General features: G+C 39.9%; 3 protein-coding genes across 3 annotated transcripts; 2 read left to right on the forward strand and 1 right to left on the reverse strand.

Annotated features, from left to right (window-relative positions):
- Nucleotides 1–2,665: 2,665 nt before the first annotated feature.
- Nucleotides 2,666–22,605, reverse strand: PECR (peroxisomal trans-2-enoyl-CoA reductase; the record flags this gene model as incomplete). The annotated part of the gene is made up of 8 exons (XM_084259680.1): nt 2,666–2,751; nt 4,022–4,133; nt 8,059–8,169; nt 10,599–10,695; nt 12,583–12,664; nt 13,981–14,152; nt 14,971–15,101; nt 22,482–22,605. The coding sequence occupies 8 exons, from the start codon at nt 22,603–22,605 to the stop codon at nt 2,666–2,668; spliced, it is 915 nt and encodes a 304-aa protein (XP_084115806.1).
- Nucleotides 22,606–29,879: 7,274 nt separating this feature from the next.
- Nucleotides 29,880–33,471, forward strand: TMEM169 (transmembrane protein 169; the record flags this gene model as incomplete). The annotated part of the gene is made up of 2 exons (XM_084255990.1): nt 29,880–30,150; nt 32,849–33,471. The coding sequence occupies 2 exons, from the start codon at nt 29,880–29,882 to the stop codon at nt 33,469–33,471; spliced, it is 894 nt and encodes a 297-aa protein (XP_084112116.1).
- Nucleotides 33,472–40,099: 6,628 nt separating this feature from the next.
- XRCC5 (X-ray repair cross complementing 5) lies at nt 40,100–118,200 on the forward strand (the record flags this gene model as incomplete). The annotated part of the gene is made up of 20 exons (XM_084259681.1): nt 40,100–40,120; nt 43,334–43,447; nt 45,527–45,710; nt 46,630–46,678; nt 47,876–47,998; nt 50,811–51,002; nt 56,005–56,119; nt 57,522–57,660; nt 61,422–61,534; nt 62,561–62,623; nt 66,467–66,604; nt 67,718–67,808; nt 70,394–70,527; nt 79,919–80,115; nt 87,806–87,899; nt 89,338–89,407; nt 106,464–106,573; nt 108,257–108,353; nt 110,297–110,364; nt 118,090–118,200. 20 exons carry the CDS (start codon nt 40,100–40,102, stop codon nt 118,198–118,200), a joined length of 2,223 nt encoding a protein of 740 aa, XP_084115807.1.
- Nucleotides 118,201–128,162: the final 9,962 nt, after the last annotated feature.

A 128,162-nucleotide genomic window follows, 5' to 3' on the forward strand; every position in this document is an offset into this window, starting at 1 on the left:
ATTCCAGCTAAGAGTTAACCTTTCCTGTTGACAAGGATTCAAACTCCCCTGCATATGCTGACTTCTCCAAATCCTGATCCACAGACCCGGATCCCAAGCAACAGCATCCAGTCAGGCATCCCAGTTTCCAGTGAGAGGCCAGAATGGGTCCTGATCATGGGGCCACTGATCGTATCATGCACAGCACTTCCCAAAGCAGCCAGCCTTCACAAGGATTAGATAATCAAGGCACTGCTGAGGTGTTGGGGTGAGTTCATTCTTTGGCATGTTTGTCCCGAGGGGCCTTGGGAACACATCCGGGAATTGACCAATGAAAGAGGGAGTGGCCTTACCATCACCCCAAAGATCCACTGTGGGACTTTATGCTTCCTACCCCCCCCCCCAGTTCTGGGCTCCACAGTATTGAATGTTCTGGTTCCCAAGAGGGCAATTCAGGTCAATGGACATAGCAAGGTCCCCTTAAGCTACAAACTAAGGCAGATTCTAGAGCACTTTGGACTCCCCATGTCCAGATACCAGCTTATGAGAAAGGGAGTCACCATCGCCAGCAGAAGTGACAGCTAATTTTCCACACACAGGCAGGAGGAACACATATGGGGGCACCTGAGTGCCTCCTGGGCCCCTTGTCCCACTGTGACTATGAAAGCATAAGCCAGCAGCCCAGGCCTAAGAAGGTGTGGCTTCGCTGCAATCCGAGATGTGTCCTGCCCACTCCTCTCGTTCTTTCTGTACAAGTGTCAGATTTGAATCACAGTCTGAAGGCTGTCACTGCCTCCCTGGGCTCCCTGCCCTCTATTCTCACAGACAGGCTCCCCAAATAAGTAAGACCCATGCATATCTTACTCTACTTGGCATTTGCTTCTCAGAGGGCCTGAACTAGCACAAGCCACCAAGCTAAAGAGCAGTGTGTGTGTGTGTGTGTGTGTGTGCACTTAGGGAGGGGGGTAATGTCCACTAGGGCCATCTTTGTCACCACATTCTTCTAACATGAAAACTTGGAGAATTATTTTTCTTTACTTCTAGATGCTTTTTTCTTCCTGTTACATCTCTTTAACATCAATACCTTATCCTCAGCACCACTCTGAACACTTGAGATTTTAAATTTGTTTTTGACAAATGGTCTTTCTTCTCTCTCTCTCTCTCTCTCTCTCTCTCTCTCTCTCTCTCTCTCTCTCTCACACACACACACACACACACACACACAAGCTCCATGAAGGAAGACTGATGTGTAGTTTTTCACTACATTCTGCCCACCTCCTACCATCATACTGTGAACATAACAGGGGCTCAAAATTATTAGCTGAGTAAGTGATTAAGCCTATTCAGGAATATTTAGTCTTGAGGAAAATAGTAATGACTAAGTGCAACAGCAAGATCAGAACACTACTGTGAAAAATCTAAAAGTCCTGGAGAGTGGACTCTTGATTCCAGAGCACGCAGTGGGCCAGCGATATCTAAGAAGGGATCTAATAAGATGGAGCTAGGTTCAGTACTATGGAGGGAGGGTGGGCTCAATGCCTTGAGCAGGAATGAGCTAATGTCAGCATGGCAGAGAGTGAAGGAGTTGACAGCAGTCAATGCATGTGGCCATCTTGCCAGGACCACCTTCCCAACCAAGCTGTTTAGGCCACCCTGCCCTCCAACATGGCTGGCAATTCTCAGTAGCTGTGATAGTATCATCTCTAGAAGATCATTGTCAATATGCTGACTAGGAGGAAAGGAAAGATTTCTGATCTTCCTACATTAATAGCATGGGCATGAAATTGAAGGCCCTGCTCACTAACAGGGGCAATTGTACCTGTATAAACCTGAGGGGAGCACCCCCTTTAGTGCTCCCTACAAGCTTCATCAGCCTTGCCAAATCTGGCCCTTCTGAGACACTGTTGGCAGGTTCTGAAGCCCTCATCCTGGAGCCTGGTAAATCATATTCTTTGAACTGAAAGTTAACACTAAAGAAAGGAAAACTCTACATCACTTCAAGAGGGAACAAGTCAATTGAAAAAGGTTGGCTTGATTATGACAAAAACGTGAACATTTATAATCTGCAAATGACATTTCAGAAATTAGGATAACTGACAGAGGAGCCAATGATGGCAGAATACTGAACTCTAAGACATTTTCATAAAATTTAATTAAAAAAATTATTTTGCATTACAAATAGAAACATGGAGAAAAAGGAATACTCTGGAAAGGAAATCAAGGCACAAGTCAAGTCAAATAAAATACTACATGTGACTTTATTTTCCTTTGAATTAAGTGGGTTTATACAAATTTGTCTTCATTAATAAAACAAACTATACATTGATAATTATCACAAAGCATTACTGATCCAAGAGTTTTTGCCATCATTGAATAAATCATTGTAAAAATTCAGTTGTAACTCTACTATTAACCTAAAATGATTTCATTTTTCAAATAACTTTTTTGGAAATAAAAAGTATCATGATAAAGTATGTTAATTTCCATTGCTAATTTTTTTTAATCCCAAGCAAAAAGGCACTGGTTGGGGCTTTATTTCAGGAATAGTTTTTGCATAGATATCATTGACAACATTTAACAAGAAGAAAGTGATTTTTCCATACAACCTACAAGCTCTTATAAAGAATAGAAATGCTTTCTCAAGATGTGAAAGCATTTGGGGATGAAACCTCTTTGTCTCCTTGGCTTAGAGTTTGGATCTCTGCTTATAGGACTCTTTCATTCTTTTGACAACAGAAAGGTCCCCCATCGCATCAGGCCAGTTGTCATGATCTGTTAAAAAAGTAGAAAACCAAACATCACTTGCAAATTACTAAACTCAGTAGTTTATCCTTTGAGTTTCCACAAAAACTTCTTGTTATTTTACCTGGTTCATTCCTTTTCTCAGCAAGAAAAGAGAAATGCTTGGAACCAAAGACTGCTTTCAATACTATCAGAAATTAATATTGCAAGACCATGTAGGCATTTCTGTGTTCCCAACCAAAACACTTAAAACCACAGTATCTTAAACACATCCTCTCACAGTTAGCTCAGTGCATGGTCCTGTGGGCAGAAAGTCAGCAACCCTGAGCACTTTCAACAGGGTTAATAATAAATAATATGAAAGTTCCATACAAATTACTGATGAATGCAAATGTCTTTGGCCTTGATCAGACTACTAGCACATGAAAAAGCTGGTTAAACCTGGGTCCCTGATATGAAATTTAAATACATATGTATTGCAGCAACCACATTTTAAGTTGCCAGTACCCACTTAGTCAACTATATTTGGCAACAGGTCAAATGCATTTGAATATTATATCCTTTTCTACAGTTTGGGAGCGATTTGGTATTTTCAGCGTGGACATGTCTTTTAACTGTGGTTTGTTTTGTCATGTGTAAAAACAGGATACTGTAAAAATAGGATATTGGTTATTTCTAAGGACCTTTTCAACTCTAAAGCTTCATGGTCTAGCCATGAGACACACACACACGTGCGCACACATGCACGCACACACACACTCACAAACACACTTCTGTCTAATAAGTATATCTGATTAAGACTTATAAAACTACTGTTTTGCACCTCAAATATAATTGAATCCAGCAGTTTCATATGATATCATTCAATATATATCTCCAATATAGAATAAAATAGCACCTTAGCATCCTTCCCCACCTTAATAGATCTGATTCTTCTGCTCAGACATATAAGCCACTTATTGGAGAAACAAGGAAGAATTAAATATTAAACATATGGCAACTTCTTGTCCCTTTTCAGCCTTCTCCTTACATATACGTAAACTAGTTTTCAAGGTTCAAATTTCACAAACTGATGCACACACAAAAAACTTTTTTAATTTATAAAGCTAAGCTCTATAACAGAGATGTTTTCTGTGACTAGGTTTTCCTTTAAAAACCGTATCACCAATATAACCATCCTGCACATTTTGATGTTCTCTAAGAGAAAGCCCTTATCTCTTAAACAATCACTCAGGAAATTTTGAACACTTGAACAGGAAAAGGCATAAAATGAGTGACTACTCATCTCTTGATGGCTCACCTGGTATATTACATGCATGAGTATATAGAGACTGGCCTCCATCCACATCCACCAGCTGCCCGGTGATAAAGGACGCTGCAGGAGACAGCAGGAAGCAAACCAAGGGGGAGATCTGGAAACAGAAACACACACGTGTCTCAGGAAAGCAGGACACTCTCCACCTGACTGCTTCCCAGCCTGGACCATAACAGGAGTCCCCAGTGGGAGTCACCATGACCTGAGGGGACCTAGGCCATGGCCTTTTTCTATTGGAGCATCATCGAAATCAGGTAAATGACTAGAGTGCAAGAGATGAGGCACCCCAGACAGTGGTAAGTAAGGCACATGCATGAGGCGGCCAACGAGAACACAGTGCTCAAGCTTTGCTTGTTCCCATTTCAAACACGCCTCCCATTGCCTACCACAACTGGATTTTCCACCACCACCACCTGCCTTGATGTTCTTGCCCCTACAATAGTCATTATGTTTGTATAACATGAACTGGCGTTCCAGTTTGCTCAGTGCATGGTCCTGTGGGCAGAAAGTCAGCAACTCAGAGCACTTTCAACAGGAGGGACTTCAGAATCCCACTGATAAGTAACTGATGAATTCCCAACATCTATTCCCAGCACCAGAAAGACACACAGAGAGAGAAATGACCTCAGTGGACATAAGGGGACTCCCAGATGGAACTGTTGGCTTCTTAAAGGGTGACTGTAAACATCTGCATTACAATCCCTACAAAGGCCTCCTGAACTCCGGATTCCTAGAGCTCACTTGAGATCCTTTGATTTGTAAGCTCTGGGGTTACATGGCCAGATTCTGCATTTATCAAGCTCCCAAGCAGAGCTGGGACTAGAACAAGATTAATGATGTGCTGAGGTAATGAGACTCTCTGAGCAGACCCTGCACTTGCACGACTTTCACAGTGACAGATCCTTACACTTTGTGTCCATGCCTGGTGTGTTTCCACCCCATCCTGGTCCTGAACTGCAGCCAGGCCTGCTTATGTGGTTATGACTATGCCTCTTTGAGACACGGCACCCAGGAAGGCAGGCACAGCCTTCTCTCCATCCTGTGCTCCCAGCAGCTGGTGTAGGTTTGCTCTGTCTTAAGTAGAAGCCACTAGTCATGACACCACTAAGACATTTTCCACATGGCTAGTCCGAACAGAGATGTGCTGCAGGTGTAAGACACACACCAGGTTCTGAAGACTTGGTTCAGGAAGAAGAATGTAAAATGTCTCACTAAACATTTTTATACATTGATCACATGTTGAAATCATAATGTTTTGGATAGGTTGGTTTCAATAAGATACATTATTAAGACTAATTTCATATCTTGTTACTTTTCTCAATGTGACTACTGGGAAAGTGAAATGACATTTATTTCTATTGAATTAATATAAGTTCTCATATCCCTGGGGAAGAACTGAGTCACCTGTTACTACAGAAGATACTGACTCTGTTTATCAATGACAACTTGCCCTTTGAATATGTTTTGTTAGCAAACCCATCAAGGAGCACTCCTTGATCCTGAAAACCAGCCAGCTAGAAAGACTCACTCCACTAAGCCCCTTTCTGGGTACAAATCAAATAACAACCCTCTTACCAAAGTAACCATGACATTTACAATAGGCAGATTCTTAAACCACCCACCCTCCAACCCCACCCCCAGAAAAAGATCAGGTGTCTGCTTTGCTCAAAGACACTATTGCCTGAACAGCAATAAATGTGGCTTTGAAAATTTTGTTTCAGATTCAGGGCAAGGAAGAGCACAAGGAACTATGGTGCTGGTGATGGTGCTGGTGATGGTAAATTGGTGGTGGGAATTTTATGGGGACTACACCTAAGAGGAGAAAGCATACATTGCACAAAAAGGAAGAATGATGTTTTATATATATATATATGTGTGTGTGTGTGTGTGTGTATGTATGTATGTATGTATATATGTATGAATGAATGTATGTATGTATATGTGTGTATATATATGGTCCTATTATATATATATAAAATAAAAAAAGAAAGAAAGCAGAGAAATAGAAAAAAATTGTTTCATACTTTCTGGACTTTCTGCCTACAGGACCATGGACTGAATGACAATTGATTTGGAAACTAGAATGACAATTGATTTGACACAGGAGCAGTCAGTATTCCAGTGTCACTGTGACAGTCTTTAATATAAAATAAGCACTTAAAGGTTTCCAGAAAAGAAGGACTCTATGCCTCTCCTCCCCCAAAATGAGGGGATTTTTGTATCACGCAGCTCCTGTGACAGTGTTGTGCCCATAGACTAGGCACCAGTAAATAATACTGAATTACACTGAAACTACCTGCTGAGCATACAATATTCATGATGTCTTGTTTTCTTCTGGGGTTCAACATAGAGGTAAAGTGAACTAAAAATTTAAGTGTAATTATCAAACTAACTAGGCACTATTGTAACATCTTCAGATAGATCCTTCTTGACTTTCATTTTGATTTATTGATGCATTTTATTCAGGTAATATTGGTTTACAACACTGTACTGATTCAGCATTGACTTTCATTTTAATGGACTCCATTTGTCAGATGGACTCGAGGTACTAAGTCATGACTTTTAACAATGATTAAACACTACTAGAGACTAGAAACTTGTATCCACTTTATCTCTCTAGTAACAGCTCTTTTAGTTCAATTATTTGCTACTATGAGTTCTGTTTATTAAAGATCAGAGAGATCTTAAATAAGTAGACTTGGGTTCAAATCCCAGTACCTCTAATTTCTTGATTTGTGAAACAAGGGTAGACTATCTCACAAGCCAGTTGGAGATTCTGCCAAGTTCTGCTTCCTTGTCACAGGACTATTGAAACACCCTGGGAGCTTGAAACAGTCCTTGTAATACTATTAATACAACTATGTTCTGGTGCCCTTGTCATTTTCCCAGAGACTATCATGGCAACTCACTGAGAAGCAGTTCAGGTGCAAAAGTTCTGCCCCAAAAGGGACACTGGTGTATTTACCCAGGGAAACTGGAGTATCCTGGAAATCTGATATTCTTTTCTCTTAGGTACTCTATCAGATAGTGGCAAAAACTGTTCTTTTTCTGCTTCTCACCACAGTTGCCATCATTTCTCTTTCCCTTCACAATCAAACTTTTTGAAGGCATCACTTTTATTAGTTAAAGTGTAATACCCCTGATCCTACCTATTCAGGGGATTGTCAAGGTCAAAACTATTTCATAATTATATGAGGTACATGTTATCTTTTTCACTGTGCTGACATTTGCACTAGTGGTACCAAAGCAGTGGTGGGGAAACTGCTGAAACTTCAGCACGAGGAAGACCATCAACCTGAACTAGGGGTCCATCATACAAGTGGTCTTTGTATTCTTCACCTATAAGTACTCATTGGGGAGTGGGGGGAAAGGACCTGTTTCACTTTAGAATGTCCATGGTGAAGTACTGAAAATCATTAATCATATTAATCATAACCACTGAACACATGTCTTTTAGATCATGTATGATTATAGCATCACACTGATGATCTGTATGTCTGCAGCACAAAGCAGAATGACTGTCTCAAGGGCCTACCTGGTGGCCTAGGGTTAATATCAGCATTATGACCGCTACCACCTGAGTTCGATCCCCATCAGGGAGCTAAGCCACATAGGCTAGTATGCTATTGCTAGTATTTAAGAAAGTGACTGATACTTAAGTCTGACACTGCATAGAGACTTCATATGGTAGTTCACACAGTTATGATTATTTGCCTTGCTTAGGGTCCTATGTACTGACATTTGCTATGTGACGAAATAACATAGGTGAAAAATACAATGAAGTAATAAAGCATGCCATTCTTAATTCACATTACATTCTCTCCTGAATAAATACCACTACAGGTAGTAAAAGCACAACTGGACATCCTCAAGAGCTAGAAAGAGAAGGTGAAATGGGTTAGTAGGCTTAGGAGCAATCACTTCCATCTGTTAACAAGCCTACCTAAAATGGACACCTAGGGCTACAAATTTAAAAATTATGAAACAAAGGAATTCTAATCCCACTTAGAAATATACATTACCTCCTCAGGAATGCCAAGCCGTTTAGCTGGGATTCTCTGAAAATGTGCTTCAAATAAATCCTTTGCCAAATGACCATAGTTGTCAAAAGCAGTGTGGGAATAAATGACTCCCTGTGTTTAAAGACAAAACAGGAACAAAATTAAGTGTATGAAATTAAATTTTAATTGTAAAGACATCAAGGCAGTCTATCAACCAATACCAAGAAATTATGAAGTGAGACTTAGAAAGTGCAGTGGTTTTGTGCCTTTTCACTAAAGCACAAACATAAATAAAACAGTTGAATCCAATGGAAACTTTTTAAAAATTAATTAAGAATTCACTTATTTATCTCACTTTAGCTTTTAGCCAGGAAAATGACTCAGAAGACCATGAACATGGGACAAAGCTATTTGCTATTGGCTCCTAACTACAAGTGAGCTGATGGGGAACAGTAGAGAGACAAGAGGAGACTTAATAGCACTAATTCCCCCATGTTCTACAGGAAGCATGCACTGTTTCCCAATAAAATGATTTGTGAGCTTTTAATTAGAAGATGTGTTAAAGTTTAGACACTGAACCAGAAAGGTTTTTGGAGAACAAACATAACTTTAGCATTGTGCTTATAACATTAACATGTCATTAAAGGTTTTCAAGGACTGCACTTGGAGATCAGTATTCCATGGTGTCAAATTAAGAATGAAACTATATTTAGTGTATTCTATAAATGTCTGAATGTAACACGGGTTAGCTGAGGTCAGCTGGAAAGGACTGAAGGGATATGAAGTTCCCGGCAAGAAAATTGCTAATTTGTTGGACAAGAGATCTCACTACTCATTTCAACAAGTTAGTTGATTTAGCTCCCACTGAATAGCAGGCATAACAATAGCGAAGGACATTATGTAGATGGAGCTACAGATAATACCCACTGACACAGAGTTTAGATAATGATTACTATCTTAGCAATGACCAGGAAACACCACAGAAACACCAGATTTGAGCTGGGTTTTGCAGGATGAGATATTTCACGTAATCGCTTGTGAGTATATGGCCAGGAAGCGTACACATTTCAGTTCTCAGAAATAGCAGTGTGTGATGTTGAACATGGTGGGATTTTCTTTTCACTATCATTTACGTATGTCTCAGAGAAATTTTCTCTCGACTTCTTGTTGATCTGTAACTGGGAGTTCCTCCCTAGAAGTTTGACTTTAGGTTCCTCACTCTCCTAATAAAGGATTCAAGATAGAACAAGAAATGACAAAAAAATCTGGAAAAATTCATTCTTTAAAGTGGCAGCTTGTGGCGGCTCCTGCCTCCATGGCTGGCAATACCACTGTTGCCACCATTGATCGCCAGTAATTGGATGAAATAAAGAGTGGCTGTACTGTGGATGCTCACAAACAGAGTACGTAAGACCCCCTTCCCCTGTGCGCTGGACTGGAAAGTCAATGACGGGTAAGATCGGGGGCAGACTAAAGAAGGCACTGGCCAGCCTCATGTCTGCGACTCCTGACGACCTAAGACAGGCACAGTCCCCGAGGGGATTCAGCATAATAAACTTTGGTGTTCATGTTAAGCAGAAAAGACCCCCTCTGATGTTACAGGAAAGGATTGCTGTGCATCGGCGCCATAAGTAACCAACAAACACTGCCTGAAAACACTGAGACATACACCGTTAATCTTTAACTTACAATTCAATAGCCCTGTGCTGCACTGCCCAGCTGTATGCTTTAAAGTGGTTTAGCTGCTTTTAGAACATGCTTAAATATATAACTAAGAAAAAGTAATCATTGTGATTTTATAGTAAATGCTAATAACAAATAACAATATGTGGTAATTAAAAACTAATGTTATGATAAATATATGAAACATGATCATAATAAAAATCATGTAGGTAATATTTAAGTTAAGGTTAGGATAACAAAGACCTCCTCTGAGTAAATTACAGTAAGTGCTTGATTCATCGATAATTGTACTTAAATGGAATTTAGGTGAAAAACAATATGTAATAATTCTTGCTATGTTTCACTGCATATCTGATGTATGATTTACCACAAACTGTGAAAAATAATCTTAGGTAATTGTCACAGAAATGTATAAAAAGAGAAGGTTGATTTTAATAAATGGCACTCAGATTTTCACTCTCCCTTGAGTGTGTCTGTGTGTCATTCTTGTCCCTCGCCCTAATTCCTTCGACCACCTTTCGCTCGTTCTCAATCCCTGAGACTGTCTCGATCTCCCGCCGCCGCTGGGCTGGTCCGCAGCAGCTGTCAACCTTCATCATGCATTTGAATTTTCTTGGTGGCTTTTAAAATTACTGATGCCAAGATTCCATAGTTTAGAGAAAGGTCATCCTTAATTCTAACAAACACCCAAGACTGAGAATCATTGGCTTGATGTAACAATCTGGTTGTAAATCAATGAGTTCTGTAATGGAAATTAGACTCTTTGGCTTTATCTGTTATCTTCTCCAGTGCAGGGCATAGGAACAAGCACCTCATTGACCACACAGACAGGATCAGAAGAGCAGTTTGTAACAGCTTTCATACAGGTGAGCACTTACAGGGGCGACACAGTTGATCCTCACTCCGCTGCTGGCCCATTCCAAAGCTAAGGTTTTGGTGAGGTTGTACACACCTTCTCTGGCAGCTCCGCTATGCCTTTCAAAGACAAAATATAAATGTTACAACCTGCTTCTGTTGACTAATTTTCTCATTAACAAAGCTGACAAGGAGGCCATTGGTCTGTCCCACAGGAACATTCTTGTTCTGAGTAAGTCTTTTCTGAGTCTCTCTCCGAACAAGGGCAAAGAACTGGGTCTTTTGATACTAGAGCCAAACCACAGCTATCTATTGTCAAACAAACCTCACATTGTGTCAACCCACATACAGATCCCCCACACACCATCAGCGTCAGAGGACTATTTTGAGGAATTTGTTATTATGCAGGAAAACAAATTGGTAATTTTGAGGGTTAAATCTTTTTTTTTAAAGACTTATTTTTTTTTATTTATACAAGAGCTGGGGTATAGGCCAGAGTCGCAGGAGGGTGCAAGGATTCACCAGAGACAGAGCAGAGAGCAGAACAGGCAGACAAAACGAAAGCACTGCCAAGGGGAGAAGTGGGCGAGACAGGAGAGGTCTGTCTCGCCATGTGGGATTCTCCCTGGCCGGCTGGGAATTGAACTGGTGCTGCAGAGGCTGTGGTCAGCTTCACAGCACTACACTCAATCCGCTGTGCTACTGGGGAGGCCCTTAAATCAACTTTAGATAACAAGGGATATGAAATTCATATAGCAAGCTGGAAGTAGCGTCAGATTTAAAACATTAAAATAATTGGAACTAAGATCACTGTCTTCATTAATTAACAGGTTATTTCTGGTATGAGAGTGCATTCAGGATGTGAATCTACCTTATACAGTTTGAGTTTGATAGAGAGATAAGAACTAACATATTATTTACATCACACTAAGATAGGCCCATATGTAAAAATAAAATCCTATGTTGGAAAGTGTTTTTCAACTTAATTTAAAAAATGGAAGGAAGTGGAACTTAAAAGATGCTAAGGAAATCAGCAAAATCTTGTTAAACCAGACTTTTTACTTGTTTTTTTTAAAGATTTATTTTTATTTATTTATTTTATTTATTTATACAAGCACTGGGTACAGTCAGAAGTGCAGGAGGGTGAGAGAATTCACCAGAGCCAGAGCGGGGAGCAGAGCAGGCAGAAGGACCGAAGTACACTGCTGAGGGGAGCAGCGGGCGGCAGGAGAGGTCTGTGTGCCATGTGGGACCCTCCTCCGGTGGCCAGGGAGCAGCCGGGGATCGAACCAGCACTGCAGAGGCTGCAGGCAGCTTCACAACCCAGCGCTCAACTGCTGCGCCACCGGGGAAGCCCTTAACTTGTTTTCAAATAGCTTTCTGACATTAGTTTTTCTCCCTGTTCTATTTGGATGACCTTTTAGACTATTATGAAAGAGTCTACTCAGTCTGTGCATGAGATTCATTTATTGATTTCCTTTCTTAAAAACAATCAACTTCCAATGTAAAAACTTACCCAAATTAGAATAAGAGTCAAAGGCATCCAATATCATTATAGAGAAACAATTTAAAGGTTTTGATATTGAATAGATATTTCCATAGTGTTCTCATCTAAATTCACATAGATTAGTCTATTTTTCACATTTAACAAAAAAGATGCTCCAGAGAATCATGACCAGTTTAGCAACATTTGGATTAGGAAGATAGAATGAAATATTAAAACAGCTAAATTTGAATTTCAGATATACAGCAAATAATATTTAACATAATTATGACCTGTGAAATAGTTTGAACATACTTACAAGAAAATTATTTTAACAGGATGTCTTGTTTGTTTTATTTTCTTGGTAAAAATCTGGTAACCCAAGTACGAATGGGAATGTTTTAGAATGCTAAGTATTGAGATCCACAATTCTTTAGAGGAATTAGCATCCTTGTTTAAGGAATGTTCCCTATTTGGAGGGCAAAATATAAAGCAAGGGAAGAAAAAAATGCAAAAATGCTTACGCAGCTCCTGGAAATCCAGATTTAGTAAGAACAATGATGTTGACAATAGCCCCTCCATGCTCTTTCATCCAGGAACTATAAACTGCAGGATACACACAAGAAAAACTTATTAGTGTCCTAGCCCTTCTTTGTCCCCTGTTCTAGCATGCTTAATTTATTTTTTAAATTTTAATTTATCCATTTTTAATTTTTTTCTCATTGTTGAGTTATAATAGCTTTCTCTATGCTCTGCATGGAAGCCTTTTATCAAATTTGTGATTTAGAAACCTTGTAGCTTCTCTTTTCATGTTCCTAGTGGTGTGTTTTGGAATAACAAATGTGTTCCATATTATATATATATACTTACTATATATATCACTCATATATAATAAGTAACAATATAACTATCCCTTATATACAATAAGTAACTCTTATAATAACTCATATAATAAGTAACTCACTCATATATAAGTAACAATGTCACTATCCCTCATATATAATAAGTAACTCATATAATATAGTAACTCATATAATAGTAACTCATATAATAAGTAACTCACTCATATATAAGTAATAATATAACTATCCCTACCAATGACTGAACTACCACACTATTCCTAGACTAAGCTACCTGGAATTCTTACCTGAACCACCCTAAGTGGTACAAAGTTCCAATGTATTAATTTATAAGTTACCACTCAGAATAATGGAAAGAGAAATAAACTATCACATTTAAGCACCTGTTTTTCTGGGTCTCTACCCTGGAGCAGCCAATCCTGCATCATAACTGACATAGAGCTCTATACTGGTAGGTTAAGATGAAATCTGGGAATGTCTACATAAACTTGACTTACAGGTGCTAAGAATAGAAAACCTAATCCACGTTGGAATGAAGATTCCTAGGGCCAGAATTATACTAATTCTATGTTTTCCATCATAAAAATGTCTTGGATATTTTGTAAGAAAACCCATGAGTAATCTGACTTCAGGAGTTTCATATTGCCACTTATAAAACATAACTGTTACTCTAAAGACTATGCGTGCTAACTAGTTTTTAGTCAGAAAAAAATTCAGACTTTGATTGAATTAACAGGTCCTTAGAGTCATTTCTGAAAAACAAAGCAAGTGTGGGTATTTTCTTTAATTTGATGAGTTACCTTGTAGCTATAAATTTGCACAGATCCTTAATAATCTTCCTTAATGATTTCCTCATGAAATAAAAGTTATAAGATAAAATGATATCCATGTTTTAGATTGGATATTACTACCCAGAAGTGTAGCCATTTACATTCCTATGTTGCACATGAGTAAATCTGGACAGCAAAAGTTGATGACATGGAAGTCTGAGTCCCTAACAATTTCTTAGTATACTGTATGATCTTTAAATAAAGACCCTTTGAGTTTTTGGTTATTAATCACACTTGCCTGCTTTGCACATGTAGAAGGTGCCCGTCAGGTTGGTTTCAATCACAGCGTGCCACCCTTTTGCAGTGATGTCTTCTGCAGGACTAATGAACTGGCCTCCTCCATTGTTTACCAAGAAATTGATCTTACCATAAATATCTAAAGTGGATTTGACCAAACTATTCACCTAAAGAAAAGCATTAAAAGTAAACTAGTTAATAACCTTCCTTGCCTTTTGGAATGATGGTTTGTTTGCTTTAAGAGATAACAGCTTGCACAGTCAATGGTAACTCTAAGTTCCACAATATGTACAGATCTTAAAGCTAAATCTGTAATTTTTTAAAGATTTATTTATTTATGTATACAAGAGCTGGGGTATAGGCCAGAGATGCGGGGGTGAAAGGATTCACCAGAGACAGAGTGGGGAACAGAACAGGCAGATTGATTGAAATACACTGCTGAGGGGAGCAGCGGGAGAGACAGGAGAGGTCTGCTGCACCATGTGGGTAGCTCCCTGGCTGGCCAGGGATGGAACTTGTGCTGCAGAGGCTATGGATAGCTTCATAGTGTGGTGCTTAACCCCTTGCGCCACCAGAGAGGCCCCTAAATCTCTAATTTTGATGGCAAGGTTTATCCAAGGGCCTGGACCACCCTAAGCAGTACAAAGCTCCACTGCATTAATTTATAAGCTACCACTCAGAATAATGGAAAGAGATGAAATCAGACCAAAATTAACATTAAGAAATAACTTAAGGGCCAAAAGGCACAAAAGGTAGTCTCTAGCTAAGACCATATACTTGCTTATTTCCCCCATCCTGCTTCCCTCTCTCTTTTCCTGAGGGCACTCACTCAATAAACCATTAGCAAAAGAATCTCCTCCATAGGCTCTACTTTTAATGAGATTCATCTAAGTGAGCTACTAAAGGAAAACCAAAGCATAGTCATGTTTAGGAGCCACTAATGTAAATTAAAATGAATAAGTGATATAATTACATGCATATTTACCTCTTCTTCCTTACGGATGTTGCATTGTATGGGAGTGATTTGGGCCTTGTTAGGAGAGAGCTTGGCTTTCAGTTCATTTACAGTAGATTTTAATCTATCAATTTTACGGGATGCAATGACCACATTACATCCTGGAAAGAACAAAGACAACAAATAAATATGTTTGCATTGGTTATCTAAATTCCAAAAATAGCATAAAATATTGCATGTGTTTCTATAAGATAAGTGAAGACTTCTGCTTCAACATGGAGTAACAGGAACTGAATCTGCCCCTCAAGGCCCAGCCCAAACAACAAAAAAACTGGACAAGATAAATGCAACCATGGTTTTCCAGGCATTGGGCCACCAGGGAGCACAGCATAGGGATCTCAGAAGGTAAAACAGAAAACACGAGCGCCATGTAAGTTCAGGTTGCTGCATGGTGAGTTTCCCACCTGCAGCACAGGGAGGAGAAACCATTCAAGCCCAAGAGGCAAGTAGGCAGAACAGGCTAACCTGGGCCTCTGGGGAGGCAAGACAGTGAGACTACACAGGGTACAGAGAGAAGAGAGGAAGGCAAAGCAAGAACTCCACACATCTGCAGAGAGTTCCATCCAGTCTTAGGCTCATCACTGATCAGCGCTTATGAATAAAGAAATATTTTTGACTGGGGAACAAAGCACCCAGAATGAGCAGAGGGAACAGAGCCTGGCACTCCCACAGCACTGCGGATAGTTTGTGTTCCCACCAGGAAAATTTTTCCTGCGGCACTGAATAAAGTACTCAGAAGAGTATGATCTCTGTAGTAATTTTCTGTTAGTTCACAGTTCAGGTACATAGTTAACATAAAGAGAGTCCTTTTTGAAGTATTAAACTGCATCCTAGAACAAAATTCCAAATATTTACAAGAATATAAAACATATAAACAACGAGCACCCCAATAAGGTAGAATTCAAATGCCTGGCATCTTATCAAGCATGCAAAGAAGCAGAAAAACACAACACATATTGAGAAGAAAATTCAGTGAATTAAAACAGATCCAAAGATGACACTGGTGATATAATAAACCAGTGATAAGAGAAAAATCTTTTTATAATTATTATTTTTTAATTTTCATACATTGTTCTTCATTTTTGTACATATTTGAGTTCTCCCCTCAGGTGTAATCCCCGTAAAAATCCTGCCACCACATCACCTGGGAACTATCACCTTGGTCCTGTGTGCTCTTCCTACCCTTGTTTTGATCTCTCTCCTTCCCCTTGCCCTGTTGTAAGCCTCAGATCTATAGTTACCTACAAGTTCTGTGGGGGATTTTTTTTGATCCTTTGCTTGGTTTCCCTATATTCTAAGGAGAAAAATCTTAAACATTAGAGAAAAGGAACACATTAAGTATAAAACAAAAGGGCCTCCCCGGTGGAGCAGCGGTTGAGTGCTGGGTTGCGAAGCTGCCCGCAGCCTCTGCAGTGCCGGTTCGATCCCCAGCTGCTCCCCAGCCACCGGAGGAGGGTCCCACATGGCGCGCAGACCTCTCCTGCCACCCGCTACTCCCCTCAGCAGTGTACTTCGGTCCTTCTGCCTGCTCTGCTCCCCGCTCTGGCTCTGGTGAATTTTCTCACCCTCCTGCGCTTCTGACTGTACCCAGTGCTTGTATAAATAAATAAATAAATCTTTATTTAAAAAAAAGTATAAAACAAAAGAGGAAAGAGGCAAAGAAGACAGAAAACTGCTTTTCAGAAACAATGTAAGCCAGAAAACAGTGGATTGTCTTGAAAGTCTTGAGAGTTGGGGAGGGGAGTTGGTGTGGGAGATTTATGAATCTAGAAATCTTGACCCAGTAAAAACAGCTTTCCAAAGTGACAGCAAAATAAATACTTGTTTATACACACAAGCACACATGCATGTTTGTGCACACACATGCACACACACGCACACACACACAATAGCTGGAAGACTTCACTAAAGCAGACCTGTAGTACAAACTAGATTAAGGAAAGTCCTTCATTAACAACCAGATGGAAATCTAAATCTACAGAAAATGAAGAAAGAAAACTAGAAATGGTAATTAGGTGAGCAACTACAAACACTTCTCTGTTTTCTAGTCAAATCACTTTAAAAAGTTGTGATTGCTTACAATAAAAATGATTAGCACTGTATTATGGGATCGGTAGTATCTGAGTATAAATGTATGAATGAATAAAATGTATGAGAACAACAGCATGATGGTCAATAAGGGTAAATTAGAAGTCCTGGCAGTCCTGGTTTTGCACAGTTTTAATACACACTAATATCTATTAGCTTAATTTAATTAAATAACACTCATCCCCAATAGCATGGCTAAAATTCCAGGCATCATTGCCTATTACCTGTACTCGCATAAATTACAAACTCCACTGCTAGCTCTTCAGTCTATAAATCATGTGAATAATAAAGCACATCAGGATTAGTGAGAGATCAGGTCACTTCTTTCAATGGATGTTAGATTGGGCACTAAACTCTGCCCTTCAGTTCACATACAAACAACAAAGAATGTAGTTATGTTGCCTCCTGTCTCCCGATGAAAATTTACAAAATGTATGAGTGAAAGAGGGACTGACTGATCAACAAAAATGACCAACTAAGAGAGAAAATTGGCAACTCTGAAAGTAAAATCAGAATTGAATGTGAATCACTTTTTTTCACATTTTTATTTTAACTATCCTTGGGAAAATCTAAAATTTTTGTGTGTTTTTTTCTTTTTTTTTTATATTCCCCATACAATTGCACTCCTCTTATTTCGACCCCAATCTCTCCTTTCCCCGCCCTGCCCCACAGTGTGTCTCTGGTTTACAGTTGTTTGTTGATTTTGATTTTTTCTTTCTTATAGTTATTCTTTTTCCTGGTCCCTTATTTAGGTTTTCTAGATTCCTGCTATGAGTGAGACCTGAATGTGAATGATTTAAAAGAGGAGCAGCTTGGCCAGGAAATGCTGACATTGCCACCTCTGTTTACCTTCAACAAAAATATGATACAACAAGAGAGTAATCCTTAACCTTGGTTACTCATTGCTGTCTTACTTCGTAGCCCAGTCTAAAGAGAATGCTTCCTTTTTCTAAAGTACAAGTATAGAAAACAGACATTCTTGCAGGGTGTGGTCATGTGACTCAAAACAGATACAGGGTAGAGCCTCACCAGGCTTCCCAGAGGTACATGGAGATTTAAATACTATTGATAATCATAAATGTATTGATAACACTTCTCCATCTCTCTGACCAAACCAAGATTGGCAGCTCTTTCTACATGGTCCCAATGTCCCTGTCTTCACATACACAATACTTAAGCATGCATTGTATCAGTATTACTGGTTTACTTCCGTCTTCCTGGGTCACTGCCATCTGCTGGAAGATAGGAAAACTGTCATGGCTGTAACTGGCACACTATCACAAATTCCACATTTAATACACACAAGGTAGAATTAATGTTTACAAAGGCAAAGATTAAAATGACTCTCCATTTGGTCAGAACTACCTTAGTTACATAGGATGAGTTAGCTTCTGCCTATTAAAATAAGGCACTTTAAAAACCAATTTTTCAAAGTTAGGTTATAATTCTGTCAGTTACAACTAGAAATGTTTGGAAGTTCTGAAGGGCAGTCTGAGAGCTTTACAAAGTAAATATTGAAAAGATCCATCATGAGTTCCTTATAAGACAAGACTAACTTGTCTTAAAAGAGTAAGAATAGAATAAGAATGAGAATAGAATTCGATTTATCAAAATTGATGAATAATTTTCAACAAAGCATAAATTATTCTGCTGGGAGGTACCTTATTCCTTTCTTTAGTTTCCAGAAGGGTCATCTACATTCAGGAGAGTAGAGAATTGAAATACAGCCAAAATCCAAGCCTAGTCGGGCTTCACTGAGTTAGGACTAGCTAATTTGATCAGTGAGGTGAGAAGAAATAAGCACCCTTGGGCAAGCTGCCACCACTGACTGACCCACCTTATTTCTTACATCTTTCTGCCTGCACGTTGGGCATAATTTTCTCTGTCCTTCCAGAGAAAGATGAGTAGGACAGAGACTCTATAACTCTTCTTAAATCCATATGAAAAAATTAAGTCTCATAAAAAATAAATTAATTAATTAAACCATCCCCAGGAATACTAAGGTGATTAATACATATCTTTGTCTAAGGCCTCTAATATGACATAAGGTAAAAAGACAAAAACAGAATTACCTGGATGAATTATCTATTTAGAAGTCTACTAAGTTATCACTGATTACTATCTGAACCCTGAAGGCTTCAGGACAGTGAATTATCTAACACAAGTTGAGTTTGATGGGAATACAACATGAAAAGACTCTTTAACTGCTTTTAATTTAATTTATCTTTAACTGCTAAGGCTGGAACATATATACAAATTTAAACTAGGTTTCAAAGGTAAATCAAAGGATGTTGCAAAGTTGCTGAAACACTAGAAGCCTAAATTTCCAATAGATGAATAGTTAAATAAATCAATACATATTCATAGAATGAAATATTATGTAACTCTGAAAAGAATAAGATACTGCTATGTGTTCTAGCATTGAAAAACATCTAAAGTGGAGTAGTTGTAGAGCAGTAAGAACACAGTTGGTCCGGTTTTGTAAATAAGAAAATAAAACAAGTGTGGATATGTGTGCATGTTGGTAGATTCATAGAAAATTTCCAGGGAGGGGATCTAGGAGAGGGCAGAATGGGAAAGATTTTCTTTCTTTTATATATTTCTAGACTATATGAATATATCACAATGCTCTTTTATTACCTTATAATAATCTTTATTACCTTTCTCCTAATCTTTATGCTAAATGACTTGGATAGACAAATTTTTGTTGTAATTTATATGAATTGCTAGAGAAATTCAGAAAGCTCGATACATTGGTGAGTATAAGATCTAGAAGTTACTTGTGGATAAAGAATTATTTCAGCATCAGAGGTATACAGAGCCAAGTATGTTGCTTTCCTGCTTGGATGGGCACTGATTCCTTTAAACAATCAACTCATTTATTAAGAACTGCATGTTATTAAGCACTCCATGTTTAAAGAACCTTCTGGGTGCTTTAAAGGGCCTGGTGCTGGTAAGAGCCTAGTGACAAGGGCAAGAAAAATGCTGTTTTGCCTCACAATTTCCACTTGCCTTTCCCACTTTCATTTGATCCACTTTTTCTAACTTCTGCTATAGTCACAGAATGAATGACTAACTTGAAGACAAAGAAAGGAGAGTAAGATGAATTCAATTTGAATGGTCTTGGGTGTTCTTTGATGGAATCAGGACTTCCTCTGTCTAACAGACTCTGTCAAAACACAAGGACAAGGTTCCAGTACTGCTCATTGCATTCTGCTCTTGAGAACTACCATTTTCAGAGTTCTCTCAGAAAAAGGAACAGTCAAAAATCATTTTGATGTGAAGACAACACAATAATTATCATTTTTAAAAGCATGCTTCAAAATTCAACTTGTAATTGACACCAAAAAAATAGTAGCCTTCTCACTAGAAACAAAATTGGCCAACATTTTATTTTAGTTGCTCAACTTGGATTTCTATAACAACCTTAAGGAAAATTTGGCATTAATTTTGGCATTAAAAAAAAGAAAGCTGAGAAAGTCCTAGTAGAAATTAGTTGTATATTCTCTCACCAAAGGAAATGCATTTTAAACACAATGTTATGTACTATATTACAATATTATGAAAACAATATTGCATACTTTTTAAAAATATATATGGAGTATTTTTCTAGGGTCATGTTTCATTGTTTTTACTGATATAATCCATGGTTTCCCAAAGATTACAAGATCACTGTCCTCACATTTCCAGTCTCCCCAGATGAAAATAAATTTGGCCACCTGCCCAAGGTTGGCAGTAAGCATTTGGCTGGTGCATATTATTAAAATGGAAGAAAGTTCAAGTATGTAAAAATTCATAAAGCCAAACCTGCTGTTAAAATAATAATGCCCTACACATAAAAACTCTGGTTTTCTTGGGGATTTTTCTAGCAGAGGATAGAGTAGTGTGGTGGAAGAGGGCTGTAATGGTGATGAGGCTGGGATCGGATTGGGAAATGGTATTTACCCACTGTTTTCTTATTGAAGAGATATATTTTCATTTTTCAACACTCTTTCAAAACTTTTCAGTTTTTTTACTTATACTATCTTCCAGGCATTAGAAACACAAAGTAAGGGCAATTTACATGTTCATGAAAAATGAAAACAATTTTCATTTTTATCTTAATTTATTATTATCTTAAATAATAGCCCTCATTCAAATTACTTTCAGTAAAATAGACGCTGTTAAAAATTTTATAAACTTCCTTCCAGTCTTTTTTCTGCATATGTATTTTAATTAATGATCTAATTGGAATGCTATATTTTGTTTAGAACCCTTCTTTTTCAATCATATAGTATGCATTTTTTTGCAACAAGTCTTCAGTAGCAAGGTGTTTAAATTGATCATAATATTTCATTGTTTATTAATTTAACTATTTCTGTTATAAAGGATATTTAGGCAATTTCCAGTTTTTCACTACTCAATATTACATCCATAAATACAAATCTGTATTTGTCTCTGTGTCTTTTTTGCAGTAAATTCCTGAGAAATAAATTATGAGATCGTAGATCATGATTACGGTTAAAAGTATGGGATCTTTTATTCCAAACTGCTCCCCAGAAAACTTGAAATAATTTACATTCTTGCCTGCCTTCTCATCTCCTCAACATTTTCATTTTCCCCAGTGTTTGAAATTTTGTTAGAAAAACAATGGCATCGTATTATTTCACCTTGCATTTAGTGCCAATAAAATTATTATTTTCTTACATACAATTGCCTACTTGGAACACTTGTTCAGCTCATTAGCCTCATTTTCTAACAGTGTCCATCTTTTCTTTATTTATTTGTGAGAGCTTCTAACATAATAAATTTGTTTCTTATTGTATATATTGCCCCTCCCCACCCCCACTGGGCCTTCAAACTATAGGTGAACTTCTGTTTCCTCCTTTCGTGGTCTCTTTGCTCTTTAATGTGTTTACAAGCTCCTCCCCTCATCCAAGATAAAGAGAGGAGATTTTATGGAATTAATCTTTATACGTGACAACCTTTTCCAGTCTTCCCGTATTTGCAATTCTCAGATTAGACTATATGGAATATATAGACTATATATATTGACTATATGGAAATAGACTAATGGAAAATGGATTCTTTCTAAATACACAATAAACTCCATAGCATATTTCTACGGGCATCTTTACTCCACTCCTGGGACACAGTTCAGCCAGAAGTGTCTTCCCATTAGTTTGCAACTAGGGGCTCATCCATCAAGGCTTCTCTATCTTATTTTGGGAAAAACCTCTTCTCTCCCCTTCGCGGTTTTAATTCCGCCCTCCTCCACCTCTCCTTGATTTTGCAACTCCCACGCTCTTCCAGGCCCTGCTGGTGACCCCCATCCCAGACCCCGAGTTCTGGCAGCCTGTGTCTCCACCAACCCCTGGCTCTGAGGACTCTGCCCCGGAGGCTTGCGCACGCACCCAGGTGCAGGAGCTCGGTCGCGATGGCCTTGCCGATGCCCGTGCCCCCGCCGGTGACGATGGCCACTTTGTCCTGCAGCAGGCCGGCCGCCAAGCAGCTCTTGATGCTGGTTAAAGGTTTCATCGCCTTGGATGCTGTGACTGCCCAGAGCTCAGGCCAGATCGGTTCACTGGGTCTGGCTGCAGGTTTAAGGGCCGACGCGCACTGGGCGGTAGGGTCCGCCCAGCACCCCCGCGGCCCCCGCCGCCCCGCCGCGCCACCCCACCGCCCCGCCCCACCGCCCCGCCCCACCCACCGGCCCTCCGCTCTGCCCACTCGCCCCTCCCCCAGCCCCGCCCACGACCTGCAGCCCCGCCCACGACCTGCAGCCCCGCCCACCACCATCGCCCCGCCCACCGTCCCTCCGCTCTGCCCACTCGCCCGCCCTCAGCCCCGCCCACGACCTGCCGCCCCGCCCACCGCCCCCGCCCCTCCCACCGTCTCTCCGCTCTGCCCATTCTCCCCGCCCTCAGCCCCGCCCACCGACCCACCGCCCCGCCCACTGCCCCGACGCCCCGCCCCCCGTCCCTCCGCCCTGCCCACTCTCCCCGCCCGCCGCCCGCCGTCTGCAGCCGCTGCTCGGAGCCTTCCCGGGAAGGACCGCTCCCTGGTGGTGGCTTCGGACCGCTCTCAGCTCTCTGCCCGCCTCCATCCTCCGGCTGTAGGTGAGGCACCGCGTTGGTTGTGTGTGTGTGTGGCTCCCCCCTCACCTTGCCATGGAGAGGGGTGGTTGGAGGAAGGGAAGCAAACAAAAAGCGGGAGTCTGCGCTGCTTTGAAAAATTCAATTCTCAGTGCTGTAGCTCCCACGATTAATTAAAATTAAATCTCCAGTGCATCTGGGAAAAGAGAGGCTGCCTCTTGGGAGCCTTGCGGCGCCTGCCCGCCACCGACGTCGGGAGATGCTCTGGCTCCAGCTGCTGTGGGAGGCTGTCTGGGAAGGGAGGGGTGGAGGAGGCAGCTTTAGCTGTGGGGGCAGAAATCCGGCTTCCCAACCCTTTCATCCTCCCGGAAAGAGACCCTGGGGATGGGAGGTAGGAGGGAGAGGGGAAGCAGTTATCCACAGAACCAAGATAATAAATGATTTTAAAAAATAAACTCGAGCCCACCTCCACCTCATCTCCCTCTTCCCAGCCAGCAACGAAGCGCAGAAGCAACCTTTACCACATTTGAGATCTGATGCATTTCAGCCGGGCTGTGTAAATTGAGAGTCCAAGAGGATCTTTCGTTGAAGAGTGCATGCTTCCTACAAGAAAGCATCTGTAGGTGTGTGGATCCTGTCCTCTAGTTCATTGCTTACACAGGGGAGGGAGCCTTCTGATGATAGGGGAAATTTCTCATCAGTGTTTGGGATCTATTATTCAGATTTTCCTTATTGTTAATCATACTTACCACTTGTCAACCACTAGAGTGAAATTACACCAACTGAGATTTGCCTAAGAATTTGGAGGGTCTAGGGGATGTGTCTGGTGCTCTGCCCTTAGCAATCCAGGCAGGCTGCTATTTCTAACTCTGCTGTCAGGGTACTGTATTTACCCTGCCAGACAGTAAAATAATGTAAAAGCAAACAAATGCTATCATTCTTTTGTTGGGCCCACCATTTAGGATTTAGAAAGTGACTTGGAAATGAATGGTTTGGTGGAGAGTGTAACCAAATGTCATTTCCTCCCTGCTCCTCCATCCCCCTGACCTTGTTTGACCTCCTGTTAGAAACAGTTGCCCCTTATCTTTGTTCCTGCTTTAGGGATGGAAGGAAATCTCTTCTGCTTTCCATTTGCTGGATAGAGTATGAAGGAATCACTTCATTCCACCTCTTAAGTCAGTTATGTAGAATTTGGTCAATTATGATGAATTTTTTTTTTAAATTACACCATCTTCAAAACAAAAGATAGGAAATAGGAAAGCTAAAGTATTGTTGCTGAAAAAAAGAATTCTTGATGCTTTGATCCCAATGACAAGATATTTTCTTAACAGGAAAAAGAGACTGTCTCAGTTAGTAAGGCTGCTTATTCCAGAAAATTCCAGACTTTCTTTTTTGGGAAAAAGATTTGCTGTAAATTGCTTTTAAAGATAATTTTTTGGAAGGTATCATCCAACATGGCTTGTGTTCTGTCGAGACCTGTGGATTCAGAGTTCTGCAGAGGCTATGCCTCTGGAGTGTAGGCCTGATCATGGGATGAAGCCGTGGTGTGATGGCCATTGGTGGAGAGGGAGACCATCTTCCAGGGAAAAGATGACTGCCTGACTGAGCCATTTCAACAGCTAAGGATGACAAGGAGCCATTTCTCACCTGCAAACAAGTTGCAATATGAGAAGTCAGGAAACTCTTTTTCATAACAGGGAGACAGCCTGTGGTTCTGAGAGATCTTTTCATGAAATGAGAAGGTGTGATGATCATTTTGCCTTTGCCTTTGACCTCAGTCAGGCTTCAAAAGTCAGTTAACCCCAGAGTCCTGCAGACACAACCACAGTTTTGCCACTGGAGGCTCTTGTTTCCAGGCTTTAACTCTGGCTCCTGATGGAGCCATCACTTCTTAGGGCAACCACGCCAGACTGCACTGATTGCTTCTTTGGCTGAATCAAATGCCACCCTGCACTCTGCATCACTGTGGCCATGATCCTTCCACACTCCCACTCTGTCACACCGCATGAGTACACCCCCTCATTTAAAGTGCTCTTTCTGCTCACCCATGTTCCTACCCCTCCCTCCCCCGCCCCATCTGCCTGGGAACTTCATCCTTCCCTCCCCAGGCAAAGCAGCTGCTAGCTTGTCTCAGATTGATAGGGACCTATGGATTCTCAACATTCAGACTCAGGGAATCTCAGTGCCTAGGGAATGTCAATAGACATGTAGCTCTGCCTCACCTGGAAGTAGGACCAGTCCAGGCCAACTCTCACAAATAATAGTCAAACAAGTTCACAGCTTTCACTCAGTATTTATTGGGTATCTGCTATATGCTGATACTGTTCTGGGCATGGCCAGGACTATGTACTCTATCAGGGGAATTATAGCATAGTAGCCCAGAAAAGTGTGGAAATTATTTTACTTTCTCTTTTTTGCAATTTAAAAAGGAGAAATCTTCAGCACCTGCTCCTCAGATCAAATATTAACCACATAATAAAGATAATTAAACTTTCCTCTCTTAATGGATGTTCATATCATATTTCCTTCCCCTATGTCCTGCCAAGTCCATGCTGAGTATCTGCAGCATGTCCCTGTCCTCCCATAGAAGGTGAAAACAGATAGTTCCTGATTTTTGAAACTATAATCTCCTCCAGGAGATGAATGAAAACTCTTGAAGCCAGCCATAATCAATACAAGACCATATGAAATGCTGCCTAATTAAGCACAAAGAGAGTATGGTACAGATGACAAATGCTACTGAAATGTAGAGTTGGAGAAGGCAAAAAAGAAAGGCGTTAGAAAATGACATTTATGAAGATCAATTCATACTAGACATTTTTCACTTGAACACTCATTTCATTCTCTCCACACTCCTGCACCAACAGGGAAAAGACACCTATGTGTTGGGGTAGTCCCAGCAGGGGACATGAGTGAGTCTGTCTTGAACCAGGCTTGGAAAAAGTGGAATGAAAAAGGTGAAGTAACTAACATAAGTAGACAAGTTGACCAGTCACGTGGTGGGAAGGGGATGAGGAAAATTTGATACTGAACCCTAGGTTAACACATGAATATGAAGAACCTCAAACACCAGTCTCTTTAGATATATTTTGGGAAGAATGGTAAGACAGTGATGGTACTGGGCAACACAAAAAAGATTTTTCTTTGTTAATCACAGTTTAAAACACTAAAGGAAGAATTCTGAAATGGAAGCAGATAAACCAACTTCACTGAAGAAATATAGTCTAGCCTAAAGTAGCAGGAGAAAGTCAAATGAACAAATTAGCAAGGAGACTTTATTTATATTTTACATTTTTAAAAAAGATTTATTTATTTACGCATATAAGAACTGGGGTACAGGCCAGCGATGTGAGGAGTGAGAGGAGTCACCTGAGACAGAGTGGGGAGCAGAACAGGCAGACTGACTGAAATACACTGCTGAGGGGAGCAGTGGGCATGACAGGAGAAGTCTGCTATGCCATGTGGGTCAGCTCCCTGGCCAGGGTTTGAACTTTGTGCTTCAGTGGCTGTGGAATAGCTTCATAGTGCTGTGACTTAACCCTTTGCACCACCAGGGAGACCTTAGCAAGGAGATCTTATAGGAATGATTGGCAAGACTTAGAGACTGATTGTCAGTAACACAGGAATAGCTCACTAATGTAGGACAAGTATTCATCGCATATGATTCTCCAGGTTTGAGTCTAAAATCTTGGGTAAATGTTGGCAGGAAGTGTAGCACAGTGAACAGACATGGGCTTTTAAAATGACCAAACTTGGATGTGACATGGCTTCCTAGACATCAGTTGAATTAGAGAACTAGGAAAATATTTTCTGTTAAACATAGACTCTTAGAAAATAGAATTCAAAATGCATGTACGTTTTTAAAATGAGCCTTGAAAAGTATAATCTTAGGGAGGACCACATGCAGCCACATTCAGGCCCTTCTGGCCGAGTGACCCCTCTCTTCTGCATTGTGGCTACTGTGGTAGAAAAGTCCTGTTCAGTAATAAACAACACAACATCACTATTCTCATGTTTGGGTTTCTTGACTTCTGGAGCTATTTCACTTAGAAAGCCCCTAAACCCTCAATCTTCCTGCTTCTAGAACACATGTTCATAGACACTTCACCAACTGAGTTTCATAGGCCAGCAAGCTCCATGCATAAGATTGTGAACCTGGGGCCTCCCTGGTGGCGCACAGGGTTAAGATGCAGCACTGTCAAGCTATCAGCAGTCACTGCAGCACCAGTTCAATCCCCAGCCAGGGATCTACCCACATGGCCCAGCAGACCTCTCCTATCTTGCCCGCTGCTCCCCTCAGCAGTGCATTTCAGTCAATCCGCCTGTTCTGTTCCCCACTCTGTCTCTGGTGAATCTCCTCACCCCCCCACTCCAAACCTCTGGCCTACACCCCAGTTCTTGTATGCTTAAGGTTACTCATTCTGCTCAGACAATTCTCCTGTGGCAAAGTCAGGCTGTGAGAACTACCTGAAGCTTAATTCCACCTGTTAATATTTGATTTTTTGGGCCTGTGTTCCTGGGCTACGTGCTTAGGAAAATGAACACCAATGAACACCTGCCATAAGGAAATTGCCAATTTGGGGCCTCCCCTGGTGGCGCAGCGGTTGAGTGCTGGGCTGCAAAGCTGCCCGCAGCCTCTGCAGCGCTGCTTTTATCCCCGGCCGGGCGGCGATGGTCCCACATGCACACAGACCTCTCCTGTCTTGCCCGCTGCTCCCCTCAGCAGTGTATTTCGTCAGTCTGCCTGTTCTGTTCCCTGCTCTGGCTCTGATGAATTCTCTCACCTTCCTGCACTTCTGACTGTACCCAGTGCTTGTATAAATAAATAAATAAATAAATAAATAAATACATAAATAAATAATTACCAATTGGAGGACTAAGACGGTGAGAGGGCAACAGGGAAGCTGGGAAGGTAGCTCAGCCTTTGCGGGGAAAATTCATTCCGTTAGACTTAAGAGGCACCCAAATTTTTGAAACATTGAAAGGAGAGGAGATGTGTTCTGGCATTTGAAGAAAAATGATAGCATAGGTCCTAGCACATTATAATACCAAAGATGCATGATTTTCAGAAAAGAGATTCCCTTCTAACTGAATGGCATTCAGCGCCCAGTTAGATTTGTGTTTGTTTATTCTCTCCCCACCCCACCCAACTGAGCCAGTGCACTAGACTTTGGGAACATTCCTGCAAATGAAAGAAGAAACTTTATTAGTGGGGATAAAAAGGAACCAGAGTATGTGTGTGTGTGTGTGTGTGTGTGTGAGAGAGAGAGAGAGAGAGAGAGAGAGAGAGACGGTGAAAGACCAGCAGTGCTCCATGAGTGCAGAAAGGAAAACAGGAGTTGGAAACCAGGGACAAAAGTACCTGAAAACCTGCTGGAGCTATGTTGGGGACAGGGTGAGGAGGGCAAGGTAGCAATTCTCAATTCTCAATTATAAATACGGTTGCTTGTTTGGTACTTGTTTGGTAAATGGAAACTTCATATTCAGAGATATTGCCGTGGTAGTGTTAAAGAAAGGTATTTTTACAATAATGTAATAAAACAGTGGAGCCCTTTGCCTCCTCTACCACATTTAAAACTGGGTTTGTTCAAAGTGCATGCGATTAGTCCAGATAATGAATGAAGAGGAAATGAGAGAAGATGATCATAATTTTGTAGCCTAAGGTAGTAATAGGTCTAGCCCATTGTCATCAATGGTTACTTATTTCCCGAAAGAGCAGCCATTAGGTAGGTACCTTCTGGTGGAAGTACAAGATGCCATCTATAATATTGTCTTGCCCAAACAGCAGACCCATAAAATTCCAATCTGAATCTCATCAGGTCTCTATTTAGTTACTGACTTACAGGTATTTGTCACAAAGCAGCACACTGTGAGATTGCGACCAGCAAAGTTCAGGCTGAGAGAATCTACAAGATAGATGACTGCTTTTTTTTTTTTAAAGATGTATTTATTTATGCATACAAGAACTGGGGTGTGTTAAGAGTGAAAAGTTTGCATCTCTCCAGTGTCTCCCATCATGTGATGGGACTGATGCCAGCAACTCTCTAGGATCATGGGCCAACAGGAAGTCAGAAGGCATCCTTTATAGAATATCAAGAATACCTATAAAGGTATCCTTTATAGAATATCAAGGTTCATGAAATTATACTGTCTCTGGGTGGTTTGTTCAAAATTGCCTTCATTCATTTGATTACATTGTGATGTATCATTCAATGGCAAGACATCAGAATGGTCCTAGCAACCTGAATCCCCATCTTTGGTGGGAGTAAGAATTGTTTTTAATTCTTATCTTTTTAGAAGGCTTCCTTATCCAATATCCTTATACTTGACCTTTCCTGGCTAGACTGATGGGCTTTTCATAATATATGTTTATGTAAAAGACAGAAGTATTATTGCAACACAAAATTTTATTCACAACAATCTATTCTTGTGAAATGAATAATGGATTATAATACTCCCCAAAATAGAGTCTTATGAGGAGTAAATGGTGGGAAAGGCTTCTGCTATTGAGGGTCATTTCCCAAGCCCCTCTCCATCTTGCCCCATTAGCTCCCTGATTACGACTTTGCTTTCCTATTTATCAAGTGGAACTCATTGTTGGATTTGTATAGCCCTTTGCATAGCCCCATGTAGGAAGAAGCTGTGTGATGTGTGGATTGTGAGTTTGTACAAGCAAATTGCACTCTTTACAAGGAATAACTAGACGTGAGCACGGAGATGGAAGAGCCGGTGCCAGTGGAAGGCCAAGGCCAACTCCCCAGCCCCCAGCAAGGCTCTCTGAGGAAAGCCGTGGCTGCTGCCCTGACCCTGGATGGAGAATCCACTCTGGGTCGCAGGAAAAAGAAGAGGAAAGAGTCCCGCCCAGCATCCATCATCATCTACCGGTCAGAGAATGAGGAAGTGGATGAAGAGCCCGGGGAATCAGAAGGTGGAGACCAACCGAAAGAAGAGGAGGGAGAAGATTTCCTAGATTATCCTGCAGATGATGGTAAGTGTCTCTCAGACCAGTTGTTTAAAACCAGTTGGGAAGAAAGCTAATTGAGAATCCTCCAGAAGATAGCAGGCATTTGTTCACTGCCAATGTTTTCTTGATACATTTCTTCAACAAGACTGTGTGACACTTTTTTTTTTTAAGATTTATTTATTTATGCATACAAGAACTAGGGTACAGGCCAGAGGTGTGGGGGCTGAAAGTATTCACCAGAGACAGAGTGGGGAACAGAACAGGCGGATTGACTGAAATGCACTGCTGAGGGGAGCAGCGGGCAAAACAGGAGAGGTCTGCTGCACCATGTGGGTAGCTCCCTGGCCGGGGATCAAACTCTTGCTGCAGTGGCTGTGGATAGCTTCATAGTGCTGCGACTTAACCCCTTGCACCACCAGGGAGGCCCCTGTGTGACAGTCTTCATTCAAGAGTTGACAGTATTTTTGGGGGTAACTACTATGGATTATTGGGTAGAGATCAACTCCCTTCTGGAACTCCCAGTATACTGGAAGAGGTCAATTTATACACAAAGATAAATAAGACAAGGGAACATGCCAATTATTTAATGTATGTAAGATAAAGAAACAATAATAGTTGACTTTCATAATAATCAGGGAAATGCAAACTATAACAGCAAGTTATAAAACTCCTTTCGTGTAGGATGGCTAAAAAGTGGGTAAAATATGATGACACCCATGTGAGAAAATGAATATATGCTCGTAAACCTCAAGAGAAAATGGAAGCTGCTTCAACCATGTTGTAGGGAAATGTCAATATTTACAATTCAAAATATACATACCCTATGGCTTAACAGTTCTCATTAACTATCCCACAAAACTTTTAGCCATGTGTACAAAGAGGCAAATATGAGAATGTTCTTTGCTGCTAATGAAACTGTGGGATGTCGTTACTAAGTATTACTATGCAGCAATAGATAGATGAGGTAGATCTATTTGTGCCGGTGGATAGATCTTTAAGACATTAAGTCCACAGTGAGTGCCATAAGCAAGGCCCTGGTTCTCATGGGGTTTACCATCTAGTTGAGGGGATGACAGTGAACATGCCAGCAAAAGGAACATAGGTGCAGGTAAGGGTGAGTTCCAAAGACACAATAGCTAGGGTGGAGGGAAGAGGGGTGACTGGAGGAGGGCAGTGGGGGAGATTGCATGGCCAGGGAAGGCCTTTTTGAGGTAGTGACATTTGAACGGATGCAAATGACATAAAGGAGTCAGTCATGATAAAATTGGGGGCCAGAACTTTCTGAGAAGTGGAAACAGCAAGGGCAAAAACCTTAAGATGGGCTTACCGGGGGCCTGTCTGTGGAACAGTTATTTCTGTGTAGGGAGTATAGAGAAGGGAGACCACTATGGGGGGCCCTGCTCTTTCAGTTTCTGTCCTATCCTCTTCCAAATATAGGAAGAGGTGGCACAGGCGGTTGAATGTAGCACTGTGAAGCAGTCTGCAGCCTCTGCAGCGCCAGTTCAATCCTGGCCGGCCGGCGAGGGCCCCACATGGCACAGCAGACCTCTCCTGTCGTTCCTGCTGCTCCCCTCAGCAGTGTGTTTCGTCAGTCTGCCTGTTCTGTTCCCTGCTCTGTCTGGTGAATCCTCTCACCCTCCCATGCATCTGGCCTATACCCCGGTTCTTGTATAAATAAATCTTTAAAAAAAAAAATCTCATCTACAAATACAGGAAAAAGAGCCCAACAGGGCCTAAGGGACAGGATTACCTGAAGTCTGTGCTCTCCCCACCCTCCACTTTGAGGCTACATTTATATACCAAGGACCATGGGCTTTCCTGACTCAATATCTTCAGCCTCATATGGTAGCCAAGGATGGGTGTTTGGTGGTGGGGGAGGGTGGCGTGTGTAGGAGGTGTGAGTGTTGTGTGTGTGTAATGTACATGGTGTGTGAATATGTTTCTGTGGTGTATGTGTGGTACATGTGTGATATGTACATGGCATGTGTATATGTGTGCAGTATATTGTGGTATGTGTGTGGTATATGTGTGTATGGTACCTACGTGGTATGTAAACATGTGTCTGTGGTATAGGTGTGCTGTGTATGTGGTATGTATTGTATGAACTTGGTGTATATATGTGTATGGTGTGTACATGCTGTGTGTGGTGTATGTGTGTTATCTATGTGTTGTGTGTGCTGTGTATGTATGTATAGAACTTGGATATGAAGACTGGGATGGCTGCAGGCATGTGAGGAGACCCCATCTCAGGTAAACAGAGAAAAGACTAAGAAGGTAGAGAGAGGGCTGCTCCTCTGCATGACACACACACGCTCAGCCCAATCTTCACCAACATTCACAGATATTCATATTTTCCCAGCACTTCTACACCAGAAATTATAAAGTGCCGCACTTATAAAGTAGTAGTAAGCTTCCTTTCCATAACAGAGATTTTACCAAGATTGAGGACCAGAAGTGGAGCAAGAACATGAAAACAAATTTGACCTGCCTCACAATTTTACCAGGGCCCGGACGTGTAGTGAAAGTTCTCTGCGGGAGGTGCAGTGCCAGTGGCCTCCTTCCCAGGAAAGGTCCCTTCAGGCCACCATGGGCCACAGGTTATAGCAGTGTGCCAGAGGCCACAAAAACAGGCCCTTTTTCTTCATTTCCTGCCTCAGGGGATGAGACTATGAAGAAATGTTTGCTCTTTTCATCTTGTCATCACCTTCTTTATATGCCACAGGTATGTGGAACATGCCTTTGGACAGCCGCTATGTCACCTTAACTGGGACCATCACTAGGGGGAAGAAAAAGGGTCAGATGGTGGACATTCATGTCACTTTGACAGAGAAGGAGCTGCAGGAATTGACCAAACCTAATGAATCGTCAAGGGAAACAACACCTGAAGGCAGAAAGACCTGCCCGATGGCAGCTGACCGTGGGCCTCACGTGGTCCTCTGGACGCTGGTCTGCCTGCCTGTGGTTTTCATCCTGTCTTTCGTTGTCTCCTTCTACTATGGCACCATCACCTGGTACAATATCTTCCTTGTGTACAACGAGGAGAGGACCTTCTGGCACAAGATCTCATGTTGCCCCTGCCTCATTCTTTTCTATCCAGTGCTCATCATGGCCATGGCCTCTTCCCTTGGTCTCTATGCTGCTGTGGCCCAGCTCTCGTGGTCCTGGGGAGCATGGTGGCAAGCTGCCCGAGACATGGAGAAGGGCTTCTGTGGCTGGCTGTGCAGCAAGCTGGGTCTGGAGGACTGTTCCCCCTACAGCATCGTGGAGCTTCTTGAATCTGATAATATCTCAGGCAATCTTTCCAACAAGGATGCCACCCAAGAAGTAGAAACTTCCACTGTCTGAACGCCCAACAACTTACTTCCTTCTTTGGTTTCAGTAGCCCATATATCATCTTCCAATTCCAGAAGATTTTTTCTCTAAATCTACCCCTCCCTGCTATACACACAGTTTTTCTGGAAAATTCTAACTTATACTGATCTGTTCTACCATTTTGAGGATTCCAAAAGGGCAAAAAAACAAAACAAACAAAACAAACAAAAAAAAACCAGAAAAGCAATTGTGCCAAAGTAGGCCATCCAGTGAAGAAATTTCCTCATTTTCTGCACTAAATTGACCGTTTACCTGGGACAGGGAGCTAAGTTGAATGTCAGTTCAGGAGCATGAAGATGTTACTGGTGCCTGGAACCCAGGGGGTTTGTGACTAAATATGACAGGGAGGGTAAGTAGTATCTGGGGAGACCAAGTCTACCAATAAGATAATAGATCAAGATAGTCTGAAATTTTTAGGAAGCGGAGCTACTTATGTAGCAGGATGTAGAGCAGAACATAGAGTTTGTGTGTATCACTTAGTTTTTGGTTTAGCTGATTTTTTACTTAAAATCCTAAAAGATCAGTGGTTTAAACAAGTCCCCTTCTTTCTTGAATAGAAGTCTGGAGATGGAGCTTCAAGGGACTCCATGAGGTCATGCACCTTTTAGTCCCCGTGGAATATAGTCCTCATTGCTCTTATTCTCATAACCCACCCCACCCCACAAGCGCTGACTACAATTCTAGCCATCACATCCATGTTTCTGGAAGAATAGAGGAAGGGCAGAGTTTATCCACCTCCTTTAAGAAGGCTTAAGAGGCTTCCTAGGAGTTCTACCCAACACTTCTTTTAGCTTATTGGCCAGACCCTAGTCACATGACCACATGAACAAAGGAAGCTGGAAAATGTGGTCTTTTGGCTGCACATCTATATTTTGGCTAGATAGTGGGGTCATCCTCAGTTAAAAGAAGAGGGAAGAATAGCTATTTGGATAGATAAGTAAGAATCTCTGCCTCACAGTAGTTATTTAAATACATTCAGATCCAAAATTTCTATTATCGTTTTTACTTATTTATATATTTATTTATTTATGACTGAATCTTGCACAGGGAATTTATACATGGATACTGGCTACATAGACTGGGTATATGCTATATACAGTATTAGTAACTCGTACTTATCAAATAAATGTAATGTCACGTGGTTTCTTTCTTTCTCTCTCTTTTTTTTTTTTTGAAAGAAGAATGAGTAGTTACCTCTTAGTAGCATAACTTTTTCCCTGATGGTAGAAGTGGGACTGGGTGAACATTCAATCTAATCTACCAATTGAAGACTGTGAAGGGAGGGATTGCATCTGTCAAACTTTTCCCAAACTGGGACAGAAGCTTTTAGTGGGAAGAAGGCAAATTTAGCTTTCTGTTGTCTTCAGTGCCTCACTCACCAGACCTTCCTGGAGATCAACAAATGCAATCTTTGCTGTGCTGAGAAGCTTGTGTTTTCTTGGCCATGAAGGTATAAACCAGATGAAGCCAGATAAATAGATTCTGAACTAAAAACATCATTTCTGAAGATGTCCTTCTAATTTCAGAAGTCAAATCCTAAGAGGGCAACCAGGTTTGGGAGATTTTGGTCCAGCTGGTGCCCACTTCTAGCTCATATTTCAGAAAGAAGCTATTTAAGGAACTGTTGTGAATCACACCAGGAGGAGTTGGCCACGCTTTTTCACAAAGACATGTAATGCGTGAGTGCTAAACCCACCGCCAGAGGAACTCTTTCTTTTTTGTAAAAAAAAAAAAACTGTTATTAGTTTGAAAAAAAAATTATGTCCATCATTTCTAAAGATCATCTTGGTGCTCTTTGGTGCTTTGCAGAGATATAAACAATTGAAATGAAGACAAAGAAAATAAAAATGAAATCTAACATTTATGTGCGCTTTTTTTATAGATTTTTCCAAAATTTCTTTGAATGTTATAGTTTTCACAAAAAGGGTGAGCATAGTGACTGTCCTATAAATGTATAATGATCTTAACATGAATCCTAAATCTTGACTTTTTCCAGGCACCACTAATTTGTGAGGTTCCATTTAGGTGGACAGTTTCTGTATCGCACATATTTACCTAAGCCTACATTTAGAAGTTACATTTGTTATGTTTTTGTTATGTTTTGTTTGTTTTGTTATGTTTTTCTGGGGTTAGAGAAGACAACGGCCAAGGCCAAAAAGAGTCATAATTAACACCAAGGTGCTATGGAGGGAGATTGGGCGAGGCTCAGAAGATACTTATCAACAGATGAAGCTGACAAGTCCCTCACCTTAGTTGGGCCCGCCAACTAGTGGAGAAATATGTTTTTAAATTGAAATCGCTTTAAGGGGCTCCAAAAGAGGTGTGAAAGGTTAGAGCAGAGGAAAGAATACTTAACCAAACAGAACTAAAGCAATTTCATTTTTGCTATCAGCAAACACCTAAGAGAACCTTAAAGGAGAGGAGAGTTCAATACCATACTTGAGCATTGTCATAGTTACCTAATCTCCATGGTGAATATCAAGTATGGGGACTATGTTTTCCAATACCTTTCCAGTCATAATATACTGAGCTGGCTAATGAGGTCTGATTCAGTATCATGTTACTAATGTTTCTAGCTTATCTTGTCTATTGACATTGGATAGCACTCTGCATTTCACTTCAAATCCAAAGGGAATAAAATCCATATTCTTCATGTTTTCTTATAAAGCATGAGTCCACATCTTAAAAAGAACTAATTTCAGGTGATCTGAAAGTTTCATTATACCATTTTGGGATGACTGCTCAAAGCTTAATTTTTGCAATGTTGCAAAAGACCCATGGTCAACATCAAAAACTTTCTCAATTTGTTTAATTTCTAACAAGCCTATTATATGAATTTTAAATAGTAATTTAAAATAATATTGATTATATAGAACATGTTATATCAATATTCACAAGTTTCTGGGATGTAAACCTTTCATATCTGTCCCCTGTTAAGATTTTTAACTTATTTTTGCAATTGTCAATACAAACAACCATTGCAGCTCTATCGGAACACAAAGCACCTTTTATTTTGTATAATACTCGTTCATTCACTTTCAGAGTGATATCAAACTCATTCCAGCCATTTAAATTGTAATTTGAAGATAAATCAAACTCTTTGCTTTTATTAATTATCCTGAAGAGTTGCATTTGTCTAATCATTTAAAACATCCCTGTCATTTCAGTTATCTCTTACATTGTAACACCTAAAACTCAATGGCCTAAAGTAACAACTATTTTATTTATTTGCTCTTAAGTCTGTAATTTAGGCAGAACTTTGTGGGGGAAAACTGGCCTCAATGTCTCTTAATACTGTAATAAGGCTGGTGCTTTTATTACAAAGAAGCTCTCACTTTCATGGTTGCCAAATTGGCACTGGTTGCCCCCTAGTAATACCCCTCGGGCAGTTGGTGCTCAGTGCTTTTCTCCTTCCTTAACAAAAGGCCATAGACAGGGAGACTTTAAACAAACAAACAAATTACTTCTCTCAGTTCAAGAGTCTGGAAGTCTGAGGTCAGGGTGGTTGCATAGCTGGGTTCTGAGAACTACCCGCTTGGGTTGCAGAGGGTGCCTTTTCTGTCTGTTCCTATGACCTCTTCATTGTGCTAATATACGGAGCAGGAGAGAAAGTATGAAGAAGAGTCTAGTGTCTCTTCTTTTTTTATTTTTTAAAGATTTATTTATTTATGCATACAAGAAGTGGGGTGTAAGTCAGAGGTGGCGGAGGGCTGGTTGAGAGGATTCACCAGAGAGAGCAGGGAGGAGAACAGGCTGATCTACTGAAATACATTGCTGAGGGAAGCAGTGGGTGAGACAGGAGAGGTCTGCTACGCCATGTAGGTTGCTCCCTGGTGGGCTGGGGATTGAATTTGGTGCTGTGATGGCTGGCGATAGCTTGATAGTGCTGTCTTTACCCCCTGCGCCACTAGGGAGGTCCTAGTGTCTCGTCTTATACCAATAATACTACCATCATGAATGTCCCATCCCATGACCTCATCTCACCAAAATGACCTCCCAAAGGCCCCATTTCCAAATACTTTCACACTGGACTAGGGCTTTAACATGAATTTGGGGAGGAGGACATATTCAGTCCCTAATTGCTTCTCCACGTCCCTCTCCATGAGGCGAGATGAGGCTTGCACAGCATGACAGTGTCATAGCAGTCAGTCTTTACACATGGTATTTGATATCACCAGAGTGAAAATCAAAACTTGGGCCCGGAACTGACCCAGCGTCACTTCTGCTTTACATTTTACTGGTCAAAGCAGATTTCAAAACCAGCCCAGTTTCAAGGGGAAGGGGCTATACTAGGGAGTGAATACCTGAAGGCGTGACTTATGGGGGCCACCAAAATAATGGTGTAATTTGCCTTTTCTTATCCCAGCCATTGTCCTCCTATGCCCCAGTGGCTACCACATAGGTCTCTATTCAAAATGTCCCTTCTCTGCTACTAGCCATGGCTTGTCAACCTCTTGCCCTCCCTCTTCATCTTCATATCCAATTCTGTATTGTATAAATTCAAATGGAGCCTGAACTGACAGAAAGAAATCCTTTCACTTTGGAAAAAGAAGAAACCACCTGCCCTGTCACATTAATAATGCTTGCCCCCTGCACCCTTTATCATGGAGCTTTTTGCCAGGGAAGGAGTGCTTGAAGTCTCAATCTGTTGACAGCACCTTGATTGCCTGGTGACCCAGAGTGGATGATTCTAGAGACTGGTATAGAATGGCTGAGCTGCAAACAAGCACAGGTATTGGACTATCTCTTATCTATCCTAGGAAGCAAACATGTACTGGTGGGTGTTGGGGGAGTGAGAAAGAGAAGAAAGAGAAAAGACAGATTGGAGAAGGGGAAGAAAAGAGAGGAATAACTAGAGATGACACACAAGATAAAAGTATGGTTATAAAGTGTGCAAATTTCCTTCCCTGTGGTGAGTCCAGTAATTCTACTTACCTCTCATATAAAAATATTTTAAAATATTTTCATTATAAAAGAACTCCGTCTTTGAACCAGCATCTTAAAAGGCTCTCCTAAATTCTGTGAGCTCATTCTGAAAATGTCTGACTCTGCTGGCCTCAGGGTATTTCTAACTTCTGATCCTTCCAAGCTCCTCCCTCCTCTGGCCTCTCCACATCTTTCCAGCTTTAGTTCCTGCTGCTTCCGCGATACAATTTTCAAGAGGGCAAGAGTAGGATTGGATTAAATTCTCCAGTTTGGGCAGAAGTTTGTAGACATTTTGCAAGATGCTGGATTCCCTGTAGAATTGCCTGTCGGCCTATGGGTCATTTGGTACAGAAATTAGCTGTTTCTGTGCAAGGTTGGGTTTGGGCCCATCGCCCTCAAATGGGGAAAGGCTGCAGGCTTGTCAAGCACTATGATTGACAGCTGCCACTTCCAGAACACCTGCCTGTATTTGTTTTCTGGAATCAAACTTCCCCACCTTCCTTCAAAGGTAGGGACGCTCCAAACTATCGGGAGATCCTTAGCAGCTGTGGTTTCATGCTTCTTGGTGTTTGAACATCCCATTTTCTCGACAAAAAATGCCCTTCTTACTTTTGAGTCCTACTCTTCCTTCAGAAGTTGGGCCCAAAGTCATTGCATCAGTTAAGTCTTTCATTAACCCCCCCCTTTTAAAAAAAGATTTATTTATTTATGCAAAAACTGGGATACAGGCCAGACGTGTAGTCCCCATTTTGGAAGAAGAAACACATTTGTAGAGAAGTGGTCTTCTGAATTCATATTCACACCACTCATATTCAAAGAACTCTAACTCTGGAGGCCTGACACAAAGTGTTCTAAGTGCACGTCTCAGTGGGAGTAAAGGAAAGTGAATCTTTTAAAGAAGTAAATTGTATTTGTTAGGGGGGAAAGCATGCATCCCAACATCCATATATTTGATCTTCATCACCATGGAAATGGTGGCAAAAAGTGAAAGGGGGGAATTGTTAGGGGGAAAAGGATGTCCTAAAGCTAATTCCATACAGGCTTTGTGGACTCCACCCCCACCCCAGGCCAAAGCCAAATACACTGGGAACTCCAAATCCCATCACCACCCAAGGGAAGGTGGCTGGGACCTGAGGGTGGGGTTAAGCCGCCAGGTTGGTATAAAGCCAGACACGTGGGCTTTGGAGGGGTCCCCCATTTTGACTCTCCGCAGGCTAGGAGAGTGCCTTTGGGTTTCCAGGTCGGCCGATCGGGTAGGATGCATTAAAGACTTTATTTCCCTATTTTCTCCCTGAGTTGTACATTTTCCTTATTTCCTTTCCCCTTGTAAATAAACCTTTTATTAACCTTTTGTGTGTGCCTGTAGTGAAGTATTCATAAGTCCCTTGTAAGCGTGCGGGTGAGGACCCACAGCCAGGAACCCGTTCAGTATCGGGGCTGCCCTATAACACATTCACCCAGCTCTAGTCTAACTTGGCCCGAAAACCACACGCGGCTCAGCTGGGCGGAACTGAGGACGTCTGCGCATGCTCGCAGCGCCTGCGTTCCTCCGCCCTTTCCAGTCTCCCTGGCGCGGCTTTTCCTACTACGGACGGATCCGAGTTCGCCGGAACTAAGTTGCGGTGCGGCAAGTTCCTACCCGGAAGGGGGGGCCGAAAGCCTGCGGAACGGCAACATGGCGCGTTCCGGGAATAAGGTAGAGCGGTTCTGGAGCTGGGGATTTGCCCACGCCCGGGTTTGGAGTGGGTGGTCGGAAGGCAGAATCGCGGCGATGCCAGGGAGAGAGGGGCTGTCACGGTAGTGAGTTGCGTAGGAAGAGCCGGGACCGAGTGATGCGCTGTGAGAAAAGCTGGGGAGCCCCGAAGACCTGAATTTGAGCCTCCCCCGCTACCCAGCCCCTCCGCCTCCTCACCTCCTCACCTCCATCCTGTCTTCTCGCTGCCCGCCACCCTCACCCTTCTCCTGTGTTCCTCTCTCACGATCGACTCTGTTCCCACCTTCTCCACGACCTCTGAGTCGGGGATTTTGAAATTCATTTGATAACGGAAGTGAGCCATGCCAAGCACCTGCTGCACAGGCTTCATCCTTAGGCGAGGGCTTAATACTTAATACTTTGGAGAGGAATTAGTAAACATTAGTAATCTAATGTTTATCATTTGTTGAAAACTTATTCTCCAGGAAGTACTGATCTGATGCTTTATTACTGTCGTGTTTAATTTTCACAAGTGCGTGAGATTAAAATTATCCCCAGTTTACAGGTGAGAAAATTGAGGCATAAAACAGAAGTCAAGCAATTCGCCCAAGCAGTTCGTCCAACCCAGTCCATAAGCGGTGGAACCTGGATTTGAATCCAGGCGCTCTGGTTTCAGAACCCTAGATTCTGCCTGTGTTGCTAGGAGGCTGTGATTCTCAGTGCCCCAGATTAGTAACAGACATTACAATGAATTTCTAAAATTATATATTCTAAATAGCGGCGGTGGGCGGGTACCAGTTGTCTCTGTAGGATTACTAGAGGGAGGTGTGTTCCAGGGAGTTGTCTGTCTGTCCATCCACCCGTCCACCCACCCACCCACAAGCTAGGCTTTATTAGCGTCTGTTATACAGATAAAGTAGGAATTTGAGCAATTGATCCCTAGTCCCCTCAGCTCCCTGTTGGGAAATGCTAATTAAAAAGATTGTGAACATATGATGCCACTCACCTTTATTCCTCTTTTGGCTGCTGAAAACTTTGCAGCTCTAGAGAGCAGCTATTTACTGCAAGTGGGCTTGCAGCAAAGTTCTAACAGCCCGTATTATTTGGATATATAAATAAAGAGAAATATAAATGAACAGAAATGGCTGTTCTGCCCAGTTTCTCTTTCCTGGTTTTCTTACTGCTGCCAGAAGAGAATTTGAAATTTTACACAGACCACTTGTCTACTTATAGACAGGAAGTTGCATTTTATTAAACTCTTTGATGCCATTTTTTTGATGTCTGATTCTTGGCAAAAGCCTTAGTCTTCTGACTTAGTTTTCTGGTTTAGCAGTAGCCTTTTTGAACATGTATTAAATAAATGAAACAGCATATTTTGGGAGTCATGTTTTTTAAGATTCTTATGTAAATTTTCTGGCACTCAAATTTTCTAGTTTTTTTTTTAACCAAACATGCAATTTTTATTCCAGAAATCTCTTAATATTGGTGTATTGTGTTCATTCTTTATAAACTAGGGAAAAACCTAGTTTTTCCATATGTTGCCTGAGCTATAACTAAATGTAGAAACCATCTATAACTTTCCTGATAGGAGCTCATCAGGTTTTTTAAATATTGATACTTCTAAACTTAGGAACTCACTGCTTAAGAAAACAGTTAATTCTTTCACTGCTCACTTGTGTTATTTTTCCCCTTATATAGAGTCAAACAAAGTTCCCTGTAACTTCCATTTACTGATCCTTTTATCTCTCTTGCAGACCAATATTTTTAATAACAGCTGTCAGATGTTTGGCGGGACCGGAGCAGGGGAGCTATCATGTTCCCTAAATTTTTCATCTGTGCCTCAAAAATCCAGTTTTTTTTTTTTCCAACTGCTCCTCATGTCACATGTTCTCCAGATCCTTCTCTAACATGCTCACTTCATGTTCATTAATAGTTAGTGTTTCTTATACGATGTGATGCTTTAAATTGCTCACAGTTTGTCAAATATGGTCTTATAAGTACAAAACACAGGTGAGATAGTCAATGTTAAGAATTTTAACTCTGGAAAAGACCTTAAAGCTCCTGTAGTCTAGTGGCTTCTTCCTGCTTCCTAGAATTAAGTAAGCTTAAAATGACATCCCAAAGATTCAGAACTAATTGGTAATAAAGATGGAATTGGGTCTCAGGTCTCCAGACTTCTAAAGTAGTCTTTTTTCTTTATTTTCCTTCCTTGAATTTATTACACCACTGATACTTAGAAAATTTTGGAGTATGGCATGAGATAGGTGATGATGTGGTACTATCGTTATATCCATACTGGTAACTCATACTGTGAAATTGTGAGTGACTGTTCATATCTTCTCCAACTCATTCAGTTATGTTTTGGGTACCAAATACAGAATTTAGCATATATTCCTTTTACCTTTAGTTTTTGTTTCCCCTATTTCCTTAGTACCCTACATACCTGATTGCTATCTAATGTATCCTTTGAGCATATATCCATTGTAGCAGTCACCTATTGTCACAAAAATGCTTCAAAACAGATTGTACCTCAAATCAGTGGCTTATAAGTATGTATTCACATGCTTATAGGACTTCAAATCATTTTCAGTTTGCTGTATTTTAGGTTCATCTTGACAGGACTTATCACTGCGATGCAGGTTGTTTTCCGATCTGCTCACTACAGGTTTATTTTTGGGCTCAGATCAAAGGAGAAGCAGCTATCTATAGCATGCTCCTGTCCTGGCAGATACTTCCTAGGTTTCATTTTTTAAAAAAAATTTATTCATGCATACAAGAACTAGGGTACAGGCCAGAGGTGTGGGTGGTGAGAGGATTCACCATAGACAGAGCGGGGAACAGAATAGGCAGATAGACCAAAGTACACTGCTGAGGGGAGCAGTGGGCAAGACAGGAGAGGTCTGCTGCGCCATGTGGGTAGCTCCCTGGCCGGGGATTGAACTCATGCTGCAGTGGCAGCGGATAGCTACATAGGTTGTGTCTTAACCCCTTAAGCCACGGAGGAGGCCCACTTCCTAGCTTTTAAAAAGTATGAAGACTATTTCAAGTTTCTCCATGGTGAAAATTTATGTTATTTAGACCGCTCCTGTCTCTTTATCATGCATCCCCTAAATGTCAGTTCAGGTTCTGTGAGTGAAATGAACAAAGGATGTTTCTGTCTTGTCTTAGACTAGTTATTAGCATTTTCATAAATACTCTTTGGCACCTTATTTCTAGGCAGCTGTTGTGCTGTGCATGGATGTGGGCCCTGCCATGAACAACTCCTTTGCTGGTGAAGAATCACCATTTGAATTGGCAAAGAAGGTGATGACCATGTTTGTGCAACGACAGGTAAGTTGCAGATTTACCTTGAGATTATAATTATGATTTAATTGTTTGTCATCCCCACTTAATAATGCAAGATGCCAGACTTGTTATAATGTCTAGTCTCTGTGTTTTTTTGAGTTTTCTTCCAAACCCTCATATGCAAGTCAAACTACCATTAGATTCTTATATTTTTTTTTTTCTTTCCTCACTTTGGTCCCTCCCCTGGCTGTTAGTTTGTATAAGAAGCAAGATGCAGAGTCAAATAATGTTTAAAGCACAGTCTCTAGAATCAGATGGCTTGGGTTTAAAACGTTGATCTGTCGTGTCATTTATTAACCTCATGTAATTTTTTGATCTTGAACAAGCCCTGCAATCTTTGTGCCTATTTCAGCTACCTTTTGCTGATGTTATACTATCTCAAAACTGCCTTAAATGATATTTTAAAAAAAAATCTGTCATTGTTCAGTGGAAAGTCCTGGTGGCTCAGTTGGGTGATTCTTGAGGCCTCTTGTGCAGTTGTACTCAGATGGTGATTGGGGTGGAGTCATTTGCAGGGTAAGCCAGGTTATATATCCAAGGTGGTTCACTCCCATGACTGTTAGTTGGTGCCTCCTAGTGGCTGCCAGCTCAGTTGGGGCTGTCGATTTGAACCTATACATGTGGCCTCTCCACACAGCTTGGGATTCTCATACTATAGCAGCTAGTTCTACGAAGTGTCCCAAGAGTAGATATTCTAAGAGACCAGCCAATGGCTTTTTACTAGCCTAAGAAATCCCAGAATGTCAATTTTACTGTTTTCTCTTAGCCAAGCAAGTCTTTTTACAGCAAGTTCACATTCAGGTTGGATTTGGAGGTCAGTTAGATTCCCCTGTTGTTTTAAGGAGTAGCCTGCAAATACTAGGAGAGAAGGAATGGATGGTGGCCATTTTGGAAGCTATCAACCACAGTGCCTCAGTGTCCCATGTGTAAAGTGTAAGGAAATAACATCTCTCACAAAAGGTTGTTTGAAGAATAAAAGACTTAATGTAGATAAAGTGCTTAAAGTAGTACTCGACATATTGTAAATACAATTTAAGTGTTGGTAGTGGTATAATTTTCTGCCCTTTCTACCTGGACTGATGGCTACTTTTTCTAAATCCATGAAGGCAATTATTGAGAATAGTATGACATAAAGCTATTATCCCATTGTCTGGTGCTATATTGTAAAAGCTGTTATCCCATTGTCTGGTGATATATTTGATTATTTTTTCTTAAAAAATAAGTTATTACAGCTAAACTTTAAGTCTCTTGTGTAAAAAAATCCCTTCCCAATCCTCTTCTTTCCTCCCCTCTTCTTCCCTCAGAATTCTCTGTTATAGTTATGTAAAAATTATACTTTTGGGCATAAATACATTCATTAAAAAATATTTAATATTGTATAATATTCTCTAAGGCACTTGTAATGGTATTACATGATATGTGTATGTTTTTTAACCCTTGTGATTTTGAGATTTATGTTGCTAACCATTGTATAAATTTATTCATTTTTACTGGGGTAAAATATTCCATCATGTAAATATTCTGCAGCATATTTTTGCATTTCCTTATTAGTGGCAGTTTTGCCGTGTTTTAAATAGGGCTGAAGTGAATGTTCTTGTTCATTGTCTCCTGTGTATACATGCAAGGATTTCTTCATTCTGAGTAGGATATGAACCAGCAATTTTTTTTTTTGATCGCTGGAAAACTTAAATCTTGCATAGTCATTCCAGTAAGACAGGGTAACATCTTTTCAAATTTTTCGTGATTAGTTTTTTTTTAGAGAAAGAGAGACTGTTTTGACTGGTAGTACCAGTTGGTGGTACTACCAGAGCAGTTGGTGACCACCTTCCCATTCCCTTTACCCTAAATTGTGCTGAAATGAAGGGGGGACCTGACGATGGAAAAGTCTGCTTACAACCTAGGCATTGTCAGTGCCCCACTGCCGTCTGGACTAATGTTCTGTAGTTGAGAGTGGCCCGGGACCTGGCAGTCGGAAGTATCGTTGTCTTACTCCCTCAAAGGTAAGTGTCCAGTGACTTTCAGGTGGTTCTATGTGGTTTTCAACCTTGCAACATTTTCCTCTAGGTGTTTGCTGAAAACAAGGATGAAATTGCATTAGTCCTTTTTGGTACAGATGGCACCCAGAATGCCCTGGCTGGTGAGGGTCAGTATCGGAACATCACTGTGCACAGACACCTGATGCTTCCAGATTTTGACTTGCTGGAGGACATTGAAAGCAAAATCCAACTAGGTTCTCAACATGCTGACTGTATCCTTTGTCTACCTTAGAAGAAGAAAAAACTTATTTTATCTTGAGGAGTCATTATCTAGTTTGGTGAGGCTCTCTAAGAACCCCAGCTCTGAGTATGTGGACATTTTTGATTCTAAGAATAGGAAGGTGACAGGTATTAGCATTTAATGTGAAATTAATCAGGTTGCCTTGGGTGCCTGAACTTCAGGCCTTTCATCGCTTGCCTGTTCTTTATACCAGTGCTGTTGAGGGGCTGGAGGGTGTATATAAGGAAGTGACCTGGGGTTACATGTATTTGCTATGTGTACAGGGTATGGTGATGACTAGGCATGTTTGCATGTAGAGAAGATCTTTTAAAAGAGTACCATAAGCATTCTTCATGCTTTCTTGGGCGGAGGACATTTTTGTGCCGAAAATCAGACTAACATTTAAACTTTTAGTGAGATTTCCAATTTCTTTTATAGTTGTCCTGATTTTAAGGGGTTACTTTTGTTTTTCTAAACAGTGCTATCCCTGGGCACTGGGAGGTGCTATTGTACTGGGAGTGACTTATAAATGGTACATTTTAGCTTATTTCATATTTAAGAAAGAACTGTACATGCAAAAAGTGGGTTCCAGGTACTATAAAATAATATAATTTTTGATTAAATGAATGGAATATGTTAGATTACCTTCCTGGTTATATATTTCAGGATAGATAGATAGATAGGTATAGACATAGATATATACACACAGACACTTGATATGTAGCATATATAAATATATGTTAGTGAAATAAACTTTGAAAGAAGGTCACTTGGGCAAGTAATTTTAAATCATCATACAACCAGCCCAGTGTCTACAATTTCTAGTACTGTGAACATCAATGCTAAAAAAGTTGCTGATTCTTGGCATAAAGGGACTATTTGGTATTATCTCCTGCCCTTAACTAGCTGAGTTGTGGATGCCCTTATCGTGTGCATGGACGTGATTCAACAAGAAACCGTGTAAGTGTCTCAACTGAAGAGACTGGAAATGTGCCTTCATGCAGTAATTGTATGGATTGATGTATTCCATGTGATTCATTGTTAGTCAAGTAGCCTGTTTGCATGGCTAAAGAAGCATTTATAGAATTTGATAGAAATCAGTGGTTCAGGTCAACCTCTCTTTTTTTTTAAAGTTTAAAAAGAGGAAGGGCTCTTCTTGGTGAGAATTTCTCTGGTAGAAATAAATGTTTGGCTTATTTCAGGTTCTTTCCTAGTTGTCTTCAGCTGACTACAAGGGAATTTTAAAAATCCTAAGTGATGTGGTCCAGTTATAATTGAAATTAAACTCTGAGGTGCTTCCTACTTCACTGCTTAATTACTGGGCCTATTAAATGTACATCTCTAAGTAAAACACAATTTATTCCTTGATTGTTGGCAAAATATTTGCACTAAAACCTCAGGCCTAAATTGGTGTTATCACTTCTCAATCTCTGTGCATCCTGTGCAAAATCCTGGCGCTCGCCCTGTGCATGGAACCAGGACAAGGTGTTTGGAAAGTGATCCCTTGCAAGACTGAAGTTGCAGTACACTGAGAGAGTCCCTTGTTTACATTCTCCTATGTGGAGCCCAGAAAGGGATCCTTTTTCATCATAATGATCACACCTTTTTTTTTTTAAAGATTTATTTATTTATTTTTACAAACACTGGGTACAGTCAGAAACGCGGGAGGGTGAGAGAATTCACCAGAGCCAGAGAGGGGAACAGAACAGGCAGACTGACGAAATACACTGCTGAGGGGAGCAGCAGGCACGACAGGAGAGGTCTGTTGCGCCATGTGGGACCCTCACCAGCTGCCGGGGATCGAACTGGTGCTGTAGAGGCTGCGGGCAGCTTCGCAGCCCAGCGCTCAACCGCTGCGCCACCAGGGGAGGCCCTCGTAATGATCACACCGTTAACGGAAGTTGAAGTTGGGAAATCAGGGATATTATATTTCCTTAATGCTTTGAATTTTTTTCCAAGGTGTTAAAGTATGAGTTATATGTTTAATAGGAACTTGACTAAGCATCAGTAATACATGGACTTCTGTAATGTAATCCATTTGTTAACTGTGTCTAGAACCATTCCCTTTGTCTCTTTCTAGTCAGTGACCAGGTGCATTTGAATTTATAGGAAATAATTCAGGAGAATGATTTTTTAATGTGATCAACTCTCTTTTAGAGGGAAGAAGTTTGAGAGAAGGCATATTGAAGTGTTCACTGACCTCAGCAGCCCATTCAGCAAAGATCAACTGGATATTATAATTCAGAACTTGAAGAAATTTGGCATCTCCCTGCAATTCTTGTAAGACTATGAGAATTATGTTTGTAGACAAAGCCTGTGCTCTCATAATGCAGTGAGTGGGACTCCCTCATAAAGCACCTGGCTCCCAGGAGACTTCTCTTTCTGCTTTGAGTTGGGGTCTGTCAAATGATTGTCCTTAGCAAACATCCACTGATTATTCACTCTGTTTCAGGAACTCTCTTGAGTTTTGGTGATAAGGGATGAAAGTCACAGTGAAACCCAGGAATTTAGTTCTGTAGCAGATTGTCTTTTCACTATTCTTGGACTCAAAGAATTGAGGAATTATAGGAACCTTTTGAAGACATTCAGTTCTTCTCCTACCTACATAGAAGACTTTACCCAAACAAGTAATTGATTGATGATATCTTTTCTTAACAGTTCTGGAGAACTGTGTCTTACAATCAGGAGATGTTTTTAGGATAGAGAGAAATGTCAACTCTGGAATCATTTTAAACACATAATGCTTTTTTTTTTTTTAGCTTCTTTTATATATCTAACAGATATATGAATTTTATATCTAAAGGATAAGCACAGTGTAACTTATTTATTTGTATTTAGAGATGAGCTATATGAATTTAAGTGGAAAAATGTATTTCACAGTTTGTTGGGCAAATAGAAAGTCCTTTCTCCTCTAATGATTTGAATTTCTCTCCAGGCATTTACTTCTTTTATTTCTATCTCTACAGAAAGTTCTTTTCACTGCACTCCCCCTTCCTGGTGCATCTTAAACCTGTCTTTTCTTGTCCTAGTTTTGGTAAAAACAGAGTGATAGTATAGGATGTTGAAATAGTAGTCTTCTAGGGACACTCATTTTTCAGATTGAGAACTGTACTAGAAAGCCTCCAGCTCAGAGTGGTAAGGTTTTGGGTTCTTTAAAATGCCTGCCATGGGGAATTAAGAACTTCTCTTGTATGTTCTTAAGACTGCTGAGGGGCATCTCTCTGTAAAACTGTAGAAAAATACTTCAAACTGATACTTGTTAAGACAGTACTTCAGAGAAATTCAATGCTGTTTAAGTGACTCTTCTTACAAAGTTGAGGTTTTCTCAGTACTTCAAAAGCCCAGCTCTGCTCTGTTCCCTGTTCAGAATCTGAGGATACCTTTACGTGGCTGAACATGCTGCACTTCTGTCAAAGTCTTTGGAAAGGGCTACTCTCTGTGAGCAGTCCTGTAAAGCGCACTGAAGAGGAAACAGCTTTTTCTTTTACTTGCTTGTTATTTAGCCAGTTGCAGTTTTCCTTGGGTAACATGCTGCCCTCCTGGGCTACAGACCTCCTGCACACAAAGTCGAATTTTGGTTTTATTGTTTGGTGGCTCTACTTAGATTAAGAAATTACCAGCAAGCCAAATAAGCACTGTGTTCTGAGCAGGCTCATTCCTTGGACCTAGTTTTCAGTTTTTCTAAAGAGAAAGTTTATTTCTAGTCTAAAGCAGGGTAGAAGAGAACTATTATTGTAACTTCTTTTTCTAGGATAAATTTTTGACTCTTCATTTTAATGACATTCATCTCTTCTTCCTGGTTGATGATGGGAAACAGCAATAGCCTGATGAAAACCCTGTGTGGCATACCCTGCTCTCTGGAAGCTCTTTATCTGATAGCAAATGCAGGTCGTACATATTTGTCATGCTGAATATATGTCGAAGCAGTTTAAATAGGAAACCCTATTTTAATTATAGAAAATAAAATGATTAAGAAACTACCTATAACCATCCACATAGGGGTGACCAGTAGGTAATGTTGAGTGAACTGAAAAGATTGCTGAATCAGCTGCTTAGGTTTCCAGGGGCAAAGCAAAGTGATACTTGCTCCAGTGGAAAGGCTTTGCCTTATCACTCACTAGCTGTGTGTCTGGCCAAATAATTTCAACTTTTGAGAAAACAGAGGTAGAAATCTCTATGTACCTAATATATAAGGATTAAATGAGATTTATCTGGAAGCATTTATAAAGTACCATGTAGAGTTTTATCATAAAATGTGTTTGGTTGGCTTATTTTTCAGTTTGTACCATGATTATTGAATATTCCTAACTAGTTTTAGTCTCATTTTAGTTAACTGGAGTGAAACACAACAAAATTGCTCTCACTTATTTCTAGCAGTTATTTCCGTATAGAAATTCTGTGTCTACAATATCATTGAATTTTAAGTATTTTATACACATTCTTTTACTTAATCTTTATAATAATCTCAGGGATAATAATAGTTATGTATGTATATATGTCTATATTTATGTATGTATATCTGTCTCCCTAGAATATCACCCAGCCTTTTTCTAGACTTTATCCCTATGGCTTGAGTGAGGGCTGACATCTTTTAGATCTGGTTTCCAGGCTACCACTGTTTTGTTTTGTTTTGTTTTTTAATTGGAGAGGAGAGGGTTAACTCTTGTCCTTCTTTGGTGGTGAATTTTGGGAATATGAAATTGAGTGCGTTAAGAGGTGATATGATGGACATGAGGCTGAGAGTGTGAAACCAGCATAAAGGCAAATGAAGATGCAATATAGAATTATATTGAGAGGGTCAAAAGCTTTGCATCTGTGTCTACTCATTCTAGTCATATGCAGCCTGCCCTTACAATTATTTGGTTATGCAAGCCACTAAATACCTCCCTTTTGCCAAGTCAAAGATGGTTACTTGAAACTGACAAAATACTAGTGATAGATAATGACATTTGACAGTATCTATTTAAAGCTCAGTAGGTTCACATGTCCATCTTTTCTTGCCTCCTAAGTGACAATTACAGGGTTGGAGCCCCACTTATTATTTGGCTTCAGAGCTTGTCTTCTTGACTGTAACGGATTTTTTTCCTGACAGTTTGCCTTTCCCAGTTGGCAAGGAAGATGGAACTGGGGACAGCGGAGATGGCAACTTGGGCTCAGGCCACTGTGGACCCTCCTTTTCTTTAAAAGGAATCTCTGAACAGCAAAAAGAAGGTATTCGGATAGTGAAAAAAATAATGATGTCTTTAGAAGGTGAAGATGGGCTGGATGAAATTTATTCCTTCAGGTAAGAAGTGAAAACATTCATTACAATTTTCAGTTGGACCTAAGTAGATTTCTCTTGATCTGAAGGCTCCCTAATGCTTTTCTTTTTCTGGATCACTCTTGCATTATCAGTTATTCTTTAATAAATATCTTCATTTTTATTAAAAAAATAATACATTAGTGCCTAATACTTTTTTAGAACTTTGTGTGGTTGACACAGTATTTCATATTTCCAGCGCTGTGTCTATGAAATTTGGAAATACAGAGACAACACAAAGGATTTAACAATTCAAAATGTGGACAATGAGACAGTAGAACTCTTCTTTATGCCAAGCTTGCATCACATTTCTTGGGTCCTTCCTTTTCATACACTTACAAAAAAATTTCTTAATTATAAAAAATAGTTTCAGATTTAAGATATCCAAATCACAGGATAGTGATTTGGGTCTCTGTGATTTGGGTCTTAGGAGGCAGTATACTATAACACATTTATTTATTTATTTTAAGATTTATTTATACAAGAGCCGGGGTACAGGCTAGATGCGCGGGAGGGTGAGAGGATTCACCAGAGACAGAGCAGGAAACAGAACAGGCAGAATGATGAAATACACTGCTGAGGGGAGTAGCGGACAAGACCGGAGAGGTCTGCTCACCATGTGGGTTGCTCCAAGGCTGGCGGGAATTGAATCCTAACTGCAGAGGCTGCGGACTGCCTCACAGTGCTGTGCTCAACAGCCTGCGCCACTAGGGAGGCCTCCAACACAGTTATTTAAAAAATATTTTGGTCACAGAATAGTTTGGTCATGAGATTGCCGAGGGGTAGAGGGAAGGTAAATAACAAGAAAATTCCCCAAAATGTAAAGTATTTATGACCTACTTATGACATATAAAAGTTTTATAACGGCAAAATAATTTATGAATGTGACATCCCTAAAGTGTCATGTAATAATAAAGCAAACTTTTTTACCCCAATCTCCCAGCTGGAGACTATAGGAGACACTCTTTCATCTGTGTTATTCTTGGTTGGAATTGCACCTGCACTTATTTTGAGCAAAGAACCCAAAAGGGGTCAAAATATCTAGATCAGTATGTGCTTAAAAGACCTGATTTTGACAAAGTAGAAACGATATCAGACACTATGGCTTGTGTAGTTTCAGATTCTCAGGGATAATACCACTTAAAATTCATGAATAAATTCCAATTTATCAATAAATACGCAAAAACAGGCATTTTAAGCAAAGTTTTTAAGTAAAGGTTGTTGATTAGAATTTTTTTGAATAGTTACAGTGTATATATGCAATAACATCTCAACCACAATTTTAAAATAGTTCTGGCAAATGGTAGTTCACATGCAACACATCTGATTTTCTAAATACAGACATTCTTGAAAAATTCTAGGTAAATGGGAATTTTGAAAACCAAATTATAATTCCCCAAAGGATTGTTAAAGAAATCAATGAAGAGTCATGTGAAGTTTTTCTTGGCATATGTTCTTTTCTTAATATGTGTTCCTAACTTCTCTTTCAAATTTGCACAAGACTTGCTTTAATGGGGGAACATATACCTTAAGCTAACATATTCATCATTTTATTATAAAGGAAAATAGACCAATACAAATTACTATTAAAAACCAATTTATTTTCCCGTATCATTTCAAGGAGGGGAGTTGTTAATTAGGTATTGTCCTAGCAATATGAAGCTGCTTTAATTTTATATATATATATTTTATTTTATATATTTTTATTTTTGTACAATATATGCATTTTCATCTTGGTTATAGTCCCTGTAAAATTCCTACCACCCTTGTTTTGATCCTACTCCCTTCCCCTGCTTGTAGTGTGTCTCTGGTTTATCGTTGCCTGTTGATTTTGATTTTTACTTTATTATAATTAGTCTTTTTCCTGATCCTTTATTTATATTTCCTAAATTCCTGCTATGAGTGAGACCATCCAGTATTTTTCTTTTTTCTTTCTGGCTTATTTCACTGAATATGATCCCTTCCAGCTCCATCCATGTTGCTGCAAATGGCATGAGTTTATCTTTTTTGATTGCTGAGTAATAGTCCTTTGTGTATATATACCACATCTTCTTGATCCAGTTATCTGTTTTGGGGCATTTGAGTTGTTTCCATAGCTTAGCGATTGTAAATAGTGCTATGATAAACATAGGGGTGCAGGTGCCCTTTTGAATTAATGTTTCTGTGTCCTTTGGGTAAATACCTAAGAGTGGAATTGCTGGATCATATGGAAGCTCCATTTTTAGCAGATTGAAGAACCTCCACACAGCTCTCCATAGTGGTTGGACCAGTTTGCACTCCCACCAGCAGTGCAGGAGAGTTCCTTTTTCTCCACACCCTTGCCAACATTTGTTGTTGCTAGTTTTTTTAATATGTGCCATTCTCACTGGTGTAAGATGGTATCTCATTGTAGTTTCCCTGATTACAAATGATACTGAACGTTTTTTCATGTACCTGTTGGCCATTTACATTTCCTCTTTGGAGAAGTTCCTTTTCATCTCTTCTGCCCATTTTTTGACTGGGTTATTTACTTTGTTTTTGTTGAGTCTCTTCAGCTCTTTGTAGATTTTTGTGATCAGTCCTTTATCATTAGTTTTGTGTGCAAAAATTTTCTCCCAATCAGTGGGGTCTCTCTTTGTTTTGGTTACTGTCCCTTTTGCTGTAAAGAAGCACTTTAATTTGATGTAGTCCCAGCTGTTTATCTTTGCCTTCACTATCACTGCTTTGGGTGCTGTGTCTTTAAAAATGTTACTGATGTGTATGTCATGTAGTATTTTGCCTGTATTTTCTTCTACATATTTTATGGTTTCAGGTCTTATGTCTAGTTCTTTAATCCATTTTGAGCTGTTTTTTGTGCATGGTGTGAGGTAGTAGTTAAGCCTCATTCTTTTGTTTTTTTTTTTTTAAATAGAGGCATGTTTTTTATTTAATTTATTTGTTTTCTTTGTTTTGTTTTGTTTATACATGCACTGGGTACAGTCAGAAGCACGGGAGGGTGAGAGAATTCACCAGAGCCAGAGCGGGGAGCAGAGCAGGCAGAAGGACCGAAGTACACTGCTGAAGGGAGCAACGGGCGGCAGGAGAGGTCTGCGCGCCATGCGGGACCCTCCTCGTGTGGCCGGGGAGCAGCCAGGGATAGAACCGGCGCCGTAGAGGCCGCAGGCAGCTTCGCAACCCAGTACTCAAGCACTGCGCCACCGGGGAGGCCCAGCCTCATTCTTTTGCATGTAGCGACCCAGTTTTCCCAGGACCATTTATTGAACAAACTTTCTTTGCTCCATTGCATATTCTTTGCTCCTTTGTCAAGGATTAGTTGACTGTAAATCTATGGGTTTATTTCTGGATTTTCTATCAGTTCCATTGGTCTGTGTGTCTGTTCTCATTCCCAATACCATGCAATTTTGATTATTATGGCTTTGTAGTATAGTTTGACATCTGGGAGTGTGATGCCTCCATTCCCTTCTTTTTTTTTTTTTTTCAGGAGAGCTTTGGCTATTTGGGGTTTTTGGTGTCTCCATATGAATTTCATCACTATTTGTTCTATTTCTTTGAAGGATGTCATTGAAATTTTTATTGGAATAGCATTGAATCTGTAAATTTGAAGCTACTTTAATTTTAATGAAGGTGTGCACCAGAACTTTGCCATTCGATACTGTAGCCATATCTGCAAATGGTTATATTATTTAAATCCATTACAATTAAAAGTTTAGTTCTTCAGTCACACTGAGGATTTCATTTCAAGCCACATTTCAAATACTCCCTTTTACAAACACAGTTACTACATTTCATCATTGCAGAAGGTTGTACTAGACAACATTATGCTTGCCTTATCCTCAGCTAGACACTCTTAGAAGATGCACTGGGAAGTTCTCTACTGCAGAACTGACCCAGTTGTTCTAGGATGTCCATACTAGACACTGATATTTAAATCTGCTCTGGATCAGAATCTAAACTTCATGTTGGTTTTACATGTTACTCATACTTGGACAAAATATCCTATGAGACAGGATAGACCTGGTTCAGACCTATTCATTCTCCAAGAAATCCAAAGCTGAGGTGTACCATAAACTTTGGAAACAGTTATTTCTGAGAATTGGCATCTCTTCAGGCCTCTTTGTCCATAACTGGATAAAGTTAGGTAATTCTCTTTACCTTGTAGATCTGTTTTGCATCTCTACCAAGAGGATCAGTCATTGTTTGGACTGTATGCTTTGAATTACTTGGTCGCTCATTCCTTTGTCCCATATTTAGGGAATACCACAGACTCTACCTACCCTCTATAATCTACTCTGTTGTGTTTGATCAGGGACCAGATAAAAAATAGAATTTATCTTCACTTATATTCAAATGAAATAAAAATCCATTGTTTGCTACTTCCCAATTCTACTTCCCCATCCAATAAAAAAACCTAGAGTTTTCTGTCTTCTCTTTAGACTGATTATGGACTGATAAGTTCCTTTTAGAACTGAAGAGTGTTTAGCTTTCCCCATTGTGTGCATGTAAGCATCATGCCTTTTATTTAAGAGAATTAGGACTAACCAATGAATTACAGAAAGGTGAGGAGTGCTAGTAAGCTGGTGCCCACCTCTTGACATTACAGAGCAGGGGTTCTTACCCACAGGTTGGTGGTTATTAGGCACTTGGTAAACCTTTTATTTTATGTACAAACTCCTTTATGAAATGTACTTTTTATCATATCCTCAAAATGTCCTTGGTCCTGAAAAAAAATATTAAGACCAACTGGCTGAGTTGAAGGAAAGATTGAATAAGGGAAGAGAGAAATGTTTGTTTTTACCTGTCAGCAGAGTAATTCAGCTCCTTCCTCCTAAGCCAACACAATTGTATTCTGGCTCTTTCCCAACTTGCGAGTGTCATTTTCCTGCCATCACCTGCTGTTCCTCTTTATGATCAACAACAGCTCACATCTCATTCTAGAAAACTAAGGGTTTTCTAGCAGAAGTTAGCATTTTAAAATCGATGCTTTCATTATACATTTTTCTTTATTAAGTGAGAGTCTGAGACAGCTGTGTGTCTTTAAGAAAACTGAGAGGAATTCCATGCCCTGGCCCTGTCAACTAACCATTGGTTCCAGTTTATCTATAAAGATTGTGGCTTATAAATCGGTAAGTGGTGGGTACACATTTTTTAAAGAAATGTTACTAGGCAGACAAATATGCTTATATAAGGAACTGAGAATTCATGTGTGGGTTATTCAGTACCATAATTACTGCTTCTCTAACTGTTCTCCCTCTTCACTTAATCTCTATTTAGCTTTTATGTAAAAGGTATGCTAGGAGAGGCGGTTTTAAGAATTGTCTGTAGCAGAGGTTGATTCCAGCCTCTTTTTCTCTATTGATAATTGATTGTTAATCAGGAGTTCCAGGCCTTTCTCTCTCTCTCTTTTTTTAAAGAAAGAACTGCTAATGCACTGTGTTGTACCACTGTAGTGTCAGAGCAGAAATACAGATATACACCAGAGTAAGTTCAGAGTTTTGGAAGTTTAGTCATTCCTAATTCACTTATTAATGATCTGTGAAGAATCAAAAACTGTTGACTTGTTACCATGAATTTGTCTTTTGTGGTATATTTGTTTACACATAACAGTACCCTTTCAAAAACAGTAGCTTTGATAAATAGTTGATAAAATTCCAGTTTGAGACCTTGCCTTTCATGATCCACCTTGCTGTTTTTCTTTAAAGTACAAAATAAATGTATAAAAACACTTAAATATATAAAATATTGCCAGTGTTTCTTGTGTCTCCAAAGACTTAATTGGAAAATACACTACATTCATGAAAACCTTGGAATTACCTCTTCATTAAGGCTAGAATAGTGTTTCATGAATGACAATATACTCTCCTTTTCTCCTTTTTTCTAGTTTCCTTTTCAAATATTTTTTATTGATTTTTGACTATTGTTCTTCCTTTCCTCTCTGTTGAAAAACTGATAATATTGGGCCACCCTGGTGGCACAGGCAGTTGAGCGCAGTGCTGTGAAGCCGTCCGCAGCTTCTGCAGTGCCAGTTCAATCCCCGCCGGCCACAGAGCAACCCACATGGCGCGGCAGACCTCTCCTGTCTTGCCTGCTGCTCCCCTCATCAGTGTATTTTGGTCATTCTGCCTATTCTGTTCCCCGCTCTGTCTCTGGTGAATCCTGTTATCCTCCTGTACATCTGGCCTGTATCCCAGTTCTTGTATAAATAAAATAAAAAGAAAATCTTTTTAAAAAAAAAAAAAAAAGGTACTATGTATGCTCCTTTGTTATCAGACAATCTGATGGTTTTGTATAGAAAATATTTATGAATATACAAACAATAATAGTCTGTAGATTACCCTGGGGGGAAGGAGGAAATTAAAAAGCATTATGAAATAAAGTAAAAATTCCATAGTACGTAAGAGCAAACAAAACAACTTAGGTAGGTAACTGTTCTGGCTTTTTACCATAAAGCAGAAAGTATATTAAGTTTTCACCTCTTCTCAATTGGAATCCCACCTTTCCTTGTTTCTTTATTTTGCTTTTGAAAAGATCACACAAGAGAAAGTTAAAAAGGCTTGGACAGTTGTGGATGCAAGAACCCTGAAAAGAGAAGATATACAAAAAGAAACAGTGTACTGCTTGAATGATGATGATGAAACTGAAGTTCCAAAAGAAGATATTATTCAGGGTAAAGTATGCCAATGAGAATTTTTACATCTGCCTAAAAAGAGATTTTCTTCAAGGTGATATGAGTCAGATTAGTGTTTGTAGTATTATTTGTTCAGTGTATTTCTCTAAGTTGTAGAGAGAAAGTGATCTTAGGGGGCCATGTGACACTGGGTCTTCAGCTCCACTGTTGTGTCTGAGAGAGGAAGTCTCCCAGGACCACACTTGAGTGTTTAGCTCTCTACACGCAGGACAGCACCCGGGCCTTTTTTTCAAAGAAAAAGTTTGAAACTTACCTAACTAGGAAAATGCTTATATTAATGTGGCTGAAGCAAGTTTTTTTGTTGCTTATATCTTGTTTTTGACTTTCATGATAATTATTTCACTGAGTGCCGATTTTAGGGCATATATCTTGCCAGTTATACACTCTTGATATAATTTAGGGGATAAGCAAAGTTAGTTGTGTTTATATATTTCTTTGTGTTCATAGGATCTTTAAGGTTGTGCTTTATATATTTTGCCCCTTTGATCTATATTGTGTGTCTAGATAGCTTCTCTATCCAGAGAGCTTAGAGGTTGAGAGTACCTGAATGTTCAAGAGCTAAAATTATAAGATACCAAATAAGATAGAAGCAGGGCCTTTACATAAATTTAATGTCAGTCTGTGTGCTACCAGTATAGTTTTAATTTGCAAGCCTTGGAAAAAGGTTCTTTCATCTGTGGCACTGAAATATTGTGTGTTTGCGTATGTTTCTATGTGCTTTAGGGGCAGCAGGGGGTGAGTGGTTAAAGGTGATGGCTATGGTTCCTTTCTTTCTCCTGATGAATTATGTGTGGAATATAATTAATATCCTAAAAATTCTACCAATCCTTTAATTCAGTTCAGTAGTATATGTACTTATTTTATTAACATGAATTTTGGGGTCAGACCTGGGTTAGAATCCTGGCTCCATCACTAGTTAGTCATTTGATCCTGTCAGGATGACCTGCCTATAGCAGGAAGAATAGCGTGATTAAAGGTATAGAACTAGGAAAGTGCCAGAACTTCTCAGTGATACAAGTAGTTGGGTTGATGTATGGGGCATATACAGATTAGTACTCCAGGTTAGTATCTTAACAGGCAACCTGAATTTTCTCTTTTAATCTTCACAACAATCTAATGAATTACTCTTGTTATTTCTATTTTACAAATAAGAGAATGAAAGCCAAAGGACATTCATTAATGTATTCTAAATTATAAAGCTAGCAACTAGCAGAACTTGAACCCAGGGCTGTCTTACTTCAGTCTGTGTCTCTACATACTGGTCTGAAGTAAAAGAACTTTGAATAACAGGCTGAAGAGTTTATGCTTAATTTTGAAAGCAACAGAGAGCTGTTTATAGTTTGGGGGAGCAGAGTGTTACTGGGGCTGTGTTTTAGAAAGATTAATATAATAGCTGGATATATGATAGCTTAGAAGGAGAAGGGATTAGAGATGAGGGTGCTGATTCTTTTGGTTGTAAACAAAGAGAGTTCTGGCTGTCATAGGCTAAAAGGACATCTATTGGTAGAACAATGGAGAGAGAAGAGTTAAAAACAGCTTTAAGTTCAAAGAGCATACATCTGTACTTTTCTCTCATCTTTTTGCAGTTACCCACACACTTCCTTTGCCAGTCCTCCACTCTACCCCCTAATATGTGAGTTCTCTTTCTTGGAGAGACTAGTACATGTGGACAAAGGAATAGAGTTGTATGTAGTAGTCTAGTCTATACTTTTTGCCATACAAAAAAGTTAGTTATTGATTTGCTCTTTAAGTGAACCAAGAAACTCAAGACAATTTTTTTCTTTTCTTTTTTTTTTTTTTAGATAATAAATTTTATTGTTATATTCCCCATACAATTGCAGCCCCCCCATTCTGACCCCAATCCCTCCCCTCCCGCCCCCGCCCCCCTAAAAGTGTCTCTGGTTCATAGTTTTTTGTTGATTTTGATTTTCACTTTCTTACAGTTATTCATTTTCCTGGTCCCTTATTTAAGTTTTCTAGATTCCTGCTATGAGTGAGACCATCCGGTATTTTTCTTTTTCTTTTTGGCTTATTTCGCTGAGCATGATCCCTTCCAGCGCCATCCATGTTGCTGCAAATTGCATGTGTTTATCTTTTTTGAATGCTGAGTAATATTCCATGGTATACATGTACCACATCTTCTTGATCCAGTCATCTATTTTTGGGCATTTGGGTTGTTTCCAAAGCTTACCTATTGTAAACAGTGCTGCTATAAACATAGGGGTGCAGGTGTTCTTTGGAATGGATGTTTCTGTGTCCTTTGGGTAAATACCTAGGAGTGGAATTGCTGGATCATATGGAAGCTCTATGTTTAGTAGGTCCAGAAATCTCCACACAGCTTTCCACAGTGGTTGGACCAGTTTACACTCCCACCAACAGTGCAGAAGAGTTCCTTTTTCTCCACACCCTCGCCAACATTTGTTGTTGCTAGTTTTTTTTAATATGTGCCATTCTCACTGGTGTAAGATGGTATCTCATGGTAGTTTTGATTTGCATTTCCCTGATGACAAGTGATGTTGAACATTTTTTCATATGCCTGTTGGCCATTTGCATTTCCTCTTCAGAGAAGTTTCTTTTTTTCACAAAAATCTGCAAAGAGCTGATGAGACTCAACAACAACAAAGAAAATAATCCAGTCAAAAAATGGGCAGAAGAGCTAAAAAGACAATTTTAATTGTAATTTTCAACATTCTGTTAAAGAATTCAAGTGGAATTCTTGGTGACAGAGAAAAGTTAGAAAAAATCCTTGGGTTTAGATACCATTCTTAATCATGTGCCTTATATTTCCCTGTCAAGTTTACCTTGGGTTTTTTTTTTAAAGACATATAAAAATAGAAATGTGTTTCTTTTTCATTAAACCCACAGTAATAACAGATTGTCAGAAACAAATACCAGATTATAGACCCTGCCCCAAATGTACAAGTCTCTTTGTTTCTTGGAGTGAAAATGCGTGTAATTTTCCTTTCCATTTACCCAAAGCCAGAATCTCTGGGTTTAGATGTTCTTCCTACCAGACACAGTTGAGTATGTGTTGAAAGGGCATGACCTTCCATGCAGAGCATAGGCCCCGGGAACAAGCATGGTTAGGGTTTTTTGTTACATTTTACAGAAGCCAAGAATAACCTGAAAGTATGAACTAAGCTAAGTGATTAAAAAGAAAAAAATAATCTAATCACTGGGAAAAAACACATTTAAATGCAGAAAAATATCCAACTTACCAATTATATGTTTCTAAATGAAAGACTTTTCTTTGGCTTCTTCTATTTATTAGGCAGTTGTACATCTCCACCATGCACTTTTTAGATTATTTTGTTCTGAAAATTTCCTATGGGCATTCTTCTCTGTGGTCCCCAGGTTTCTGAACAAATGTGATCTTGTTATTATGTTTACACATCATGCTTGTACTTTATTCATCCATGACTTATCTTTGGAGGATAACTGGTACATTGCATTTTCTACATTCTTTCTTCTAGACTGGATAGTCATTAAGGTAACTAGATTGCAGAAGATGCTACTTAAAAAATGTAATTAGATTTTAATCACCTCTGTATTGTATATATTGTCTGTGTGTCTTCTGCTTCTTTTCCCCATTGATCATGAGGGGCAGTAATTTGATTCCAGGGAATAGTATATAGAGGCTTGATCTGGAGTGCATGTATTGTTAATGTATGTGTAGGACTAATTTCAGCTTGTGGAAAATGTGGTCTCATATGCTTAACAGATGCACCTTTGTTCTCTAGGGTTCCGCTATGGAAGTGATATTATTCCTTTCTCTAAAGTGGATCAAGAACAAATGAAATATAAATCTGAGGGGAAATGCTTCTCTGTTTTGGGATTTTGTAGATCTTCTCAGGTACAGCACTTATTCTGCTAATTGTAAACAAAATAAATGAGCTTTATCCTTATTATTTGAGATGATATGCTTTTGATGGGTCCTTTTATTTATAATATATATTTATCTCACTCAGTTTTTCTAAAATGTAATCTATGGTTAGTGTTGCTTTTTGGTTTTTGAAGAGAAACAGTGCTGCAGTGCACATAAGAGTGCAGATTTTGTTTCAAATTAATGTTTTTGTGTCCTTTGGGTTGATCCCCAGGAGTGGAATTGCTAGGTCTGCAGTATTTTTTTTTTAGTTTAACTATTTTCCCTTCCTCCACTTCTGCCCCTGTAATTGGTTCTTTGCCCAGGTCTTTCTTCCTGATTCGTCAGTGCCTTGTCATTGCTCTTAGGGTAACTTCCAAATCACTTAATATTGCTCATAACAGACTCTTGAGCTGATACTTACAATCTCACTAATCTAATTTTCACCTTTCCACTTACACTGTGACGCTGTACCACTCTAAAAGCAGTTCCCCAAATTTATGGTGTTCCAATGTCTCTCCAGCCATATTCTCACTGTTATCCCTGCCTAGGATACTTGTGCCCAGTCTTTTCTCTGAGGTCATTCCTATACATACCTTAAGTCTTGACTTAGGTGTCTTCATTTGAGGAAATTTTCCCTGATCCCCATGACCATGCTAGATGCCTCTCTCATGTGTTTTTATAGCACCAAACTGTAATATTACATTCTTTGCTCTTGTACAGTACTGTAACATTGCAGTTAATTTCATATTTCTCTATTTGAGCTCCTCAGGACAAGACTAGATCTTGTTCATTATTGCATTTACAGTGTCGGGAATGATGTTTGACATATGCTGCATGCTCAGATATTTATTGTGTTGAATTGAAAATAACCTCAAGAAGTGGGTTGTTTCTAGTGTCTGAATATTTTTTAGTATGAGCATTTTGAACTAATTACCTCGTAATGTGTGGCATTGTGATTATATGTATTGCTTCTTTTGGATAAAAACCAATTATTTTCCTCACTTACTCTTATAGGTGCACAGGAAATATTTTATGGGACATCAAGTTCTAAAGGTTTTTGCAGCAAAAGATGATCAGGTAAGTTGACAGTGGTCTCTGAGATAGTGCTAAAGAGAATTGAATTGACATTTGAGGTGGGTTGTTAGGGGGCTTTTTTATAATTTGAAATGACATTAATTTTCACAAAGCCATGGGAAAATTCACTGACCTTTAACTCTGAAAATGGAGAAAGATAAATGAATTTGTCATAGTGGGAGCATAAGGCCTAAAAACATACTCCTGCAGTTAATACTCATACTCCCAGTGAGTATTAAAAGCATTTGAACAAACACATTTAGGTGTAGGAATCTCCTGGGCAAATGTTTAGGGGGGCTGGGGTCAGGTTGACATTTCCATCTTCATTGAACATTAAGTACTGGTTTTAGCATCCTGGAGATGAGTTTCACTGACTCATTGGATCACTTCTGTCATTGAGAAATTTTCCCTCTTTCTTTACATTTTTTTCCCACCTCCCTAAGTGATTCTGTTTTTAGGCTGGTTTTTGCCTGGCTGTTGCATTTACACCTGCCCTCTCTGTTAATATTTTCTTTTTAGCCTGCAAATCAGAACCTGTTACTTTCTTGGAGCTGTTGATCTTAAGTGGGTAACTGTGGTCTAATGTTTGTTTTAGACCACTTGCTTACGCAGGTCTCCAAGTTCTAGAAGTATTTGCATTTGAAATTAGTAAACTGTAGAAGGATTGTTTGGTGGGGGGAGAGAAAAGGCAGTGGTGAAAGTGATTGAGTCCTCTTAGTTCTCGTTTTCCCTTCACATCTGACTGGTGGCTGGCTGTTGATCTTGTGAATGGGTATACAGTGATTCTATTGGGATAATCAGAATTAGGAGAAGAAAATGCTTGGCTCCACTCAGTACTGAATAGATTCATTAGGACAAAAAAGGCATATGTGACTCCTCAGATTTGACAGTCCTACTTTATAGATTTTTTTCTGAATCACATCTTGTTGAGAGTTGTGCAGTTCTGGTATATGCTGTTAATACAACTTAACTGCATTTTCTACTTCTGAAGTTTTAACTCCTGCTTATTATTCCTTTACACAAAGAAAATTCTCATAACTTCGTGTAATTGCTAGATATTCAGTCAAGTATATTGTATCACAAAGCTGGTATTGAGGTGCAGGTGATTATCTGGACTTTGCTAGCTAAGGGCAAGCTCATGGCTTGCATAATTCAAATCCAGACTCATACAGACTCTGTAGATTATATAGTCACTTTGAGGTTACTCAAAGAAAAGAAAAATTTCATCTATTTGCAAAGGGCTACTTTTTGGTGTTAATTCTTAAGGTCATAGTCAAAGAATAATATTAACCAATTGGCACTCATAAAATAAGCAGGAGAGTAAGGAACACCATGTCATATGAGGACTTCCAATAATATGCATGGAGAAGGCTTGTGTCAGTAGACAGGTTAGTAGGAAGGATAACCGACATAATGGCCCTTTTCATGTTTTGGAGGATTATTCTGTGGAATACATACTAAAGTATGTTTTCTATCAAATGATATATTGGAACCAACAGGTGGTGGTGTTGTTCAAAGTGAATTATGTTGTCAACAAGAATTGCTCTCTCCAAAAGGATTGGCTCCCTGGGCAGTATCGGATTCCCATGCTAGTAATTTTCCAAACAGTCTTTTTTGCCACCTGTTGGATGTTGGGGTGGGAATTCCTTCTTCCTATGGGTTATTAAACTAGAGGTACTGCTGGTTTTCAACTCAAGTGTTCCATGAGTCTGTGAATAATTCCTTTAAAAATGTGTTTCTTCTGATCATTAATATGTAATTTTTTTGTATAGAGAATCTATACTTTTATGTGCTTATTTGTACTGTGTATGAAAGAGAAGGGGAGAAAAGAAAGGGAAAGAAATGAAACTTTGAGTTGTTTTTACAAGGTAGTATTGTGTTATAGCTGTCACTTACTACCCCATCCTTCCTGACTTTAAATATCTCAGTTGGTCCTATCAAAGACACCTGAATAAAAAATTGCACATACACATTGGAAGTAATCTCTTCTCCAGATTCCCATTGTGTTTATCTGGTCTCTTGTATGGGAATATACACATTCTGTATTTGGTAGGTATTTCATTTCTGCTAGTGAAGAATGTTTTGCTCAGTGAGATCAAGGACTAATCTTTGTTATCTTACTGGGCCTAAGACAGTACCTACCAAAAAATAGGCACTAAGTAAATATCCTTGAATCAAGCTGAGAAGGTAATAAATCTCTCATGAAATCTGTAGAGGCTCTTGATGGCATAAGATTTTAATGGAGGAAATGGGACTATATATAGCTAAGTTTGATAAAGGTTAGCAGTAATACTGAGAAAAGTATAAAGTGTTTGGGGAATTATTAAGAGGGAGAGAGATGACTAATGCAAATCTGAAGCAGGGGGCTGATTTATTGAACCTACAAAGTGGGTTAGAAGCTAGATAACCAGAGATTTAGAGAACGTATTCTAGCTTAGAGATAATTATGCAAGTAGAAAGCTAGCTACAGAGGAGAGAAAGTACCAGACCCACCCAGAAGTAATCATTAGCTCAGTGAGGCTGAAATACAGGAACCATAGATGGTTTTTTGTTTTTATTTTGTTGTTGTTTTTTCTTTTTTAAGATTTATTTTTTATGCATACAAGAGCTGGGGTACAAGATGCAGCGGGTGAGAGGATTCACTAGAGACAGAGCGGGGAACAGAGCAGGCAGACTAACTGAAATACACTGCTGAGGGAAGCAGCAGGCGAGGCAGGAAAGGTCCGCTTTGCCATATGGTTTGCTCCCTGGCCGGCCAGGGATAAAACTCGTGCTGCAGAGGCTGCGGATTGCTTCATAGTACGATGCTCAACCCCTTGTGCCACCAGGGAGGTCCCAGTTTTTTTGTTTTTAAAGATTTATTTATTTATGCATAGAAGAACTGGCGTGTAGGCCAGAAGTACAGGGAATGAGAGGACTCACCAGAGACAGAGTGTGGAGCAGAAAAGGCAGATCCACTGAAATATACTGCCAAGTGTAGCAGCGGTGAGGCTATGCCATATATGGGCTAGCTCCCTGGCTGGGGATCAACTCTGGCCACACCAGTGACAGCAAGACAGTGCCGACACTTAACCCCGACTTAACCCATGGGAGGTATGTAAGGAGGCCCCATTGGAGGTTTTTAAGGAAGAAATGGCATGATGAGCTCTCTGAACAGGGGTGTAAGTGGTTGATTGAAGAAAATAGGTAGATTTTAGAAACAGCAGAGAGGCTGAATTGGTAGAGTTTGTTGAACACTTGAAGGTGAAGAATGAGCAAGGTGGAATTATCACAGACTTGGGGTTTCTGGTTTGGCTGACTGGGAGATGGTGTTAATGGAAGTAGGGAATACAGGGGGGAAATGGGGGAGAGACAGTTTAGTTTTGGTCATGGATAGTTTGGGAAACCTGGGGTAAACTGTGTGAGATATGTACCTGCTTAGATAATCTAGACAATGTAAGGCAGGCTCTTAGGAGAGTTTTAAAGCTAAATATACACTTTATTCATCAGCTCACGGGACATGGATAAAATAATCCCCAAGTATTAGAGTGAGGGAAAGAGAGAAAGGCCACAAGCAGAACTGTAAGAGGAATTGGAAGAACTGGGGGAGAAGTAACCCACAAAGTAAACTAATAACAGAAGATGTTTCTGAAGCCAAAGAAGGAGAAAGAGTAGAGAAAAGGGCAGGAATGGGGAGATGCTACTGAGAGGCCATACACGTAGAATGGGAACCATGTTTTTGGCAACTAAGTGATCGTAGGTGACTTCATAAGATGATTTCAATATGGAAGTGGGGCAAATACTTAGTTGTGGTGTGAAAATTCTGGCATGTTGGGGATGTGCTAATGCTTGCACCTTTCTCACCAGGCAGCAGCAGTTGCACTTTCCTCCCTGATTCATGCTTTGGATGAATTGGACATGGTGGCCGTAGTTAGATATGCTTATGACAGAAGAGCTAATCCTCAAGTTGGTGTGGCTTTTCCTTATATCAAGGACACCTATGAGGTAATACCCACAGCATTTTTTCATTCATGTTGATTTTTTTTCTTTCACTCCCATTATTCTAAACAGTGCTTGTCAACTATTATGTGCATGGGAATTATTTCAGGAGCTTCTTAAAATGCAGGTCCTGATTCTGTCTGTCTGGGGTGCAGCCTGAGAGCCTCCATTTCCACAGACTCCCACGTAGTGCTGATACTGCTGGACTGTGAACCACAGTTTCATTTGCAATGAAAGAACATAAATTATAAAAGTATGTAAGGAGCTTTGTATTAAATCAAATAAGTAAAGGTTAACTATGACCTTCTGTTTGCTCAGTGCAGTGACCTTCTCTTGGTTCTCATCCTTCATGATTTCTCAGCACCTAATGGGAATAGAGATTATCTCCATTTTTACAAATGGGGTCTATGGATAAAGGTTGAGGGTGTGATTTTGTGATCCTTGTGAAATTCACTTTATTGAGGCTCATCTATTTAAAAATACATGTCTCGATTCCTCACCATTTCCTATTTCTCAGAACTTACTGTGGCTGGACTGGAAAGAGAAGGCAAATATCTTGACTTCTAATCACCTTGACTCCTTACTTATATTAGTCCTGCATTTTGCAGATATTCTTTGACAGTCTTTCTTTAAACATGTCTTTAATGTTTACCATATTCATATTGTTTACAGGTGTGTACAGCTATTAGCAGAAATAAAAATATTTTACTTTCAGTGTACCAGACTTGACCTATCAGATTTTTTTTGAAGATTTTTTTTTATTTATGCATACAAGAACTGGGGTGCAGGCAGAGGTGCAGGGGGTGAGAGGATTCACCACAGATAGAGTGGGGAGCAGAACAGATGGATCTACTGAAATATACTGCTGAGGGGAGCAGCAGGCAAGACAGGAGAGGTCTGCTGCACCATGTATGTTAGCTCCCTGGCCAGGGATCGAACTCATGCTGCAGTGAGACTTGACAGCTCTGAGACTTTAACCCCAGCACCACCAAGGAGGCCCCTGACCTATCTGATTTTTAAAATACTTTTGCTGAGCCTCTTTCACAGCATTTGAGACAAGTTTTGTATTTTTGCATTAATTTGATGGTTTTTGCTTTTACTACCTTTCTTTCTCCTTAGTGTTTGGTGTATGTGCAGCTGCCTTTTATGGAAGACTTGCGGCAATACATGTTTTCATCCTTGAAAAATAATAAGAAATACACTCCCACAGGTGAGTTTATTTCTATTTTGTTCACTGATGGTCTGTAAACACAGACTGTTCTTGGGAAATCACCTGTCTGCTAGACAGGTGATTGGAGCCAGTGGTTGGAGCCAGAATTTCACAGGGTGGAACTAGTTGGATTCCAATTGTGCACTCATGGTGAGTAATAATGAAGGTGATTGGATTCATCATGTTTTTTCAGTAGTGGGGGCACTCTGTAGTGCCCCCTTCTCACTTAGAGCTGCTATTTAGGGCACAGCTTGCCAGAAATGACTATCCGTTCTCTAGTTGTGAGTTCTCTAGATTGTGCCCTGCTGAGATGGACTGATGTGTAGTATCAAGCCTGTGACTGTAGTGTCCTACATAAAATTTGATGTAACTTTGAACTCAGAGTGACAGTGATGGATATTTGGCTTTTCTCTCTGCTTGCTCTTTGTAGTTGATAGTTAACAGTTCAATTCTTGTTCCTTATTTCTGGCTTCCAGGAGTTACTTGGAGCTTGATGAAAAAAAGGCCTTTATTAAGCCCTCAGATGTGAGGGCACTACACAGAATGATTGTCACAAATGTATAGCCTGTCTTCCCAAGAGCTCACGGCTTAAGACGGTTGTAGTCAAATATGATAGTGGGCTGAAAGAAGGGAACATACTCCAAAAACCACGAAGTGATGATTTGATGTTTTATTGTGTAAGTTTAAATCTGTGACCATGTAGAACTAGGGAATTGTGAGACGAGTCTCAGAACTGGGTTCTTCTGTGTGTCTTTTGGTTAGACCCCCGTTTCTCCCGGACGGATCCCTAGGACTTGTATCTTTATCTTCCTTTGGAAATTAGTCTCTCTGCATCATGGTAGAGCCAAGCGTGGACTTGAATGTATAGAAGCTGCCACTGTGTTAGTATTCTGTCTCCACTTTTTGAGAATTCCATACTTTAAATAAGTACAATACTGGAAAGAAAAGAACTTTATTGTGAAATTATCTTATAGTATAAATCATTCACTGAGGATCTAAAACATTAACTATCTTTGAATTTTTTGAATTATCTTCTATTAGTTAATATGTTTTTGTTTGCATTTTCTCCATTGGAAAAATGTATCATTAAAACTTGGCATATTTCCAAGTAGACATTTATGTAGGGGTACACCATGCCAAAGTGATCTGGCCTGATGATAGCTTGTAGTAGCAGATAGAAAATCATTAAATGTTCACACACATAGATACCACCTCCTACCTTTTGCCCTGAAGTAATTAAGATGGTGACGGCTATGCCTTTGCCTGAAACATCCCCAGGAAAGTCCAAGAATGGGGTAGAAGGATCCCATGATAAATATTCATAGGCGCCTTCATTTTGTAGCAGCTGTACAAAGGGATATTTGAAAAGGTGACGAATAGAAGCGTAACACGCCATTTAGGAACTGCTAACTCTTTCCACCTTTTGCCTAGTAACCATGAATGATCGAAGAGTAGCACTTCAACTTTTAATAGCTGGATTGATGCATGAATCAGCAGAATGAAAGTTACACATGGTAATTTAGGTGGAACAATTTGGGGGAGAGTTGCCTTTCATCCCACATTGCTTTGGGCCATGCTGTTTCCATTGACTTGGTGGATTTTTTTATTGCAAAGCACTTGCTTTCTGTTAGGTAGGAGAGACATGAAGAAGAGGATGTCATGTTACGTTCTCAAGGATCTTCAGTTTAGAGGGGGATCAGATACATATGCATATATGCAGAGTGTGATTAGTGATTAAATTTTTTTTTTAAGATTGATTGATTGATTGATTGATTGATTGATTGATTGATTTATACATGCACTGAGTACAGTCAGAAGCGCGGGAGGGTGAGTGAATTCACCAGAGCGGGGAGCAGAGCAGGCAGAAGGACCGAAATACACTGCTGAGGGGAGCAGTGGGCGGCAGGAGAGGTCCGCGCGCCATGTGGGACCCTCCTCTGGTGGCCGGGGAGCAGCCAGGGAACAAACCGGCACTGCGGAGGCTGCGGGCAGCTTCGCAGCCCAGCGCTTAACCGCTGCGCTGCTGGGGAGGCCCATTAGTGATTAGGTTTTAAGAGGAAAGAGCTCATTCTGACTTGAGAAGATTGTCCAGTGGTGTCCTGTTAAGTTGGTACAAGTTGTATTAAGTCCTAATAAAGCCTGAGCTTCATTACCAAAAGGTTTTTTTTTCTTCTTTTTCTCTTTATAAATTTTTTCCCCTTGAGCTAATTATAATTGTTTTGAATATTAACTCATCAAATTCTGAATATTTTGAATCACCACATGGAAGGGTTTTGTGTGGCTTTGGAGCATTCCTTTGAAACAAGCTCTTTTACTTATTATAGTCCATTGTCAAAGGTTCACAAACTGGTAGAGCTGGAAAGGCTCCATGAGACTAGCCACTCTAAATAGCTCTTTTTACAAGTAAGAAAGCTAAGACTAAGGTAAGTGATTTGCATAACTAGAGAGTGTTTGGGGCAGATCCAGGACAGTATAACCAGCCAATGTTTCTGTCAGTATCTGTGAATGGAAAACATTTCTTTTAGTGGCGAATAATGGAGGTTTTCATAATATGATTTCTACTTCTCTCTTTGTCTTTGCTTCAGAGGCACAGTTGAGTGCTGTTGATGCTTTGATTGACTCCATGAGCTTAGTAAAAAAAGATGAAGAGGAGGATACCATTGAAGACTTGTTTCCGACCACCAAAATTCCAAATCCTCACTTTCAGAGATTATTTCAGGTGAGAGAAGAAAGATGAGCCTGTCATTTTTTTAAATATATTTTATTTTATATACTTCTTCATCATTTTTCATTTTTGCACAATGTATATTCCCCATACAATTCCCACCCCCCTTATTTTGACACTAATCCCTCCTCTTCCCCCCCTGCCCCCGCTCAGTGTGTCTCTGGTTTATAGTTGCTTGTGGATTTTGATTTTTTCTTTATTATAGTTAGTCTTTTTCCCGGTCCCTTATTAGGTTTTCTAGATTCCTGCTATGAGTGAGACCATCCGGTATTTTTCTTTTTCTTTCTAGCTTATTTCGCTGAGCATGATCCCTTCCAGCGCCATCCATGTTGCTGCAAATGGCATGAGTTTATCTTTTTTGATTGCTGAGTAATAGTCTACTGTGTATATATACCACATCTTCTTGATCCAGTCATCTGTTTTTGGGCATTTGGGTTGTTTCCATAGCTTAGCTATTGTAAATAGTGCTGCTATAAACATAGGGGTGCAGGTGCCCTTTTGAATTAATGTTTCTGTGTCCTTTGGGTAAATATCTAGGAGTGGAATTGCTGAATCATATGGAAGCTCTATCTTTAGTAGGTTGAGGAATCTCCACACAGCTTTCCATAGCGGTTGGACCATTTTGCACTCCCACCAGCAGTGCAGAAGAGTTCCTTTTTCTCCACATCTTTGCCAACATTTGTTGTTGCTAGTTTTTTTAATATCTGCCATTCTCACTGGTGTAAGATGGTATCTCATTGTAGTTTTGATTTGCATTTCCCTGATTACATGTGATGCTGAACGTTTTTTCATATGCCTGTTGGCCATTTGCGTTTCCTCTTTGGAGAAGTTCCTTTTTAGCTCTTCTACCCATTTTTTGACTGGATTATTTTCTTTGTTTTTGTTGAGTTTCATCAGCTCTTCATAGATTTTTGTGATCAGTCCTTTATCATTAGTGTTGTGTGCAGAAATTTTCTCCCAATCAGTGGGGTCTCTTTGTTTTGGTTATTGTCTCTTTTGCTGTGCAGAAACTCTTTAATTTGATATAGTCCCAGCTGTTTATCTTTGCCTTCACTATCACTGCTTTGGGTGATGTGTCTATAAAGATGTTTTTGAGGTGCATGTCATGTAGTGTTTCGCCTATATTTCCTTCTATATATTTTATGGTTTCAGTTTTTATGTCTAGCTCTTTAATCCATTTTCAGTTGGTTTTTGTGCATGGATTCCTTGTATGTCTTTCTCTTGTCTTATTGCTCTGGCTAGGACTTCCAGGATTATATTGAAGAGCAGTGCTAAGAGTGGACATCTTTCTCTTGTTCCAGATCTTAATGGACATGCTTTCAGCTTTTCACCATTGAGAATGATATTGGCTATGGGCTTGTGATATATGGCCTTTATAATGTTGAGGTATGTTCCTTGTATCCTGAGAATTTCAAGGGCCTTTATCATGAATGGGTATTGTACTTTGTCAAAAGCTTTGTCAGCATCTATTGATATTATCATATGTTTTTTGTAGTTCTTTTTGTTGATGTGTTGGATAACGTTGATTGATTTTCAGATGTTGAACCATCCTTGTGTCCCTGGAATAAATCCTACTTGGCCGTGGTGAATTATCTTATGGATACATTGTTGGATTCTGATATCTAAAATTTTATTAAGGATTTTTGCATCAGTGTTCATTAGTGAGATTGGCCTGTAGTTTTCTTTTTTGTGTGTGTTGTCCTTGTTTGGTTTTGGTATTAGTGTAATTTTGACTTCATAGAACGTGTTTGGTATTATCCCTTCCTTCTCAATTTTTTGAAAGAGTTTGTGAAGGATAGGCACTACTTCGTTTCTGAATGTTTGGTAGAATTCATTTGTAACTCCATCTGGTCCTGGGCTTTTGTTTGTGGGGAAGTTTTTGATTACCATTTCCATTTCACTGCTTGTAATTGGCCTGTTTAGGTGTTCTATTTCTTCTTTATCTCACTTTAGGTGATTGTAGAGTTGTAGGAATTTGTGCACCCTTCTAGATTGTTGAGCTTGTTTGCATATAACTGTTCATAGTAGTTTCTGATTATTCTTTTGATTTCTGCTGTGTCTGTTGTGATTTCTCCTCTTTCATTTGTGATCCTATTTATTTGTGCTTTCTCCCTTTTTTCCTTTGTGAGCCTGGCTAGGGGTTTGTCTATTTTATTTATTTTTTCAAAGAACCAACTTTTGGTTTCATTGATCTTTTGGATTTTTTTTAGTTTCGATTTCATTTATTTCTGCTTTGATTTTTATTAATCCTTTTCTTCTACTGGTTTTAGGGTTTTTTTTTTGTTGTTGTTCTTTTTCTAGTTCTTTGAGCTGTGAGATTAGGTTGTTTCTGAGTTCTTTCTTGTTTCTTGATGTGAGCCTGTATTGCTATATATTTTCCTCTTATAACTGCTTTTCTTACGTCCCATACATTTAGGAAATCAGTGTCCTCCTTGTGATTCAACTCAAAGTATTTTTTAATTTCTTCTTTGATCTCCTCATTGTCCAGTGGTCTTCCAGTAGTGTTTCCACTAGGGTTCTTCCAGTAGGGTTTCCATCTCCATGAGGTGGGAGGGTTCCTTGCCTTCTTTTTATGGTTTATTTTTAGTTTGATGCCTTCATGGTCAGAGAAGATGGTTGGTATGATTTCAATCTTGGTGTATCTGTTGATATTTGTTTTGTGTCCCAGTATGTGATAGATCCTGGAGAATGATCCGTGTGCGCTTGAGAAAAATGTCTGCTCAGACTTTTTGGGGGTTAATGTTCTATACATGTCTGTTAAGCCCATGAGCTCTGGATCCTTCTTTAGAGCTTTAGTGTTCTTACTTAATTTTGGTCTTGTTGATCTATCCATTGTTGATAGGGTGTGTTGAAGTATCCTACTACATATGTGTTTTCTCTGATGTCTGTTTTCAGAGATGATAATACTTGTCTGATATATTTTGGTGCTCCTTCATTTGGTGAGTATATGTTAATGAGTGTTATTTCTTCTTGAAGTATTGTCCCCTTGATCATAATGTAGTGACTGTCGGGGTTTCTTATACCTTTTTGAGTTTGAAATCTGTTTTATCTGATATAGGTATAGCTGTTCCTCCCTTCTTTTTTGGTCCATTGGCTTGTAGGATTGTTTTCCATCCTTTTACTTTCAGTCTATTTCTATCTTTTGTAGTTAAGTGAGTTTCCTGGAGACAGCAAAAGGTTGGATTTTGTTTCTTTTTCTTTTCTTTTTTTTGATTTTGTTTCTTAATTCAGCCTGCAACTCTGTGTCTTTTTATTGAAGAGTTTAGTTCGTTTACATTTAGAGTTAATATTGCTATGTTAGCATCTGTTTTGCATTTTGTTTGTCTTTTCTCTGTTTTTATTTATTTTTTTAATAATTTTTTTTGTTGGTCTTGTTTTCATTCTTATTCATCCCTCTGTTGGTTCTGGCTTTAGGACTCCTTGTAGTATTTTTTGGAGTGGGGGTTTAGTCATAATGAAATTCTGGAGTTTCTGTTTGTCTGGGAAAGTCCTTATTCTTTCTTCATAGAGGAAGGAAAGTTTTGCAGGATAGGGGATTCTTGGTTGACGTTTGTTGTCTTGGAGTCTGTTGACTATGTCCCTCTACTCTATCCTTGGCTTAGTGTTTTTTTCAGAGAAGTCTGATGTTAGCCTGATTGGTTTTCTTTTGTATATTATATGTTTCTTCCCTCTTGTCGGCTTCATTATTTTTTCCTTGTCTTGGATTCTTGGGAGCTTTATTATTATGTGTCTTGCTGTATTTTTCCTTTTATCATGGAAGTTTGGTGTTCTTCCACTTCTTGTATGTCTATTTTCAGCTCCTTCTTCATGTTTGGGAAGTTCTCTTCAGTTATTTCCTTGAATATTTTCTCTGTTCCTATGTCTCTCTCCTCTCCTTCTGGGATTCCTATAAGTCTTATATTTCCTTTCCTCATGGAGTCAGATAGTTCCCCAAGTCTTTCTTCATTCTTTTTCATTCATACTTCTCTTTCCTTTTATGTTTTGGTTCTTTTTATTTTTTTCTTTTTATTTTTTAAAAGATTTATTTATTTATTTATACAATCACTGGGTACAGTCAGAAGCATGGGAGGGTGAGAGAATTCACCAGAGACAGAGCGGGGAACAGAATAGGCAGACTGACGAGGTACACTGCTGAGGGGAGCAGCAGGCGGCAGGAGAGGTCTGCACGCCATGTGGGACCCTCACCTGGTGTTTGGGGATTGAACTGGAGCTGCAGAAGCTGTGGGCCGCTTCGCAACCCAGCGCTCAACCGCTGTGCCACCTGGGAGGCCCCTGTTTTGGTTCTTTTTATTTCTGTGTCTTCTTATTTCTGGTTCTTTTTATTTCGAGAGTACTTATTCTTCCATTTCATCTATTCTGTTTTCACTGCTTTTCCCAGAGTTCTTTAGCTCCTCCATTAGTCCTTTGATCTTCTGCATTTCTTTCACTTCCCTCTTTAGGGACTCAATTTCATTCTTCTGATTGTTGATTATTTTTCCTTTGTCATTGTTTTCCTTTATGACTTCTGTCAGTTTTTAATCATGACAATTTTAAATTTTCTTACTAGAAGGCTCAGAAGTTCTTCCAAGTCACTGTTGTTGTAATCTGATGGGTGATTTTCTTTTTTGTGGTGTGTCCTTTCTCTGAGGATATACTTGGTTGCTTGTATTTTTTCTTCTTCCTGCTGCTCGTTTTCTGATATGTCCTATGCATTGGGACACTGTGTCATTGGCCAGCATCTTTTTGGTGTGCTCTTTCTGGGATATTGGAAACAGGTGGTCCAGTTGAGTCAAAAACTGTCATGCCAGAATTCCAGTAGGGCAGTGGTACTATGAATATGTTAGTGGTTGCTGTCACAGAGAATCTCCTCCTTCTGTATTTGTTTAATTCCAAGGTGGGTCTTGTGGTCCCACAGACTGCCCTGCGGTGCAGGATCACCTACTGGGCTCCAAATCACTGGATCCCCTTCTGGGCTCTGACTGGTGGCCAGATGGGGCCTGGCCTGTGGGGGCTTTTCAGCTCACCTCTGGCTGTGGGGGCAGCCCTTTCCCAGCTCCACGCGGTCTAGGTGCGTTCCTCAGGATGCCCATTTTTTTTTTTTTTTTTTTAATGAAAGCAAACAAACATCTTCATTCTCTGAGGTCCTCAGTTGCTCTATCTGCTTAATGGAAGGATAACACTTTCCCTTCCTACTAAAAACAAAAAAATTAAAATACTCTGAGATTTTAGAAAGAAGTAAAGTTTGGATGCTTTCTAATTTTTTTTCTGGAGGATGGCTAGTTTAAAAAAAAAAAACACAGAAGCACTTAATAAAAAACAGTGTATTCTTTTATGCCTTTTTTCAGGCTTTTCTATTTTATATGAGTAAGAACTTTCTTTGTTTTTATATCTAGATAGTAAAGATTTTTTATGAACTGTACAGTAGCATCACTACTGTAAAGGAAGAAGTGTTCCAGTGCCATATTTGTCAAAAACTTCATGATTACAGGTCAGCTACAGAGGTTATAATGTTATCACTGAGAAAACAAGGTAATGCCTGATGTGACGAGGGCATGCAGGCAGGAAAAGCATGAAGAAATGAAGGAAGTGTGATACGTTAGAGTGGAGAATAGTTCCTTTTGGTTGAAGAATAGACTCTATGGGAAAATGATGGAAAGGGTGGTAGGGAAGATAAATAGCAGATAGATTGTGAAGAACCAGTGGTTTGGGTTTTATCCTATATGCAGTGGATAATCACGAAAGGATTTTGTCAGCAGTTTATTGATGTGATTTTTAGAAAATAGCTAAGGAAGGATGTTAGGACATGGGACGTGGACTGGCGACCATTTAGGAAATCTGCAGCAGCCCACATGAAAGCTTGAATTAAAGCAGTGGCAGACAGTGGAGAAAAGAAAAATTAGAAGATAGAGTAGATAGGATTTAAGGGAATGAATGATGATGGTTGATTAAAAAGAGGAATTGAATATACAGGATCCTTGCTTGGGTGACTGAAAGGATGATGTCACCATTAGTTATAAAAGGAATATAGAATGAGCATATAGAAAAGGTGATTCACTTATTTTGTACAGGTGTTAGATTTGAGGTACCCATTGGCTATCCTAGTACATACAGCATATTGGCTGTACCCATTGGCTATCCTAGTACATACAGCCCATTGGAAACTAGAAATAGGGATTTAGAACATAGTAGAGAATTCAGGGCTAAATACGTAGATTTGAAAGTCCTCTCAGTTAAATAGAAACAGAAGTGAATGAGATCATCTGGGAGAGGATGTTGAGTGAGAAGGAAAGAATAGTCCTGAAGACCAACATGTGAGTGAGCAATTAGAGGTCGATAAGAGAAAGAACTGTTAAAAAACAAAGCAAATTTTGTCCTATTTCCACTCACTGAAGCAAATCAGACAGATAGAAAGAACTAGAGAAACTGGTTCCTTAAAAGGAATAGGAAAAGAACGTCCAGAAGGAATGAATAAGACTTTCACGACTGTGAGTAAAGGTGAGCAGGGCAGAGGGCCCTTAGTTTTGTAGGGAAGTCTTTGATGACTTAGGAGTCTCCACCGCAGCCCAGTGGGGGTAGCCAGGTGACAGTGCTGAGGAGAAAGCTTTGCTGGTGAACAGAAAGGCAGGACCCTGTGAGCCACAGAAGGATGTGGGACCTAGGAAGACATTCCTTTTCTTTCATGTAAATGAGAAATAATTGCAGCCGAGAGTAGGGGAGGGTAGGAGGTGGAAGAGGTTGATTTATTGGCAAGAAACTAATTCCAATTTTGGAAAGAAATGCTGAAAAATACATCTTTTAGCAAGTGTATAGCTAAAACTGCCTTTTAATAAATTGAAACAATATTGCTAAAACCAACCTATTAGTAACTTAGGCCACCTGCAGTTTTTCTATTGTCTATTTCAAAATATAAAAATCCCACCAAGGAACTACAGTTGCTTAAAAGAAAAATAAGGAGATTGGTCTTAACTTCTCAGCTATTAAAAAATGTCACTTTCTCATAACCTCACTTTAAAAAATGAATTAGGAATTTTTGATGGAATGAATTTTATATGTATCCTATTTAGCTTTATCTAAAATGTGACCTTTGAAAAAATGAGAGCTTGATGCTGTTGTAAAACACCTCTTGTAGGTCTTACTTATGGATGATGACATTGTTTAAAGGAATTGTCTAGAGTTCATACTGAAAGTCTAGAATTTTTTCAGCAGGGAGTCTGAGTAGGGTATTTGTCCATTTTTTATTATTTTTTTTATTATTTTCAAAATAAAAATATCAGTTGAGTATCACAGAATTTCCCAGAGTGTGTGAAAAGTAGTCTGCTGTGTGAAGTGTTTGATTACTACTTACATCCTTAGGGCTTTAAAGCTGTTTAAGATATTTTAATGAACTGAAGGAGAGCACTGTGAATTAAAAATTATGCACAAGAAGGTTGGGGGTAGATTCATAGAGTTTGGGATCATTTTGGTTTCCCCTTTTGCTTCACATTAAACAGGCCTGTTGTTATTGATGCTCAAGGGAAAGTCAGGTAATTAGAAAAGAGGAAAACAGAGGCAAACTCTGAAACGAATGAATATGCTATGGGGAAGGAAAACTTGTGATTGGTGTGTTATAACAAGGGAGCAACAGGTGAGGCTTCTAGAGGAAATTGGTACTTAATTCCTACTTCAGGGTTTTCTGAATTTATAGGATGTTGACTCTTACTATTTAAGCCTAAGTGTCTTTTTAGAACTGAATCTTCTAGCATGTTCTCAATGGAATTGGCAAACAAGTCATAAATAATATATCTTATGATATGAAACAGTATTTCAAAATTGAAAGAGCTCTTCAGCTCCTTATTTTTTTCTTCAGAATCACTAGTATGTATGTTGTCTAAAGGTGGGAACAGCAAGAACCTTGTTTTCCAACCTAATTTGGGGATTATTCGCTAACAAAAGAAGAGACATGTCAATAAAATGAGGTTTGTTTTTTTTTTTTTTTTTTAATCTTTCTGTTTCCTTAATAGTATCTCATACTATTGCTTACCTTCCTGTACTCCACTTAGAAGATCTTCTTTTCTGGGAAAATACCAGTATCTCAAAAAGCAATACCTGTGAGAGAAGCAGCTTGCTGTCCAGATTTCCACTCATGTGAACAATGGAGAAGCTGTACTGGCCTTTTTCTTGGCCTCACTCTCGTTGCTGCTTCCTGACACCTCTGATGACAAGGAGAATTCTGGGCAGAAGCACTTTATTCCTTCAGCCAGTGTCTGTTAGGTGCTTATATGTCAGACACTACTCTCAGTGGTTGGAATTCAGCAGCGTACAAGACAAACAAGAGCTCTACTTTCAAGAGGAAAGTTTAGATAAAAGACAAGTAAACTAGAAAATTATTAAGTTTAAATAGTGATAAATACTGTAAAAATTGTAAAATAATGGTAATGACAGAGCATGACTGCATGGTGGGAATCCTTATATAGTGTCAGGGAAGGCCTGAGATAATTCTTGAGCAAAGAAAATAATAATAATAATAATGAGATAGGCTAGTGCAGTTGAGATCTAAAGGGAGATGGAAGAGCAGGAGGAGCATTACTCATGGAACCAGAGGCTGGAATGAGCTGGGCATGTGAGGGAAGCTGCAAGGGCCCAGTTGAGCTGAGTGGTAGTCAGGAAGGAGAGTTACAGGAGATCCATGCAGGAAGCATCAGGGCCTCTCTTATGTGTGACTTTGTTAGATTTAGTAAGGACCTTGTTTTATGATGACTTTAGCCACAGTAGATGGAGAAGGACTGTGCACTGCTGGTGGCAGCCCATGTTGGAGGGCTTGGTGCCTAGACACAAGTGGTAATGGCGGAGATGGAGAGAAGTGGATAGAACAGTGGAGAAAAGCCCAGACTCAGCACTCGAGGGAGGTTGGGACAGACCCAGCATGCCTCTCTCTTTCACACCTTTTTCCTGGAACACGCTGAGCTTGGGCAGCTTCCCTTCAGCCACCTGTTTCATCTACTTCATGTTATTTTCTAAAACTGAGCGAAGGAGAAAGCACAGTATGCCAGAGGGAGGTAAAAGGGCTATAATCGAAAAGTTAGAATCCAAGATTGTCAGAGGCTCTTAGTAAAATTATGTGTCTTAGGGAACCTCGTATGTTCTCCAAGTAGTTAAAGCTGTAGCCTCTTTTTTTAAGATGAGGCTCCTTTCCAGGAGCTCTCCAGCTGGTAATGCTGCTAGACTTGGTCTGTTTTATGGTGGTTTGGGCATTACCAGTGTCCTACCAAAGACCATGGTTCTGGGCCTTCCTCTTTGTTCTCTTTTGTGTTTGGTGCCACTCACACAGCCATCCCAAACTAAAAACGGAGGATTCCTGAGCAGCGTGTGATGAAGCAAATATGATGTCTTTATCTCCATTTTAAAATCATTGTACTTTTCCCCACAGTGTCTGCTGCATAGAGTTTTACATCCCCAGGAACCGCTGCCTGCAATTCAGCAGCACATTTTGAATATGCTGGAGCCCCCCATGGAAGTAACAGCTAAATGTCAAATTGCTCTCTCGAAAATAAAAACCCTTTTCCCTTTGACAGAAGCCATCAAGAAAAGGGATCAGGTAACTGCCCAGGACATTTTCCAAGATAAGTAAGTACTCATTTTGGTTTCCTTTGACATTTTTGTACATAAAGTTGGTGACAGTCATAGAGGGTTCTGGAATTAAGTGTTGGTATTGAATTTGTGTGATCACAAAGGTGCAAGAATAAATAAACCTTTTGATATTTGACTCGAGTTGAGAATACTAATTTTTTTTTAATCTGCCATTATAGTCATGTTTTATCCTTGCTGATCACCTGGGACTTTCATGAGCATCAAATTCTGATGAATTATATGTAGGAAGGCTAAGCAGAGTTTTTGAGTTATCTGAGGGTAAATTTTACTCTTTTTAAAGTAAATGCTGGGCATGAGAGGAAAAGGTTGAACATCTTACATTTTTTTTTTTAGTTTTGAGGATAGGTGTCAGGAGAATATTAGGGAGATTTTTGATGCAAAAGAGGGAAAGGGGATGAAAAAATTTGTCCCTTTTTTAGCTGTGCAATTACTATGCCAGTGCTGTACTTGGGTATACCAATAGTAGTGTTTGTAAGTTAAGGTTTGTATAAAGCTTTTCATATAATACTTAAATCACACTTTCATGTAGTTATTATTTTGTTTCATGTATCAATTCCATTAAAAGTAAAACAGAAACAAATCAGCGGTTGTTCTTGATTATCTAGAATCATTTGGGTGTATGACATTGATTTTACCGGGAACAAGTTTGGTTATTGGTGACTTTCTCCTCAAATCAAAATGATCTGTTCATTACTTTGAATTTTGCATCCAGTTTTAAGAAACTTTTTTCTTTTTTTAAAGAAGACATATACTCCCCACAGTTGTATCTTTATTGACAAAGGAAATTTGTAAATATCCCAGTGGAGGAGTATTAGGTAATTTCCAGAACAGTTCATAGGGCTCTGAAAACTGTTAATTTAATAAATTATCTTCCAAGTTTTGAATAGAAAGCTTTGCATTTTCTGACTTTTTAAAGGTTAATATCCCAAGCTTTGTCGGAATTGTATAAAAGATCACAGGTGGGGTAGATTCTATGTGGGCATTCCTAATACCTGGAGTCTTACTGGGCTGGGGAAAAGGCATGGGGTGGCATTAGTCTACACTGCCTCCTTGTTGGCAGACCCTCACTAAAAATCCATTCTGCTTCTATCCTCTGCTATCTTCATCTAGCTGTATCACTCTAGATTAATATTGTACAACACTTCAATAAAATTCAAAGTCCTTTTCTTCCCATGACAGCCTTGCTTTAGTCTCACTGCAGTCATATGGCTATTCTCTTTCTGTGCACTAAAGCTCCAGGTCATATCTTGATTACCTTCTGGTATTATGGGAAAGAATTGGACCATTTTCCTCTCCTCCTATTGATTAAAATGTAAATTAGCTGGTTAAAAAAGCACACCACATAGACCCAGAAGGCTGTCGTTCTGTGATTTGATCCCTGCTGTGATTACACCTCCAGCTCTATTCCTACCACTCACTTCTTCAGGAAGCTTGAGTGTGCTGAGCTTCCTGTTCTTTGCTCCCATTCTAACTTAGCCAAGTAATCTGCTGGGACCTGAAAATTATCTCAGTCATATACACCCACTCATATTCCTATTCTCTACCCTTTCAGAAATCTTACTTTTTGAGAACTGCATAAATAATACATCTAACAAGTATTTATTGAGTACCTCCTGTATTGAAGAAGAATTACTGAATACCTTCTGTAAGGTTCTCAAAGTGCTCAGTATTTATAAGGCTTCAACCAGCTTTGGAAATGGTCTCCTTAAGATAAAGAATGGTTTGTGTAAAGTTAGCATCCCTATAAATAACCAGGGTAGATTATTTCCAGTATAGGGGTAAGGGGCTAAGATTGGAGACTGGGCAAATGTCTGTTCAGGAAGTGTCAGAGGCCAGAGGCCAAGATAAAAGCTCTGAACTGAGAATCAGTTTTCATCCCAGCTCTATCACTCTTGATCTGTTTTTGTTTAAGTAATTTTACCTTTATGAGAGTTTCTTCATCTAAAAACAGCCGGATATCAAGAGATTTATAATAATGGTCCTTGGTGTTAGAAGTGATTTCTTCATTTCAAGAGGGTAAGAGCACCGTCTGACATTATAGTAAAAAGTGTACTGAATATTACCCTTACTCTACAAAAACTTTGTTTCTCTTAATGTTGCTGGCAACTCTTGAAAAGAAAATTTCATCTTCAGGGGAAGAATTAGGACAGTCGAGGTCTAATCCTGCTAGTGCAACTAACTCATAAGTGATCTTGATTCTTTTTTGTCTCTATGCAGATTATTTAAAATTTTTTACTTTTTTTTCAAGTCCCCAAAGACTTCTCCCTACTTACTTTAAGCAGCCAGCCTCACCTGGTTACTGGTTAAGATGTCAGATTTGAGTCAAAGTGAGTTGGTTCCCTTGCTCTGCAGTGTGACCTTAGGTGCAAGTTGCTTCTGCTCCCTAAACCCCTGGGTAAATAGGGCTAATAGGAGTATCTGTCTCATAGTGTTGTCATGAGAACTCTTGGTCCTAGAGCCCAACATGGTGCCCGACACATGGTAGGAATGCCAGGTGAGGGAAGAAATGGTTTCTGAAGTCCTAGTCATAGCCCTGGTACATTTGTGATGAGTACAGAAATGATGATGATGGTTTCATTGATAATAGAGGCCAACGAGGGACCACTTTGGTTTTCTGCCCCCTCTTACCTAGAAACTTATCTATTGCATCCACCTTGTCTTCCTTCTTTCCCGTCTCAGTGGAAGAGGGTACTTCATCCTGTCCAAATTAATCTTTCCACTGATGTCCTGCAATGCCGTCATCTTTTTCATCTGGTACCTTAATTTCTTTCCTTTTTTCTATCTTTAGCTTTTCTTTCTGTACCAGCTCCTTTTCCTCCACACAATAACATTTCATTTCTTTCCCCTTAAACTAAATAAAATACCTCCTATTGTCTTCTTTCCATTTATAAGCCAAGCTCATTAGAAAAATCGTGTACACTGCTTGTTTTCCTAGCACTCATGGTCATGTGCTCCTGCACCACTGCCCCCAAATTGGTCTTCCAAAAGACTAACTGCTAAATTCAACACCATAGTTCTTAATCTTTCTTGACCTTTTTGAAGCACTTGACATTGTCAGTTATTCTTTCCCTCTCAAAACTCATGTATGTTCCTTAACTTCAGCTTCTCCAGATTTTTCTTTTTAAACCTTTGACAGCTCCCTCTCAGATTCCCCTGGGGGCTGTTTTTCTTTCCCCACTAGCCTTACATGGTGATACTTTGCTTGATTCATCAGAGAGAACTGACATTTACTGGACAAGGTAAGGTGCAGAATACTTTCCACACATTATCTGTTTGGATTCTCTTGGTCAGCTGGTGAGGTAGGTTCTTTTATTAACCCTATCATAGTGAGGCTTCGAGAAGATAAGAAACTTGCTCGGGATCACAACTGGTTAAGTGTTGGAGTGAAGATTTAAAGGCAGGCCATTAGACTCCAGAGCTTGTGCTCTTAGCTGTGATGTCATGTTGCCTTAGCAATGCTCATCCCAACCTCTTCTTAGTCACATAAAGGGCTCCAAAAACTACTAGGTATCTGTCCACCCTAGCCACTGGACATCTAAAGACGTCTGTAAATACCTCAAATTCATTATGTCCAGAAATTACTGTAATATCTTCTTTCTTCTTCCATACTTCTTTCAGATTCCTCTTGCTGCTATTCCAATATCTCAGTGAATGAAACCTACTTTCTAGAAAGTATCCCTTTTTCTTTACTTTCTATATCTAATTGGTTTAGCAGGTTGAATTAGAGTTATTTCAAATCTACTCCTTTCACTTTAGGTTAGCATAGTGGCGAATAGCATTGATTTCGGAGTCATGTATATTTATCAAAACCCAAGCATTTCTCTTTAATAGTGGTTGAAATTGACAAGTTGTTCTTTGTCAAGTGATGATAAATACCTGCCTTTCAGGAGGTTATATAGGAGGGTGGTTAAGAGTACAGGATTAGTTGTGCACCCCATACTCACTGTGCTTTGACATTGTTGCGCCCTTTTGATCCTTGATTTTCTCATTTGTAAAAGCACAATAATAATAGCTCATTCATGGAATTGTTGAGAAGTTTAACTGAGATATTTTAAATATGCTTAGTATAGAGGATAGTGCACAGTAGCATTAAAAACAGAAGTTACCTCTCACATTGCCCACTACCATTGCTTTTATGTAGACCTTTTGTATCCTAGATGTACCACGAAACTGATTTTCCTCATTCCAGTCTTACCCTTTCCAATCTTTCTGCATGCTGCTGCTTAAGTGATTTACAAAGAAACTCTGATCACATCACTCTCCTGCATAAGATTCTTTAATGCAGTGACTTTTAATCTCTGTGTGTGTGTGTGTGTGTGTGTGTGTGTGAAAGGGGGGAGAGAGAGGAGAGAGAGAGAGAGAGAGAGAGAGAGAGAGAGAGAGAGAGAGAGAGAGAGAGAGAGAGAAAAGAGAGAAAGGATCCTTTTGATAAAAAACTAAACCCTTTCCCCAGGAAAATGTCCCCACATGCGTATAGCTTCAGAGGTTTCACAAGTTCTTTGATTTCATCCTTGGACCTTGATTAACAACTTTTGCTTTAATGGCTTTCCATTATGTTCAGTTTAAGACTGAATTCTGTTACACGAATGAGAAGCCCCAAATAAGCAGAAAGGGAAGTTTGTATCCATAATCCACCTACCTAGGGAGCCACTTTCTCCTCACCATTTCTATGGCTATAATTTAGGTACTTTCTACCTTTACCTCTCTATACTTCCAACTAATACTTCATGCCCCAGCCGGTCTAATACAAGCTCTTGCTGTCCTCTTCAATGGATCTGCTGCTTGCAACAATACTTTAATTGCTTGTTTATATATCTGTCTTCTTTATTTCACTGAACTTCTTGAAGATGTTGATGGTGCATTAAATTTTTGTACATCTAGAGTTTAGAGCCTACTTTAATGGCCAACACGTAGTATTTGGTAAATGTTTGGCTAAATAAATGAGCTACAGAGTTTATACATATTTATGAAAGGAAAGGAGAAAAATGAACAAATTACCCTGGTCCCATCATCTAAATGCAGCAGTTGTTAACATTTGTATGTCTACCGTGGTCTCGCATGGATAATTTCTACCTTCCAGGCCACAGCTCCTTCACAGATCATTTGGAGATGAGCCATTGCCCCCTCCCACTTCACCCTGACATGATATATGTAAAATTCCTAATAATGCTGTTAACTGATTCAACCTAGAGAATACTAGTGACTTTAAAATTTCACTACCTTTGTCTTATTTCTGGGCGTATTTGTACCTGTCCAGTTCTGGAAAATTGTATATATGTACATGCAGTTGTATGTGTGTCTCCTTCTCTTCCTTAGAATCTTATTTTGAAAGGTTTAAGAAATTCTACTTGTCATTCAATCTTGAATTCCCACAGAACTAAACATAGTGCTTTGTATAAAGGTGTAAATGCTTCTTAGTTGGGTTGGACTAAGAGGTGTAGCTATGCTATATATCAAAGATACAGAAACATCTATGTGTGTGAATGGGTATCATGTGTTTTCAGTTTGTTAATGTTGAAGGTCCTAGAAGTGGTAATATCTTACTAGTGATGAGCACCCAAATACTGATGATAAGTACCATTCTCTACTGAAGGAACCAGCCCCCTTAGAGAAATGGCTGGTTCCAGAACTTGGCAGGATAAGCTCAACATGAGGCCGAAATCTGTTGTTCCAGAAAGTGATGAGTCCGTACCACATCTGGGATATGTGAGCAGCAAAATAACTACTGTCATGAATCAGTTATAACCTGTTGAATAAAATGGGATCCATAGGCACATCTAATATAAATAAATAAATAAAAGGCAAGAAAGAAATGAAGTCTCTTCCTTGCAGAAGAACACCAACAAATCAGTGTAGGAGTGACACCTGGCAGCACGCAGGAGGTGGTCACTGAGGCTCGTGGGCAGAGGTTTGGTGGGGTTTTCCTCATAAATACTACCACTGATCTCACACCAAGGAGAAAATAGTGAATTTAGAAGGAGAAACAGCAGACAACTACTTATACTAGTAACTGAAGTTAACCTCACCAGCATGGGGCAGGCCAGCTCAAGCACCATCCCTGAGTCTTAGTACACGAGGATGTGGAGACTTTTATTTTTGGAAGAGTTTTGATGCTTTTCATCATAGTATTTCCTGAGGTGCAAAATGAAGCCAAGAGAGGATAGTAATTTATTAGGCTCTAAATTCTAGATAAACAAAAGTTAATCTACAAGCAATACCTTCAAGAAGGTGTTAAGATTCCAAGACTCATCAGTGGCAAAGCTGGGACTAGAATCCAGGGCTTTTGTATCCAAATCTTCAGCTAGTCCCATGGTGTCTATCTTTTAGGAATAACTTGCAAAGGTTAACCGAAATGACTGGGACTTTTTTTAAATGGACTCAAATTCTGAGGGCATTCTAACTTCCTCGGGTTTGTGCATTTTTCCTCTGTTTTGCCATTAAGACTTTGTGTTTATTTTTTCATTCTACTCAAAGGAAAGCACTCTGGATAACTCACCCCTGTTAATGTTTCCTGGTCCCCATTCTTCTGTCTTCTACTTATTTCTTTACTTCTTAGAGGGAGGAAGGCAAGTGGTGAGAAAGATAATAACCAAGTAATAAAACTTTTAATTCATGTTCATGAGGCTTCAGCTGTAAGACTCATCTTACATCTCATCTGTAAGACTCATCTCATTAAACACCATTGAATAAGCCAGAATATGGCATGTTTTTCTTTGGTTTCTATCTAGGTTAACCTCTTTTTCAAGCCTCATTGTTTGAAGGTTGCTTTTAACAAAAACATGTCATATTTAGAAATACTGGATCTTAGTTACTAATTTCTCTCCTCATTCAGTCATTTCTTGATAGCTGCTTTTGACAGATTATTTGTCTGGGAGAAGAATCTTCCTATCTTTATGTTCAGTAGCTTAAGGGAGATTCTGGGCAGACTTTTTGGATTTGATTTTCTCTCTAGTGCAATTAACTTGACCTCTTGACTTTAAGTCAGCATGTTTCTTGAGGCAAGATGTTTGACACACTCTCTTGGAGTCATCTCTCCCTTAGCACCCAGATGCCATTGGACTCCATTGCCCCAAACAGAATTAGGTTTATAAAAGAACAAATTAAAAGTTTTCTCTTGGAAGATTTTTTTTAATAGTTTAAGACTTCAGTAAGAACAAGTTCTTGCATATTTAATTAAAGGTTGTCTAGTAAGTTTTGACAGCCGTTAAGTAGCAGCTTATAAAACTCTCACATACATGATGGAGAAGATGGCTTATTAGACAAAAGGCTTCCATGTACATAGAATGCTAATAGCTATCAATTCTGAGACAGAAATCAGCAAATAATTTTGAAGGGTAAATGGGTTTCTTACTGAAATGCTAAGTTTCCATTACCAGTGCTTGCAGTTCATCTTTTGAGAGGGCTATGTGATGCGACTGCTAATTATGATTTCTCCACTGCTGTGAAATTAGGCCAGGACTGCTCCAGCCAGGCTGTTGGGAACTCTGAGACTGGCCAAGGATGGGGGGCAGGGGGGGGGGACAGGTTGCTTATAAAGAAGAGCTCTGAGTGCTGCTGTTTATTTTTGCCTCTTGAAAAATAAATTTATACTTTTCACATCAGCAGTTTTGGTTTTTGTATTTTTTGTTTTGTGAAAAGAGGAAAAGCTAATTTATTTCTTTTCCAGCCATGGAGAAGGACCCACCTCTAAAAAATTCAAGACCGAGGAAGGGGGGGCCAACTTTAGTATCTCCAGCCTGGCGGAAGGCCACGTCACCAGCGTAAGCAGAACCTTTGTGGTGTCCTTCCCCTTGTTGGGGAGGCGGGGTTGGGGGTGCTGCATGAGTTTTTGTGAGTCCTTTAACATGTCACTTTCTGGCTCTTTCTATATATAAAATACACAGGGCTTTCCCACACTTCTTCCTTTAAGTAGTTATTGTCAGTGAATCACAACAGAATTATCTATATGATGAATAGCATATAGGGTGCCACGTATTATGGTGTGTGTGGAGTACTTTGTAGAGATATTTTTGTTGGCTACATTTTGTAGTTTTCTGCTGGTCAGAATAATAGGATACATAAGGCTTGATAATATGAGTGTTAATCTCCAACCTGTAAAATTTAAGAGTATAATTTTCTTTTCTCTTTTCTAATATGCAACTGCAAAACAGGTTTCATAAGTTTAGGATTTCCTCAAGCCAAGTATCTTTTGATACTTGAGATCATTTGTATTTAATGGGAAACTTTGGGGACATGAACATACAGCCTTATTTTAAGTGACTTTTATTTTGAATGAATAGATCTTAAAAATTGTCCTGTACTAGCAAAATAAAGGAATAGTCAACACTTTTTCCCACTCAAAAAGAAATATTCTCAGAAAAACTGAATGTATAAAAAATAATTTAGATGTTATTTCAATGTTTTATTGTAAAGGGAAAAAATCATGACCTGATTGATTCTGAAAGCTTTTCTGACTGCTGTAGAGAGCAAAGTGGAAACTTTAGTACATTTTGTACCAGAGTTTATCAGTCATAATAGAACCTCATGATTTTCTTGCCTGTTAATGCTGAGTGACACTTAGGCCCTATTAAATCTGGGGCCAGGAGATTGAAGACCATAGAGCGCCACATAGTGTGGCAGAGGTTTCGTGTTAGGAACTCTCCCACCTAACTCTCCAGTAAGTCTCCATGCATATTTTCCTTTTACTTCAGGAGGTATGTTCAACTTGGGCATGTTTGTGTATTCTATGAAAACTTCAGTGCCAGGGAGTCAGAAGCAGTTTTTCCAAAAAAGAGCAGTTCAGTGAATCAAACATCAGACTGCTATTTCTCATGTCATCTTAGTGGGGCAAATACATTCTTAACTGACCCCATGCTGTAGAATCCTCCCCTTCCTAATTAGTTGGGTGCCAGGATGCCCCATAAAGCCTGTGCTATAGGAGTCGTTTACACTTAACTGGTTGGTGACTTGGGTTGTAATACTTCTGACCTCTTGGAAGGAAATGAGCTTGTGTGAAGAGTAGAAACTGAAAGGACAGAAGCAGCTGTTTAGCCACAGAAGTCTGGTACCTTTTAACAGAATCCTGAAAATGAAAACGAAAAGGGCCTTCCCTTTGTCTTTATTTTATAAGCGCACACTTACTAAGCCATCTTGTATTGCCTGGGGTGCTGCCACAAAAAGACGTGATCTGCTGATTTATTGTCTGCGGGTGTTTTCTAGGTTGGAAGTGTGAATCCTACTGAGAACTTCCGTGTGCTAGTGAGGCAGAAGAATACCAGCTTTGAGGAAGGTGAGTGAAATGCTGTTGGCTCTGCTATTATACAGTTAGGCTGGCAGATTAAAGTCTAGAGAGATTATAATTTGAGCTTTTTGTTGTGGTGCCCTGGGTAGCAGTTTCTCTTGGTGAATCTTTGCAATCATCCCTTATTAGTGAGCTCACTGAGGCAATGTATGAGAACAGGAGGGGAAACTCAGCACAGGTCTATCTAGGCCAAGGTAGGACTGATGTATAGGTTTCTCTGTTAAGAAAGCTGTGGGTCAGAACCCTGGAAATTTTAGTACCATTCATTGAAGTTCTTTGGGGTCTTGTGAGTTTGGAATAAAAACATGTGCAATATCTTTCTGTTTTCAGACAAATAACTTGTTCTCAGGCCTAAGGATTTGAGCCCCTCTACAATACCTGTCATAACCTACATGCCCTTTAGGAGTCATTTGCCCTTGTTATTGGCACAAGGTTGCTTTGAATCCCCAATTCCATGGCATAGAGGACAGCCATTACATTTTATATGATGTGAGCAAATTCTCACATCTCTGTGTCTTAAAACACAAAAGAATTCAAATTACAATGATGAAGAAGCTGGTTCTTCTCAGGAAATTCTGTTGAGTTTGTCCTTTGCTGTTCCTGTGAATAGAACATGGCCTGGTAGATTGCTCTGCCTGAGGCTCAGCAGGTCATGGCTGCCTTTGGACAACAGCACAACAGGTGTAGACTTCTGGATGGGATTCTCAGACTCTGAGTAGTAAGCTACTCAAGACCCATCCTCCATACTGCAAATGATTACCTGAACGGTTGTAGGGTTCTAGGCATTTAGACATCATTATTTCCTCTAAAAGGCCAAGAAGTTGAAAGAGAAAGTTCTGTGCCCACATTAACATAAACACATGAAGAAGGCAGCTTACAGACAGTCCTCACTCTCGGTAGCATTAATGTCACAGATACTGTCTGCACAATCCTGTAGGATTACAACTGTCAGCTGTCTCTCTTTAAAGGGTAAATGAACAAGAATTTGAAGACAATCAAATGAATGAACATCCGTCCCAGACCTAATGTTCATCCCTGAAAGCTGTTTTAATATTAACCCAAACCCAAATGGAATTTTAGGTTATATCTGATAAGAAAAATCTGAGAATATAGTCCATTTCAGAGAGATCAACTCTCGGAGCAGCAGCAAGATCTTGCTGGGATCTTATCTCTCCCAGAGATCTCTGCTTAGAGTGTATTTTCTCCAGTACATTTACTTTTAAAATTTGCCAAAGCATGATCAATGATAGTTAATTTGTAAGACTGCTTTATTCTCAGGTAGAGCTCAGTCTTTCATCTGTTGTTAGAAACTGAAATATGGGTGTAATTTTTTCTGTCTAGCTCAATCGTAGCGTAGTCGCCCTGAGAGTATTGTAATCCTATCCCTTGACATCAGCAATCTGTATTAGGCAGTGACACATTTATTATCTTCTAGTTTCAGTATGAATGAGCTTCCCTGTCCTGAGCTTATTGGCATAATAGAGATAACTAACTCTATGAACCTCAGGAAATGTGTTCTGTCTGACTGCTGATGCTTCTGAAAGCTGTCTTTGATTATCTCTCTGGTTGCTTTATTTTTCTGGTCCCTTTCTCCCTCCCTCCCTACCCACTCCACCACTCTGTCACTACATTTTTACAGTAAAAAGATTCTTGGCCATGACTATATATCTAATAATTATCTTTTAATTGTGAAAGTAGGGTTGCTCCCTCCCCCACACACACAGTATTCACAAACACCTCAGCACCATTATCTGTAATGTCTGTTATTTGAGTTGTTAGAAGACTCTGAGTTCATAGTAACTCCTGGAATGGAGGTTGTGAACCCCATCAACTGTTCAGAACTTCCAGGAAGGTACCCCAAGGATTTCAGACTCCTTGTCCTTTCCCTATTTACTTAGGAAGTATGCCAAAATGCCCCCAAAATAGACAACAGATTTGAAGAGAAGGAAATCCTCCAAACAAGTCTTACGTGATTGAGGTATGTCTAAACTTAGAGACTCTCATTGAGTATAAGATAGCATGTAAAGTAGCTTGTCACATGTGTTAAAAACAGGTTCTCTGACGGCCTTAAAGCCAGAGAAGATGACTCTATGGAAACTAACAGGCTGGGATGTACTGTTTTGTGACTTGAGTTGATTCTCTTCCATGGACCCTGTTTTTGCTGCTTAGATTATGGGTTCTTTTTTAAATTTCTCAGTAGGGACAGGGTCGCAGAGTTGCATTCCACTAGATGAAATTCACATGAGCATGATTGTTTAAAAAAAAACAAACTTTTCAAATCATCCTCAGCACAACTGGTATGGAATCTTACCTGGGGTTGATGTTTAGCATTGGATTTATTTACAGTGAGAAGTCATGTGCACATACCTGGATTTATGTACAGAGAGAAGTCACGTGCACATACCCGTTTAATGAGATGATGATCACTTTATTGTGGCTACTGAGGCATTTCACTTTTACCTCTTTCCTTTCACTGTGTGTGGATTACATCTCATCATCAAGTGTTTTGCCTTTATTCCTCAACTTACCTTATTCTCATTCATCAGACAACATCCTTTCAGCTGTAAAGGGCATGTCTTAAAATTCACTTCCACAAGAACTTCCAGCATTTGGTGGAATGTGGTACAATTAGTAATATTAATTGAAGTCTAGTAACCTCTTTTTTTCAGTTCTGCTTTTGGAAGGCATAGTACTGTCCATTTGCATAGCAGTTAACTTACATAAATTATATGACTTTGTGCCATGAATCAGGCAACTTAGCTATGAATTCTCAAAAGCCAGGATCTAGGAGAAATTTCATGTGTATTTGTGTGTGTTTTCTTAATGGACCCTGATTTATGTAATCTTGGGTATGAATTATATAACCTATCTTAGCTCTTTCCAGATAAAAATGAAAACATCGCCTTTAGCTATTGTTTTGTACAGAGGTGGTAAATTGAAGAAAAATAAGTGTCAGATACCTTAAATGTCTTGAAAGAATGATACTAAATATATACTAGCTAAAATTATAACCTCTTTTGCTCCATAAAAGTTTTACTTTGTTTTTGAGACTTTGACATACTTCTTGTTCCTCTTCCAAAATATCAATGATGAATTTGGTCACAAGAGAGAAACTTGTAGATTGTAGATTATGGATCCTAGTGGTTTAGTCTAGAGTTGTATACTTTATGTATTTTTTATTATATAACCTCACTTGTTCTTCATTGAATTCCTTTTTGACTTGTTTAGTTTTAAATTGTTAAATCCCAGAATCTGCTGATCCAGGCTTATTTAATGCTTCATTTATCATTGATAAGTAAGTTCATTTGAAAACAAAAATCAATTTATTTGGAATTGTAAAGGACACCTGCTAAAAGGTTGTGTTATTATTTGGCATGGTGAATGTATCGGTGACCCACAGAATCTTACTTATCTTTATGTGGGTAGATTGGAACCCAGAGTAGCTAAGGTGACTTTTTCTAGATTATTGCAAATGTGTGGACGACACTGTTGCAAATTTCAGAGGGCCAGTTCTTGGCCTCTTGTGGCTTTAACATCTTCATTGATTGCCTGCATTTCATTAGATGGCAGAACATTACCCTGAAGTTTACATTTTAATATAATAAAACTCACCAACCAAGTAATTAGAATGAAGTCATTGAGATGAAGATGAAAAGAAAAAAAATTAGAAAGACATGACAGAATCCAAAGACCATCATACACACATAACCACTTTAAAAGTGTTTTTAGTTTTCAGAAACTCTCCCTAAAAGACTTCTAATTCATTCTTACTCAGCTTCTAAAATCCTTTCAAGTTCCTGTCAATCTGTGGATTAGAATATCTCAAATTGCAGCTTATGGCTCTTGTAAAATGTAGTTGGCTATCCATAAAGAAAGACAACTGGTGCCATAAAAATAAAAGCCTGTTTGCTGTCGTTACATTCCCAGTGAGCACTAAGGTTTCTTCCTGAGAGCGTTAGGGAAGTCTGTATGTAATATACACCAGTGTTCCTATTTTCATCCAGGGTTTCGTTTCTCGTGCTAGGTAGTAACATTGCTTACCTTAAGCCTGCTGAGTATTTTTCCTTTTTTATGTTAAAAATGAAAAGGATATTTTTCCCTCTGGCTGAAAATGTAGACCTCACTTTCTCTGCATCGGAACAACCAGAAGAGCCCAGGGTTTGTTTATTCAAGCCTGCATTTAACACGGTGACCCATCAGCTTGCACTGATGACCCATGCAAGCAACGAACAAGGCGAGTGTTCTCAGTGGCTGCTGATGGAAAGGCAGGGTTAATAAGGGGTGCTTTGGAGAAAGGGTATACAGATATGTCATCCAACTTGCTTGCAGTAAGTGCTTATGAGAGTGATTTGTGAGGCAGAGAGCAGTTGAAGTACTTACTCATGGCAGTTTGGTTCTTTCAATCTCCTATAAATTCTTGGGCTCTTCCTTGCATGGTAGGTTGTTGTCATGCAGGGCATTGCACTTGATTCTCCTTGAATGGGGCTGTCTCCAAGATTGCTTCTTAAGCCCAGCTGGTTGAGAAAGGAAACTGATTTCAGATTGTGCTGATGTGCAAACTACTTTAATCAATGACTTAAAGTGACTGCTCATGGCAAACAACAGAAGCTCTTAACCAATTAAGATGTTTAGGAAAAGATGGTAGGCTTTTGTTAAAATAGTCACTAATCAGCTGAAATGTGTTAAGAGGAGCCTCAAAACAGCTTGGAACCCCACTTAAATGTAATAAAAAGTGTTTTGGTCCTCCCCTTCCAAATTGCAAGCCCAAGGCAAAAAATATGCTGACACAAAAAGAAGTGGCAAGTGAGTCCTGTACAGTGAGTCCTGCCTTATACCCATCCACATCTACATAAAACTTTAAAAATGGGGTGCTTGTTTCTTTGGCCAGGAATGGGAAGGGAGCTTGGCTGGGAAGTAGAACACAGTTTCAGCAGGACTGTTTCACAGTTTCAGGAGAGGAGAATATTACCAGCATAGATGTCTTTGGATATAGGAGAAAAAAATAAGTTTTATTTTGAGATCTCTTATGGACTATTGAAGAAAAATCTTTAGTAGTTATGATTAAAGGCCCTGCTATGGAAGGAATAATACCCCCCACCCACCCCCACCACACATTCACAAAAGCCTAACCTCTGCTGTGATGATATCTGGAGATGGGGCCTTTGGGAAGTCATTAAGTTTAGATGAAGCCATGAATGCAGAACCCTCATGATGGAACTAGGCCCTTAAAAGAGCACACAGGCTATTTTTTAAGGAAAAAAAAAAAAAAACTTAGATACATGTGGTGCAACATTATATTTGTGTTTGGGAATCCTCTGCTTCCTGGGAGGAATTCATTTTCATTAGTAAACAACAAACTCATTCAGTACATGAGAAGATGGGTAGATTTCAAGAACTTGCTAGAGCATAAAGGTGATTAGTTATGAGTAATGAATGCCATTTTTCTCAAACATGGGTTTATTTTTTCTTGATTCATTATTTGTTTCATACACTGAACAAAAAAATGGAATAACTAAGGTTGGATTATCCCATAATTGTCCCCATTTCTAATTATTCTTTTGATGTACTATAATGAAGTCACTAAGATACACACACTGGAATTTTAAATGGATAAATTGTAGGGAGGGTTTGAATCACTATTCTTCAAATTAGAGGATGGTGAATAAAATTAAGTAATATCTAAGATTCTTTTTCATATTGCCCTTTAAGTATATGAGTAATAAACAGAAAGACAGAAGTAATTGTTGCTGATGCAGAAAGAATAAAGCAAAAGAGTAAAAGGATCAGTGAAATAGAAGTATTTGAGTTGTGTCATTAATAAATCCCAACCCATAAAAATGTCTTTCCATTGAGAACTTGCTAGAGATAGAAACAATTTTTATTGTCTGCTTATATGACAGTCTCTTATATGTTTTAAGATGATTTAATTGTTCATTAACCTTCTCATTAAAAAAAATAACTGCATGTTCATTGGAGAAAAATCATAGTAATATAATGGTACATAAAGGTAAAATGGAGAGGTCTCCCTTCCAAGCCTTACTTATACCCATATTTGAATCTATATTTTGCTTTCTCTCCTTTTTTTCATTAACTAGGAATAACTCAGTTAATCCCTATACTTGGTGCTCTACATTGTAGACAAGACGCTTGTTTTTCGTAAGCAATTCATTTGATCTTAGAGGAGAAAAAGAACTTACAGCTAGATGGGATGGGGCTGGGCCTCCCCTGATGGCATTGGTGGTTGAGCGTTGCTCTGTGAGGCTGTCCGCAGCCTCTGCAGCGCCAGTTCAATCCCGGCCGACTGGCGAGGGTCCCACATGGTGCAGCAGACCTCTCCTCTCCCGCTCCTCCCCTCATGTATTTCATCAGTCTGTCTGTTCTGTTCCCCGCTCTGTCTCTGGTGAATCCTCTCACCCTCCTATGCATCTGGCCTGTACCCCAGTTCTTGTATACATAAAATAATCTTTAAAAAAGAAAAAAAAGATGGGATGGGGCTAAGTAATACTTAATAAGTGACAACAGCAAATGAAGTCTCCATGCACATAGTCATGACCATGTTGGAAATAACATCCACACATCCCTGTATACATCTCTTACATAGCCCTTTGCACTTAGTCTGCGTATATTTCTCCTTTCTATAGATCTTCATTTTAACAGTTTCCATTTCTGTCAAGTTAAGGTGAAGGATGGTTATAATGAGTTCTAGATTGTCCACTCCCCTTAGTTGTTGCCATATGAAATATGCATTTTATGGGTTTAAATGGAGGGAACAAAATAGGTATCTGCATGTCTTTTAGACACAAAGCTTTTAGAAGTGCAAACCAGCAGATGTATGTTGAATGTCTACTATGTGCTAGTCATTGTGGCAAGACACAAACAGTAAACAGATAAGAAGATACATATCAAATGGTGGTTAGCACACTGGTAATAGTTTTCTAGAGCTGCAGTAACAAAGTACCACAAACTTCCTGACTTAAAACATCAGAAGTTTATTCACTCAGTTCCAAAGGCCAGAAGTCCAAAATGAAGGTGTCAGTAGAGTTGGTTCTCTCTACAGAGGGAGACTTGATTCCATGTCCCTCTTCTACTTTTTGGTAACAGCTGATGATCCTTGGTGTTCTTGACTTGTAGTTGGATCACTCCACTCTCTGCCTCCATCCTTACGTGGACTTCTCTCTTTGGGTAAGAGTAAACAGATGAGAAGGTTTACTTCTTTTCCAGGTTTACTTCTTCTCAAAAGGATACCCTTTGTGGTGTTATCCATATTGGATCCACCCTTATGGCCTTATCTTAACTTGACTATATAAGGGCCCTATTTCCAAATAAGGGCTCATTCTGAAGTTCTAGAAAGAACATGCATTTAGGGGGAGCACTATTCAATTCATGACAGTATTAGAGAGAAAAATTAGAATAGTGGGCTAGTGAATGCTGGGCGAGATGGACTTGCGATTTTATAGAGAATCATGGAAGTCCTCATTGTTGGGCCATCCTGTAAACAGATAATTCAGGAACATGGAGGAGAGAGCGTGGTGGGTATCTGGGTATCTTTAAGGAGAGCTTTGCAGATGAGATTGTACATGTTCTTTTGAGATAGGAGTGTGTTTGATTTTGTGTAGGAGCATCTGGGAGGCCTGTGTGACTGGAGAAAAGAAGTAGCAGGTGAGAACAGAAAAGTAGCTAAAGCACTTTCCACATAGGTTCTCAGACCTTTTGCTTTTTTCTGGGAGAAATGGGAAGCCTTTGAATAGTTTTAAATAGATGCTGATCTATTGGCTTATATTTTTAAAAAAACATTCCTATAGCTGTGGTGTTGAGAATGGACAATGTTGACATTAGCAGATGAGTTAGAAAGCTACTCTAGTAATCCAGGTGGAGGAGGTTGTTGAGAAGAGCTCAAAGTCCTGATATGTTTTACAAGTAGAATTGACGGGTTTTGCTGATGGTTTGAAAATAGGATGTGAGAGAAAGAAACAAGTCAGGGGTGACTTCCAAGATTTTTTTTGTCTTGAGCAAGTGGAAGGAATTGGCATTTGCAGAGAAGGCAAAGATATACTAAGTTGGTTATACAAGACTGCAGGTGAAAGGTCTGGGTTGTCAGTGTAAAATCAAGAAGTCACCATGGTGATGGTCTGTAATGGCATGAGAGTGAATAAAATTCTTGAGTCAGATTAGCGTGGGATCTAGGGCATGGGTGGAAGGGGGTGACTTAGATGTACAGATAAAACTAGGCGATAGGATAGAAAGTAGAGTCTAGGGATAGATGCAGGTTCATGGGCGATGTTGGTGTAGGCTGGACCATAAAAAGCAAGTGAGGCAGCAGCCTAAGTAATGTAGTGTCCCAGTGCTGTGGGTGCTAATTGAACTATCTCCGGATATAAGGGGGTTTTGCCTCTTGAGTTTACTGTTGATGAACATTTCTACCTCTTGGTACCCATTTCTAATTCTCTTCTAATTTCTAATCATTTGCTAATCAGATCTGTCTCTTCCTTTCCATCCTAAATTACCACTATCTTAATTCATGTGTTCACTACTTCACCTCTGGACAGTTCCAGCATGCTACAGTAATTATACAGTAATTGCACTTGTTCAGTGCATATCATATATTTATACAGATTTAGATTCTTATAGCACAGATTTGATCATGGGTCAGCCCTTCTTAATCATTTCCAATGTCCTTGAAATCAGTCCCCCATTCTAGGCTTTCCACAGTCTGGTCCCACCCTGCCATTCATGACCCATCCTCTTAGAGGTCCTGTCTGTGAACCCTGTCCTCCCACCAAACCATATTTCTGCTGATTACCTTGTGACATTGGCTTTTCTCCCCCAGTATGTTTGCTTGTGATATCCCTCCAACAAAGAATGTCCATTCTTTTCTGTCACCCCGAAAATCGTACTGTATAGTAATGCTTGTGATTTAAGAGCCAATATGTCCTGAGATGCCAATGCCCAGTAACAGTTTTATTGTAGTATGATTTATTATCAAAGACATTGCTGCTGGTCTACCATCAATGGGACAAATAACCTCCATTTGTACTACCTCCTGAGTACTACTTGCTAATAGTAATTCTGTTTGTTTCCATAGTTGACTTCAGCAAAGCAGTGCTTGGGAATAATAATAATTTGAATTTTTGATTTAACAAAATTAATTATCCAATTCTTTGGATCAAGTCATAAAATCAGAAAAAGACAGAGGAAGAAAAGTGAGGGACCTGAGACGTATAAACACAGGGCATCATTATTGGTCGATTTTTAGAAAGATTTATCATATACCATAATCAAATTATTTAAACATTTCTGATAATTGATATTTCTATTTAAGAATGACTCAAATTCTTGAGGCACCGTAAAGCACCCATCATAGTCCACAAAAGCACATTCAGCCAGTGGCCACCTGCTTCTCTCTTTGCTGAGGAGACTGACTCATCACTGTATCTCTTCAACTGATACATGAATTGCAGTTCCATTCAATTACCAACTTTTAATTGGAGCCCATTGCCAGATTGGTCTCCTGTTCTTCAGAGCATTTCCTCTGGCTGCACTGTTACTATGACTACTTGATTCCTTCTGCTTATTTTCCTGCATTACTTTGATGACATCTACTGCAATCTGCAGCTAGACTATATTGTAAAATTGCTACAGTACAAACCATTGTCATCATGCATCCTGTCTTCCTTCTGTTACCCATATGGAATTAAATTAAGTCTAGAAGGTAAGATTCTTAATTCTTCTGTATCACTTTTATTTAGTAGGTAAGCTTCAAGTTTTAGAATTCTAGGACCTTAGAAAATTATGGAACCCTCTTTCTCTGCCTTCTTTTACCTCCTGCCTCCACCTCTAACATATACTTCCACACATATGGCATGTAGTTACACCAAAGGAATCACTTCCTCATTTGATGAGACGCTCTCCCTTTAGTTTCTTTTTTTAAAAAAGATTTATTTATTCATGCATACAAGAGCTGGGGTACAGGCCAGAGACACCGGGAGTGAGAGGATTAACCAGAGACAGAGTGGGGACCAGAACAGGCAGATGGACCGGAGTATACTGCTGAGGGGAGCAGCGGGCGAGTCTGGAGAGGTCTGCTGTGCCATGTGGGTTGCTCCCTGGCGGGGGATCAAACTGGTGCTGCAGGGGCTGCTGACAGCTTCATAGGTTGCATCTTAACCCTTGTGCCACCAGGGAGGCCCCTCCCTTTAGTTTCTTATATTAGCATAATATCCCAATTTTGTACTAACTGCAGTCCTTTAGGGAATTGGGGAAATTAGTTACACTAAAGAGTGAGTGTTCTTTGGTCTTTATTTAAATGCCATAAGCCCTGCAAATAATAATTGATAACCTTCAAGCTTTGTGGAACATGTTCACTTTGGGTCTCTAATGGTTAAATTGAGTATTTTTAATAAAAAATTAAAAGACCATAGAATGCCATCTAACCCACCCATTGACCAGGAACCTTAAAATTTTCCAGGTGACTCAGAAGCAGATGGGGTCTCATACCCATTATTTAAGATAAGAAATAGTCATCTAAAATGAAAAAGACAGTTGCCATGTTCTGTTACATAGTGAGTTTAACAGTCCCTGGGCTAACTGGATGCCATTTTCCCAGTTTCTCATTAGCTTGTACTATTACCTTTTTTTCTTGAGGCAGCTAAGACCAAGAGACCTTCAATATCATTCTTTCTGTGACTACAAAGTAGGATTCACAGCTCAAATAAAAACAAAAATAAAATGAGAAAGATCTCATAGTCTGCAGGAATGGATTCTGATAATAAAGACTTTGCATTTTCTCTGCTCTTTGTGCCTGGGGTTTTAATTTAACACATCAATGAAAAGGCAGCATTTAAGAAGAGGGGAAAATACCCAGCAGGATTTACTTTTATTAGTGCAATTTGTAAGAAATTACTGCATTTAATGAGAAAATCGTTAAGCATGAAAAAATGGGCTGTGACTGAACTTGTGGAGCTTAAATGGTAAGGCTTTAATTGAGTTTTTTAGTTATTGGTAAGAAAAATAATAATAATAATAAAAAAACACCAGGGCTGTAGCTGTACTGTTAAGGTGGCCAGCACTTTCTGTACCTCAGTTCAATTTCCTGTGCTGCTGGCCATGCATTACATTATGGCTGTGCTCCTCTGTGTCACAGCTACAGGCTTTTTCCTGTTCTTAAAAGGGAGGCAGGTGACTTCTGTGTGCTAGATGAGGAAGTTGGGGGCAAGAAGTCTAGCAGAACACTTTCTGGAAGGGAGAAGGACAGGGAAAGGGTAAAAGAACAAGGCAGAGCTGGGTCTTCTTCACAGTCGAGCTGCTTAAAAACAAGGTAACATTTGAATGCCATTTTTAGGTTCATAAAGCTTATATTTTTTTCCTATTTCTCGATTTCTTTTGTTTCCATTTCTTTTTCCTAATAAGAATATTTCATTAAAGACCATAAAACTAAAAACTGGAATGCTGGAGCAAGGACCAAACATCAGGCATATTCTTGGGATCTTGGGTCCCAATTCTTTTGGAAGTGCAAGCAGAAAGGGTATTTTAAGAGGTAAATCAACACATCTTTTGTCACACAGAGGGAAAATATTTAGGATACCTTCTTTTTTAAAATTTTCAGAAGTACATTTGATGTCTGAAAGGTCATGAATGCAACTGCAGAATGGTTCAGTCTCTTCCAGATCCTCTTGTTGGTTGTCATGGTCCATGTGGTTGTTTCATTGTATTCAGCCTGAGGAAAAGGGAAATGTTTGTAGCTCTAAAGATGTTTGAAGAAGTGAAAATCATATTTTTTACCTAATTCTGTTTTTGTAGTACGACTGGAAGAAGCTTTAAATAAGGTCATGAATCTTTCCGGTAGTTATAAATTGGATTTCATTGTATCGTACCTAACTAGAAAGAAGAAAAAGAAAAAAAACCCTATACATTCTATATCTTCCCTTAATATTAAAATTGGAAAACTTTCTTGTTAATTGCTATGTCCTGGAACTATCCAGTGCATAATCGAGTGGCCATCTCAGTGAGTTTATAATATAGCACACTGTTCCAGGTGACCCTTAAAGCATTTTCTAGCTTCTAGGTCTGTTTGCTTCCCCCAGTGGGAGACCCTGATGAGAGACAGGAGAAAAGAAAGAGGGAAGGAGAAACCAGGGAATTCAATTTCCTTCTCCCTTTCTGTGTTGAGCAGCATCTTCAGTACTCCAGGGCTTCGGCTTCCACGGTACAGATGTCTGGGCTGTTGTTTCACACCATACTTTTTTTCTCTTTTCCCCACACTGCCAAGGAGTGCAGTGTGGGCTCCTTACTATTCCTCAACTCTGGGTCACAGTAACATTCTTCTTCGGCATTACAGCTCATCACCTGTGTGACAATTGTCTGCATTAAATTTCCTGTGTTAAATATTCAGAGTGATTTCCATTCTTCTGGTTAGACCCTGACTGAGGTACAATAACCAATTTATATACTGTAATAAAGAGACATAAGGAAGCCTGTTTGTGATCCATTTCTGTTTTTAGCTGCCTATATTAAAAAGAGACTCATTTTCTTATCAGGCAAATATTTCTTACAAATTCCTGCTTTTAAAACTAATTATAATTTACAAGTGAATTTAATTGGTGGCAAACTGGACTATTTGCTTAGATTATTTGCTGATCGATAATTCTACTTTTTAGTCTCTTAATGACCAGCCTGACCACATGTTAAAGTGTTGGATTTTTTTAATTGCCACTTTGCGATTTTGTTTTATAAAGATGTCATTGTCATTGACTATGTAAATCTGTTCTTAGCAATAAAAAAGTTATTTCACCGCTAACATCTGCAAAATGCGTACCTCTTTAATAAGTGAAATTCACAAGAGACAGTGAGGCAGAGAGAAGAATTAATTGGGAAACATAAATGATACGTGGATTCAGTAAATCTTTGGACATGACCTTTAGTTCTTTATAATGTGGGACAGACAGATGCGCAAACCTGTGGCTTTTTTGGCCCTGCAGATGGAGGGGGAGGACTCACAGTAATGACTTACTTTCGCTTTGTTGGAAACATCTTTACAAAGAACAAGGTAGTAAGTAACTATGAAGTCAGAGGCTGATATGGGGCCTGGGTGTTCAGGCTTTTGTCACTGTTTAACAAGGAGGGATGTGATCCATTTTGTAAAACTGGATGGTATTGAATGTTTTCACTAAAGATGGAGAACATACATTTCAGATTATACAAGAAAATGCTGCCCTTTTCCTCTTACATCAACACTTCTGATCTGGGTAGCATTTTTAATATAATACTAAGGTGTTATTGTATTGAGAATAATTTTATGTATCAACATCTGAGCTGGTTGAATGTAACATGCTGGATTGGTATATAACGCCCTTTATTTTAAAACCTCAAAATCCAGAACAGATATTTTTGAAATCCAGAGCAATTATTTTGATTTTGAAGACTCCTCAAGATAAATTACAATCTCAGCCTGACGTGGTATCCTGAGATGAATGGCCCTTCCAATGGCCATTTTTTCTGTTAGTTAACTAATGAGTATTATTGAGCCTCTGACTAATCTGAAAAGCATTTTGGTGAAATATAATTGGGGCTGTGATCTACTGAGTATGAAGACTGACAGGCCATTCTTTAGCCATATAATTGATGTAGAAGCAGAGACAAGCACCCTGATGGCAATCATTTCCTATCAAGACAGAGGGCAAGGAGAAATCAAAAACATAATTCAACCAAAGTGGAATGATATTTTTGTCAGCCATTTTGGCATTTTATTTTTTTAAATAATACCAGTGAGACATGAAGTGCCACCAAACTTTAGAAGGGAAATCTCTTGTCCAGTTCCCAAGATGAGTCAGCACACTAATGCATCATCCATCACAATTATTCACTGGTGTTAAGTGGTTCATTATGGTAAGTGAGCCATGGGACAGCCTAGGTAGGGGGAACAGAATTCAGAGTCATGGCCACATGCACAGGCCACTTTGCTATTTTGTAACTGATTATTCTAGTAACTGATTATTCTTGCAAGGGTAAAATCCAGTTCTTTGTATTGATTGGATTTATTATTGGAAGTTTGGATAAGTTTATCTACTGGTGTGCCTGAACCCTCTGGAGGAAAGGACAGAACAATCTAATATGTAAATAAGATAAACTAAACCCAGAGAGGCTCACAAATATGTGAGTACTTCTTTCTCAAATAAAAACTGGATCTAAGGCTGCTACTTCCTTTTCTTCCTTTCCCATATCATTTTTGCAAATGGATTGTTGACTTTTGTATTTGCATTATTTTAGTCTTTTAAAAAATATTTTCTGAGATGAATGGCCCTTCCAATGGCCATTTTTTCTATTAGTTAACTAATGAGTGTTATTGAGCCTCTGACTAAATGGCAACTGTGGATCTGTCTATCACATATCAAGATCAAATGGGTTAAGGAGTTGAGTTTTTTGCAAAGCAATTCAGCACTCTAGTTGCTGGCTCCTGGTCAGAGGACTCCCTAAATTCCAGTTCTTCATTCCTGTACTCATTATATGCCTTTCTTTGTAATCTTTATGTAATAGTTTGGACACAGTTGACAAATCTCTTCTTTAAATAACCTCTTCTCTTACTGTCTGTGACCCATATGCCCTCTGGTTTTCTCCTGTCACCCTGCCCATTCCTTCCTAGTGGCCTTCCATCAGTCCTCTTCCCTCTGTCTAACCTCTAAATGTTACAGTTCCCATAGAGTTGACCTTGAACCCATTTTCCTCCCACACTTTCTAAGGAGCTATGCTCTAGCCTACCTCAACACCCACATACCTTGTTTTTCTTTATGGAACTCCCTTCCCTTACAACCACCTCTTTATGTTTAATTCTTACTCCTCCTTTTTCCTTTTTCTTCCCCTTTAGGAGAAGGATTCTGTTTTGGACCATTTGCCTTTCTTCAAAGAAACACTGTGCTATCCCATATCTGTTCTTCATTCTTTTGTTCATGGCCATATAATAGCTAAGTCCTGTTTTCATTGCCTTCTAAAAAGCCGTATGAATTCATCAAGGCTTCATATAATTACCAAAGGTTCTTAAAAACTCGGGTCAGTTGATAAGTTTTCAACCCACTCATATAGCCCTCTTCACATTTCCCTCCGATTATTATTTGTATGCATATATGTTATATATCCCTTATTAAAATGTTAACTCCTCAAATGCAACAATATTCAACTTAATTATATGTCCCAGAAAACAGCATGTGTCTTATAGGTAGCAGTTATACAATAAATATATATGGGATAAGTTAATGAAAGTAATCACTAAATCGGATAAAGGAAAACATTTACATTATAACTTTCTAAGATTCCTTATTCTCATTTCAAAAGAAATCAGAAACTTGGAGTAGCTGAGATTACAGTCCTTGGCCTGTATAGGTTCTTAATTGTGCTCAGATATATAGCTCTGAATGAACTTTATATCAAATGATCAGAGAAAATGACTGCTATAAGTGATATGGGAAATATCAAATAGTTCTGTTAACTGTGTCTTTCCAAGCTGAAAAATTCAGATAGCTTCTAGTGCTTTGAGCTTCTTGTTGATTTTCTGTTCTGCCTACTAATCAGGGTTGTATTATTTTAAAAGACCCATCCGAACATTCCTTCTGTCTTTTGAGTTGTAGCTGGGTATTAATTCACTGCTGTAGGATGTATTGGTAAAGATATCTGAAATTGCAAGCAGTTATGTCTTTAATCCCTCATATTTGTTAAGTACTTTATAATAATGGAAATCATAATCTTCTAGTTAGTAGTTAAGAGATGAAATAGTTACGGGGTATATTTTTCTCACTGCAAAATTATTATATCAGAAAATACTTTGTCCAGTTTTTTAATCCTTTCCCCGTGCTGCAAGGTCCTTAGAAAATGAGTCAGTGGCACCAAATTTCATGTCTTTCATGAGGCATTGAGGAATGCTCTGGCCCCTGATTCATTTAGGGGCCATTAGCCCTCAGAGGTGAGCTTGAATAGTTTTCATCAGCATCATGTGCACACGTGACTATTAGAGTGCTCAGATGAGGCTTGATTATGTGAGCATGAGTCTTAGAAAATCTTGACCATTCAGCATAAATTGCTGAACAGCCAGTTAGTGATTTGGGGACAAGGAGAGTGAGCCTTCAGGCCAGGTGTGCTCGTACCTCCTGGATTTGTCCTTTTGGGACAAAATTGTCAAGGCCTTTTTTTTATTTGCTCAGCAACTTATGTTTCCTAATTTTGTTTCTATTTTCCTCTGATTTTTTTTTTCATACTGAAATATTCTTTGTTTATGAGGCAGCCTCAAGTTGTATCCCACCTTGGAAGTGACATTATGAATGCACTTCCTCCTCCTGTGGCATTTATGACATTGCTTGCTGACAGTTAATTGTTTATTAAGTATCATGACCTATGGAGTGCTGAGCAGCAGACGTGATTCAATTTCAGCTAAGGGCAGAAGACAAGTAGCAGTGACTTCCCATTTTAAAAGGACATTATTAAATTAAGACTAGGACTGATCCTTTCTAATTTGCCCTGGATTGGTAAAAGATGGGGTGCCCCTGGCTTATTACTTTTCACTGTGGCACTGTTTGCCACTTATCATGAGCAGAATTAGGGGAGGGCCTAGATTATCTACTTCCTATGACAATATCAACAAAGAGAATTTTGACTTACTCAGGTCATCCCTAAGTTCTGAGGGATAAATAAAAGGCAACCACAGTTTTTTAAAAGCAAAAATTTTGTGTTTGTAATCCCAAATTCTATAACTATAATTCTTAGCATTTGAGAAAATTTTATGTTTTGACAAATAGGAGTAAATACAGCCCAAATTTCTTGGATCAGCATTTTACATCTCATCACCCCTTCACATCCACCCCCTTAAGAGAAGCATAGCTTTTGTGCATACCAAGAATATTTTTCTCTTGCTGCAAGATATTATATTAGAAAATACTTTGTTTAGTTTTTTAACCCATGAGAGTGTTGAACCACCACAAGCACACATGCACACACAGAGAAGCATGCACTCTCTAATGAGCATCGCTCAAATGAAGGAAAATAAATTTATTTTCTTATGTTCTAGTGAGTCACCAACTAATAAATCGCATTGAGCAATTTTTGGATACTAATGAGACACCTTATTTTATGAAGAGCATGGACTGTATTAAAGTCTTCCGTGAAGAAGCCATTCAGGTAAAGTTATCCTCGCCCATCTCTGCTTCCTAAAGCACTGACCACTGTCACAGGGGAGAGGCATACAGAGCACACAGCTAAGCCCAGGCTATGGAAATAATGATTCTGAATAACAATATATGCCAAGAGAAGTAGGAATGACCAATTCATTTTACACTTACTCTCATTTCTGAGAGGGAATAAAGGTGGGTGGCTAAGGAGATGTTTCATGCCTGGAAGTTAGCTTTTCATTACATTATAGTGTGACTGTATGGCACTTGTTTAGGAACCCAAGAAAACTTGCATTATATTCTCTGGAGGCCCAGTCATTATAAAGGATGGACTAAGTATTAGGAAAATTAATAGGAAACACATATTGTTATAATTTTTATGGAGACACAAGTAGGGATCTGAATGCCAGAAAAAATAAAGCACTTTGAAAATTAATTACTCAATACTCCTACCCAACTTTTGTGTATCTTTTATTATTATTTGTTTATTGGGAATTTTTAGGAAAAACTTCGAAAAGTCTTACTGATTGTTTTATTATTTCTAGACTTTTGTGTATATATACCCTAGGCAAGGGTGATCAGATTTAAATTATAAAATATATCTTTCAAGTAAGTATAGTTGTAGTCTATGTTGGTTCTTATATGGGTGCTTATTAAATATTTGCTGAATGTATGAGCAAATTAAATTTTTGAATAGATACTTATAATGAATGATAAGAAAATGAGGAAATTGTTAAAATCAGAATAGAGTAAGAGTCAAAAGTAGATGACCCAAATGCTCTACATAAAAAAAAGTTATAAAGACAAAATTTATCAAAATAGAGTTAATATAAGGCTGAGTCAGATAGAGAAAGATTTGGTTAGATGGAAAAGGTAGTGAAAATACAAAGATGCTTCTTAAACATTGTCCAAGCTGAATGGAGTGTCTGCTGACTGTTCTGTGCACTATTACCAGGACACTGGATTTCTTTGAGAAAGAGGAGAGATAGAGAAGGAATAAAAGGATTTTAGAGACCTGCCAATCATATAGAGATCATTTTTACTATAAAAATGAGAAAAAACTATTTTTAAATATATTCTAATATAAAAATAGTAGAATGCTATTATTATAGCAAAATTAATAAAACCAGTCTTCCCAAGCAGTTAAGTCAAATCCATGCTGCTAACTCTCCAATATCTTCTTTTACCATTTCTACTAATCAGCATTTTGTGAATATTTTTTAAGAGACATATATTTTCCATGTTGCGAACTGAAATATTTTTAAATGAAATAATGTGATTGAAACTTTGTTGTGTGTGTGGTAGAAAGTCAGGATGAGATGAAACCAGATTGACCAAATTGATAATTACTGAAGCTAGTGACACACAAGGATTCACTACATTATTGTCTCTGTTTTTGTTCAGATTTGTCTGTTAAGAGTTAAAAAACTAGCTACTGGGCTGCCAAAAAAAAAAAAACCTGGGTGATGACTCTGGGAAGTTCTATGCCTCCTTTCCACACAAGGAAAGGTTTTGGTTCCCAGCAAACAATACTGAAATTTGAAGTGGAAGTTTTCCATTTACCAAAGAAGAATATTTTTTATATTTTTCATAATATTTATGGTGGGTTCAAAATATGTAGCACTTTGGTCTGGGAATGACTGTTTTTGTATTTGCTCTGACTTGCCAACTCCTCTACCCCACATGTCACCAGTTTTCAGAAGAGCGGCGCTTTAACGACTTCCTGAAAGCCTTGCGAGAAAAAGTGGAAATGAAACAATTAAACCATTTCTGGGAAATAGTCATCCAGGGTAAGGTATCATTTGTCTTTTTCTCCAAATTATACTATTTTCTAAATAGAGCTGTAATTCTAGATATAAATTTTATTGTGTGATGTTATATGGATATCTAGTGACTTCCAAAGTGGATTTGGGAAGTGCTAAGGATTCATTGAGCTAAAAATCTTGTTTAATAATCATATACAAAGTGATAAATAATAAGCATTTATGTCTATCCATCTTAAACTCTGTGCAGCATGGCCCATTTCCAAGATTGTGCACTTCTGTTTGTTGAATAAAGTATGTGGGTAAACACTGTCCCTTTTCTCAAATTCGTAGACCCTTTTCATCCACCTAGATCCACAGCCCTCTCTCTCTCATTGCGCTCCTGCTGCCTTTCATTTCATTACCTTGCTGTGTGAACAAAACAGTGTCTTCATGCACAAAAGCAGTTAGTGCCTCACTTATTCCTAGCACCCAGTGCAAATCAAACCTAGAAGAAGACACCATATACACCATATATTCTTTCAATTTTGGGTTTGGTATTTGATTTCCCTTATGCCCTTTTCCCATTTTTTTAACCTGATTTTCTTTAAGAACCCAAGCGTGAAATATTAGCTATTAAAAATACATACTGTAAAAACAGTTGAAAGGCATAAAACTTTTCACTTAAAAACCCCAAATTAGTTTCAGTCTGTCTGAAAATTCCATACAAAGGAGTTGCGTATCTATCTACCCTGCTTCTAACAGGCAGCTTCTCATCACAAGGGCAGCCATTTCTCTGACAGTTAATTTTTCAGCCCTTTAACTACTACACTGGGGAGCAAAAGCAATTAGAAAAGATGGTGAATGGGGCTAACTCAAATCACTTTTGTGTCTCTACTGCTGACCCAGTAGATGAAAGAGATTGGCTTTGGTATTTATTGAATGCCTCCAGCATATTGTTTGCTGAAAAGAAACTTATAGGACATACACAAGATACATACTTTCTGAGAGCTTATAACCTATTAAGAGAATACATATGACCTATGCAGTTTCTAGGTACAAGCACATGTTAAATGCACATGCTTTTCTGAAAGGATGTCATGCATCAGGCATTTGAGCAGGAGAAAACTAAAGGGTAGATTTTATATCCTTGATTTGCTTTCACTGAACCGTAATTGATGTGCTGTGCTAAATGATAGACACAGCCATTGTAAGAGCATGCTTGCTCTTAACCTTAGTCCTCTGCCATTCCATCAATAGACAGGACACTACTAAGTCAAGATGCCTGCAGATCCCTATATTGGGTACCTAATGAGTTTGAACCAAAGCATGTAGTCATTCTAGTATCATTTATTTATAGGTTTCACAGGCTATCTAAAAGTAGAGTGTTTCTATTTGGTAAGGCTTAGTAGCTTATTTTTTGAGTGAAGGTCGCCTCAAATATTTTTCCCATATAAATTCACCATAACAGAGTGCCTAGGCTCAAAAAATTGCCTACCAAATCATAGAAAATTGGAATAGTTTACTTTTGGATAGCAGAGAAATCCTGTAATGTTGTATAGTACATTGTGGTTGAATAAAACTCAGCTCTTACTAGAGAAAAATACAATTTTAGGAGCAATAACATATGTACAAATAGTTATACAAGGTAAGATGTGATGAGAACTATTTCAAAGGAATATACAGTGATCTGAGAATTCTAAAGGAGAGATTATTTTTATCTGGAGTTTATCAAGGAAGGTTCATGGAACAGGTAGCATTTGAGAGGCGGCCTTTATTCTACACAAGCAAAAGGAGGAGAAAGAATAATATAATATGGAAGGAACAATGTGAGTTCCATCTCATTTTTAGTTTTCTGTTTCTTACAGTGAATAGCACCTTTATAGTTTTAGAACTCTCCAGTACAAAGATGAGAGGAGGTACAGCAGAAAGGAAGGTGGGATTGGTATTAAATGTTGTACTTGGATTTTTCTCTGTGAATTGCTTTTTAGATGGAGTTACTCTGATCACCAAAGATGAAGCCTCTGGAAGCTCTGTCACAGCTGAGGAAGCCAAAAAGGTACTGAGGGTTAATTCCATGTCTTTAGATGAATTATTGCAGTGGGTACTATTTTCCTGATGCCCGTTCTTTCTTGAAGAAATTAAGGCTTTAAGGTACCTAAACTAGTGTAACCATTCTTTATTCAACCAATAAGCAAATTGCTTCAACTGTAGTATCCTTGCGGGAGAAATTGTTATCTGATTCAGTTCTCCACAAGCTATGGTAATGTTTCTAGAACATTGTATGATCTGAGCTTCAGTAGCTGTAGAGCCCCTGAAGTCCATGGTACATACCATACCAAGCTTGACCAACACCCTGACTAAATTGTGAGATCCATTTAGCCCAGTGATTGCAACTCTGGCTACACACTGTTGCCTGAGGAGCTGTTTTTTAAAAAATAAAACTGATGACCAGGGCCCTCCCCAAAGATTCTATCAGTCTGGGTGATGGGTCCTGACATGGTTACTGTAATAGTAATGAACAAGAAGGTGGAGAAACACTGGTATTCTAGCTAAGACAAGAAAGGAGCCCATGTGTGCAGGTGCCATGACCTTTATATTGACAAACAGGTGGACCAAGGCCTCCCTGCTTGGTGTACTTGTAGGAAATCTGATTTAGCTGTGAGTTAAATCCATGAGCTATTTATTTAGCTCAGAAACCCTTCGTTATACTTCCGGTTTGTGATGAACTATTAATGAAATTAAACAGAATAGCTCAAAAGTATATGATTCATAACCTTCAGCTTTAGTTACAGCCACTGAGCCAGTAGCTAGCATAGCACCTGGCAGCTGGCAGTCACGTACCAAACCTCTGCTCTACTGTATGACAAGAAAATTAATGACAACACAGCCCCCCATCTTCTAGGAACTGAAACAGCCGGTTACAAGGTAGGAGAGAAAGGCAAGAGAGACTCAAAAAAAATAACCGTACGGACACTAAGGGAGAGTGTGGTCTGGGGCTGGTGAGCAGAAATCTGTTAAGGGAATGATAGAAACAGAGCTAGAAATATGCATCTTATGGCTATATTCAAGTCACATTAAAAATGCCTGAAATTTGTTTTGTTTCAACAAAACAAAGGCATTTAGCAGAAACCATAATATTGTTTGGGAGAGAAGTTAGAAAATACAAGAATTTTTTATAATGTGTTTTGCCTGGCAGAAGCATTTTGTTGAAGAGCAGATACATACTTCCAGGATGTAAGAGCCTAGAATTATAGAAACATACTCTAAGATGCTGATTTTTGTCTTATGAGACGCCCATCGTGTCCTTAACCTCTTCTGCCATGGTCAGGGCTCAGTACTAAATACTGTCATGTAATTGCAGGATGTATTTTTACTCATTATTGTATATAATGGCTTGATGATATTTCCCCTTTGAACTGGGGTATATCATTTAGGACTCTCCAGAGAGACAGAACAGAGAGAGAGAAAGAGAGAGAGAGAGAGAGAGAGAATATGAATGTGTGTATATGTAAGGTGGGGGCATTGATTGATTTTTAAGGAATTGGCTTAAGCAGTTGTGGAGGCTGACCTAACTGAAATTTGTATGGCAGTCCAGCAAGCTGGAAACTCATGTAGAATTCCTATGTTCCAGTCTTAAGTCAGAATTCCTTCAACTGGTTGGATGAACCTACCTAGATATAGTGGGCAGTCTTTACCTACAGCCAGCTGATTGTAAATGTTAAAATCACATCTACAAGATACCTTTACAGCAATCTCTAGTTTGGTATTTGACACACAATTGGGCACTATAGGTAAGCTGGGGGGACACGTAGAATTAAATGACCATTATACAGAGTGAAGTGGATCAATCTACCTTCTAATTAAAATAAATCAATCCACTAATTGTAGTTATCATTGCATTAAAAAAAATCATTCAGATAAGGCTTGAGTACATAATACTATTTTTGAGGAAGAGGGGAGCACTAATCTGGAAAAGGTAGTTTTTCCTGCCAGCAATACGTCTTAACCACAAAACTGTCACAGCTAAGTGAATCCAAAATATAGGGAGGAAATAAATCTAAGAAGAGATAATGTGCTTCTGGCAAATTGTCTGAGGCTTGTTCTCTGTTGCACTTGTAGCATCTTATTTGAAATTTAAAGACACAGAGCCTAGCCACCAGGAATTTAATGTCTGATAATTAACCTGCAGAGACGAATTTCAGTTAATGACTCTGTAGGAGGTGGTATCCTTACATGCTTCTAGTATCAACAGAACTGATTTCAGTTGGTTGTATTTTCAGACAGCTCTGAAAATTTCACCCTCTTTGAGTAGGGAGGGAATATGTAAACATGGTAGGGCAGATCTGGTTGTTCTGAGTCACTTCAGTGTGTACTCTGTCTGGTATGACTTGGAGATTAGGCTTTTGTGTTTCCTTCATTATCATGTGAACCCTTTTTTTGGAGTCAAAATTTAATCCTTTGCCTTTTTAATGTTTTAAAATTGCCCCTATTGGTTTGGGGAGAGAGGTATGAAGAGGAGAATGTACATACAGGTGATAAATGGGAAGAACTCTGATGAGTGAGATTCTGCTTCAGCTATTTTTTTTTTTCCAGGCAAGTTAGGGATGCATAATTATTTTTGTTCATGCACTGAGGCATTCATTTACATTGCCTTCAAAGCAAATATTAAGCCTGGTCATTTCCCAAATAATCGATTAAGGATTTTGACTATAATCAGAGAGATTGAAGAGCAGGCCTCACAGTCCAGTTTAATTTTTTCAGGATATTTATCATAAGTTATTTAAAATTAGCAAGCTGTCAGATCATTCTATTGAATATTGATGGTTTGAAAGGAAATAACTGCTCAAGGATGGACATTTCAAGTGAAAATTAAACCGTAACTTTACACTTGTGCATCTTGAGAGCAGTTTCCCTCATGTGTGGATTTTATGATTCTTTGAGAAATATAGTTAAGTCAGCCCTGCTGCAGAAATAGAAGGTTCTTCTGTAACATAAGTTTAAATAGTCACTTTCTTTTAAGTTTACTGTTATCTCTCATTTCAGTTTGGCGCCTAGACATAAATATTATCCCTCTTTTACATTCATTTATAATGTCATTGTCACCTGAAGATTCAATTCTTCTATTTTTTTAAAGATTTATTTATTTATGTATACAAGAACTGGGGTACAGGCCAGAGGAATGGAGGGTGATATGATTCACCAGAGACAGAACAGAACACGCGGATTGACTGAAGTACTCTGCTGAGGGGAGCAGCGGACGAATCAGGAGAGGTCTGCTGCGCCGTGTGGGTTGCTCCCTGGCCGGGAGCAACTCATGCTGCAGGGGCTGCGGACAGCTTCATAGGTTGCGTCTTAACCCCTTGCACCACCAGGGAGGCCCTCACTTCTTCTCTTTGTAGTTCTTAATGTTAGACTTGCAATTAACATTTAACAGTTGGTAAAGTCTCTACATAGCTCCTTTGTGCCTCTGTCAGTTCATTGTCAAGGCATGGCACTGGTGCTAGGAAGAGAGGCTGTTTATCTGGCACATTCCAGGAGCATCTAGGAAGTCTTTGACCTGAGCCACAGTCAGTAACAGACTTGGGGCTGGGAGAGGTAAGGGTGGACTGGTTTTGGTAGTTGCAACAGGGGGTGTGCTACAAACTCCTAGTGGGTAGAGGCCAAGGATATTGCCAAAAATCCTATAATGCAAAGGACAGCCCCACACCAAAAACCTTGTCTGGTCCAAAATGTTCATAATGATGCTGTTGAGAAGTCCTGGATTAGAAGAATTTAAACATGGACTTGCTTAACTAAGGCTTAACGAAGGAGAAAACATTGACTTTAGTTGTATGGAATTTTATTCAGCTAGAAAGAATACTAAGGATCTCCTAGCTAAGTTTTTATTTTTAAAACTGAAAACTTGCAAGGAAGCCTGATATATAAAACAGATAAAGGCAGTGCTCCTCAGTTGGGTCAGGGGAGTGGCAGATTAGAAAGAACCTGCAGTACCTCAAGGAGCAGTACCTGAAAAATAGTGATCTACTCCAAATTCCTCTTTTATAAATGAAGAAATTCAGGGCATGGAGAAGTAAAATGGTACATCAAGAGATCTTGTAGGGTGTCACTGTTGGGAATCCAGTCTGAGGCTGACCCCTGTCCTTTATTCTTTTTACTCCATATTGGGAACCCAGAAGTAAAAGAGGATTTCTCCCCATAGTTTTGGAGTCGTTTCTCCAAGATACTGAGCATGTGAGCAGTCACTAGATACCAGCTCTATGGAGGGAAAAATCATCTTTTTAACAGTTGTTTTCCTTGTAGCTACCTAATCTAGCCACCTTTGTTATTATGGACATTAGCTGATTTTCCACTATAGCATGAAAGATACTCAGAATTTAGCAACTTGTTCATTGGACAGAGGTGATCTAGAGAAGGGAAGTTGACTTGTTCAGTGTCTCATAGCAAGTCCATGGCTAAAATTTGCAGAACCTGGACCCCTGCAATCCTACTGTGACCACTTTCCAGCACTCCATGCCTCTACTTTAGAATGTTGCTAACCACCACATCTACCTAAGAAAATATTCTTATGCTCCCTCCTGAAAGAGTACACCGTTTTGTGTGTCTACATGTGTGAAAAGTCCCTAAAGCCCTTGTGAATAATAAGATAAAAATTTACAAATCATTTCTTGAAAACTGTTGTATCTAACGACTGGCCCCCTGTTGAACCCATGATATTTTCCTTTGATTTTTCAGCTTTTCTGCCTTAAATCCTATATGCTCGGGCCAGAAAAAAAAAAAAATGAAATTATCACAGTGTTACCTTATATTTGTTTAGAGTTTGATACTTTTAAGTTACAATTTTAAATTTTTTATTGCACAGGAACATACATATATAGTCAATGCACATATCTTCATTGTGCAGCTTGATGAATTCCTACACACATATCTGGATACCCACCATTCAGATCAAAATATAGAACATTTCCAACACCCCAGAATGCTCCCTGTACCCTTCCCCATCAGAAGCTCCCCGTCCCCCAAGGAAAATATCTATTTTGACATCTGTTACTTGAGAGTAATTTTGCCTGTTTTTAATATTCATAAAATTGGAATATGCCTTTTATCATTCATTCATATTGTTAGAGTTGTTTGTTCTTTATTACAGCTGTAGTATACTCCTTTTTATGATGATACCACAATTTATTCATCCATTGTCCCAATACTGGACATTTGATTTTCTCCAAACTTTAGCAGTTATGAATAAAAATGCATATTATTTAGTAGACCTATTTTGGGTCTGTTCCTGGGAGTTAGAATATAAAACCTAGGACATCACAAATCATTTTCGTATACATTATTCCCTCTGAGACTCAGCACAGCCTCATCAGATAGAATGGTAAGTAGTAGTATTCCTGGCTTTTTTTTTTTTTTTAAAGGATTTATTTATTTATTTATTTATTTATTTATACAAGCACCGGGTGCAGTCAGAAGCATGGGAGGGTGAGAAAATTCACCAGAGTCAGAGGTTGGGAACAGAACAGGCAGACCAACGAAATACACTGCTGAGGGGAGCAGCGGGCGGCAGGAGAGGTCTGCATGCCATGTGGGACCCTCGCCGGCGGCTGCGGGCAGCTACACAACCCAGCACTCAACCGCTGCGCCACCGGGGAAGTCCTTATTATCATTTATTTTTTTGTTTAGGGAAAATTAGTTACAGAGAAGTCAAACAGCTGACCTAGGGATACTGACAAACTGGCAGAGCTGAAATTATGGTCCTGTTCTCCCACACTGGGGTGCAGGACTTCTCTGCTGGACTGTATCACCTTTATAGTATAAAATTAATTATAGGCAACATTAATGAAACATAAATAAATGTATGTCATTTTAGATAAAATGCATGAAAACAGACTTTTCTTCTTTCTGAGATTTTGACCCATCTGGGTTATGGGTGAGTCTTTGGAATCACCTGTTGGTGTTAGAATCAGCCCAGTGGCAGCCGTGTGTTTTTAACTTGGGGATTAATAAGGCTTTCACCACAAACAGAGTGTTAGCCTTTAGCCCTATGGAGGAATAGGACTGGAGCTTTCAACGCAGATTATTCTACCTTTTCTCTGCTTGTGGCCAGGATTGTATTTCAGTACACTTGAAAAGTAGTGGTTTATCCATTTCATAAAGATCTCTAGGTAAGAAGGTGCTTTCTTGGTAACCCCAAGCAAATGATTTTGCTTTGAGGAAAGGAGTATCACATAAAAGTCCTTTCTATTTATCCTCTACCTTTTCATCATATTGCAAAGAAAAAGAGCATAAAATGAGAGTTGACTCCTACCCTCTTCTGCTGCTTTCAGAGACTCTTGCTTTTATTGAGAAAGCAGGCTAGTCCTTGAATTTGCTGCTGTATTTCTAGCTTCCGTGCCACTGCACAGCCTGGAAATTACTTGCAGTTAAAAACTCTGATGATGAGGAGTGATATGTGTGAGAGATCAGCCTTGCCTGGGGCTTTGGGAAGAATAATGGGTGGCAGCACAGCTTTTAGCTATAATTTGCTTATGCAGAACTGTGAAACAGATCCATCAGGAAAGTCAGTTGCAGATGTTTAGCACTTGATAGAAATGAGTTTGTTTGCCACTGCGTCTCTCTTGAACTTGGCCTAGATGCAGAAATGTGCCATTTGTATATCCTGTGGACACAGTGTGCAGTATGAAAGGGACTTTGCAAATGGGGAAGGGATGGGGTGGGGGAACTGGTGTTTTAGACACTGCCTGCCAAAAACATTATTTTCTAGATTCATCAGTAAGTATCTACCATATATCAGGTACTAAGGGATAATGAAAGAGGCAGTGGACTATAGAACCACTGAGCCCATGGTTTTGTGTTTGCAGCTGCCAGTCATTTGTGACTCACGGAGGTTTGTGGTGAAGGCATAGCTCTACTTTTTATTCTCTTCACTTCAACTGGATAAGTCTTATCCTTTAGCCATGTACTCCTGATGTGGGGAAAAATCATATGGGGGTTAATGATAATGAGTAAAAGAGGAGAGAAAAGATAAAAAATCATTTTAATAATAATAATAACTAGGAGAATCATACATGAAGATTAATTTGGGAATTTAAGTTAATCAGTTTGCTCTTTAGACGTAAACCAAGTATATGTGTGAATTCCTCGTTCGTTTATTTGGCCCTCAGAATTTTTATCACTAGTTGATCAGAATAAATAAATAGAATTAATGAGCCTGAAGCTGCATTCTGTTCCAGACTGTACCTCCACTGCTAGCATTTTCTGTCCCTTAGACCATGGGTTGCCAGCACTAAACACAGTCCAGTTTAGGTTCAGTAAAGAGATGTGGAAAGATCCATAAGTGTTCTTAGAAGAAGATAAATTTCTTGATCTCTCAGTCAAATTGATATTAGTGTGTGGCGATGTGACTTTGACTGAAAAAGTTCAGGAGAGAGGTTGAGTCAACCCCTTGAGCTCACCTGTCCTCCTGTGGAAACAGAAATGGCAGTGTGGGGTATCCACAGTACTTGACACTGCCTCTACTTTGGCAAGCCATATCATTTCCTCCCCCTTTACTTTCTCTGGTGACTACTTAGTGTGCACTGTTCAACCTCAAAATTGATCCTCTCTCATGCAGCACCAGATGAAGGCGACTACATCTAGGCAGTGTTTCTTTTGGTGCATTGCTGGGAGACTTTGCTAAGCAAGCCCTCTTAGACTTACTTGTGGCAATGCTAGCAGATTGACTCTGCGTCAAAAGAAGGGGGGAAATGCCATGTTGATACCATGCTTGCCTTTCTATTTACAGTTTCTGGCCCCCAAAGAAATTCCAAATGAAGATACTGCACCCAAATTTGAAGAAGGTGGTGATGTGGACGACTTAGTAAGTACTTTTAATATATACCAGGCGTTCCAATGATTAGAATCATCTGAACTACAAATACAGCCACAAAGGCTGCTTATCATAGACTTGTTTCATGTTTTTGTTTTAATTTCTAACACACCAGAAGTTCCCGACACTATTATTTATTGCCATTGTACATTTAATCAGATAGGTGATTTCATAATGAAAACTCCTGTGCCCTGTGGTTTCATTTATATTGTTTACTCAGGTTAATCCTCTCTTTCAAAGAACCATAAAGTGCTGAGGAGGCTGTTCCTTTAGTAGCAAAATGTTATAATTTACTGAAACTGTTATAACATATAATTTGTGTAGCTGACAAATAAAAACAGCCTTTTAAAGTGCTAATTCTTAAATGTTCTCAATAAGTATAAGTAAAGTAGACTGATAGACACTTGGGGACTTCTCCTCATCACACCATTTCTGGCTGCCTGGGGGACTGCAGAAGTGTTGGCCTTTATGTATCTTTTGTGTCTGGAAAATTGCTGTCTTTAAACTTCACATGACAGCTGCCCAGTAAAAGCTTACAACCTTTCTGTAAAGCTCTGAGCATTGTAATGAGGAGATATATTCGGTATTGAAATCCTGAAAGAGGGGGAAGTGAGTAAGTGTACACACTCATGCCGCCACCAGAGAACCATTAGGACCATTGCCCCTAATCGCTGACCAGAGACACAGTGGGCTGGAGTGGGCCAGGCATTCCTCTGACTGTATGTCCCTGTTCACAGCTGGACTTGATATGAGCATGGACATGTGAGGAATCTACAAGAATTGCCATCCCTGACATGCCGGGAGCTCTGCCCGGAACAAGCTGGAGGAAGCCATTCAAGGAGAACCCAAAGCACTGGAAATGGTCCCTGCAGGTTATGCAGAAATGAATCTCTTTAATTCTTTCTAAAATGAACATACCCACAAATAAGAAATAATTTCGACCCCGTACGGGTTTATAAAGAGTCATTGTTATTTTCTGATCAGTGAATTGATTCTTTTGTGGTCTTTTTGATCTTGGCATATTACCCACATAGTTTGAAGTTTCTGACGAATGGAGTTCATCTTGACAGGGTATATTGGCAAGGACTGCAGCCTTCCTGAAGTTATCTCATCCGAAACTGGCATAGTCAGTGGTGAGTTTCTCAGTCTTTCCCAGTGAAACTGAGCAAACCCAGGGGAATCACCCAGTTGGTGAGTCCTCAACTGCATGCTTACAGCTGCAGGATATGACCCAAAAGCAGTGAAACAACAATAACTGTGTGTGTGTACACAGGGAGTGAGAAGAAAGGAGAGAAAATTCAGTCTGGCTCGGGGCCAGATGCTCCCTGTCCTTTCCAGACAGCATCCACTCAGCAGAGACCAAGGTCCAAGCCAAAGTCTTATGTGTCCAGCTGGTTGCTTCTCCAGAGACACCCCCTCACAAGTGGTTTAACTGCCACAAGCCTCAACCCTGCCCCTTTTTCCCATCAGCCCCTGCTCAGGAGGTAGAGTTTGGAAAGCTCCACCTTCTACCGCTGAGTTGACAGTGAGTGCCACCCGGGCCCAGAGGCTGCTCCTCACTGTTCCTCTCACACCAGGAGATGTAATCCGTTGTCTGATCCTCCACAGTCACAGCTTAGGCCCATCAATCCACGGCATTTGTTTCCTGCCAACAGAAAGCTGGAGTTGGAAAATCATGCTTAAGGACTGACCCATTTCTCTTTTTATTTAAGCCGTTCAGTCTCCATGTTACTTTGGCTGTAGGTATCGGTGGCTTTCCTTCAGCACGGTGCACAGTTTGCCAGCATATTCGTTTCAAGCAGTGGATCATGCTGATGTTCTCAAAAAAGAGAGGCTTTTGGCTCAGCTTCTGACTTATCAGTTAACCTTAAAAAGGGGGTGGGGATGGGGAGGAATGGATATTCACCAGCCATAGCAAGGAGTCAGTCATTTCATCGCTCTCTTCCTGCGGATCTCAAAGTGAAAGTTTGGTTAAAGCACTTCTTCCTTGAAGCCCCAGTCTTTCCAATCTCTACCTAAGTGTCCTTTGCTTTCTTCTCTCAGTGATGCTTCCTTTCCTAAAAGAAGAAAATTACAAAACCCTTGGTTTTGTCTTTTCCTGTCCTCATTCCATCCTCAAGTTGGAACTCCTGCTTCCTTGATGTCACAGATTCTTTGGTGCCCAATCTCCTGTGTCCTCAGCACCCCCATAAATGGTCATTGATTCACTTCATTTTGCAAGTGTAACATTAAAGGCACAAATGACTTCTTCCTGTGGATCACTGCTTATTACTAATTGTCTGCAGAAGAACTCTAATGCTGTGCTGAGAACTGAAGGCCTTTGTGGAGCTCCACGACAGATCATCATTAGTAAGCTGAGGAGAGAGGAAGAGCATTTACTGGGGGCCTCTATGGCATCTCCTCCATGCTAATGCCTCGAGTCAATCTCAAGGAATAGGTGCCCATTTAAAGCAACCCCATTGGAAGATGCCAGTTGTAACTGTCTGGCTGGGTAAAGCCCAGGGGATGTTTGTGACTTGGGTAAAACTGAGGCATTTCATAGAATCAAGAGGGAACAGCTTTATTCTCTAAATTCTGCATTCTGATCATATCCTCCTGGCAAGATGAGTCAGTTCAGCAAGTATAGCCCCAGATGGCAGTTTGAGGAATTCCTTCTTGGAAACATCAGTCCTTCTGTCAAGCCAGAAAAAAATTTGTTAGTCCTTTAAAACTTATGATACTTTTCTATTTTTGTTGTACTAGTGGGATTATTTGTGCTTCCCTAGCCCAACATTTTTTAAATTTTTTTAAACTTTTATTTATTCATTTTTATCAAATTAACCTTGCATTATACATTGTTTAAGCCTAACCTCACTTTTGCCTAAATTATCTGAATACCTAAAGGAAGAAATGAGTTTGACAGGCTAGGGAGAGGAAGGACCAGATTAGCCATCTTACCCTAAGTCCATCTCGTGCAGGCATAGTACGCATGCGGTGGGGTTTTGGTCAGAGCGCACTGTTCTGGGTACGGGCATCATATTTTTGGATAAACATACCAAGGGCCAGTTTCCCTGAAAAGAGATTTGCAGGTGTACAGAACTGCCCAGAGGGTGCCATTCGTGTCCTGGAAGAGCAGCAGACGGTGCAGTCCCCAGTCAACATGGCTGGCACTCGGCCTATTGATACCACAAGCAATGGGCCTGACTGTTGGCCCTGCCACTTGGTATTCTTTGTCACTAACATTTATTCACTCAGAAGAAGTAGAGTCCACCCAAATGAATCTTGGAAAATTCTTCAGAGCACCATGTTGGAGATAGGCAGTTTTTTTACCTAAATTTTTACTAGTTTTTACCTAATTCAGGTTGGTTTCAAGATGAAATGGGCAAAAAGAAGTGTTTTGAATATATACGCTGGCTATGCAGCTAATTTTGATTCAGGCAACAAATCTCTGTCCATCGCACTGGCTTCGCTGTGTATTGTCTCCTTCTCCTCCCCCAGGTACTTGTGGTTCAGGATACAAACTGTTGCTGGAAGAACACTAGGCGAGGCCAGATCTGGAATTGAGTTCTGCCTCTGCCACCTGCTGTGTGGCCATTGTCAAGATGCTGAACCTGGTGTTATTAAGGAAGGGCATGCCCGTGAAGTGCTTTGTAAACTAGAAAGTGCTCCACACAAATAAAAGCATTGTGGGGTTATGAAAGCTGAAATAGAAGGCGTGGGCAGAGTGTTTGGATAGGTCAGTAGGTCGCCCGCCTGCCTGTTTCCCTCACATTTCTTTTGAACCTTGAGTATTCGGTGCTGATTTTTATAATTATGTGTTGCTTTTGGACTTAGGTTTTTCTTACCGATTTATTACATGAAAGTTAGATTCTGTGAGATCAAAGTAGAGGGACAGAACTGAGATTAGGGTTTGATAAGGAGACCAAGCTTCCCAATTTGTTTGGGAATTGTTGTCCTGGCCTAATCTATAGTAATCAAGACCTGCACACTGACCATATCCTGCCTTTCCATCCACCCCTGGAGCTGAATACAGAAGGAGCAAACAACACAACAGTCAACATAGGAGCAACGAGGTTATAACTCGGCTTAAGTTTGCAGTCTGCTCCTACACCTAGCTCTTACCAAACTGGCTGCCAAGCCTGGGACTGAGCAGGAGCATCTTGTTGGGCCTGCTTAGAAGAGTAGACCCTGCTTTCTTACCTGGCTGATGGCATGAGAGAATCTCCCCTTCCCCACTAAACAGTCACTAAAATAGCTATTTCTCACTAAGGCATTTTAGAGTTGGTTATTTTAGAGGCTGCATAGAAGTGCTGCGAGCTATGACCAGCTAGGGCGAAACAGGCTGCACGCAGGGCAGTGAGTCATCTGTGGGCTGTGTGGAGGTGCCTCACCGTTTAAACCTGAAGTCAATCAAATGTCAGTGACCATGTATTCCGCTCTGCTATAGGTCACAGTGTAGACCCTTGTGCCTCCACTTATGATCCAAATCAAACTTCTTTGTAACCCCACTTGCAAAAGAACAAAAATGAACTCTATTCTTAAAATTAACTGCAGGCAGCAGCTCGGCCAGGAAAGCACAAAAGGTAGCATGTGTAACACATTTGTCATTGCACATTATTTTAAAATAACCTGATAAGCTGTTGGGTTTGAGTTGGATGAAAGACGGGAAACTGGGGCCAGAGCAAACACACCATCGAAGATGCACACATACTGCGCGTGGCCACGTGCCTTTGTTGTCCGTTGCCAGGATGCTGTGTCTGCCACCCATGTTCAGACTCTTCATGCTCTGATGACAGCTCTCTGGAGATTCTGAAAACAGGAAAGTGATCTCTCTCCCTTCTCTGATGATCTGTCCACTTAGATGATAGTCATTCCTTCCCAGAGCAGAGGGGAGGGTGTGGTGAATTTCTGGCAAATCTAGTCAGTCTTGCATAGTGTGTACATGACTTGTCTCTGCCCTGGTGAGAACAGGTTGGAAAATAAACTCGATTTCTTTTTAGTTTGCATTGACAGAAATTGGCAGAGAGTGGGGGTGGAGGTAAAAGGAAGTCATAGGCCATTTCCTATGTTAGGGGGTATAAGACTCCCGCAGCTCTCCTATGGGACTGACAGGGGTTGAAAACCTCAGCAGAAGCTGTCCCCAATCTGACCTATCATTTCTGCAACTTTAGCAACCAAAAACACGCTTTGTCATTACTGGGTCCCTGTGTCCTGTGTCCCAATGTGTGTCAGAAATGAATGGACTAGAACACACTTGTCTCTGAGGTTAGAGTCTATCTTGGACCAGACAAAAAACTGAGGGTTGAGATCTGTGCAGAATAATATAGAAATGCCATCCACTCCTGATGGTTTTTTCTTTAGCTGGCAGGGACAACACAATGCAAAGCCCATGTATTTGTGGCTTGAAGTTTTTACAGAACCGAGGGAGATGCCAGTGCTGCCTGCCTCTGCCTGACGGCAACAGTGGACAAGGTCAGTGGGAGGAGAAGGCCTCGAGCCATTCGGAACACTCAAGCAGGTCTTCCAAAGCCCATGGCAGAGGGCTAAAGTTCTTGGTATTCTTCAAAGTAATTTTTGGAGGCAATATACTTTTTTTCATCATTCATTTAAAGCAAAACATTGAGACTGTTTTGATCATTATTCATAAGGTTTTACCAGAGGTGACTTCACTGTTTTCAGATATCAAAAAATACCTCAAAAGTTGGAAACCACTGCAGATACCACAAGATGTCATAGACCCCAAAGGTAATTTGAGAAAAAATTTTACTCACTAGCAGCATAGAAATATTTTTGCATAAATGATTTAAGTTTTCATTTCAAAGGGACCTTTTTTTCTGAGGTCTCTCCCTAGCAAGGAGGCTTGCTAGGATTTGTGATTCTTTAAGCAAATCTGTGAACTCTTGCCCCTCGAGATGAAGACTCACCCTTCATCTTTCTTTCCATTTTCAGGGGCAAACAGGGAGCAGTGGGGAGTACAACATGGCCTTTAGAGGAGGCAGAAAAGAGGGGTTCAGCAATCCCTTTCATGGGCTTTTTTCACCTCCAAAATATTAATTATTTAAAAAATGAAAAAAATAGTGATCATTTTAGTTTGCATGCCATTTTTTTTTAAATGTTAAAATGCTACAAAATCAGTTCTTAGGAGTGGTGAAATAAAGTGCCTGTCTTTCCCACCCTTCACGTGTCGTGCATGGATATGAGGCCAGTCAGGAGAACTTCAGGCTATGAAGTATGGGGGACCACTAACAAATTGAGGCTTTATCTCCCCCATATTCAGGAAGCCTGGCAAAGGCTGTACTTGTGGGTACCGGTCACTCAGTACTGTCGTGGATGAGATTGGTTCTTTTGCCCTCTCCTTCTTCTTGATCCCACTCCCTCAAGGAAAGAAGGCAGGAAGGGCAGATAGCTGTGTCAGAAGAAACGGCAGCGGCCCTAACACAGCAGACTTCTTTGGGTAGAAACTGGACACGTGTCCAGCCCTCTCTGCAAGGGAGGCTACAAAAGTGATAGAATCTATTATTTCACACACTAGTTGAGACAGTTCAGGGGAAAGCGGGGAGAGAATGAATACTGGTTAGCCAGCCAACAGTTTCGGTCACCAGTCCCTTCACTGGCTGCCTCTATATGCTCAGAAGTTACTTTTGCTTCTAAACTACCCTTTTGCTCTATATGTGGTTATTGGTGGGTTTCTTTGAGATATAAAATCATTTCATCAAAGTAATGCCCTCTGTGGAGTATGCCAGAATTGGTAAACTGAAGCTCCCCAGCCCCTATGTCCACTCATCCTTCCATCCTGTGTCATAGAGATTCAGCAGAAATCTGTAGATGGAGCCAGAACAGTCCTGCCATCTGCTGTAACGCCCAGGCTCCCGGATCTCCAGGGCCTGCTTAGAAGGCCATGCTGTGCCCCTCCACAGCCTTTTCCCTCTCCCTACACCAGGACTTAGGCGATATGGTTATTCCCCACCCTCCCCCCTGCCACCCCCTCCCCTTCCCCCCTTCTGTGGCTGACCCAAGCTTGGCCTCTGTGAGAGCTGGAGGGCCACAGAGGAAGGAGTACAGAGGTGGAATTTTAATTCTGTAACCCAGGATTTCACTTGTCTGCAGAGTATTTAATTTAGAGACTCCACATCCCTCTTCTCTCCCTGCAGGCCTGCTTGTTAATTTCTACCAAATATCATTAATAAAAACCCAGTCTAGACTCTGGCGGCATACAGTTCAAATCCTGTCTCTATTATTTCCTGGCTGTGTGACCATGGCCAAGTTACTCAGGCCGTGTTTCTGCATCTGTCAAATGGGGTTTATGTTAACAGGACCCAGCGTCCACAGTTGGGATGAATGAGGATGAGCCTTGTACAGCGCTTGGCACACAGTAAGTACAGTTACTAGCCCCCAATTGTATTTCCTTCTCTTCTGCACCACCATCTGTCTGACTTTAATGTGCCCCTCTCTGGCCTCTCCGAATGAATACCCCTAGGCCTGTGTGCGTTCACTAGAGACACACTCAGAGACAATTCCGTCTCCCCGTTATGTCCTCTGACCCAGGGTACCTCACTCCAGAGGGCCATCTCTTTTCTCCAGTGGATAGCTGCCTCGGGGATGTTCAAGCAGAAGATGAGGATCGGGAAACTCTCTAAGAGAAGGACTCACAGGCAGTTTCCTTTGGAGGTGGGCAGAGGTGTGTTTGCCTGTGTGTGCATGTGTGTGTGCATGTTTGCGTGTGCGTGTTCAGTGTTCATTCCTCTCAATGGGGTGGTGAAGAACATTTGTGCATCTTTTGTGAGTGGAAAGGGTCAGACTGCTGAATCAAAAAATCTGTGTCTGAGCTTACTGAGAATGTGATGATGAACTGCAGTGTTCTAGAAATGCTAGCCAGTGTTATTGATAAATGTGTATGTCCTATTCATAAATCCTCATGTGTTACAAGGAAAGTATCTGGTTCCAGGCAAGTGGGTCTTCCTCTTGAATCGGCCCTCATGGGCATTACGTGGCATACAGAGCCCTCACCTCCCACCAAGACTGGCCTGTCCAGATATTCACCTACCTCACAGCAGGTCCGTGAGCCCACCCACCCCTGAGGTGCACCCAGGTTCCTTGCCTATAAAATTCAACTTGAGGGCCTCCCCTGGTGGCACAGCGGTTGAGCGCTGGGCTGCGAAGCTGCCTGCAGCCTCTGCAGCGCCGATTCGGTTCCCAGCCACCGGCAAGGGTCCCACGTGGTGCGCAGACCTCTCCTGCCACTTCTGCTGCTCCCCTCAGCAGTGTATTTCGTCAGTCTGCCTGTTCTGTTCCCCACTCTGGCTCTGGTGAATTCTCTCACCGCACACCCCTCGCACTTCTGACTATACCTAGTGCTTGTATAAAAAAAATAAATAGGGCCTCCCTGGTGGTGCAGCGGTTGAGCGCTGGGTTGCGAAGCTGCCCGCAGCCTCTGCAGTGCCGGTTTGATCCCCGGCTGCTCCCCGGCCATGGAGGAGGGTCCCACATGGCGCGCAGACCTCTCCTGCCGCCCGCTGCTCCCCTTAGCAGTGTCCTTCGGTCCTTCTGCCTGCTCTGCTCCCCACTCTGGCTCTGGTGAATTCTCTCACCCTCCCGCGCTTCTGACTGTACCCAGTGCTTGTATAAATAAATAAAATCTTAAAAAAATAAATAAATAAAAATAAATAAAATCCAACTTGATAAGCACGCATGGAGCCCCTGCAGCATCCACAGCACTGCTGGGCATGCCCAAAGATCAGACCAGAAGGACCATTGCAGCCCTTCACAAGTTCTCAAGCAGCCAAAATCCATGAAGTGAGAAAATCTGTAAAAGAGACGCAAGAAAAACAGCAGGACCACTAAAGTGAGATTAATTTCAGTCTAGGTAGCTGGGGACATTTCCTGGTGTGGTTGGCATTTAAGACAGAGCATGAACAGAACAAGAATCTGGTGAAGAGAGAGGGGAGAAGCAAGATGTTCCGACGGGATGCAGCAGAGTTCAGGCAGGTCCAGCAAGGGTAAGTGGTTTGGCTCGGCTGGAGGGTGAGGGACGTGAGGGGAAGCGGTGAGCAGTGAGCCTGGAAGGCTGGCTCTGGGCAGCTACATGGGGAGAGCTGCATTCGAAAGGAGGAGCGCAGTCAGCGGGGCACTTCAGCAAGGTTATTCTGGCACCAGCAGACTGACGGGATGGGAAGGTGTGTGGAGGCTGTGGGAACTGCCTCAGAGACAGGAAGATCCAGACCAGAGCTACCCTCAGAGGAGAGGTGGCCAAGGGCCAACCCCACCCACAGCCCTTCTTAGGGGAGTCCTCACACCCCTCCCTGTTGGGGCTTGAAATGTCTGTGAGAGCGAGGCACAGTGTCCAGGACCCAAGCCCCTCTGTCCCTCACCCGCTGGTCAGACTGGGCTGGCTTGCCCCAGCCTCTGCCCTGCTCCTGGCAGAGCTCACGCTGCTTCCCCGCTGTGCCGGCTCTGACCTGTCTTCCCCTTCAGGAAAGCCCTTCTGCTCTGCCAGCTCCTATTTTCTGCAGCCCCTGCGAGGCTCTGCCTGTGCCACCTTTACCTGTGAGCTGCGGGGCAGCTGACCCAGGGCTGCAGGTCCTGTCGCTGGGACCCACCCTCAGGAGAAATGGGGGGAGAACCCCAGAAGCTGCTCCCTGGGGGCTTCCACCAGGGCTGCACACACCTCCCAGTCAGGGCTTCCCAAACTGCTGTGCCTCAGCATCGCGGAGGAGCTCCAGACTCTGCCGCCCAGCCACAGGCCCTGCTGCGGGGACTGGAGTGCAGGTGCCTGGCCCGGCTGTGTTTACAGGCCCCCCTCCTCCCCTCAGCCCAGGCTGAGCACCTCATCTTCTGTTTCCCTCCCACTCTGGCCAACAGTTATTTCTGAGCCTCTGCCGGGAAAAGCCCTGGTAGAGGCTCTAACTGCCCCCCCATAACGTTCTGGTAGAGGCTCTGACTGTCCCCCACCCCCTGTTCTGGTAGAGTCTCTGACTGTCCCCCACCCCCCCATTCTGGTAGAAGCTCTGACT

Source organism: Talpa europaea (genome assembly GCF_964194135.1).
Source record: "Talpa europaea genome assembly, chromosome: 1".
In the NCBI taxonomy this organism is placed as follows: Eukaryota; Metazoa; Chordata; class Mammalia; order Eulipotyphla; family Talpidae; genus Talpa; species Talpa europaea.